This window comes from Carya illinoinensis, chromosome 2 (assembly GCF_018687715.1).
Source record: "Carya illinoinensis cultivar Pawnee chromosome 2, C.illinoinensisPawnee_v1, whole genome shotgun sequence".
NCBI classification, from domain to species: Eukaryota; Viridiplantae; Streptophyta; class Magnoliopsida; order Fagales; family Juglandaceae; genus Carya; species Carya illinoinensis.
In genome coordinates this window covers 25,230,835-25,353,648 of record NC_056753.1, presented here as the reverse complement: position 1 = coordinate 25,353,648, position 122,814 = coordinate 25,230,835, and the positions used below count along the sequence as shown (strand labels likewise).

General features: G+C 36.0%; 11 protein-coding genes across 21 annotated transcripts; 6 read left to right on the top strand and 5 right to left on the bottom strand.

The window, feature by feature from the left end:
• Positions 1 to 6,542: 6,542 nt before the first annotated feature.
• Positions 6,543 to 11,856, bottom strand: LOC122300498 (ribonucleoside-diphosphate reductase small chain A). 3 transcript variants are annotated; one of them, XM_043111204.1, is made up of 9 exons: positions 11,520 to 11,856; positions 9,664 to 9,824; positions 9,080 to 9,128; positions 8,854 to 8,980; positions 8,254 to 8,319; positions 7,924 to 8,040; positions 7,564 to 7,726; positions 7,404 to 7,474; positions 6,543 to 6,919 (listed from the first exon to the last, which is right to left on the bottom strand). In XM_043111204.1, the coding sequence occupies exons 1-9, from the start codon at positions 11,698 to 11,700 to the stop codon at positions 6,805 to 6,807; spliced, it is 1,050 nt and encodes a 349-aa protein (XP_042967138.1). In that variant the 5' UTR covers positions 11,701 to 11,856; the 3' UTR covers positions 6,543 to 6,804. The 3 variants fall into 3 exon arrangements, with proteins under 3 accessions (XP_042967138.1, XP_042967139.1, XP_042967140.1); XM_043111205.1 differs by having other exon boundaries at positions 9,664 to 9,728; XM_043111206.1 differs by lacking the exon at positions 7,404 to 7,474.
• Positions 11,857 to 20,268: 8,412 nt separating this feature from the next.
• Positions 20,269 to 29,834, top strand: LOC122300497 (mitogen-activated protein kinase 15-like). Of its 4 annotated transcripts, XR_006240032.1 has the most exons (12): positions 20,269 to 21,133; positions 22,246 to 22,651; positions 22,813 to 22,940; positions 23,098 to 23,157; positions 26,569 to 26,718; positions 26,834 to 26,989; positions 27,072 to 27,283; positions 27,764 to 27,865; positions 27,983 to 28,143; positions 29,017 to 29,283; positions 29,386 to 29,478; positions 29,579 to 29,834. XR_006240032.1 is itself a non-coding variant. In XM_043111203.1 (11 exons), exons 1-11 carry the CDS (start codon positions 21,110 to 21,112, stop codon positions 29,388 to 29,390), a joined length of 1,671 nt encoding a protein of 556 aa, XP_042967137.1. In that variant the 5' UTR covers positions 20,269 to 21,109; the 3' UTR covers positions 29,391 to 29,834. The 4 variants fall into 4 exon arrangements, 2 of the variants coding, with proteins under 2 accessions (XP_042967137.1, XP_042967136.1); XM_043111203.1 differs by having other exon boundaries at positions 29,386 to 29,834; XR_006240031.1 differs by having other exon boundaries at positions 20,271 to 21,133; positions 29,017 to 29,478.
• Positions 29,835 to 31,170: 1,336 nt separating this feature from the next.
• Positions 31,171 to 32,454, bottom strand: LOC122301822. Its single transcript, XM_043113196.1, has one exon. The coding sequence runs from the start codon at positions 32,452 to 32,454 to the stop codon at positions 31,171 to 31,173; it is 1,284 nt and encodes a 427-aa protein (XP_042969130.1).
• Positions 32,455 to 35,736: 3,282 nt separating this feature from the next.
• Positions 35,737 to 38,757, top strand: LOC122300495. Its single transcript, XM_043111199.1, has 2 exons — positions 35,737 to 38,016; positions 38,148 to 38,757. Exons 1-2 carry the CDS (start codon positions 35,956 to 35,958, stop codon positions 38,565 to 38,567), a joined length of 2,481 nt encoding a protein of 826 aa, XP_042967133.1. The 5' UTR covers positions 35,737 to 35,955; the 3' UTR covers positions 38,568 to 38,757.
• Positions 38,758 to 39,917: 1,160 nt separating this feature from the next.
• LOC122300496 lies at positions 39,918 to 56,920 on the bottom strand. Of its 2 annotated transcripts, none has more exons than XM_043111201.1 (14): positions 56,654 to 56,920; positions 55,724 to 55,805; positions 54,420 to 54,523; positions 53,455 to 53,572; positions 51,889 to 51,983; positions 50,782 to 50,905; positions 49,806 to 49,886; positions 48,458 to 48,556; positions 42,197 to 42,355; positions 42,043 to 42,103; positions 41,862 to 41,932; positions 41,435 to 41,467; positions 40,703 to 40,879; positions 39,918 to 40,606 (listed from the first exon to the last, which is right to left on the bottom strand). In XM_043111201.1, exons 1-14 carry the CDS (start codon positions 56,689 to 56,691, stop codon positions 40,109 to 40,111), a joined length of 1,740 nt encoding a protein of 579 aa, XP_042967135.1. In that variant the 5' UTR covers positions 56,692 to 56,920; the 3' UTR covers positions 39,918 to 40,108. The 2 variants fall into 2 exon arrangements, with proteins under 2 accessions (XP_042967135.1, XP_042967134.1); XM_043111200.1 differs by having other exon boundaries at positions 53,455 to 53,581; positions 56,654 to 56,919.
• A 2,842-nt stretch (positions 56,921 to 59,762) lies between these two features.
• LOC122300493 (glutamine synthetase leaf isozyme, chloroplastic) lies at positions 59,763 to 66,071 on the top strand. 3 transcript variants are annotated; one of them, XM_043111197.1, is made up of 14 exons: positions 59,763 to 59,946; positions 62,028 to 62,287; positions 62,393 to 62,432; positions 62,578 to 62,681; positions 62,760 to 62,808; positions 62,908 to 63,014; positions 63,357 to 63,444; positions 63,551 to 63,679; positions 63,764 to 63,838; positions 64,514 to 64,567; positions 64,645 to 64,682; positions 64,877 to 65,036; positions 65,140 to 65,200; positions 65,590 to 66,071. In XM_043111197.1, exons 2-14 carry the CDS (start codon positions 62,034 to 62,036, stop codon positions 65,727 to 65,729), a joined length of 1,299 nt encoding a protein of 432 aa, XP_042967131.1. In that variant the 5' UTR covers positions 59,763 to 59,946; positions 62,028 to 62,033; the 3' UTR covers positions 65,730 to 66,071. The 3 variants fall into 3 exon arrangements, with proteins under 3 accessions (XP_042967131.1, XP_042967130.1, XP_042967129.1); XM_043111196.1 differs by having other exon boundaries at positions 59,764 to 59,946; positions 62,022 to 62,287; XM_043111195.1 differs by having other exon boundaries at positions 59,764 to 59,946; positions 62,019 to 62,287.
• A 149-nt stretch (positions 66,072 to 66,220) lies between these two features.
• Positions 66,221 to 68,134, top strand: LOC122300494 (membrane protein PM19L-like). The gene is made up of 4 exons (XM_043111198.1): positions 66,221 to 66,703; positions 66,791 to 67,010; positions 67,090 to 67,135; positions 67,776 to 68,134. Exons 1-4 carry the CDS (start codon positions 66,574 to 66,576, stop codon positions 67,884 to 67,886), a joined length of 507 nt encoding a protein of 168 aa, XP_042967132.1. The 5' UTR covers positions 66,221 to 66,573; the 3' UTR covers positions 67,887 to 68,134.
• Positions 67,790 to 73,931, top strand: LOC122300492 (protein ABCI12, chloroplastic). The gene is made up of 9 exons (XM_043111193.1): positions 67,790 to 67,926; positions 68,440 to 68,889; positions 69,781 to 69,897; positions 70,795 to 71,031; positions 71,502 to 71,666; positions 71,785 to 71,860; positions 72,976 to 73,040; positions 73,434 to 73,607; positions 73,706 to 73,931. Exons 1-8 carry the CDS (start codon positions 67,855 to 67,857, stop codon positions 73,584 to 73,586), a joined length of 1,335 nt encoding a protein of 444 aa, XP_042967127.1. The 5' UTR covers positions 67,790 to 67,854; the 3' UTR covers positions 73,587 to 73,607; positions 73,706 to 73,931.
• Positions 73,932 to 75,362: 1,431 nt separating this feature from the next.
• LOC122300490 (protein FAR1-RELATED SEQUENCE 7-like) lies at positions 75,363 to 81,078 on the bottom strand. Of its 3 annotated transcripts, XM_043111192.1 has the most exons (3): positions 80,829 to 81,078; positions 79,180 to 79,312; positions 75,363 to 77,924 (listed from the first exon to the last, which is right to left on the bottom strand). In XM_043111192.1, the coding sequence occupies exon 3, from the start codon at positions 77,882 to 77,884 to the stop codon at positions 75,611 to 75,613; it is 2,274 nt and encodes a 757-aa protein (XP_042967126.1). In that variant the 5' UTR covers positions 77,885 to 77,924; positions 79,180 to 79,312; positions 80,829 to 81,078; the 3' UTR covers positions 75,363 to 75,610. The 3 variants fall into 3 exon arrangements, with proteins under 3 accessions (XP_042967126.1, XP_042967124.1, XP_042967125.1); XM_043111190.1 differs by lacking the exon at positions 79,180 to 79,312 and having other exon boundaries at positions 75,363 to 77,872; XM_043111191.1 differs by lacking the exon at positions 79,180 to 79,312 and having other exon boundaries at positions 80,829 to 81,077.
• Positions 81,079 to 96,010: 14,932 nt separating this feature from the next.
• Positions 96,011 to 97,996, top strand: LOC122300489 (BI1-like protein). Its single transcript, XM_043111189.1, has 4 exons — positions 96,011 to 96,341; positions 97,064 to 97,177; positions 97,276 to 97,433; positions 97,553 to 97,996. Exons 1-4 carry the CDS (start codon positions 96,080 to 96,082, stop codon positions 97,757 to 97,759), a joined length of 741 nt encoding a protein of 246 aa, XP_042967123.1. The 5' UTR covers positions 96,011 to 96,079; the 3' UTR covers positions 97,760 to 97,996.
• A 1,319-nt stretch (positions 97,997 to 99,315) lies between these two features.
• Positions 99,316 to 100,819, bottom strand: LOC122300488 (BSD domain-containing protein 1-like). Its single transcript, XM_043111188.1, has one exon. It carries the CDS (start codon positions 100,710 to 100,712, stop codon positions 99,501 to 99,503), a length of 1,212 nt encoding a protein of 403 aa, XP_042967122.1. The 5' UTR covers positions 100,713 to 100,819; the 3' UTR covers positions 99,316 to 99,500.
• Between the last annotated feature and the right edge of the window lie 21,995 nt (positions 100,820 to 122,814).

Here is a 122,814-nt window from a genome sequence, read left to right as displayed (position 1 = left end):
TTTTTAATACTTTTAACACAACCTCAAACAGATTCTAAACATATTTTAATAACATCCAATCGACTTAATTTTTTTTATTAAAAACTATTAAGCCTATTTAAATACTTTCTAAAATTCTTACCTACATGCGTTTAATGAAATTTCTCTTCCTTTTCACGTTTCTCAATAAACGAGGATGAAATCGTAAATTCAAAAGTCGGCCTTTGACCGTTTGACGTAGAACGAGGGGCGAGTTTTGCTTGACTAGCACGGTGGAGCTAAAGACGACAACGTCTCCCAAGCCAATCACGTACCCGCAAGTGGTAACTGTCTACTGTCTAAATCCTGGTTTGGTTTCCGGCAATCTTTTCAATCAATCTCATTTTAATATTTAAATAATATTTTTTAATTTAAAATTTTCAAACTTTTCATATAATTATTACTAAATTATTATAACTTTCATAAATTTCTTAACAAAATATAAAAAATAATTTAACTTTTTTAAATCTCTAAACAAAAATTATATTAAAAAAATTATATTCTAATCATCTTTTAATTTTATAATTTTTTGTATTTAAATTTTTTTTCTCTCGTTTCCAAAAATTTCATAAAAATCTTACCTCAAAGAATAACTAATATTTACTAAAATTTCAAAAACATTTCATAAAAATCACTAATATTCATAAATTATTTTACAATTATTCAAATAATTATCATCTCATCTTATGTCATATATGTAACCGACCTAGGCCTTACGACAAATTGAAAAGGAAAATGATAGACTCAAAAGAGTCTACCAAACTTTTATACCGAATTGTGTTTTATTTTTTGTTTTCTCAGTATTTGTGTTTGTTTATCTTTTAATATTATATTTTTAATTTTTTAATTTATTTGTTTTAAAAATACACAAAAAAAAAAAAATACTTTAAATAAAAAAGACCACAATGCACAAGTCGAATCTCTCTCCAATGAGCACTCCTTTTGTGTAAAAAAAAATAGATCACACATAAAAAAAAAAAAAAGTGTAAAAAAATACTTTTTTTTATTAATGGGACCCACTTTTTTACAAAAAATTTGTATGAAGTTTATCTATTTGAGACTTCAAGTCTAGTATTACTCATCTAAAATAATAAAAAATAAAACATTTCCTAAAAATAAAAATAAAAATAAAAATAAAAAGGATATGGAAATGGTGGGAGAGGGGTATACAAAAAGAAATCAAATTGTAAAAACTTCTAAAATAAATAAAAACTTAAAATCTTAAAGAAATTGATCTATTTTAATGAAATCTTTATGCCTTTTTATTTTAGGTATTTTTTAAATATTTACACTTTTGTATTTTACAAATTTTTCATTAACTTTCTCTTTTCTAAGGATTTTTTAAATGCATACTATAATTTCTAATGCTTGGATTTTTAAGAAGAAATCTGAAATATTAGATGTCTTATTTCTATTTCACTTAAAACTAAAAAAAATATCAATATTCCTTATTTAATACTTAAATGATCTATTATATAAAATTCCTTGAATAATAATCATTATGCTCAAGTTAATAATTAAATTGTTATCATATAATTAGCATTTTTCATTTTTACAACATCAATCTAATTTAAAAAGAATTAATTTTTTTTTACAAAAAAAGAAAAAAAAAAACTAGCCATATTATCCTAGAAAATGGAAGGACAATAACACACTACCATTGTAGGCCACCTACTCATACATTTATGTTCAGCAATCTCTATGTTCCTAGAAATTGGTCAGTGGTCACTGCCTAAAAAGGGTTCCTCCCATTTAAGATAAAGTATAATCACCATTGCATCATTTCTATTTTTGTTTAAGGCAATTCAGATCAAATAAGATCAAATAAAAATTAAAAATTAAATAAAATTTTATTTTTTAATATTATTTTTATTTTAATATTTAAAAAAATTAAATTATTTATTATATTTTACATAAAAATTTAAAGAAATTATAATAATCGTGATAACTTAGTTTTACTAATGAAACTATCATGTCTTCATGTACTTCTATTCAGCATATCACTTTGTCTTTTTAAACTTATTATTAGTGAAATTAATTTTTTGTTTTTTTTTTTAATTTTTTAATTTTTAAATATTAAAAAAAATACTCAAATATACTAATACTAATATTTTCAATTATTAAAAAAATTCTAAATACTATAATGATAATTTTGAGTAGGCTAAACGATGAAACTAATTAGCATTATTTTTGTTTTTAAAGTTTTATTGGTTAGAATAACAAAAAAATTAGGACGATATTACGTCTACAAAAGATTTTTACCGAAATTTTTTACCAATTATTTAGTTTTTTTTCAATTTTTTCTTTCGTCATTTTTTAGAAATATTTAGATATTTTTTAAAAATAAAAAAATCATATATTTATTTAAAAATAAAAAAAATCATATATTCATTTAAAAATACTTATTTAATGTTTAAGAAAATAAATAAATAAAATAAAATAAAAGTTTCGGTGATTGTATGTGGCACTAGTGGTTTTCAAAAAATTAAAGTGGGCAGGGTAGGTAGTGATGATGACAGGGAAAAGCAATCTCCAACCAGAGTTGGATCGCCTTTAATCCCAAGTGATGGTGATTGTGATGCCAGCCATTTTGGCTTTCAGTGCCAAAATACTTTTCTCCATTGAAAGGTTAGCACTAAGCACTGGTTATGCACATTTACGGTGCTTCATATTCAACAAAAGAAGTTATTATAATGATATATCACTAATCATCAATTGTTGAATTTCTTGTTTAAAAAATCAAATTAAGGATTGATCTAATGGTTGATATATTATGGAAGTACAATGAATTAAGATGAGAATGTACTATCTTGCATAACTACTTCGACGAATATATCAGAATGAGTTATGAATTTAATAAGCGGTTATTTGGATAGTAAGATGAGATAATATAATTTTAAATGACAGTTAAAAATTAAATAAAATATTATTATAATAATATTATTTTTATTTTAAAATTTTAAAAAATTAAATTATAATTTAAAAATTTTGAATTATTTATTATAATAATAAAATTAAATAAGACAGATTGAGAATATTTTTTATTTATTTTAAGAACATCATGACTTTCATCCATTCATTAAAAAAGAACAAATAAAAAAAATACCAAGACCTTGCTTGAAAAGAAAGACAAGACTATGAATACAAGAAGGGCCCCTTCTACCCATACTCTCTCACTCTTACATTTTAAAGCAAGCTTTGCTAATTGGTGATTTACTTTGTTTCCCTCTCTAGGAGTGTACTGCAGCTTCTATGATAGCCTATTTGTAAGGACTTTCTTGATATCTTCAATTATTTATCATATAATTATAAAATTTTTATTTAATTATTATAATTTTTTAAAATATTTAAACAAAATATAAAAGATAATTCAATTTTTTAAAACTGAATTATTAAAAAACTATTAATAATATCAAAAAACTATGTTTTAAGTTTTAAACCTCTTTTAAGTTTTAATGTTATAATTTTTTTATTTAATATTTTTTCTTATTTTCTAAAACTCTATAACAATCTTAATTCAAACAATTTTACTGTTATTAACAAATTATTTAACTACTTTATTTATAGATTTATTATCTCATCTAATATGTGTAACCGAACGAAGCCTTAAGAAATAGGTTGAATTGACTTAATCATTTGATTAAACCTAATTAGTACAATTGTATATATAAGCATAAAAAAAATATTCATTCATCATTCATATTATCACAACTAGATTCATGATTAATCAACTTGATAAACTCATACCCATAACCATACTGATAAACATAATCCAACCCATCATACATATCCAATAAATAAGATTATACTATAAAATTAATCTAAATACAGATAAATATAGCAATAAAAAATAAGATTTTATTCCACAAATGACATGAAAAAACCTCCTTCTAAAAATTAACTTAAGTAATTAATAGAATTAAAAATAGATAAAGTTGAAGTGCCATCCTCAGAATTCTTAGACTTATAAAATTGACATATTTTATGATAATTTGACCAAAATGAAACTTAGTGTATATTAATGCAAATTTTTTTACAAGTCTTTCAATATGATTCAAAGTATATTTAGCTCTGAGAGTATGGTGTCACCACTCCTAATCTACATGCTATATGGTACCTTCTTTTCTCTACAGAATTACAAGGAATCAGAGAGATCATTGCAGCTCCTTTGGAAGTGAACAGACTTGGTTTATACTGTTATATGTTGGAGGCTGGGCAACCATGAAAACGAAGGGAGGGATGGTTAAATAGTAATTTTATATACAGTTATGAAGTGTCGTGTAGTCATTTTGAAAAAAAATTATGTCTATTATTAAAAAATTAATATTATTTTTATGTAAGTCCTTTATTCATTTATTTTGTTTAAAATAATTATATAATACTTAAATATTTAAAACATGATCATATTAAAAGGAAGAAAAACACGATCCTGTCGGTGAAAAAGTCAAATGCCTACTAAAACTACGTGCTAACTTGATTTGTCAAATCAATGTATTAGGATCAAGCATTTATTTCCCTAGAGTGGGTGGTGATTGAGAAGTGGGGAAGTTTACCTAATTATTCAGTACGCTGTCGTTGTTTAATACCATATACTTAGAACAAAACCAATATGCTCTGATTCTGTTTTGAGGTTGGAAAATTTTATATACCGTACTATCGTCTTATTTATATTTTATTAAATAAAATATTACATATTTATTATTATTAAATAATAATTTATTACATGATTTTTTATCATAAAATAATAATAAATACATCACATCATATATAATAAGATGTAAGTAAAATAGTGTTGAAGAAAATTATGTGGATATAGTAATTTGAAAAAATAAATCTGACTTTGAGGCGTGTAGAACATTATCTTTAAGGTGATAATTGTCCCTACTCAAAAGAGTTTGTTACTGGGTTACAAGCAATTCACCTCCAAAATACAACAAAGTCACCAATTGCAGATAACAATTCTAAAGTCTTTTTTTTAGAATTTTTCTACAAAATTATATAAGTGACTGAAAAAATAAGAGAATGGAATAAATAAATTCATAGGTCTCATCCTCTATTTATAGAGAGTGAAGTGACACCATGTGAAAAATAAAAACTCTTAACTTGTGACTTTTCAAGTGATAGTTATAGTGTAAAAGTCATGTTGTTTCATTTAGAAATCAATTGATGTGCCTAGACACCCATTGCACCCATCCAAGTGGGTCTTCACAAGGGCCGGGCCAGTTCTGTTCATGCATGGTGCCCATTCGGCCCAGTCATCATGTTTCTTCAGTCCAACCGGTTCAACCCATGCAAGATATCTCTTTAGTCCAAGCATTACGTCTCTTCAACCCAACTTGTTTAGCCCAAGCATTGTGCGTATCCAAGTCTTCGCACGGGCCGGGCCGATTCTGCCCATGCATGGTGCCCCATTTGGCCTAATCATCATGTTTCTCCAGTCCAACCGGTTCAGCCCATGCATGGTGTCTTTCAGTCAAGCATTGTGCCTATCCAAGTCCAACACTTCACTTATTCTACAAAATAAATAAAAGTGCACTTGTGGAGTTTCGAACTTCTACCCTTTTATTTAAAACATCACATCACTACCACTGAACCAATGCATTTCTTTGAGATAATGGTTTACTAAAATATATAATAACTTTTATTCAAGAAATTCACATATTTAATATCATAATCTATAATAAATATAATAGATAGTGGTGTAGTGTATAGTATTACTCTTTAAGTTATACATGGACAAGCACTTATATGCGACACTTTTTATGGGTTCTAATTGAAGAGTTACAAACACAAAAATTACGTAAAAGTAAATTCATAAACTGACGTGACTTTATAAAATCCGTTATTTCTACTTTACGATAAAAGTAATTTTACAATATGACATATTACATCAAACGTCATTTTGTGGATTTATTTTTATATAATTATTTTGTCATTAAAGTATTTCTCTAAATTTCTAATCTTTTACTGTTTTTATTCAAATTTCAAGATTTTGAAAGTGAAAGCAATAGAATCAATAGATATATAGAGTGATCTATCTTTTTAGTGATCAAGCGTTTCAAATTCTCACTAGCCGCATTGAAAAAACGAACGAGTTGTTTGCCAAAGAAATCCAAAAGAAATGGCATGCAGTAGGGTTCTTAGGAACTTCTCAATAGACTTTTGCCAGCAGCAATAATAGGTACTGAGTTTTCTACTCATATATGATTCAACCATGCAGACTGATAGGATCATTTTTGCATACTTGTTTATGCATTTTACTGATGTAATTAATTGTGTATTAAAAAAAATTTAATACAACCAATCATATCAGTAGAGTGCACAAAGAATACGTAAAAATGATAGTATGTAACATTACTCAATATATATATACAATCATTTTTGTATACTCCCTACGCACTCCACTGATATGATTGGTTAGATTATTTTTTTTAATACACAACCAATCACATCAATGGAGTGTGCAAAAGAGTACACAAAAATGAATGCACATATAATTTTTGAACCAAAAAAAAAAAAAAAGATGAAAAAAAGTTCTACATTGAGAGAATCAATTTAACAATAGATATATTACAACTTCTTAGTCATGACATAGATAAAGCACATATGAAAAGTTTATCACTCTTTCTAATAAAAATAAACATCTCGGACTAAGAATTTCAGATTGCTTATACTTTGAATTGCTTATAAATGGAATAGACTATAGACCAAGAAGAATAGTAACAAAATTTTGATGCACAGTCCAGCATCTCTATGATTTTCAGAGGGTGGAGCAAGGAGTCATGACTAGAAGTCCTCATCCAGCTTAAAGACATAGTTTTTCCCGCCATCTTGAAGGCTTGACATTACAGATGCCTTCTGATATTCTCCCACTCTTCTCTCAAAGAAGTTCGTCTTGCCTCTGCCCAATAAAAAATAAAGAAAATCAAGCTGGAACCCAATTACAGAACATCCCGATCGGTATGATTATAGTTTATACCCAACAAATACTAAAGTCCAAGATCTTAATGACATATTTCACAAATGCATTGACTCAAAGTCAAAATGGGAAGCGAAACAAATTCTGTTTTTTAGGCAAAAAATATCTACTAACTCACATGCCGGATAATATTCATTGATGGTTTCTTTTGAATATTATCCGGCAACAGAAGACTTCTAAGAGGCACCCCCTGGGGGTTACTGCCTACCTTTTTTGTTGTGGTTCTGAGCATGGATTACTGCCTACTTGTAAATGAAAAAAACATTTTCTGAGATATTGAATAACCACTTGGGTTGAAGACAACACAAGATTATCTCCTCTAGACATCAGTAACTCAGCAGTACTTCTAACTTTTGCTTGAGTTTGGAAAATTCAGAACAACCTAACCAATGCTCATCATACTTACTGCAAAGAAATAAACTCCATCCAATCAAAAGGATTTTCCACATTGTACTTTCTCTGGTACCCTAACGCAACCTGGTGCCAAAACAAAAATTATAAATAAAAAATGTCGAACTTTCCAGCAGGAAAGTAGGAGAAAAATGAACAACTTAGTGGAAAATTACCAAAAGTCGGTCGGCAACAAACTTTATGTACTGGCTCATGAGTGTTGAATTCATGCCAATCAATGCACATGGGAGGGCCTCACACACAAACTGTGTCTCAATTTCTACAGCTTCATGGACAATGCTATGAACTTTTTCCAAGTGTAGTTGCTTCCTTAGCAAGCTGTAAGAAAGAACAATAAATGAAGATTTATTCTCCCATAGTTCATATTCACAACATAACAGAAACTAAACCTATACCTATGATTATAGCCCAAGTATTTGAATGTAGCAACACCCAGTAAAGCAATTATTCTAGTTTCTAGCCAACATCAAATGTGAAAGTTAACATCTAGACTAAAAGGGAAGAAAAGCAGTAACCTGTAAAGAAGACAAGCAAAGTCACAATGGAGGCCCTCGTCTCTAGAAATAAGCTCATTTGAGAACGTCAAACCTGGCATCATTCCCCTCTTTTTGAGCCAGAAAATGGCACAGAAGCTGAGGACCACAAAAAAGAAAAACTACATAAATGTAAGCCTCAGGACAGTAGAGTAACATAGAAAGGCAACCATATCCTTTTTTTTAATTAGTAAATAAATTATATTCATCAAAGAATAGGCAAAAGCCCGATACAATGTATGGTTGCCATAACTAGGTATGAGCAATGGAAATAAGAAAATCATGTAACTCTAAGCCATTGAGGAAGACTACCTTCCTGAAAAAAAGATTCCTTCAACACATGCAAAAGCGACAAGTCTCTCTGCAAACAAAGTGGAACTGCACAAGATGAAAAATGAAAAATTGTAAAAAAGCACTTAAATTCAAACTCAATATGTTTCCTTTTTATGCAAAAAGTTATATCAAATCACTAGTTGAATTCTACAAGCAAAATTCACTATTTGAGAATTGCGTAGAGCAGAATCCAACACATGATATGATGATTCGATTAAACGAGGCACTTTAGTGTATTTCAAGGAAACAGCTGCATCTAGTTTGTTGCAGGGCACAAAGATGATCTCCTCCCATATTGGGGAGAAAACAGATAAAACTGTACAACTATACTCATTCTCTCTTAATTAAGTTTGATAGCGTTCATATGGGAGCTCAACGCTCTATTTATGTTATTAAAGATGGAGCTTGTGTTGGTTTTCTTAATCAACATTTTTTTAAGTGGTTTTCTTAATCAACATTGGACAACAAATATTGAACATTAATTAAAATCTTGATAAATACATGCAGGGTGGCTCCCTTTAATATAATTACTGAATGTATGAAAAAAAAAACTATAAAAATCAATAGAATGATACAGACCTTTGAATCCAATCTAATGCCCACTTGGCCTTCCTAGCAATGCAAGGTATGTTTTCAATTGCATTGAACAACCTATGCTTCTCTTTTGGATCTTTGATATATGTCTCCAGAAGCAAGCTGTACATTTCTGACATAAGGCAGTAGCACATATATCAATCAGGTAGCCAGTAGGTCAAGTACTAGGTTACAGCAAAAAAAACCACAGGCATCAGTTACAAAGCTCTACCAGAATGAATATTCTCCATTGCCATTTGAAATCCGTAGAATGCCCGAGCCTGAGAACAAAGAGAAGGCTGAATTTTAGTTGGTAGGTCTTTAATTTGAATCTGGATAACATACGGATATTGTAAAGAAATGGTGCATCCTCAACTAGAAAAATAAAAAGAGGATAAGAGAAGGGAGGGAGAGGCTAAATTTTAGAGAAATAGGTGAAAAGATTTCATATAAACTACATACTTGATCCCATCAATACTGTGAAATAGAACATAGAGTTGGTTAAAATTTTTGACGTCAGACTCTAAATACAAAATCACCATCCCAAAAGCTATGCCTTGATCTATATGGTAATTTCTTTCAATCCTATTTACTACAATTCAACAAGCAAATAGCTCAACAAGAAAACTCTTCTAATAGTTTAACCTTTTTTTCTGATGTCTCCCCTACCAGGACAACCTTAAATGACCATGATCTAGATGAAAATATGGAAACATCATTGAATGCTATAAACAATAACAGGATGGATCATATAAAAAAGTGGAAACCAAAAAAATATGTAACTACAAATATATAGATCCTAACCAACAAATTCACCTCTGGCACTTGAACATCATTTAGAAATCTAGCGGCCAGGTTCTCCAGTACAATCCCATCAGATGCTGCAAAAAATGCCAGTACATGGCCAATGAAAAATTTCTCAGAGTCAGACAAAGCTCCCCACTGCTGAATGTCCTGGGAAAGATCAACCTCCTCAGCTGTGAGCCCAATGAAAAGTCATAAGAATATGTTGAAAAATAAAATCAAGTGTATGCATAGAACCCTTCAGTAAATCATTTTTATGATCGAATAAGGCAAGGTGCAACACGAGAACCATTCAGTAAATCATAACCTATCTTAGCAGCTTAATCATGGACTTATAAGAACTATTAAATTCTAATATTGTGGTGTGTCTTAGGCTACCCCAAACTCCATTGAATACCAACAGCTTAAGTCTATGGGACAGTTGGCAGCCATGTGCTATGAGAACAGAGGCTACATTTTAGTACCACACTTGCCACTGCAAGCATGCTCAAAGTAGCTTAAAGATTGTTCCAAGCATTTAAAAGCAGGTCCTAATTATGAAACTTTTCCCCCTCTGAGACCTAAGATAGCTCTCAGTCTTAGCATGCATCTTCCACCTTAAACCTGCAGCCCATTATCTTATGTCTGCATACTCTAGTATTGCTGCAAGCTTTCTTACTAGCCAAAGTATTTTATAGTGCTGGCATGGTATCATTATAAACAGTTTATATTCTGGATGTAATTCATGAAATAAGAATTCTCTCAGCTTAATGGTAAACAACTGTTCCCAAAATTAATACATGAACCCTTATATGCAATCACCCAAATATTAGTTTCAATTGCAGTTGTTCCTTTTAAAGAACTTCGAAACTTTTTCTTTTCTACTTTGAGTTTGTGAGCTAAGATCTTTGTAAGGAATGATGAGAATGTACTGAATCTGTTTCTGTTTTAGTTTTCCCGTTTTCTAGAGTGTCGTAAGTATTGCCTTTGTATACTTCTTGTGTACTTGGGCCATGCCTATTCATGATAATAAAATTCTTATTAATTATCAAAAAAAGAACAAACAATTTCACAAAACTCAAACCAAGCAAAAAACATGTAATTGAAAACACAACATCACAAATTGCTTACATTCGTACCACTGCATAATTCCAAGTTGTTCATTTTTCAATAGCATAATGTCCCAAGATCGGTATCAATATACATGCATGCATGCATACATGTGGTGATTTGAGAGAGAGAGAGAGAGAGAGAGAGAGAGAGAGAGAGAGAGAGAGAGAGAGAGAGAGAGAGATTTCCGCAAGCACGAGAAGATAGAGCCCGCGTGTTCAAAGCAGGCTGTCATCATCTAGCCGCAATATTCAACAAATCTGATATATTAAATTAAGCCAAACATAAAACAAATACAAAACTTAAGCAAATGAATGTCAACCCCGAAGAGTAAATTAATTTCCTTTTACTGAAATTTTTTTTCTCAAATATGGTGTTTCTGGAAACATCTTCCAGAGTCACCATTCTCGGAGAGAACAAAAACATGAAAAACAACTCATTCTTCTCAAGAATTTCAACTGCTGCCTGGCATCCCTCTTTAGACATACTCATGCATTGTCGAGCTTAATTGTGTTGATTTTATTGTTATTATGGAACTTTTGCTGACCCCCCGAAGGACGGAAACGTGGCTCCATCACTGTACGAGGGTGCAACGGAAACCACCAGCATTTCAAACAATAGGTACAGGTGCCCGACACCATAAATTACAACTAGAAATTCAAAAAGAAAAAAAAAAACAGATACCCAGTTCCGAACAGTCGCAGATGAAAATGAAATAATCAAAATTTCAGAGAAAATGCACAAGAAAACAAGACGGTTAAGAAAGAAAGTGAAAGTACCGGTCCAGAAACTGGCTTCAGCCTTCTTGTACATCTCCCAAAGCTGTTTGTACCTTATGGGGAACATACAAAACCTCTCGTTTTGCTCCTTCAATATTGGCTCTTCTTCCTTCTCTTCTTCTTTATCTTCCTCTCTGCCATTTAGTATTAGTCTCTCTACCCCATTCTGCAGGGAACCCATTGTACTGTGCCTATCTCTTTCTGTCTGTGTTTGAACTTTGAAGCTTATGTCAATATTGGGGTTAGATAAACCCTATAAAACCGCCTGAGGATCAGAGGAAAAACTGACAAAGAGAGGTTGAAAATGTTGATAGCGAACCACCACCCCAACGCTGCCCGTGAATTATTATTTATTGCAGTTGGAGAGGGAGGCACTGATTTGTACGACGACGTTTTTCGCGTCATTGGAGGTTGGGTTAGGTTGTGGACTATTTTCTGGGCTTCTGAGATTGGGCTGGGTTTGGCTTTCTGAAACTTCACTGCGATAAATATCTGCTAAATGGTTATTCTTTTCTACTTTTTTTTATTATAATTATGAATATATAAATATTGTATAATTATTTTAAAAATAAATAAATATAAAATATATATAAAAAGAAATTAATTTTTAATAATAAATTTTATTTTTTTAAATAATTATAGGATACTTATATACTCTATAATTTTATATAGTATTATTTTAAATAAAATTCAATAATATAAAAAGAGTTAGAATCTAACAAAATACTGCATAATATTAAATATAAAGAAATTATAGTTATAATTTTAAAATGTATAAATTTTATATTTTCATTTTATACAAATTAGATAAATTTAAAATTTATATAAAAAAATTATTTTTAATAATAAATTTATTTTATTTTTAAAAAAATACATAAAATTTACATGCCTAAAAAGGGTATCTAATATTACTTTAAAAAAAAATACAAACAAAATACAACTTTTGATGCAAGAGTTTGCAATACTTCGACTGAACAGAGATTGACGAAGTGACGGTAGATACTTTTGCGCTGTGATTGATTGCTTCAGCCTTCAAGGCAGTTGATAAAGTCTTTTCAAACTCTCGTCTTCTAAACCGTCAGAATAAGATGTAAGCGTCAATGTGTACCAGTCTGTACTTGTTTTTTATTTAACCCAAAAAAAAAAAAAAAAAACCACCTGTATTTACCATACATAAATATTTTTCTTGTTTCTTTATATTAAACTCTACAATTTATCAGCAACCCTACTTAAAATTTGATTTCAAAATCAAAATAAAAATGACTTGTAAACTTGAAATTAAATATTTACTAATAATATAAGAATAGGTATAATTATATAATTTGAAGAAAAATAATTAATGTTGTTTTCAGTCAAAGAAAGATATTAAGTTTTTCATTTTATACTTGTACAGATTTATCTTCTTAAAGTTATGGGTGCTAGCTGCACCATACAGTGCGGGGTAACCGCCTCCCAGCCCCTCGCCTCCGCATGGGGAAGATGGAGAAATTTGTCCCCATACCCCATCCCGCATATTCGAGTGCAAGTTGGGGCGCAATCTGCCCCCTACTGGACTTTGGGCTTAGAAATCGCTGAAATGGACCTAAAATGACCCATAAATTTTTCTTTTAAGCCCAAAAATAGTTTATAGCCATTTTGAGACCATAAAATTATAATTAAAAAAAAAACGGTTTAAAAACCAGATAAAAAAAGTTACATGAATAAAAGTTACTAGTTTAATACCTAATAAACTAATAATAATAACTAAATTATCACAAAATTGAAAAGTTAAACAATTACAAATATAAAAGTGTCCAAGGGACATTATATCAATATTACAAATCATTGAATACATGATATGAACAAATGATTCAAATTTTGAATATTATAAAGATTGAGTTGTGGTTTGCCTTTGACTGTGATATTTAGGGTGACTCAGGCTTAAGCACATATTTATATTGCAGCGGAGGTAGATGTCGTCTCATGTGTTGCTATAACAATTAATATTGATGAAATCGAAATGAATATAAATATATCAAAATAATAAAATAAAAATAATTACTAGGTGGTCCAGATCCAGACTGATCACCATCCTCCTCCTCATCGATCTCATTAAAATCTAAAACATTCGGAACATGAATATCTTTTTCTATCGTCTAACTCTATGTGCATATCAATGCCTCCACAGTTGTAGGAGATAATGAATTACGAAAAGGATCTAATATGCGCATTATGGTACTAAAGGTTGACTCTGAGGCCACGGTGCTAATAGGGATGACCAATACAACGGACAATCTTAGAAAGGATGAGATATTTCTTTGTTGCAGCCTTCCACCATCCTAATATATCGAAATCATCATTATCATCTTGGACCATATCTCCTGACGAGTAGTTGTTTAACTCCAAAATCACATCCGTAGATTGATGGACTAGTGTGAAATTCTGTGCGAGGGTCTTAGTCCACGACATTCTACTCTTCCTTGTAGAAGGCCCCGTCACGGCGTCTGTAGGAGACGTTGGGATAGGTGTATGTTTTTTAGATGCAGTACCACTCTTAATTGCATTAAACTCATCATATAATTTAGTCAAGGTATCTCGGGCCATTTCACCAATAAGATCAACTCATGCATGATTGTGCGCAAGTCCCAAACCATATAACATACCTGAAACTTTCAGACGAGAATCAAGAATAACAACCACATATAACAAAATATTCATTCTAGTCAAATCTCTTCAATAATTGTTATATTTTAGCATCATGGTCACTACCATCCTCATCATCCTTTCATTGGAACCCTTACGCATGTTTTCTAATTCTTCTTTCAACTTACATATTTGTTGATAAAACTCATGGATGTAGGGTACAAAGAACCAGACATATTCAATGTGACATCGTACAAAAGTCTGAGAAAATCAATAAAAGTAGAAACTAACACCCAATCGTCATCATTAGGCTTTCCTAATCCCTCGTGTTCATCAAAGTATTTGACATGTTGGATGTTTTCATCACCTAATAATTGAAAGGCTGCCTTATATTCTTGGGTAGCCTCCAACATCAAGAAAGTTGAGTTCCATATGGTGGGAATATTAGTATAAAGACCCTTATTCGATGTTATGCCCACAGCTTTCGCAACAACTTGAATTTCTCCAATCAGAAGAAGAAGAACTCACAAATTTCACAGCAATTCTAATTTGTGCAACCGAACCATCAACATCTTTCAACCCCCATTCACAATTAAATTCAAAATATGTGCATCACATCTAACATGCAAATATTCACCATGCAAGAATGTCTTATTTACCTATCTAAGATAAGTTTTTAGATATCCCAAGACGACATCATTAGACGAGGCATTATCAACCGAAATAGTCAAAACCCGTGCCAACCCCCGACTCCTTTATTGCGGCCTCCAAGGCCTTCTCAATCGCGTCACATTTGTGATCAATTATTTGACAAATCACCATTGGGATAAGTTATTTGACAAAACTTAATAATTTTTTTATGAAGAACCCAATCAGAATCAACAAAATGTACAGTCAAAGACATGTAATTCATATTTTGGATAGAAGTCCAAATATCGGTAGTGAGGCAAACTACCAAACTTGCCAATTGGCCCCTCAAAACATCTTTGTCTTTTCTGTACATCTTTTTAATATTTTTTGCCACAGTGTAGCGAGAATGAAGCGTAAATCTCGATTCCAACTTTTGAACAAATTCTTAGAACCCTCTACCCTCTACAAACTGAAAAAGTAACTCGTCCATGATAACCATACGAGCTAACTTCTTTCTACATTTATCGGGATTATACTTCGTATATCCCTTCAACGTTGGACCCTGGCCCCACTACTCCCATCCGTCATTTTTCTTAATCCAATATCTAGTCTAGATTGACTCTTTTCTATTAAGGATCTTAATATTGGACTCTTCTTGCATTGTTCCTCTAAGTGAACCTTCATCTGGGATGTACCATGTTTTCTATAGTGACATACATATATTTATTCGTAGTAATTACATTTAATTTGTGGGTTATCGGGGTCATCACTCTCTAGTTTGGTAAAGTGAGACCAAATTATGGATACAGGTTTCTTGCCCTTTGTGGGCTTGGAGACAGGGCAAGGTATACTCCCCGTAGGGGTTGGAGTAGGGTTAGGTTCTGGGGTAGGGGTATTGGCTGGGATAGGAGATCTATCACTGAAATCTGGATCCCTTCAAAAAGAAATTTCTGATTCCCCAACATAAAAAAAAATTTTCAAACCACAATCCAACACAAGACATTGAAAAAAAAAAAAGGCAAATTGCAATCAAACACAAGACATAAAAAAAGAAAACATAAAAAAACAAAAAAACAAAAAAACAAAGTGCAATCAAATACAAGACATAAAAAAATGTAATAATACACCAACACAATAAACAAGGCAAAGTGCAAACCCCTGAATCAATTCAGGGGTTTCAATTCAAATCCCTAAATAAAATTCAATTAGTTAATTAGTTATAAAGCTAGTAGGCTGTCCTTAACATCACCAAAATGATAATAAAAAAACCAATTATATGCAATCAAACACAAGACATAAAAAAAAAAAAATGTAATAATACACCAAACAATAAACAAGGCAAAGTGCAAACCCCTAAATCAAATTGAAACCCCCTAAAATTTCAATTTAGGGTTTCAATACAAAACCCTAAATAAAATTTAATTAGTTGATTAGTTATAAAGCTAGTAAGCTGTCCCTAACATCAACAAAATAATAAAAAAACCCAATTATATGCAACCGTTGAGTGTGAAGTCGTTAGAACTTATAAGAAATAGTGTTTTATTTTTTTTATTCGCATCCATATTAAATAACAATATAAACAAATCAATAATCTTAATAATATATAGAGAGATCAATAATTTTAATAATCTGAAACCCTGATTGAAACCCTTAAATTAATTTAGGGTTTCCAATCCTAAATCAATTTAGGGTTTCGGATTCCTAAACCAATTTAGGGTTCTAATCCGAAACCCTAAATTGATTCAGGGGTTTCAACCTAAATCAATTTAGGATTTCCAATCTTAAACCAATTTAGGGTCTCGGATTAGAAATATTTAGGGTTCCAAATCTGAAACCCTAAAAACTACAAAAAATAAAATAAAATAAAATAAAAAAAATTCACAAATACATTATACAATACACATGCAAATCACAATCCAAGAATCCACAGCACACAAATTCATAAATTCTCATCCTCCATCTCCAATTCAGCCCATCTTTCTTCAAATCTCCGATAAAAAAAAAATAAAAATAAAAATGGAGAAACTTGGTGAAGGACACCTTTGAGACGACGAGAGAGGATATTGGAACTGGTTTGTGATTCGTGCGTTGTGCGAGAGAGAGAGAGAGAGAGAGAGAGAGAGAGAGAGAGAGAGAGAGAGAGAGAGAGAGAGAGAGAGGAGTCTGAGAGAACAAAGACAAGGAGAGAGCCGAGAGGAGTCTTTGAGAAGAATGGGGCCAGGGGGCATGCGGCGGGGACTTAACTCACTAAATGAAACGGTGCTGGCGCTGTTTCATTTATTAAGGAATTTTAATATATATAATTACATATATAAATATATATTATATGCGGAGTGGGGCTTAGCCCCCTCCATCTCCCTGCTCCACTCCGCATCCTTTTGTGCGGGTGGGGGCCCCTGTCCTCCGCCCATATGGTACGGAGCCCTCGTCCCGCATGGGCGGGGGCAGTGCGAATGGGGCGGTGCAGCGGGGTGTGGAGCTCCGCTGCCCACCCTTACTTAAAGTAGTACTTCCATACAATTAACGTAGAATTTAGATTTAGATACTTTACATCAATTTGAGTTTGCATCAAAAAGTCTGTTAGAAATAACATTTTATTTAAGAAAATGTAAAAGTTCTTTTTAAAAGATATATAATTTTTAAGTCAGTTCCATTAATTTGAGCTTATATTATTACTCGTTGCTGACTTAGGTAATGTATACAAATAACTAGATTTGCTAAACATAAATATTAATATATTATTGATAAAAAAAAAGTATACAATAATTAAATTAGCATGACTTTGAGACACTATACAGTAAAAATACAATATTAGTAATTACTACATGAATTTATAATTTTATCAAGTAATCCACAAAAAGTGTCAATATGTGTGGGGGGAGTACCTTCACTCCTCCACCCTCCTTTCATTTTCATTACTTAGAAGTTATGGATTTAATGTTTTGTTATGATTTCTTTCTTTATTTGAGATGTAAAATTGTCGATCTACTACTTTTTCGACCACTTCTGATATACACACACCTTATTATAGAATTTTTAAATAACTGATTTACAATGAATAAGAAGTGGTGTGGCCAAAGCTAAAACGGTATGCGAGTATGTCTCATGTGCTGCGTATCGCCGAAACTCCAACCGCCACACATTATGCTCCATTTGGTTCCTAAGCCTCAAATTTTCAATATTTGACCATCTACACTCATTCATATGTTGGCAAAGCTCTTCGTGTCTCTTCCAAGACCTTTTAGAATGATTATAGAGGTCTCCAACCCTTACCTACTGTACTTTAAAATATTGTTACGAGGTTAGTTACTTGACAATATAAAGAAATACTAAGCATAAGCAGTAAGTAAAGAAGGAGCTTGACCCAATCTGTGGAAAGCCAAAAACTATTTTATACAATCCAAGATTATGTTTTAATATTTTAGTCAATGCTATTTGTTATTTGGATAGAAGGGTTGATTAGTGTTCGATTTTGATCCAATTACACAAATGCTAAAACGACACATAGCGATCTCGATTGGGATTTTTTATAGTGATTTTTTTTTTTAAAATTTAATGATTAAAAAAATAATTTTTAATATATTATAACTTTTTAAATATTTAAAAACATTAAAAAATAAATTATTATTATTATTTTTTTTGACATTTTGGAGACTGGTTAGGATCCCCACACGTGGCTATAGAGTCCCTCATCTTGTTAGTGGCATACGTGCCAGCTACATGTCTGTCACGCTTGCAGCAATGGCATACCCATGTGCGTTCTAGTTGCCATGTTGGACAGCCACGTCATATTCCAATTATTAATTTTTTAATGTTATTGTTTGGTATAGTGTCTTAAATTATAAAATTATTTTTTTATGAAAATTTTTGTTATTTATCGTCTCTATATACAGCACTTACACTTATTTTATTTTAATTTTAATTTTTTTAAACTAATTAAATTTTATTATTCATCATCCATACACTATATATTTGATAAGAAAAAATAAAAAAATATAATGTGTGAAGATGTTGAGTTAATTTGTTCTTATTTTAAAGTATATTTAACATCTTCAAACAAATGAACAAACTCTTTTTTATAATCTAACTCCCCTTTAAAAGGAAAAATATAGTTGCAAAATATAATTGTGTAATAATCTGTGCACTAATATAATGTAATTGGTCAAAAAGTAAATTTTATTAAAAATAATGTTAATTTAAATTTTAAGTATGAATGAATCAGTATTAGTACACAAATTAGTATGCGACTGTACTTGTATAAAGCAAAACTCCCTTTCAAAATGGTCTTGAGCCCAAGCACCACCCTTATTATATGCCACAATTTTCCTAGCAGCCCGAGGTTCTATTTTACACCCATCGGGCCATCCCCTTTCTTATTCCTGAACCCTAAGAAATAATGTCAATTTATGATTTTATTTTTATGAAAAAATAATATTACGTCCCATCTCGGAAGAATAGTGATACATGTAATTACATTTTTATAAATTTTTTTTATAATTGTAACACTTTTATAAAATTTATCATGGTGGCTTCCAATCATACTTCTATTTTTAAAAAATATTTTCATTTTTCCAAAATTCCAACATACGATAAGAATGGGTGACCCTCTACAAGTAACTTAAGAAGGTAAAATGACACGACGATAGACACAAAAATATACTGATATGGATATGAAGCCTTAAAAATTTAAAATATAACTCACTGCATATTTTATAGCTACGAATTCAATCAAAGATTCCCACTTGGAGATCCCATGTAATGCACATGCAACCATGGAGTTCAATCAATTGGGAATCTTTCTCCAATGCTATTAGTTTAATTTCAATGGATATATACTCCTCTCGCACCCGCAGCATCATTGGATTAATATATTCTCAAAAAAATTAAGAGTAATGCTATATATAATTGTGAAATGTATAAATATTATGTAATTATTTTGAAAAAAATAAAATTTACAATTAAAAAGTTATATTTTATTTATTTATTTATTTTTATGTAGATCTCGTATTAATTTATTTTTTTAAAGAAACTATACAGTAATTACACAATTATAACTTTAAATATCATTTCTCAACAAGTATACTATGATTCACTTGTAGGCAAATATATACAGATGTTACAGAGAAAAGACTAAAAAAATCTTTGATGATTTCATATTGACTAAAGAAAATTTCTGGATGGGGGTATCATGCATTGAGCCGAATTTTTTAAAGAATTTCTTTCTAATTGTTCTGAAAATTGGAGAATTGTCAAGAATTTAACAAGTAGGAAGTACGGTCCTTGCGAGATTGATGCACAAAGAAAAACTTTGACGATACTATAAGCAAAAAGAGGAAGCAGTAAAGAAAATCATGGAAAATTGATTCAACATGTGTGGGCGTGGCAAAGAGGTCCCTTTCAAAGACCCAGTTGATAATGCGCCTCTCCCGATCCTACTGCTTAATTTCTTTCTCTGTTTTGTTTTTTGTTTTTTTTTTTTTTGCTTTTGATTACTTTATGTCTTTATCTAATCAAACAATTTCCATTCCGTCCCTTCCTTCTCTCTCCGCTCCAAAAAGCCTTCAACTTGGGGTACATTTTCCCGGAATTTTCAATCTCTCTCTGTCTGTGATCATTCGAAAGCACTTTCAGAATTTCCTGTTACAAACAGCAATCATTCTGCCGCTTCTATTTATACTTTTCAGTACCCAAAGAAAATCACTTCCATCTGCTCAGGAAACCCGGTTTCCTCCTATATACCAATACATATATATATAAAAATATATATATATATATATATATCTATGTATGTATATATATATATTTCTCAAGACGTTTGAGATTATCGCCATTTTTGATCCGCCAAAGTTATTATTTTTTATCCAGCTACGTTTAGACAATCGTCTTTAGAAAGACTCACACTTCTCTGTATGATCCGCTACCTCTTCGTCTCCAGCCACATTTAGAGACGCCCGCCAAGTTTATTGGCCGTTCAATGTTCCTTTTCCTTTCTTCTGCATTAGATTCAGTTTTGGCTAGAAAATAAGTCTTTATCCGTTAGTTCAACCCCAAAAGTTTCTATCTTTGCTCTAAGGCTCTTGTTTTTGTCGTTTCTGGCTCAACCTTTTGCTTCTTTTGTTTTTCCTCACCACCACCTTTTATTGTTGTTTTTAATTGCTTTCCTGTTGATCTAGACGTTAGAGTTCCAGTTTAAATTATTAAGGTGATTCGGGTTTCTGGGACATTGAAATTTCTTTTGGCTTGATCAGTTGATTTGGGTGGGTTTTGAGTGTGAAATGAAGGCCTTAGATGCGCCATTCGTTTATTGCTTTAAACGATTTTAATGCTTTGATGCCAAGATGCAGCGTGACCAGAGAAGAAAGGTAAATTTACAGCTTCTTGCACATATACTTGTATTATTGGTTCAAGATCGAGTGAGTATTGAAGATTCAAGAAATGCTTTTGTATTTCTTATATCTAAGTTTAAATGGAATCAAATCGCTCTCGTTCGACAGGAATTTTTTTCCTAGTGTAATTCATTAATGTCCTCTAATTTGTATGGTCCATTTTTAACGTGCTGCTTTTTATATTGCGGGTATGATTCCCGAGGATGGAACGGAACAACCTGTACCGTTCATTGTTCGGCTTCTATGCCAGATGCTATGCCCTCCCATTGCAGTTCCGTGGGAGGTCCCGCTAGAATACTCGTCATATGAAAACTGAATGGTTTACTTTTTAATTTTGTTTTCTTTTTAAGGATTAGTTTGGGATTGAAAGTCTGGCGTGAGTTTTTTTTTTCTTTTTTTTTAGCAAGGCAAATTTTGAGGGCATTTTAGCCTAGTTTAGGAGAGGATTTCATATATAGATTTTTGGAGTTTGGTTACCTTTTTATCGATTCATTATCTTACTTACCTTTTTATTTGGGCCATGGAAATAAGCAACCGCATCATGTTCTTGTCCTCTCTCTCTTCCTTTTCAAATTTGTCAGTTCTGGGATCTTGAAATTCTATTTCTTGCATTGTTCTTATTGTGAGAACCAGCAATGATGTCCTTTTAGTGATTGACTGAGTCGTGCTCCCTTGGCATCTAGTTCTGCTGTGGTTTCACAGTTTATGACAGTTATAATTCCTTCACCAAGAAACATTGTCTTGCAGATCACTTATGAAGCATTCTAATAATCAATTTGATGAGGTTGAGCATATGGGGGCAGACATTTCTTCTGATACTTAAATTACATCATGCGTGCAAGTTAAGTTAAACTGTAGGTGTCGTATTATAGAATGCCTGATGCCAAATCAGTTATTGCATACTAAGTCTGATGACCATTAGTCTTTCATTGACCATTTCCTCTCTAGGTAAACTATTATGTGGGCTATCGGTGTTAAATCTTGTTGATAGTCGGCATGTTTCTAGGCAGCGATACATATGTCATACTGTTGTAAATTAGTAGAGGCATAGTTTTAATCAAATTGTATGATTGAATGTGGTGATGCAGCCGGTGGATGTGGACTTTTTCACAGAATATGGTGAGGGGAGCAGGTACAGAATTGAGGAAGTAATTGGTAAAGGAAGCTATGGCGTTGTTTGCTCTGCATATGACACACACACTGGAGAGAAGGTCGCGATTAAAAAAATAAATGACATCTTTGAACATGTCTCTGATGCCACTCGAATCCTTCGCGAGATTAAACTTCTTCGACTTCTGCGTCATCCTGACATTGTGGAGATCAAGCACATCCTCTTACCTCCATCCAGGAGGGAGTTCAAAGATATATATGTTGTTTTTGAACTCATGGAGTCTGATTTGCACCAGGTTATTAAAGCAAATGATGATTTGACGAGAGAACATTATCAGTTCTTTCTTTATCAACTTCTTCGTGGCTTGAAGTATATACACACAGGTCATAATCCTATAGTTTAACTGTAGTGATTTTACTAGCTACATGTTTCCAACATGGTTACATTTTGGATATAGCATATGCGAATATTAATACCATAAAGGGGTTACTAATTGTTCCGAGACTGATATATATTTTCTCTTTAATGTTTGATTGTCTTGTAGCAAATGTCTTTCACCGCGATCTAAAACCCAAAAATATCTTAGCAAATGCTGACTGCAAACTCAAAATCTGTGACTTTGGTCTTGCAAGGGTAGCTTTTAATGATACACCCACTGCTATATTCTGGACGGTAATTTTCTTCCTTCCCCCGCCCAAGAAAACAAATTAACTACTGTGATTTTTTTGGAATTGGGCTTGTGGAAATTTATTATGTATTTTATTCACCAAGGGCTGGTACTTAGCCAATATCTATATCAAATTGATTATTTTAATTATGATGGATGCAGGACTATGTTGCAACACGTTGGTACAGGGCTCCTGAATTGTGTGGATCTTTTTTTTCAAAGGTGCAAGAATTATACCTCATTGCCTTCGCTTGGAAGCTGCTTAATCTTTTCTCAGAGATTCTGATTTTTCTTCTGTTGCAATTATGGAGAAATTGCCATCCTTTTGTATCGTTAAAGTCTTCTGTCCAATATTTTGTTTTCATCTTTTCATTCTCGTTTCTCCCATTCTCAAGGGAGTTTTGTGAACTATATATCATGCACAGTTTTTTATGTCATTCCCATCCAATGAATAACACTTTTATCTATCTTGCACCCTCTTCCTGCCTTGCCTGGCTTCTTAGCCTCTTTCTTAATTTTTAGAGCAAGAAGCGGAACTACAAGATGCTTCACTTACTAGTCACGTTTGTGTTATACAATTTGGATTGCTTCTACTCTGGATTGGACTTTGTTGAATATATTTTTGCTTTAGAGCTATGACTTTAATTTAAGGGTTATATGTAGATATGGAGCATTTTTAAGAACCACATTCGAGATAGATTTGAAGTAATTATAGTAAGTTGTACAAGAAACTCAACCAAATGTTCATATTTAGCCTTATGCATTTTGTTATATTCTTATTCTATTGTCTTAGACTGTCTTTTTACAGTTTTTAACTACTGGTCGACATACCTTTGCACAGGGACGTGATTACATTTGCTATTCTACAGGCAAGGGTTCCAATTTGGCAGGCCAGGCATTCATTGTTTTTAATGAGCTGATTCGCAGCTTGGCTTTTCTCAAAGGTCAAAGCTGTGCCTGGCTTGGAGCTGACTTTTTGTCTGTAAAATGTTCAGTTAATTGTTAGGTTTAGACCGTCAAGTGATTCTATTAATGGTTTTTAATTTAGTATATAACACACTGAGCTCAGTTCATGTATATGGAATTAATTGAGGTGCATTGTATACATTTGCTTAAAATATATGACCAGGTGATTATGCCTGTGCTTAGTGGATGCGTGCACTGTCATGTGCAACCCTGGTTGCTATAGGTGGTTCATCCTCCCTTTATAGACCAAGCAACGTTCTCTTTTGTCAATAGGAAGAATAAGCCTTGGTAACATTCTGCTTAACTATGTTAAACATCCTCAGGGATGTGGGGTATGCTTTTTGCATGTCTAACTCTACGTCTGATGTAAAATTATTGTGTGAATCTTAGGAAATAGAAGCATGCTAAAGTGTTGGAAGTGTCCAGAAATTGGGTACATGGCATGTGGTTGGAAAGATTCGGCATAAAATGTGCATTCTGTTGGAAAAATTGGTAAGACTAGTGAACTTGCTTTACAATCGCATGAAATCATAGCTTAAAAGACTAATGAGAAAAACACCTAAGCTCAAGCTCCCATTTGTTGAGGCAATTACTCTGAAGGGTTTATGACAAGCACTTCACAGTTCTCTGATTATCCTCTCAATGATTGACAAGCTTTTTAAGCCGAGGTTTTTTCCATCTAGTTTATTTCACCTACAACCCTAATACCAAGAATTTTCAATTACCAATTCCTGAAAATCACCTTACCTGTGTATATAAGGAAGGGGTGGGGCTCTTTTTTTTAGTAATACCCAGTTGTGTTTGGGGGACGGTAGTAGGATCAGTTTTTTGGACAGATATGTGGGTAGTAGGATCAGTTTTTTGGACAGATATGTGGGTGGGAGATGCGGCTCTACAATTTCTAGTATTGCAAGGGAAAAAGAAGCTACAGTGGCTGATTTGAGGGTAACCAATCAAGGCTCACAGGAGTGGAATCTTAGTCTTACCAGGGATGCACATGATTGGGAAGTGAATGCTTTGGTGGAATTTTTTAACTTGCTGTATAATATTCCTAGTGTTGCCACAACTGAAGATTTGATGATATGGAGTCCTTCTAGAAAAGGGAAATTCTCGGTACACTCTTTTTATGAAGTTATTACCATGCAACAAAGACACAATTTCCCTTGGAAGAATATTTGGAGAAGTAAAGCACCCATAAAGGCCACATTCTTTTTATGGACAGCAGTTCTAGGGAAGATTTTGATCATTGATAATCTTAGAAGATGTGGCCTCATAATCTTGGATTGGTGCCCCCTACAACCCTAATACCAAGAATTTTCAATTACCAATTCCTAAAAATGACCTTACCTGTGATTTTTAGGAAGGCATCGAAAGGAGACCCAATAGGTGGGTTGTTCCTGGCTGATCTTTGGTCCTTGCGAACAAGGCACCGCGGTGAAGGTGACAAATTTGTTGGCGGAGACCTCTTTTACCTCGGGAACCAAAGCCTTATCTAGGGCAGTGAAAGTTCTCGGATACCTCGTCATCAAAAAAAAAAAAAAAATCACCTTACTTGTGTATATAAGAAAGGAGTGGTGCTCTTTTTGTAGTAATACCCAGTTGTGTTTGGGGACGGTAGTAGGATCAGTTTTTGGACGGATATGTGGGTGGGAGACACGGCTCTAAAAGATGCTTATCCTACAATATTTAGTATTGCACGGAAAAAGAAGCTACAGTGGCTGATTTGAGGGTAACCAATCAAGGCTCATAGGAGTGGAATCTTAGTCTTACCAGGGATGCACATGATTGGGAAGTGAATGCTTTGGTGGAATTTTTTAACCTGCTGAAAATATTCCTATTGTTGCCACAACTGAAGATGTGATGGTATGGAGTCCTTCTAGAAAAGGGAAATTCTCGGTACGCTCTTTTTATGAAGTTATTACCATGCAACAAAGACACAATTTCCCTTGGAAGAATATTTGGAGAAGTAAAGCACCCACAAAGGCCGCATTCTTTGTATGGACAACAGCTCTAGGGAAGATTCTGATCATTGATAATCTTAGAAGACATGGCCTCATAATCTTGGACTGGTGCTGTTTGTGCAGAAATAATGGTGAAACGGTGGACCATTTACTCATAAATTGTGAGTTTGCTCGTGAGATATGGAATTACTTCTTCAGAAGAATGGGAATAGCATGGGTAATGCCGGGTAGAGTGGTTGATCTTCTAGTAAGCTGGAGAGGGATCACTGGGTCACCACAGATGACAGTGGTGTAGAAGATGGCTCCAATATGTATCTTTTGGTGTATTTGGAGTGAAAGAAACGAGAGACTTTTTGAGGATCATGAACGTTCCTCGGAAGAGTTTCGGAGTTTTTTCTGGAAGACTTTGTTCTTGCGGGCCATTGCTTTAGATTTTAGTGGTCTTAACATCCATGATTTCCTTGTAACTATTTCTAGCTCTTAAATAGGTGTATGCACATGTATACTTCCAGTGTACCTGGGCTATGCCCATCCTTATATCAATAAAATAACTTATTACCTATCAAAAAAAGAAAATCACCTTACCTGTAGTTCCTTCTGAAATGATATTATGAATAGGTTATTACCTGCTGATAATTTCATTTCTATTATATATTTTACACTATCAATGTCCTGCTCTCCTGAGCATAAAGTGTTTTGTTTCCAGTATACACCAGCAATAGATACATGGAGCATTGGATGCATCTTTGCGGAACTTTTGACTGGAAAACCTCTTTTTCCTGGAAAAAATGTCGTTCATCAATTAGATCTGATGACTGATCTGTTGGGAACGCCATCTGCTGAAGCCATTGCCAGGGTTTGTTTCTCATTCTTGACATGGATTTGAAACCGTTATTGTGCATCATTGGTTCTGTTGCATGTCTTTATTCATAATGATTATATCTGCGTAACTGTTTGTATTACCCAAATAGGTACGCAATGAGAAGGCTCGGAGATACTTAAGCAGCATGAGGAGGAAGAAGCCAATTCCCTTTTCCCACAAGTTCCCAAATGCAGATCCACTTGCACTCCGTTTATTAGAAAAAATGCTGGCATTTGAACCCAAGGATCGACCTACTGCCGAAGAGGTAAAATTTTTCATGCCTCTTCTCTTGCTCTTTAGAATCCATCTTTCCTTCTCAGAGAGCATAATGTGTTTCGTGTTGTCAGGCTCTTGCTGATCTATACTTTAAGGGCTTGGCCAAGGTAGAGAGGGAGCCTTCTGCTCAACCAGTTACAAAGATGGAATTCGAATTTGAGAGACGAAGGATAACAAAAGAAGATGTACGAGAGCTTATATACCAAGAGATTCTGGAGTATCATCCAAAGATGTTGAAAGAGTACTTGGAGGGAGCAGAGCCAACAAGCTTTATGTATCCAAGGTATTCCTTTCTAAAGCTGAACAGTGATTTTTGTATGAACCCCTGACCCATATTTTGTTGTCTTGCAAACAAATTTCATACCATCATATTGATCTCCTTGCCTATGGCCATGACGGTTAGATCACACACTTATTTTGAGATATTGGGCCTTTCTTTTTTTATGCTTAAGGTTTATTGTTAAATGTACCTTGGTTCTACTTTTACAATTTGAATGCACATGCCTTTAACATCCTGGCTTTGTTTGATTTAAATTGAATTTACCATGGAATGTGAATTCTGCTAAATTGTTTTCTGGTTGGTGATCTAGAACATAATTCGATTAAATTTATATTGATAAAAATTATGGGACTCGGGGCCTCCAAAATGAATCCAAATGCAAAGATTCCACGGCACCATACTGTGCTCAGAATATTTTCAAGTTTGCACTAATTTGTCAACGGTGTCCTAAATTCAATTTCAAAATTTTTTTCCCTCATGCAGTGCTGTTGACCATTTTAAGAAGCAATTTGCTTATCTTGAGGAGCATTATGGAAAAGGCAGTCCTGTTGCTCCACCTGAGAGGCAACATGCATCATTACCCAGGTGCATTGCTAAAATCCCTTTTTTGGGTGTCTCATGTTTCCTCCTATATCCTTCTGCGGGGCTGCCTACTATCCATATTTTGCTTTTTCTAGTCTGATAAAGGGGTTGTGCCTGCAGGCAATGTGTATTATATTCAGATAGCGCGGTACAAAATTCAGCAGAGGTTGCAGATGATCTCTCCAAGTGTTCCATCAAAGAAATTGAGAAGTCACATACAGACCGGACTTGTGGGATTCCTATGACACAGCTTCCCCTACAAGTTCGTCAAAGTATCCAAGGTGTATATTCTGTAGCTGATGCATATAATTTGCATCTTTTTGTAATTATTTCCTTGTTTGCTCTCTCTTTTGAGTGGAATGGTGTTATAAAAGTGTGTGAACAAGTATTCTGGTAAGATTCTCTTCATTCATGTTCTCCCATGCTTGACAAATACTTGCACACGAGTTTCTTCTATCCCTGTTGGTTTTTATTTTTCTTTAATATTTTGGATTTGTGTTTTACTAAATATATGCAAGCAACAAAATGTTGACAATGCTGGAATACAGCTGTCATAGGCCTCCCATCTTACGTTTTGCAGTTTAAACTCAACTCAGCTTAGTTTTGATCTGATATAAATTGCACTCGGGCTTATGGATCTTCTTCAACATCTTTTGAGGATCAATTCATATTAGAGGACGGAGCTTAGCCTATAATACAATTATCTTACAGAAGCATGTGTGCTGACATGATGGTGATGGAAGTGTTGAACTGATAACTCCAATCCTCAATCCGGAAGGGGAAATTTAAGGGTGCACCCAGAAGTCTTAGATGCATTAAATAATTCTAAAAATCCTGTCTTGAATCCACACCTTTGCATTCTGCTTCTGATTTAAGGTGTTTATGTATAATCCTATTTACTAGGCTTTGTTGGAATTGGTTATAATTTTTTCTCAATAGTTTATACCGACACATACAGATTGTACAGTTAAGAATATGTTTGTACTTGAATACATTTGTGATAAGCTAGCTCACTACTTCAAAGCTGTAACTTTAAAATTGCTGCTCTAATTTCTTGTCCCACCTCTGGTTCTCACATAACCTTAGACCATGTATACTTGGCTCATATTAGTACATAGTGTACCAACTCTGATTATGAATGGACTACCCTGCAGGAGTTTCTGCAAGGCCTGGGAAAGTTGTTGGGTCGGTGTTGCGGTACAACAACTGTGGAGTGGCAGCAACAGCCGAAACTCTTGAACAGCGGAGGATGGTTAGAAATCCAGCTGGCAGGACCCAATATACAGTTTCAAACTGCTCATATCCAAGAAGAAACCCAACCTGCAAAAATGAGAGGGGTGCAGATGATGGGGCTAATGGTCTGCAGCCAAAGCCTCAGTACATGGCAAGGAAAGCTGCTGCTGCACAAGATGGACCTGGGGGTAACTGGTTTTGATTCCGTGATGTTCATTTTGTGCTGATCTCCTGCCTGCTTGATATTATTCTACTGAGTTTGTGGGATAATGAATCACTCCTGATCCCAGATTGATCTGCACCATTAACTCTCCAGCTTTGACAACATAATTCCATCGGTATTATGAACTGGCATAGGTGCTTGGAAAGTGGAACATTCATCGGTGAGGTGGCTGCTACAAGTTGCAATTTGCATTAATATTTTGACATTTTCATGGGGTTCACGAGCACTCGTCCTTGTACTTACTCTCTGATTCATAGCAGAAACCAAGATATGGCAGATGCGCATAGTCATGGATGAGGAGAAGGCAAATCTATCGATTGACTTCCAAGTCAATTTGTTTTGCTCTCGTTCTTTGCAGGGAAATTAATATTTTCTTTGGTTCTGCATAACTGTAGGTTGTATAATTTGATCTTAGCTTCTGTACTCCAAACAGGGATCTTTAAAACATCTTGAGCAGTGAAATCTGTTGCAATAACTGGATATAGTGATATATTTCTATAATACATATTTAGTACCTGTCTTTGTTTGCATTTACATTGCTGCTTCTTCATGAGCCAATTTTAGAAAAGAAATGCCTGATAAATGCATCGAGGGGGGAATCGACCATTTGCATGATCCCTTGCTAGAAAGGTTTGACAGTTAAAAAAATGGCAGTTTGCAGTTGTTATTCAGTTTTTTATTGTTTTTAATTATTTTTTTATTCCATTATTATTTTTTATTTCTCAGTAACTTATGCTCTTAATTCGTTTTGAACCTACTATTCAATCAGCTCCCAACACCTGTGGAGTTTTCACTCAATTATTGAGGGGAATGAATAATGTTGTTTGGAACACAACACCATTGATGTGATATACATATATTCAAAGTTATGTTTTGTTTTTGGAACTTACATCCTAAAATATATCTACTTTTACAGTATTAAAGTGGTAATGTACATATTGTTATCCATTATTTATTTCTATTGACTAAAAACAAAGAGAGATGCTTTTCTTCATAATTATTGTTAATATATTTAAAAAAAAAATGATATTTGCAGTCGTGAGTACACAAACGTATTGTAATCATTTTGAAAAAAAAGTAAATAAATATGATTCACATAAAAAAATTAATTTTTTAATAATAAATTTAACTCTTTTTTAAAATAATTGTATGATATATACACATTTCTTAACTATATTTAGCATTACTCATATTTTAAACTATTTTGTCATTTAAATAGTTGATTTTTAAATTATGTAAAACTCGTATATCCATTATCGTGATGGACAACTAATGCTACTTAGAAACTAACCCAATGATTTAATTGTAAACAAAATGAAATTTTAAAACTTTTTAACTAATCAAATTATATCACATGGGTGGTGCTCCCACAAAGGGATGCCACCGAAAGAGTCACCGAATAGGCAAACAAATTATTATTTTTTTTTCAAACATTTTAAAACTCATTAAATATTAAAAAAATAAAATTCATTAAAAAATATTTACTTAAATATTAAGTAAAAAAAAAAAAACTCAATTGGTGGATTATTCATTGTCACTGTTGGGTAAGTTAGTTAAAGATATCTAAGACCTTATGCAACTGTTCCCTCAGTGTAGTATACAACATGTTGGGCGACTTGGCAATGAAAGGGATGATAAGTTGGCAAAGTATGCTTGCCATATTGAGGTATTGAGGATCAGAGTGTGTGGGAAGGGACTATACCTGATTGTATTCAGTCTATAGTTAGGGTAGACAAGCATTGGCTGTAATGTTTCCGTTTTTTTTTTTTTTTTTTCCAACAAAGTCTACTTCTATTAAGAGAAAATCCACATTACAAACTATTAGTACCTATCAGTAGGCACAGTATTTTAATTAATACAAACAAACAAGTGGGTCTTTTCCACTATGAAAATTTAATAGACAAGGAGGTACAAAGATTAAAGGTATGCTTCCAAAAATTAATTTGGATGCTGCCCATTGCGCAACAGAGTGCGCGCATCGATTCTGATCTCGATGTATTTTTCTCAGCTGCCAACTATTTAGTGTACCCAGCATATGACGAATGTCTTGCATTATCGGTTGAGTTATCCAATCTGGATTGTGTGATTCTGCATTTGCTGCCATAATAGTATTCAAGGAATCACCTGCAATGATTAGATTTTGTATATTTGCCTCCTTTGCAGCTTTAAGTCCAATAAGTAATGCTGTAGCCTCTCCTTGATTAGGATTTGTGCTGTGTATGAAGCTGGTTTGAATAAAGTCGATATCCCCCTCATCTTTCCTACAGATTGCAGCAGCAGTACTTCCATTTTCTCTTACTGCTACGTCAAATGTTAAGATGTGATGATCTTTTGGTATAGCTTTCCAGTTATGGCTGTTGTTAATCATAACATTATCCCAAGCTTCACAATGTTCTTTATGAATTTTCAGTGTTTGAGAAATGAACATTTCAAGATCAGGTGTAATAGCATCATGGACAACTTTATTCCTAAGAAACCAGATACTATCCATGGCAACAAGTGCAAAAATCTGGAAAGAATGCTCTTCATTTGAGAAAATGCCTAGTATTTTGTTAGGACTTAGAATACATTCAATCCAATGATTCATTGTCTCCGCTAGGCTGGAGATATTGAGAGGCCAGGGGGATTGTCTCCAAAGCATCCTAGTAAAGCTACAATTCAGAAAGAGGTGCTCTTGACTTTCTATTCCTGTTTGACATATGGGGCAAATGCAATCATCACTATCAATGGGGAAAAAATTCTTTAGCAGCTCTTTGGTTTGAATTATGTTGCTAAGAATTTTCCAGCATAAGTATTTCAGCCTATCTTGGACTTTCAGTTTCCAAAGGTTTTTCCAAGTATTTGAGGGAATGGAATTGATTGTAGTATCAGAATTTGAAGTGATTGCAGCATAGGCTGATTTAACACTAAACTGCCCCGAAGAATGGTGAATCCAAATGGGTTTATCATCAACATTTTGATAATTGTATTGAGCCAAAGAGATTTTTAAGATTTCATTCACTGAGTCTTGATTAAAGAGAGCTTGGAGTAAAATGGTATTCCAACTTCTAGGATTTTCCATCATGAGTTCAGAAACTTTTAGAGTGTGATCTTTTTGAATGGTCTCATCTCTCGGTTGTGGGGTAAAATTTGGCATGGTAGAGATCCAAGGGTCATTCCAGACATTCACCCCTACTCCATTGTTTATTTGAAAACATAAACTTTTTTGCAAGAACTCTTTTTGTTTAAGAATACCTTTCCATATCCATGAATCATTTTGCTTTTGATGGGTGGAGAAGAAAGAATTTTGTCGAAGATATTTTGATTTTAACATTTTACTCCAGAGACTTTCATTTCCTTGAATAAGAAGCCAGCCAATTTTTGATAAAAAAGCTTTGTTGAAGTTTTGAGTTAGACGAAGGCCTAAACCTCCCATGGTTTTTGGTTGACAAATTGATTTCCAGGATTTTGGTGTGAAATTATGAGCTTTTTCTAAAGGAAAACCCCACCAAAATTTCATGAATTCTCTATCCATTTGTAACACTCTTTGGGATTGAAATAGTAGCCATGAAGTAAGAAGGGATAGTACTAGCCACTGTTCTGATTAAGGTAGTACGCCCAGCTTGAGAAAGAATCTTTGCTTTCCATCCCCCGAGTTTTTGTGTTATTTTATGCTGGATGTCCTGAAATGAGACTTTTTTTGAGGTTCCAAAAGTTAAAGAAAGGCCTAGGTATTTGATATTGGTTGGTGTTTGCTTGAAGTCAAAAATATTTTTGATTTCCATCTTGTGCCTAGGAAGGGTATTGCCACTAAAAGTAATTGAGGATTTATTCACATGAATTCTTTGCCCTGACCATTGGGAGTAAGTGTGAAGACAATCTTTGAAGTTATTTGCATTGATGCTCGAAGCTTTTCCAAACAGGATAAGGTCATCAGCAAAAAGCAGATGAGTGAGGGCAAGATTATTTCTGCTTATTGTAATACCTTTGATTTGACCTAAATTCTCTTTTCTATTTATCAGTCTAGACAAAACCTCATTTCCTAAGATAAAGAGAAAGGGTGATAAGGGGTCTCCTTGACGTAATCCTCGACTAGGTTTTATGAAACCTCTTGGTTCACCATTGATAAGAATGGAATAAGAAAATGTTGTTATGCATTCTTTTATCCAGTTCACCCATATGGGAAGAAAACCCAGATTTTCCATGATTTTTAGTATGAAGGTCCATTCCATAAGGTCAAAGGCTTTTTCCATGTCCATCTTTATGGCCATTAATCCCTGCTGCCCTTTTTTTTTCCTGAGATGGTGAAAAATTTCTTGAGCGATGATGGTGTTTTCTTGGATGGTACAACCTGGAACAAAGGCCGTTTGATGAGGAGATATAATCTTCGGAAGGATCTTCTTTAGTCTGTTTGCTAAAATCTTTGCAATAACCTTATAGCAAACATTTGAAAGACTAATCGGTCTGTATTGATGGACAGTGTTTGGATTGTTTGTCTTTGGAATGAGGGCAATATGAGTGTGGTTCATTTCTTTCAAGAGTCTTCCATTCATAAAGAAATTTCGAATAGCTGCATTAAAGTCAGTTTTAATGATCTCCCAATAGTGTTTATAGAAGAACCCGGTAAAATCGTCAGGTCCTGGAGCTTTTCTAGAAGGGATGTGTTTAATGGTGGCAAAAATTTCATCATCAGATGGAATTTCACACATGAAGTTATTTTCTTGGTCCGTGATCTTTTCAGGGAAAAGGTTATGAATGTCATCATTTAGTTCAAAGTTTGTGGTTTTGTAGACATCTTTAAAGTGATCAATGATGGTTGCTTGTATGAAACTAGGATCACTAGTCCAGTTGTTTGGTCCAATCTTGAGTGAATCAACGGTGTTTCTCCTTCTACGAATGGTGGTTGTGAGATGAAAAAATTTGGTATTTAGGTCTGTTGTGGTCAGCCAGTATTGTCTTGATTTTTGCTTCCAGAGGATTTCTTCTCTTTTTAAAAGCTCATTCAGTTTGGCCTTTACGTTATCTTCCACCATTCTATTGTGAGGGTTTGGGTCTTTGTCTTGAATGTTTGAGAGGGTTACTGTGGCCTCCTTTATTGAAGATTGGATGTGACCAAAGTGATGTCTATTCCAGTTAGTCAATGCTTTTTGAACCAATTTCAGTTTTTTTGTGAAAATGAAGCTGGGGGTGCCATTTATGAAAGTGTTCCAAGCTTTTCTAATAACCATATGACTAGTATGATCTCGTGACCAGAATTCCTCGAATTTAAAGGTTGATTTATGAAGATTGTTTCCCAAAGTATCCAAAAGGATAGGAGCATGATCCGAGGCACTTATGGGCAAATGTTTGATGGTTGCATTGGGAAATAAATCTAACCATTGATTATTAACAATCCCCCTATCTAGGATTTCTCTTATATGTCCATTCCCACCTCTATTATTACTCCAAGTGTATTTAGGCCCATGGTAACCTAAATCAATCATCCTATTTCTATTCATGTATTCTCTAAGGCCTATTGTGTTTGAGGAGCAAGCAAAAGGTCTACCACCATATTTTTCTTCTTGGCTGAGAATTGAATTAAAATCACCAATATCTAGTTTGGGACCTCTAAAGTTGTCCACTATGTCATTTAACCGATCTCAAAATTTCCATTTTTTTTCATTGTGAGCAAGATAATATATTAGATTAAGAATCCACGGATTGTGAGTGGGAGCCGAGTACACAAACATAGATATTATATTACAAGTAATGTTTCCGTTTCAGTTTCAATGAAAGTGTTTCAGTAATTATTCCTTCAATCCAAAATTATTAATTTATTTAGGTCAATTATTTATTCGTTGAAAAATCATCAGACAGGGCAGGAAATGATTAAGCCATGAGCCAGCTATGATGAAATATAATGAGCTTTGAAGACTCAGCCAATGGCATTTAATTTAATTAATAATGAGATCCAGATAATCCTTCGTATTGCACGTGTTTTTATCCTTATCAAAATTAGTGAAGACAGCACGAAAGAGCAACGTTGTCCCCCTAGAAGCCATGAGTTGTTCTGTGGGACCAGACAGTGCCGATGCCACGTGTATGGTCTGATTTAAAAAACATTTTCTTGCAGTCTAAGATTTAAAAAACAGTAAAGCCTTCTTTAACTTTACTCTAATGACAAGTGAACCCATCTTATGCAAGTTAGAGCTAAAATCTCACTCTTTTCAGCATTTAATTTTTAATAGAGTAACTTCAAATACATTTAAAAAATAATAATTAAATCTTTTTTTTAATATAATTCTTACTATCTTTTTTATTTGAAATTTGTATAATAATTTTAATAAATTTTCAATGTTTATATATTTTTGCTTGAAATATTATTTTTCTAAAGAAAAGAAACGTGGATCCGGCAAGAAAAACACCTACGAGGAAGCGAGTCAAACAGAATTTTACGCTACTCGAAACGTGTGCCTCAAGTTCATTTTGGTTTTCATCTTTATAAACACCAACCAGTCTTCCATTCCTTCCGGGACATCTCGAACCAGAACAGACATTCTCTCTACAACTTCGAATCTATAAGCCCACAATTGTGAAATATTTCGAAGGATTCGACCCAGTTCATCTCATAGAAAGGAAGAGTTTTAGTTTCCAAGCTGTTTTGGAGAACCAGCCGACAATGAATCCTGGGAATTCTGCTAATGGCGATGGAAGCATTCATCTGCAGATTGCTGAGTCTCAGAAGCTCGGCGAAACTTTCAGCTCGGGTACCACAATTTTTGCACCCCAGAGCAGTATTGGGAAGAGAGACAGCAGCAATGCAGATTCTGTTTCTCCGGCAATACCAACAGTTCGTGCACCGGAAAAGAAGCTTACTCTCTTTGCTCTCCGGCTTGCAGTTCTTGAGAAAGCAGCTACGGGCCTTGGAACTCTAGGGTTCATCTGGGCAACGGTCGTTCTTCTGGGTGGTTTCGCCATCACTTTGGATAAAACCGACTTCTGGTTCATCACCATCATCCTTGTGATTGAAGGAACTAGAATATTCAGCAGGAGCCATGAGCTTGAATGGCAGCACCAAGCCACATGGTCTATCGCAGATGCTGGAATCAACGGTTTTCTGAGGTCCAGCTCGCACTTCCTGATAAGAACTTTGAAGTCAATTTTCCAGCCAGTGCGTGTTCTGCGGGAAAGAAGTCAACGCACAAGAGATTCAACAGAAACAAATGATGCAGCAATACCCGGATTAAGGGATCGCCAAAGAAAGCCCACTAGGAGATGGGCAAGTTCAGATGTTCCTTTTCTACCATTTTCTCAGTGGGTTTTCCTCTCCAGAAATGTCAGCAAGTTTCTCTATTGGCTTCAACTTCTATCTGCAACAGCCTGTGTCGTTCTCTCACTGATGAAGCTCGTCAAGCACAACTATGGAGAGGTTGAAAAAGGAGATACGGATAAGAGGAATCGGCAATCTGCTCTGAACATTTTCTATGCCTTGGCATTAGCAGAGGCGATGTTGTTTCTAATTGAGAAAGCTTTCTGGGAGTGGAAGGTCAGCTACTGTGGACTATTGGATGAAGTAAATAAGGAGTGCGGGTTCGGAATTACAGGTATGGTCTCCATTAAAAGGTTCTTCTATGATGCCTATTCAAGATGCGTAAACGGAAGCATTTTTGATGGCTTGAAAATGGATATGGTTACTTTTGGTATGGATCTTTTGGATTCAAATTCCCCTGATGAGCAGCTCATCGGAGTTAGAATACTTCGACAATTTGCATTGACTGAGCGGTTTTCTGATGATACCCTCCAAAAAATAGGGATAAATTTATCTGTGATAGAGAGATTAGTAGAGATGTTGAATTGGACAGATCCAGAAGATGAAGAGATCAGGCGATCAGCTGCAGAAATATTGTCAAGTCTAGCAGGCAAAAAGCAAAACTCCCTTCGGATTGCTGGCATTTCTGGTGCCATGGAATCAATATCATCTTTGCTCCAAACCAACAGAAGCGGCAATGATGCAGCTGATGAAATCAGTGAGAAGAAAATCGTCCTTGACCATGCAAATTACGAATTCTGGACCTTTAATCAATTAGGACTTCGCATTTTAAAGAAACTTGCACGTGATCATGATAACTGTGGAAAGATTGGAAATACAAAGGGTCTCCTACCAAAGGTCATAGATTTTACTCATGCTGAAGAAAAGCTGTTGAAGGATGAAATTGTTGCAGCATCTCAGATTCAGACTGTGAAACGATCCTTGCAAGTGGTGAAGATGCTGGCAAGCACAACGGGTGACACAGGAAAACATCTCCGAAGAGAAATTTCCGAGATAGTTTTCACCATCAGCAACATTAGAGATATTCTTCGGTATGGAGAAACACACCAAATGCTGCAAAAACTTGGCATTGATATTTTAACTAGTCTCTCACTGGAAGAGGATGCATCCGAGAGGATTGGGGGCACAGGTGGAGTTATTAAAGAGTTGTTTAACATTTTCTTTAAAGAGGGAATGCAGGAGGGTCAAAATGATGTAAGAATTGCGGCTGGAGAAGCACTAGCAATGCTGGCTTTAGACAGAAGTAATTGCTATCGCATTTTGAAGTTGCATGTACAAGAAAGACTTGTAGGAGCACTGGAAATTCCATTGCTTCGTGTAAATGCAGCAAGAATCCTAAGAAATTTATGCACCTGCAGTGGTGATGAATTCTTCTACCACCTAAAGGGAGTAACAGCAGCAGCACCCACAGTTAGTGTTTACTACAATTACCATGAATCCTGCATTTTCTTTCCCATACAAGCTTTCACTTTTATCATTCAACACTACAATTTTGACACGTACCTGGAAAAAATCTGAATCCCTTTCCCCTCCTATTGCAGGTGCTTCAGGCAATCATGTCAGAAGAGAACAAACTACAGGAAGTTATGCTTGGACTAGCAGCACATGCTTTCAAATTCATGACATCTGAGGAGTCGAGCATCATGTTTGAGAGAGCTGGAATAACTGAGGCTGCATTGGCTGATGAATTAGTCAAGATTCTGAAGAAACACCAATGTCCACCAGTCAAAATTCCAAGAATAAGGAGGTTTGCCATAGAGTTGGCGATATGGATGATGAGAGACAAAATAACCAATGTACTTATTTTCAAGGATCTGGGATTGGAGAAGGTGCTGGAGGATGTCTTGGAGACCACAGCAGAGCTTGAAAGCTTCAATGTTTTCTCCGGTACTGTCGGACTTAATCGGCACAGCACAACAATCCACTCACTTGTTGAAATTGCTTTGAAGTTGTTGGAGTGATAAAAATTGTGTTTGTTGGACTTGGATATCAAATCCATGTCAACTCAAATCTGGAGATAAAATTACCTTGTAAATATGCACACATAAAGTTTCAGGATATTCTTTTTATCTAAGTAAAAGGGATGCAATGTAATCGTATCAAGTTATGCCAATAATTGAATCGAAGTTCTAAAATCTCCAATTGGTTGAACTCTTGTTGCCCCATTTTCCAATATAATTGGAGTTTTCCTTTCCAGACGTTTATTTATTTATTTATTTTTGTTAAAGAGTAAGATAAAGGTTTTATTTTATTAATGATAAAAGATGGTGCACAGGAAGTATACAAGAAATACACTTAACGATCAGAAGGAAAAAGTGGGAGAAATCCGGAAAGATAGAAACAGAGAGAGCAAGGCACAGGACCTGGATCAATTGAATTCCCATCCAGGTAGGATTTAAAAAATAAAACTACAACCTTTCGACTAAAACCAATATAATTCCCTCACCATTAGCAGGAAGACCATAAGCAGCACCCATCTCAACTCCTCCACTATATAATCAAGTGCATTGCAGCTTGAGGAAGGAATGCCTGCTCTATCCACAGGCAAAGATCCTCTAGCTTCCATCAGTGACTCCCTCCATGCACTACCATTAGCTCCCAGTTTTGCTACACAATCAACCATTTCATTAGCCTCCCTAATACATGCCCCACTTCCCAGGTCAAGGGAAAATCAAGATACATAAATTGATAAAACAAACATAATAGGGTATATGCAATGGGGTAAAAGATGACAATAATGGTTAGGGTACGATTTGGACTCTTTTAACTTTCAATGCTTGCAATTGCAAAAAATGCGCCCTTCAATATTTACCATCGTTTTAATTCCATCCCCTGCTGATCTCCATCCTAAAAAGCATGCAGTTTTAATATTGTAGATGATGATGATAAGGAAGATTTGTTTTTTTTTGGGGGGGGGGGGGGGGGGTGTGTTGAGAAGTGGCAGTCGGATGAACAGCTGAACAAGCAGAAATGGACTCCAACAGGAAAGGAACATAGCAAACCCAAACTACATTATATAATTGGAGTTACAAAGGAATTCTGCCTGGCCACATCTTGTTATTATGAAAATAAGAAAATTAATTTAACATATCAAGTAGCATGGAAAGAACTCGCGGCCATGATATGCTTGTTACACTGTCAAAAATTTGAGGACTTTGATCGTAGTTTAATGAACTTTCAAACAGATTTTAAGAACGAAATCATACAATTAATCAGAATCTGCCCGCACGAGAAAAGCATGAGAAGAATCTCCTGACATGACAATAATATAACATCGATCCTAGCCACTGGTTGATTTTTATATACTGGAATTGAAAAGATCATATTTTACTTGAATGATTTAAAACATAACCATTTTGCTATTTTTTTAATAATAAATGCAGAGCATTACAACAAAATGAAAAAGGAAAAATACACTAGCCTTCTTACACACATTCACAGCACTACACATAGGAAATACCATCATCAGATTTTGCACTAAAAAGGGAAATATCTTTTCATCTCATCGATTATGGCCACGGAAAAAATTGAAATCCCAACGCCGCATTAAACCATCCATAACATGGCTTGCCGGGTTCCGTTCAACAGTTAATGTGGCTTTTGTCTTGGCTGACATGTCAGCATCTGATGAGCTCTGTATGCTTGCTGAAGTATCACTACGCACAGAAGTTCCTGCGCCTCCAGTTTCCCTCCCAGATGGAGGAGCATCAAATACAGGTCCCACAGATACACTTGTATCAGGAGATGGATGCTCAGATGGCAATTTCTGGCCATTGATTACTGAAGTGGAAGTGGGTTGTGTTTTTGAACTTTCACAGTGCTTGACTGAAGTCGAAATCAGTTGTGTCTTTAAGGGTCCACAATGATCCATAGGAGAGGCCTCCAGGTCATCTTTAGGTGAAGGCATAATAGAACTGGAGCTAACACCAGGCGGTTCTCCTGCCTGAGGGTGTCTCATTTCAAAGTCCTTTAAGGATTCAATCACTGCTTCCATAAACATCTGAGGATGTCGGATAAGTCAAACGTAAACTCAAAGCAACAATATCACTGAATATATTGTTTTGTATACAATGTGAAAGCACATAATTTGACTCACTCTTTCTTCCTCCTCCGAATTGGATGGAAAACCTGTCAAGTCATCTAGTTGGTATTCCACATATTGATCATCATCTGAAGTAGTTGGAACATGGGGACCATGTGGGTGGCCATTGGAAAATTCAAAGCTAATCATTTCAGAAGATGATGGGCAACGGCCGTCATCAGTTTTTTCATTCTGCATCAGAGTATCATGTACTGTAATGAAACTGTGATCCCTGTTTGTCTTGATTTGTTTCTAAGCAAGTTGTATTATTTAATTTAATATTTTACAAGGCGGGTCCTTTCTGCTATCAAACTGTAGCATACATGTAGGGAGAAGGTTGTGTGGTATACATCAAAGATGAGTTTGGATGTTGACCATTGCACTAGGTAATGCGCACGTCGATTATTATTTATACGGATTTGTATTCATTGTTTAAAACATTTTTTTTTTCCACTTCACAATTCTCACAAACTGCCTTTTTCTCTTGCCATTTTCTTTTTCCTCTTAAGACAGGCAAGAGGATCACTTGGCACCATGTGAATTGGTGACCTAACAGGCTCAATGATTTGCCAAGATGGAACAAGTCAGACGAAGAATACTTCACCTTTTAGCATTGAATAAGTAGAAGATTATTGGTTTATCATATACATGCTTGTGGCTCAATAATTAGTATGTAGAGGGAAAAACTCAAAAGGGAGAAAATTTAGGATCTAAGAAAGAGTGAAACAGGAGATGCAAAGAAAATACCTCATCTTCAGATTTATCATCCTTAGAAGGAACCTGAGTCAAGTCAAAGAAACAATGAACAGAAGCGCTACAAAACAACATTCAAGTCAATAAGGCTGAAGCATCAAAAGCATCATATATTTTGGGGTCAGTCAAGTCAATCCAAGAATCCCGTTCCCCGAAAAGAGGAAAATATGTCAATCTAATTATTTTGTCCACCCAATTTCCTGTGTGCAAGATGAGCAAATGCATCGGTAGAGAGAGAGAGAGTTGGGTGGATGGGGATCCTGAAAATTGTTCCAAACATTTGGCACCCAACAAACACTACTGTTGAGTTACTCTAAATTTGAATATAACTGGTTTGAACAAAGTGGTATTCCAGTCAACCTTCTGTATTGGGTATTGGTTTGACATCTAAGCACCAAAAGAAAACCAATCAATCACTAACCTCTGTCCTACTCATAGGTCTTCTAGTACGGAGTTTTGTAATGGCATCTGCTGTACTGCTTGTTGCTTGCTCTGCAATTTATAGAAATCAATGAGATACAAGAAAGGCACGGTTGCTGAGTAAAGATCATGAAAGATATCCGTATTTAAGAGCAAAGAGAGACTAGGTACTTGAGTCATGCCTTTAGATGTAGCTGAAGATCCATGGTCATTACCTACTTCATGAACATTTCTCCAACCACCCTGAGGGTATAGCAACCATTGTGAAGGGTTGTCATTATGAAAGCTGGCTGTTGGAATAACAGAAAAAATACAACCAGATCTATTGGTGTTTACCTTACCAAAGTAATCATCCATAGGATCAAAAAAGGCCCCAGCTACTTCATCCTCTGGAGGTTGCAAGACATTGTGGAAAAATATATTTATAGAATCAAAGTAGAATTGAGGGCGTGGGGAATTATGGTCACCCTCAAATTTGATAATGTTTTTGTCTCCCTGCACACAAAAAAAAAAAAAAAACACAAACACAAACACACATTAAAAGATGAGCCTGACATAGCAAACAATGGATTGAATGGGAAGGTAGAGATGCCAACAAACAAAAGGGAGCTCCAACAGGCATATCTTTTTCTTTTTTTGATAAGTAAATGATTGTATTAATAATAATAGGCTTAGCCCAAGGACACAAGAAGGTATACACGAGTTAAAGCCTATCTAGGAAGAAGAAAAACAAACAAGGAAGTGAGGGCCAAGGCCATTAAAATCTACGGCTATAGCCCATAAAATAATGTTCTAACAAAGAGTGATCTAACTTCTTCTATAGAGCGTTCTTTGTCTTCAAACGTCAGGTCATTTTGCTTCTGCCATAAGCACCATAGGAAGCAAATAGGCACCATTTTCTACATAGCTGTGATTTGTGAAGCACCTCCTAAATTTGGCCAACTGGCCAAGAACTCAAACCACTGTGGCGGGCATGATCCAAGCTAACTCTAATCTGCAGAACACATCATCCTATAGCACTCTAGCAACCTCGCAATGTAGTAGAAGATAATCCATAGTCTCACCACTTTTTCCTGCACATACAGAACCAGTCTACTATGATCACCCCTTGTTTCCATAAGTGTCAAAATCCTACCCAAAGACGCTGACCAAACAAGAAAAGCCGCTTTAGGTAACACCCTATTTTGCCAAATCCTCTTCCATGGAATTTTTTTTTTGATAGGTAACAAAAAACTCAAAATTCCATGGAAATTGATTGTCTTGCAATTGTGTGAGAGACTTATAGAAAGAGCGAATCAAGAATATGCCTTCACCCGTGGGTATCCACCACAACTTGTCAGCTCCCCGAAAGTTTGGTCTCATGGAGTATAGAAAATGAAAAGAATCCTCAAAGCTACCAATTTCTCAATCTTGGGCAGCCCTACTAAAGTTCACGTTCCACTAGACTTGATCTCCAGAGATCACCATAACATCAGCCATTGAAGCTTCTTTTTCACAAGCAATCCTAAAAACTGAAGGGAATGAATCTTTAAGGACGTTATCACGACCCCATAGGTCACTCCATAATTTAATTCTAGAACCATCTCCCAATATAAGTCTAGTGTGACGTGTAAAAACTCCCCACCCTTGTTGAATACTCCACAAGGCCCCCCCCCCCCCCCCCCCCCCCAAACACCAAAAACACCACCTCCATATTTAAGGTCAATCACCGACTACCATAGAGTTTCCATTTCCATGGTGTATCTCCACAACCATTTCCCATGTAAAGCCCTATTAAAGATCCACAAATTTCTGATTCCCAACCCACCAGAAAAAATGAGAGCGCGTACCTCATCCCACTAGACTAGGTGGAATTTGAATTCATCCCCCATACCACTCCAAAGAAAATCACAGTGCAACTTCTCAATCCGACTTGTCACACTTGCAGGAATTGGTAATAGTGATAAGATATATGTTGGTAAATTAGACAGAGTGCTTTTGATTAAGGTGATATGACACCTTTCGACAAGTACAATATCTTCCAACCAGCTAATCTATGTTCAATCTTCTCAATCACTGTATCCCAAATCGATTTAGCCTGTGATGTTGCCCCCAACGGAAGACCAAGGTACTTCATGGGAAGAGATGAAACCTTACATCCAAGAATGTTAGCCAATTGTCGAATATTGCGAAAATTACCAATTGGCCCCAACTCTGATTTGTCGAAGTTCACTTTCAAACTAGATGTTGCTTCAAAACAAAGTAAGAGAGCCCTCGTCTAGTTTTGTTCTGCCTCACAAAAAATCAATGTATCATCTACAAACAATAAGTGAGAAATATTAAGAGTAATCCTATTGGGGTCACCAACCAAGAAACCAGTCACAAAACCACTACTAACCAAGCCTAAGATCATTCTGCTAAGCGCCTCCATAACTATGACACATAAAAGTGGAGACAAAGGATCTCCTTGTCTTAGGTTTCGCGAGCTGTTAAAGAAGCCAACTAGACTGCCAGTTTCGCGAGCTGTTAACTTCTTTAAAGAAGTTAAAGAAAACTTCACTGTTGAGATGCACCATCTGATCCACGAACACCATCTCTCCCCAAATCCACACCTATCAAGCAAGTAAATTAAGAACTCCCAATTCACATAATCATAAGCTTTTTCCATATCAAATTTACATAAAATCCCCTTATTACCAAATTTTAATCTACTTTCTAGGCATTCATTGGCAATGAGAACTGAGTCCAAAATTTGCCTAACCTTCACAAAAGCATTTTGGGGTTTCAAAATGATCTTTCCCAACACCTCCCCTAGATGATTTGCAAGCACTTTGGATATGACCTTATACACCCCATTTACGAGGCTAATAGGTCGATAATCTTTCACTTTTGTTGCCCCAAGCTTCTTAGAGATAAGTGCAATAAAAGTGGCATTTAGGTTGTTTTTTAAAATTTTCCAACTGAAAAAAATTCTTAAAACACCTTTATTAAATCCTCCTTCACCACATCCCAACATGTTTGGAAAAATCCCGTAGAGAAACCATCAGGACCAGGTGTTTTATCTTTAACCATTTTCTTCACTACACCATGAACCTCCATCTCTTCAAAGGGTCTCTCCAACCACAAAACACTCTGTGGATCTATAGACTCAAAAGCCAGTACATCGAGCTTTGGCCGTCATCCCACCTGTTTAGTAAGTATTCGAAAAAACCAACAACATGCTCTCAAATCATAGGAATCTTTGTATTAGCCATGCCATCTATATTCAACATTTCAATGTTATTAGTTTTCCTATGAGAATTGGCCACTCTATGGAAGAACTTTGTACTTTGATCGCCTTCTTTCAACCACAACGCTCATTTTGGGCGCCAAGAGATCTCCAATAATATAACCCTCTCTAATTATGACACTAATTATGCCTTCTGAGATGACTCTTCCAATGAAAAGACCTCTTGTATCCTCAATAATTATTGTAACTCTACCAACAGACTTCTTCTGATCACCTATATTACCAAAGGACTAAGTATTCCAAAGCTTTAAATCTTGTTTCAGAGCTTCTAGTTTACTTGCCAAAATGAAACTAGGAGCTATGAATTTGATATGAGGACCACCATTGCCTAACTCTGTCCATAAAGCCTTCAGTTTTCAGCCACATATTTTCAAATTTAAAATACCGATGCCCCTCCTTGAATCCCCCCACAATCTAGCAACATGCCACATTCTTGAAGTAACATGCCATTGTGTATTGCCCAATGAATTCCTCCATTTTCTCTACCACTCTTCTATCACACATAACTAAAATACCTCCCGAGCCTTATCAGATGCTAAATAAGCCCAATCCACATAGGTACAGCTCCAAAAACTTCGAACAATTGTTCTTGTAATAAGTTTCAGCTTAGTTTCTTGTAACTACATAATGTCTGCTTTCTACTCACGAAGAAAGTTTTTCACCCAAAGACGCCATTGGCCTCATTAAGCCATTTGACATTCCAAGAAATAATTTTGGGCTTCATAAAGACGGTGCTATTCCTTTCCCTTTGGTTCTTTCTCTGCTTAAGCTGCCCTCATAATTTAGAGACCAACTTAATCTCTTGAGCTGCCTCTATCTTTTAGAACCTGATTTCTTTTGTTGAGTATGTCCATCTTCAATGTCTGTGAGCAAAGCCATGAATTGTTCTTCAAAACCCTCGCATTCAAGCCCAACACAATGTTGTATTTCCTTCACCTTGTGTAAAACCCAATTAGAGACACTGTACTGACCTAGCAGAAGGCATATCAAGGGTACTAGCTCCCCAACCATGTCTATCTCGTCCCTGGGTGTCCATTGTGACTTCAACGGCACCCCCATCTCTTCCTCAACAGAGGTGGACCCACCATCCCATTTAGAGGGGTCGGTTATAGGCACTGACATTGGAGAAAGCCCCTTGGAGATCTCATCTGTATTCTCAGCTTCAGTAAACAACATATGGGCCACTTTAAAATGCTGCGAAACCTTTGCCGGGGGGAACCACCTGGGTCATCGATGAAGACTCTCCCTTGCTGTCTGTCGGTGTTGTCTATCCTAGTTGGGCCTAGGATTTGACATCTGACGGTGTAGCATAGAAGAGATCCATTTCAAGTTCTACTGCCATCACCTCTCTCTCTATCAGGTTCGTCATCTGAGCCATCATCGACGGTTCCGTGGCCATGGTTTTGTCTATCGGGACCTTTTCCAACAAGGTCAGGTGACTCCTACTTGTGGAAGGCCCAATCATGCCCCCACCTCTAGCTCTCCACAAGGGCTGAGTGGCCTTCCCTCTATTTTCTCCCATGGGTTGAAGCCCAAAACTTGGGGCCCAATACCTTTGGGCCACCTGCCTTTTCATTTTCTTTTAATGACCCTACTAACCAAGGCCCATCAGATCGTGCTAGGTCCCTTGGGTTCTTAATTTCGGGTTCTGCTGCCATCGCCTCCCTCTCTATCAGGTCCGTCATCTGAGCCACCATCGACGGTTCTGTAGCCATGGTTTTGTCTATTGGGACCTTTTCCAGCAAGGTCAAGTGACTCCTGCCGATGGAAGGCCCAGTCACGCCCCCACCTCTAGCTCTTCAAAATGGTTGAGTACTCACCGTGTCCCTCCCTCTGTTCTCTCACATGGGCTGAAGCCCAAAACTTGGGCCCTTAATACCTCTGGGCCACCTACCCTTTCATTTTCTTTTGACGACCCTACTAACCGAGGCCCATCAGATTGTGCTAAGTCCCTTGGGTTCTTAATTTCGAGTTCTGCTGCCATTACCTCCCTCTCTATCAGGTCTGTCATCTGAGCCACCATCAATACTTCAGTGGCCATGGATTTGTCTATCGAGACCTTTTCCAGCAAGGTCAGGTGACTCCCGCCGGAGGAAGGCCTAGTCACACCCCTACCTCTAGCTCTCCACAAGGGCTGAGTACTCACTGTGGCCCTCCCTCTGTTTTCTCCCATGGGCTGAAGCCCAAAACTTGGGCCCCTTAATACCTTTGGGCACCCTGCCCTTTCATTTTCTTTTGACGACCCTACTGACTGAGGCCTACTAGATCGTGGTAGGTCCCTTGGGTTCTTATTGATTCCCACGGGTTGAAGCCCAACTTGATTGCCTACAACCAAATGGGGCCTAACATCATTCCGACGTGCATTGCCCAAGCCCATAGCCTTATCCTCCTCAACGTGGCGTATTAGAGCAGCCACTTTCTCTTGCAGGTTTGTCAGTTGGGCTTGCATGTCCTTCAGAGTACTGTGCACGCCATCGCCTGCCAAAGTGACAACGAGCCTGCCATCGCCACCCTTCCAGTGCGCATAGTCCGTACCAGTAGTGTGTAGGGCCATTTCCATCCCCTAACCTTGTATGCATCTCACCGAGGTTTGCTGTTGAGTTCTACCACCATCCGACCCGCCACGCGTATATTGTATTTAGGAATGCACCAGCGCCATCGTCTACACCAGGGCCTCCCTGTATGACCGACTTTGTGTTTGGATCCCCATCCCGACGATACCTATGATACTCTACCCGTGGTATGAAAAGTGATCCCCTCCCCCAAAATGGCCTTCCTCAATGCATATGACATCCCCCTTCGCCCCGTCCCCTCCATATCTTCCGGTATAAAAATAAAATTTCGCCTCGCACCCCCACCATACTCTACTAACGCCGTGTAATGGCCATTTGCATTTGAGCACCTTTGTGCAATGAAGATGCTGCCCCCCTCCCTTGTTGTGGTATAAAAATCCTTCATCCCCCCTTCAAACATTCCTCCAATGCTTTTGCAAACCATTGCCCCACTACCATCACAAGTCTCACTTCCTTCAACATCTTCCAACTACTTTCTGTTATGAGCAAGGAGCTTCCTTCCTTCCTCAATAAGAATGCTTTTGATTCTGTAGCTAGATTTCTTCTGAACCCCATCCTGCACTACTACCCCTACAACTCACTGCTCAGTTGTGATCTCACCGCTTAAGCCCTCCAAGCCTCATCGGAGTTTTGGTTGTACAGAAACTTTGATTGTACGGAGTGCTTGCGCTTTTTCAACAGGCATATCTCATGCTAAGAAATTTGAGAAAACAGATGTAGAGCATATGCAGTGAATTCAGGAGGAGTGATAATTACCATATAAGCCTCAAATATACGATCTGAGTGGTGGGGGCATATGAAATCATCATCAATGGCATGCCCTAGTAAAACTGGAACGAAGCAAGAATTTGCCACCTATAGTAAAAAGCAACAGTGGAGCAGGGTAAACAACAACAAATAAGCACTGAAAAGGATAACATGAAATGTCATTCCATTTTTTTATCATCATGAATTTGTGAACTTATCCTCACATTTACTTCTTAAATACTTACATTCCCTACAAGATTAATTGACTTCCCAATTTCAACATTTATGCATGACCAAATTAAAGAATATAAATTAGTTACACAACCACAAGAGAAATAGTAGGCCAAGTCCAAGAGTTTTTCAAAGGATAAAACTAAGAGCCCACTAACCCAATCTCATTTTCTTGACTCCCAGTCTCTTCGTTGTTCATTTATTACTCTTCTTGAAACTTGTGTCTAAAAATTAAAGGATAAGGAAGCCCAACTGACGATAAACATAGAGAGGGTCTGGAAGTTATCATGCATAAACAAGTGCTTATAACCATTAGGTGACAACCGCCACATATATGGCACTGCTTATGAAGGCATTGCATTGCCTATGTGTAGCCTCCAATGGGGGAAAAATGTCCACTTTTCGTATAAAAGCAAAACCCCTTCCTATTTAATTCTTGTGGCATTTAAAGAAAACAAATGGCTCCATATAAAGTACCTAAGTTGGAACCCATAGTGTATGATCCATTGCAACTGAACTTATTACTGGTCAATCATTGCTGCAGTGTCTACTAGACTTGGTTCAGTATGGGATACACCTTTAAAGCAGACTTGTGAAGTAAGTGCATTCATGGGTTCTCGTGCAGCCAAGAAGGGGAGGATAGAAGGAGGTGGGGAAAGGTGAGGCAGGAAAAAATTTCATTATCATCACCCTAAACTGGTCCAAATTTCGTCTCATGGGTGAAATTATTTGATAATTTCTGTATAGTCAGATTTGGCTATGTTTTAGACAGATTTTGAATTAACAGTTTGGTCATTAACAACTAAATACAGCATAAGTTCATAGCTTGCTTAATAAATGAATTAGAACTACAATTTCAACTCAGTCAATAATGTATATCATAAAGTTCAAATATATCAGTGTTTCCACTTTTATGAGAGTAATTTATTTTGTACAAGTGAAACTTGATCAATCAAAAATAAATAAGCTGTCTTTAACCAAGTAGGGCAACTATCCTGAAACTTTCTTGTACATTATGAGCATAAACATATGAAACAATAATCATAAATTCACAACACTTTTATCAATGTAATCAGCCAGAAATACAACCCAAGAGATAGAAACAACTTGGTTGATATGACTAAACCTTAATGGTGTTCAGGTCCATTATGTCAAACTTTGCCTTTTTCTGAATAACTCTTCGCATGTATTGGATTGCAAACTTCACCTAGAATTAGCAAAGAGAGAAAAGATAAAGGTGATGACATTCCCTAGAAACATTTATGGAATTGTGCCTCAATCATAATAAAAACAAATGGCCAAAATCAAAGAATTCATGGTGAAATCAATGATAAGTACAGCAAATAAAGCAACTATTCAATCAGAAAAAAATACTAACTGCACATCTTAAACAACTCAAAGATGTTTATGAGTGAGTGCCTGAAGCATCTTTAGAATTTAATCCCAATTTAAGGGAATATATTTATGTAGTGTGATCTCAGAAACCTAAAGGCTTCACTTGGCAAATATGCTGATGGTCAAGACTGAATTTTGATAGCAAATTTCAGAAAGTTTGAAGGTGGCAAGGGTGCCAAAGTTATGGTAATTTCCCAAGGAGTTTAATGGAAACAATTTACTCTATATATAACTTTTTTTTAGCAAGTAATCAAGATTTTCTCTATACATAAAAAAAATAAAAAAAATTTATAGTAAGGAATAGGCGTAACTCAAGTACACAAGGCGTATACAAAAGAAGACACCTAATTAGGAGTTACAGACAGATACAAAGAAATCGTGAAAACTGATTCCACGGAAATCTATAGCTATAGCTTAGAGGAACAAGGTATTGACAAAGAAATTTCTAAATTCATCCAGAGTAATCAAGAATTTGACTGAATGTAGTGGTAAATAAATTTCACCATTTCAGATAAAGACCCACTAAACAACATTACATTCTGCCAAATTTTTTACAAACTTTGCTGTCTACATGTAGCACAATACACCAGGAATTGATCATAAAGACACGTCATAACCACCCTTGCCTCAAGCCAAGTAGAGAACAGGCTTTACATTTCTGCCTCAAACTATGAGTATCTAATAGTTTCCTTGATGAATTTACTTACAGTGAACTTGGGTAAACGGATCTTGTAGGTATCTACCAATTCCATCATCAAGTCGACCAAATCAGCAAAGGGACTATCAAGGACCATTCCAGCAATTGAAGGATCCTCAGCTCCATACATGAGGCTGTAAAAAACAAGTTTGTACTGTCAATGGCTGATAAAAAAACACAGAAGACCTGACTTATTCAGCACACAGTAAAGCTAAAGAACTATCAATAATTATTAAGAATGACAGCAACAGTGCCTTAACAAAAAATCCATGAAATTAAAAGATAGTATGTATGCGTTGATCATGCTTATAAAAAAATGTATACGTACCAATCATTCTCCTAAGGAGGAGCTTATGAAAACTATAAGTCATGGAACTGTCCCACCCCGGACATTGAATGATAAAATCAACATTTCCTCAGAAACATTAAAATCTTCTGGTAAAAATGTAATTCCAAAATATTTGGATATGCTTCAAATGCAAATTAGAAACTTTAGTGTAACTATCCTTAGAAAATATTGGTTGTTGATAGATTGGTTGTTGATAGTTACCATTCTTAGGAAAACTAAAGAGCAGGGAAAGTTTTCTATTTTCTGAAATTCTTTTTTATCAGTAAATAAGAATTTTATTGATGAGAACAAGGCATATAGCCCAAGTACACAGGGTTTTTTCCAATACTTCACATTTATGAAGTACTAAAGGTTGGCAACGCCCATTGTGGTCCTTTCTTAATATCTCCCCTCCAATCCACTCCCTCAGTGAAAAACCACAATATTTCCTGAGGGATTCCTACCAGCAGACTTTCCTGTACTAGCCTCCTATCCTTTCTGGTGGCAACAATCATGCAGATACTGCATTTAGACTCCATTGTTCGTTGCAATCTTATCCAACCAGTTAAATTTAGGCCATCAATTTTTAAGGTTTTTACATGAATGAAAGACAAAAGTCAAAAGATTCAAATCAGGTAAAAGTAAAATACATAAAATCAAAAAGTAAGTCCAATAAATTGGTGCATCTCAACTACACATGCTTGTTCTTGTAACAAGAGCCTCCAATAATCAAGTAAAGAGGACTTCTACACAAATTGAAGGAAGATAGCAAGTAAAAATGGAAAAAACCTAGTAACAGCACCCATCGAGCGGCCCCAAAAGCCTATCAAAGAGACATTTCCATCTTCCCGAAGATATTCAACCACAGCCCTAAGATCATCCTTCTGAAAAACAGTACACTGCATCAGATGGCAGTTACATGATGAAAAATGGCAATGCTGGTGAATAAGTATGAGAACTCGTATAAATATACAGGATGGGTAATAATGATTAACAACAACAACAACAAAAAAAGAGGTTGCATTGGCATATGTGTGAAAGGGTGATAGAAGTTATACCAGACAGTTTAGCCATGGGCAAGAAAGACATGCAGATGCACCAATGCACTTAATTAAATTGGAGTAAAAGAACTAAAAGAATGGCATAGGTAAAAGTAGTACGACAGGTACGATCACAAAAATATAATGCAGAATATGCTTTCAATACAGTCAAGCCCAATTAGTTGGGAACAGAACTTCTATAGCCATAAAGGTCTAGTTGAGTGGAGTTATCCAACATGCAATCTTTGTGTTGCTGACTTATGAAACACTATGAAAGTCCTTTTCTCATATGATATTGCCAGCAAAATGCGTTTAACTGAAAGATTTAAAAGATATTGGACTAATTGATAATAAGCACAAAAAGATACTGAAAAGACTCGTGTGCAAATGAGGCCCTGCATGTATAGAGGCAGGTGTATTTAAACATGAATTAATCTATAGTTTTTAGTTCTCCATTTCTCAATAAACTTTTTTTTTTTTTATAAGTAAAAGATAAATATTATTGATCATAAGAGAACATGCATGGCCCTTGTATACAGGAAGTATACATCAGGTACCTAAAAACATTCTACGAGCGAGGAATCAAAGACAGGAAATCATGAACATTGTCCCCATTTAGTACAATACCAGAAAACCAAAGCAATAAAGTTTGAAAGAAAAAGTTCTTTAGCTCCTCCATAGTGCGTTCCTTGTCTTCAAAACAGTGCGCATTTCTTTCCAACCAAATACACCACATGATACATAGTGGAATATCTTCCATACTGCTGCCACTTGCTGGCAACCTTGTATCTTCCTCCAACACCCCAGCATGTCCACTACCCTCAAAGGCATCACCCAAGCAATGTTGACCCTTTGGAAAATCTCATCCCATATCTCCCTTGTGATCTCACAATGTAATAGAAGGTGATCCACAGATTTTCCATTCTTTTTGCACATATAGCACCAATCCATCACTACACACCCCCTCTTCCTCAAATTATCCGTGGTCAAGATCTTTCCAAGCGCTGCGTTCCAGACAAAGAAGGCTACTTTGGAGGGTACACGCAACCGCCAAATATTCTTCCAAGGGAACGGAGGGAGGTTTTGTGTGGTCAAAATTTTGTAATACGCTTTTGTCTCAATAAACTAGAGACAAGTATTTAATTCCCTAAAGCAATCCTCTAGGGAATTGGGCGAGGAAGAGGAAGGGAGTAAAGGTTGATTGCCAATTAAGGTATAAATGAGAGAAAATGTGGATTGAACATAAATAAGAGTATATATTGGTAAATTTATCTGGATAGAAAATTTCTTCATACTAGTTGCTAATGCAACTTACTTCATTCCACCCCAGGGTGACATGCTCTCCTCCAGAGAGTCCAGATCCAGAGAAATCAAGAGTGAAAACAGTAATGTTTGAAGGCAGCAAAATTATTGCAGCTTCACTGGCATCAGCCCTGCACCCACTGCCAAGACAATCAGTCAATGTCAATAAATTAATGAAATGGTATAAAATATAATGCATCACAGGTAAGAGCTTTATCCAAAGAGATGATAACATAGCTAGAAAGTTCTGAGTTTAATACTAAAGAGAGCAAGGAAGACATATTTGTGGTCAATTGTCCAATGGTCCCAAGAATGGTACCAAGAAAGGTGCAGTTGTTTTATTAAAATAAAGTTAAAATCTCATAGTTGCAGAAACAAATCCTTTTGGCTATCCAGCAACGTGTCTGTAACATGTGAAGCACCAATCATGTTTCTGAAATAGTAATTCAAGTGGTAGCACAGGTGATCCAAGAAAGAGTAAACTGTCATTCCTTCAGACCATTAGGGGCATGTCAAAGTGATCACCAATCACATAAGAGGTCTGCAAAATATTGTGATCAGAGAAAAGTGGGAAGATAAAAGGTAATAACCTTTTAGAAATGATCCCAAATACAACACCCATTATGCCATTATTGATGTATTCTTGCATGTAGAGTTCATATAAATATTGTACTCTTAGCTATAAATAATAAGAGGATTCAAACAAAGTAATGGCTTCTTTGGAACTGATACAAACAGTCCAACATTCCCAATGATTTAGTGAAAAGTTTTGCCATTTAAAGGATTGATTTTTTCCAATTGCATTGTAAATTTCATTTACACACACAAGGGGCAAACTGCAGATAGGTGTCTTTTCAATTGCAATTAAAATATCATGTTTTTAAAGTCTGAAATGCCAACAAGAACTGAAGAATTTAGAATTGAATGAAAAATATTTAAATCATGTCAGCAGCCATTATTCTCCAGTCACAGATTCACCTGTTCCCATGGCAGTATATCACACAGGGCAGAGGCTTTCCTTCTGGACTAACAATAGGCACATAATGACTACATTGAAGAACATCCCCCCGACTGTTTTTAAGCTGCAAAATTTCAAAGCCCTTTAAATGGAAAACTGACAACAGCATGTTATTCTCAAAATTCACCAAAGGATGTGCAGGATTTAGTAAAAAAAAAATTTATTAAAAAAAAAGCAACAAAACCAGAGTTACATCTAGGCTTTAATAGGGTGCTTATAGCAATTATAATTAGCAAGGAGTTTAATTATGTAGACCTTCAAGGCTAACCCTTACTAGAGAAGGCTTGCAGAAGGTTTAATTTTATTTTGGATTTGTCCCTACCTCACCATATGATTATCTATTGACCCGTGGAGTGTAGGTATTTAAAGGGCAACACAATCGAGAGGGAAAAAAGACCCCATCCTTTTCTTCTGCTTCCACACAAGAAAACTGATACAATATACAAGGTCAAACCATTTTTTTTATATATGTAAACGCATGGTCCAACCACAAAAACCATTTTCCTTAATCAAGTTATTGACTTAATAGTATTATTGTGGAGTGTACTGACCAGAAAAGACCTAAGCAAACATCTAGAGTTATACTTTGAAATGACTAGTTCACGTTGCAGTTGGACAAACTTAGGAGGAATACCACAAATCACAGCCATGTGGAAGATGGTTCCTATCTGTATCCTATGTTGCTTATGGCAGGAGTGAATGACCAGACGTTCGAATACAAGGAGCCCTTATTAGAGGAACTTAGATCAATGTTTGCTAGAACTTTATTTCTATGGGCCATAGCTGTGGATTTCAATGGCCTTGGTTTTCATGACTTTCTTGTTTCCATTTCTTCTTCCTAGATAGGTGTTACCTCTCGTATATCATCTTGTGTACTAGGGCTATGCATATTCTTATTAATACAATCGTTTACTTGTACAAAATAAAAAAAGAACTCCTCCTACCAGGCAGTATGGGATCTCGTTCTTCACCCTCTCATATTCAGGATATTACCTAAACATTGCTAAGTAAAAGAAATCGTCTATTTATACAGTTTCATGCAAATTCTATTTAGCTAACCTTTCTCGAAAAGTTCATAAACAAGCAATCCTAACATATAATCATATTCCATATTACAATAGGAGCATATATATCACATAAAAGTTTGAATTTCCTGGCTTCAATGATTTTTTTCTTTCTATTTCATGAACAAGTTTGGATCTTACTGGTGGCTAAGGTTGTGCTCCTTCAAAGATTAAGAGGTAAAATAAGACTGGATCCTTACCTCCAGATCTTTCCTTTGATACCATTTCCCTTTCAGCATGAACTCTTGATCTAATAAATCGTCTTTCGGGTCATATTCAGCTCTGCAGCCCAAGATGGAAAGACTTGTGATCATTTAAACTAGTTGAAGCATAGTTTAAAACGTTAAACAAAAAATGACAACCAGCTCGCTTAGGTAACCAGAGGTTGAATAATTACTTACGGGCCTAATATCCTCAAGATACCCTTACAGAAGTTCATGTAACTATAACATTATCATAGATGCAGCATTATGTATAAATCATATTATTGCCAAAATTGTGCTTCTTTTGAGTGCATCACAGTAAGAAATGTGTCCATTTGAGTATGTACCTCAACAAGTTTACTGATAAAAAAAAAAAAAAGTTTCCTTTTTTCCACAAATTTTCACCACAAAAGCTCTAATAAATTCCGAGTATTACAAGCCATCTCCTCTTAGAGGCTAGACAAATAATAGAACATACTTAAAGCGAACATGTTTCAAACACAACAGCCATTTCACTTTAAAGCTAATAGCTCGTAAATTCGTAAACATAGGCTTACATCCCAGCGTACAGCCATGTAACCTACAAGCTTGTGGTTGTGAAATCCAATGCTTGTTTTGCTGTCTTCCACGCATACATGGAAAATAAGTCTTACATGAAAGAAGGGTGCAATTCAATTGTCTGGGACAGTTCCATATAGCTGAATCGGGCTAAGTTGAGTGCAGGGTTTCGTTTACCTAGCGTCCCATACCCAAGTACCCAACCAGACATCTTCAATTTACTTTCCCACATTTTCACCTCAACAAAACGGAAAAGAGAAGAAAAGAAAGAAAGAAAAGAAACCCCATCTACAACTTGAAGAACAAAATCACCAAAACTATATCAGAAAGAAGGAGAAAAAAGATGATTGGAGGTGTCGGTTCTGTTACCTGGGCGGCCGAATGATAAAGTTGACGAGCTGCTCCATGGATTCAAAAAGGCTTAATACAATTTTATCTCGCGCAGTTTGTTTCTACAATAAAACGGAGAGGAAGAAGCAGAAAAAGAAGAAGAGAGAGAAGGTTCTTGATGGGCAGCGATTCATTTCGTTCTTTAAACAAAACAAAAAAACCAACTAAGAGAGAAGAAGCAGGAGGACCAGCCTTGCGTTTCTTCGCTTGTAAACCAGAACAAAATGATTATTATTGTTGTTGTTGTTGTTATTCTCTCTCCTCTGACTTTCTCCTTCGGCTAGACGGCTATGCACACGTGCGAAATGCTCGGACATTTTTGCTTTGTTCTGGGCCCGGTGGTGGGAGTCGTGGGACTATGGACTTTTTAAACTGGATCTAATTTGGGTCTCGGCCCAAATGGTGTGAGCCCATTCTCCTTCTCTGTTGGAAATTAGCAACATCCCAACCTAAGACTAAACTATGTAACTATTCATTTTAGATTTTTTCATATTGAACCATATTAATGAATCATATTTTAAGTGATTTTATTCTAAATCTTGTCCATCTAAATTACACTTGCTGATACGACATATATGTAATGATCTTATACGTTGATCACTTACATAACACATCAACAGATTAGAGATTTTAAATCAAATAATTATTAAATAGTCTCGAAAGACAGGTAGCTTGACAGTATTCTTAGGGGTAGCAATATGTTACACGACCCATTAACCCAACACGAACACGACACGATAATAGCAGATTAGGGTTTAGTCTTAACGGGTTCGGGTCAAAACGAATTGACCCATTAAGACACGATTGCTTAACGGGTTGATAACGGATTAACCCGTTTTAACCCGTTATGACACGTTAAGAAAGTTGAAATTACAATTATACCTTTTACCCAAAAGTAAAATTGTTAGAATTTTAATTTCGATATTTTTATTGTTTAGATTGTAATTTTAGACTTGTAGTTAGTTTTATAATTTTTATAAATATTGTGATTTTAATATTTATAAAAAATTATATTAAATTTAATCAAGTCAAACATGTTAATTTCAGGTATATTTAACACATTTACATAAACATTTTGAAACGTGTCATATTGTTTCGTGTTAACCTTTTTAGTAATATTCATTAATGGGTTAAAACGGGTTGACACGACACGACACGTTATGTTAATGGGTTGTGTTAGGGTTTGAGATTTTGACACAATAAGCTTAATGGGTCGGGTTAGGGTTTACCTATATAGTATAATATACATATTTTGACACGATGCAAACACGACCCGTTAACACGATTTGACATCCCTAAGTATTCTCATTTTATAAGGAAAATATATGTCAATTAAGATTAGTGCTTACATAAACAATTTTGATCATACGGGCACATTATATCATCCATACTCCAGGTGAATATAATAATTTTATGATAAAATCTAGGACGAAAACATCATTTTTCTCATTTAAATTAGGCTTGGTGATGTGAAAGTATCACCTTCCTCATAAAAATGATTACAACCATGATAGTGAGTAACAAAACACCATCCACATTGCTTGTGAGAGAGAGAATTGACAATTCCTAGTGCTATGCTAACTAATCAATATTTCCTGTCTGTTTGATTATTGTTGTTTTGGGTCTGCTTATGATAACCACTCATTGCCCATAATATCCTTTTTAAGGAATCCATTATCCATGTCCATGCCATTCCTTCCTTTTACCTCCCAAACACAATCAGTCTCTCACAAACTCTTGAAAAAAGTTACCGTTTTATAGTTCCAACGTTGCCAGTAAAGTGAGATCATGAGATGACTCAACTTAAAAGGAGTTCTCATCTTCACAGTATTTATATTCTCCTCTTAATCTATTTGATTCAAATAAAGAAAACGCATGCAACTTTGGTTTACACCATTATTATGATTATAATGTGAAAAAAATGATGGCCACTAAACATGGCTGGAATCTGTCCTGTCCATAATGGACAACCTTTTTTTGTATGGGGCAACATAATATATAGAATCCTACTTTTTTTATTTGGGTATGAAGAGTAGTCTTCTTGCTTGGTTGTAATGATTCCAGTCACAGAAGCTGGAGAATAAAAAAATATTGGCCATAAATTTTGAGATTCGTCCATATGTACACTCTGGCCTTCAAAACAGCCTACCGTTAATCAGCAAACATATCAAATGTCTTTAATTTCTAGCTAAATTCCAACCAGAAGTTTATACAAACGGATGGCAATGCCAAGAGATTTTACCAAAAAGCTTTTATTTTAGGCAATATTTCAGTCTGCAGAAACCAACTCAATGACTTCAACTTTGCAAGGTTCTGGTGCCTTTGTATTCTGTTACTGCAGAAACCTGGATTTCAGCCTCTGTGGCAGTCCTTAATATGGCCAGTCTAACTAGAACGTCCTAGCCATCACAAAATAACCCAAAAAAAGAAAGAAAAGGAATTCAAACTTGCGTATTTCTGCATTAAGATTCTTCATCCAGCACAGTCCAAATGCAGAAGAAACGTTGCAGTCACCAACCACCACTCACTCTCAGGCATTCACTGTATAATAATGGCAGAAAATTAAGTAAAACCTCACTGTCAAACTCAAACATAAGCAACTCGTATTAGGCCAAGCAAGAAAACGGCATTCCACAACCTATTGATTGGGTTTGGAGAAAATTATGCACAAAGATTAATCCATAGTTTAAACAGCAGATAGTCAGACACAAAGTGATCGAGGAGGAGTTGAATTTTATAAGCTTAAACTATATTTAAGGACTCCCAATGGCCAAGTCTCCACAATCCATGCTGTTTCTCAAGCATGGAAACATATTATTATATGCAAAGTCATGGCCTTGAAAAGTGAAAACAGGCTATAAAATATCTCTAAATATATTTAATTCACATTCTTTAGCAAAAGGTATCTCAATTAGTCCTTGTTCAAGCTCTTTAATTTATAAATTAAAATAGCTGTGATGTGGGGGTTTGGAGAAAGAGATGAAAGGAGGGAGAACTTTTGGAACGTTATCTTAAAATAAGAATGTTATTATAATCCAAATCTAAGCCTCTCTTGGTGCTTCTAAAGAGACCAACTATTTTCCGCCACTCGTAGAACCACCCCTATCTACTTAGGAAAAGCCAACAATCCTGTTCTTTTGCAATATCAACCACTATTATTGTAAGGGCTTCCCCCACCCAAGAGGCCACTTGGCTCCTCTCTCTCTCTCTCTCTCTCTCTCTCCCCGAAGGCAGTTTCCGGCCAAACACTCCAGCCTTCCGGCATTCCCGAGGTATGCTCTTTGCTCAACTCGTGGCCTTCGATCTCCCTTATAAAATCGTTTTGTACAAGTGAGAATCACTTTTTTATGGAGTAACGGGGCTGCTGGGTTTGTTTGCCAGACACCCATGTAACAATGTCTGACATATTTGGTCTTAAACTTGCCTGATTCTGGCGAACTGGTTTCCAATGTTTGGCACCTACCCATTTACTGCAAGTCTACATTTTTTTTTTTCTTCTCTCTTTTGTTGTTATACATCACATCGCACCTACCCATTTACTGCAAGTCTACATTTTTTTTTTTCTTCTCTCTTTTGTTGTTATACATTACATCATAAATTCAAGACTTTTGTTCTCAAGTGGGTTCTAAAAGTCTGCATCATCGGAGAAAGAGAAGCGTAGTATACAGTACCCATGAGTGCCTGCTAGTGGCACTATACTCACTATTGGTTCAACGCTTTTTGAAGGTTTTTTTTTTTTTTTTTTTTTTTTTTTTTTATGTTACATATCATTCTCTTCATCTTTACATTATTATTTTTTTCCCTGTAATTGCATAACTTCTAAATTCACATTGAAAATAACAAAAGAAATAAAGGAAAAGAAAACAAGTTGTTGAGAAGGAGAAGGAAAATGCTAGATCTCCCGCTGGGAGCTACCGCTCTCATTTTTTTTTTTTTTTTTCCTTAGTGATTAAGTAAAAATTGTTTAATATTATTATAAATTTTTTATATTTTTTTAAATATTTAAAAATATTAAAAAAATAATGTGAAAAAAAAAAAAAAAAAAAAAAAAAAAAAAAAAAAAAAAAAAAAAAAACTTTTGGCCTAGCGGGAGCTCCAGCGGGAGCCCCAGCGGTGGCCCTAGCACTGCCCTGTTGAGAATTATTTCCAAGCATGCCTGGTCCACTTGAAGGATGGTAGGGTACTTGGGTATATATGCCAACGAATAAGCTCTACTGTGCATAAAGAAGGGGGTCTACCATGCATGATAAGTGGCTACAAAGTCAACTAACTATGTTAGACTTGATACTTTATGAATATAATTTTTCTACAACTTGTCCTTGGTAGGTGTGGCATTTGACTTCTGTATTTTCGTCTTCTATTCAATTCTTTATGACCAATTTGGACAAGATTACTACTAAATTTACAAAATAATTATATAAAATAATCTCACAAACTGATGTGATTTCATCTAATTTATTAGATTTACTTTACAATCTAATGAACCATATTAAACCACGTCAGTTTGTATGATTATTTTTGTATAATCTCTTTATAGTTAGAGTATTTCCCTTTGTAGAATAGAAAGAAGGCAGCATAAAGGGATTTTTGGACATAAGACTTTTTTTTTTTTTAGAATTTCTTAGAAAATTTTAAATTTGGGTTTTATAGAATTTTGTATAAATGATGGATTGATTAAAAATATGTTTGGATTGAGAAAAATTTTAAGAAATGTTTGTCGGGATTTGAAAATATAGTGAGACTCATTAAAGTTGTGAGAGGTTTTTTTAATTTTGTTAAAGTTGTTTTGGTTTTTGTTTGTTATGAAAATCGAGGGAAGATGTTTTGATAATTGATGTTTTTTGTTTAAAGATGTTTGTTTAAAGATATTTGTTTAAAGATATTTGATAATTGATTACCAAATAGAGTAATGATCATCTACAGCACTTTTGTAACTTTTTTATAATGTATTTTACAATCAACCAATGCAAGCATGCTATTTCATTAAAAATGATTCATTTCACAGAACTATCTGTCATTTAATATAGTGTTGTAAGAGAGTTGTAGGTTAATCATTTTCTTAACAAATATGCCCTAAATCTTTTAGTTGTAAAGTATTCATTTTACGTGACGTTTAATTGTACTGTGCTCTGATGGTTCGATCAGAACGGTCAAGTTGATTTTTTCAGTGGGACCATGGAAATCTTGATTTAGTGAAAGTGACAATAACCACATTACGTGACATTTAATTATTGAATAACTGTTTTCAAACAAATAGAACGTTTTTCCTTCTGATGTATTTCGGTTATTGGTATCTTGCATATTAGAACTTTTCAGTTTAAATCCAAAGCTGATTTATTTTCAGCAGGAGCAGGTGAAAATGGCACAGATTTTGGCTCCCTCAACGCAATGGCAGATGAGGATCACAAAGAATCCCGCAAATGCAAGTCCTATGACAGCAAAGATGTGGGGTTCTCTGTTATTGAAACAGAACAAGAAAGGCTCATCTAAAAGCTCAGGTAAGTTTCGGGTTTTTGCTCTGAAGTCTGAGAACAGCACTATCAACAGGCTAGAAAGTCTGCTAAATTTGGATCTCCCTCAATATACCGACAAAATCATTGCTGAATACATTTGGTATGTATTCTATGCTAACATATGTTCGTAAGCAATTTCTGCTTCAGCTAAATCCATGTGAGCACTCTTTAACTTCTAGAATAATGTATGATCATCTGGAAACAGGATTGGAGGGTCAGGAATTGATCTGCGTAGCAAGTCAAGGGTATGTTAATGTTAATGATATAATAAGTTAGAATGCAAGTGTGCATTTGTTGGCAACGTTTTTTTTTTTTTTTTTTTCGTTATTTATTTATAGTTCAACATGCCTGAACATTGGTATTCTTGTTACTTCCTTTTCAAATTTTCAGACAATTTCCAAGCCCGTTGAGCATCCATCTGAGCTTCCCAAGTGGAACTATGATGGATCAAGTACTGGTCAAGCTCCGGGTGAAGATAGTGAAGTAATTATATAGTAAGATCTTAGAAACAATATGACATTTTTAATGTAAGCCTTTATTAGACCATAAGCTCGACCTCATGTTTTCTCCAGCCCTCAAGCAATTTTTAGGGACCCTTTCCGTGGCGGCAACAATATCTTGGTAAGTAACTACTTAATTTTGAATTATTCTGATCATAGATCAACTAGAACACTGAATGTGTCTCATTTTTTTCTTGATCTCATCCTTTTGCTTTAAAAGGTAATATGTGATGCATACACGCCAGCAGGTGAGCCTATCCCAACAAACAAACGACACAGGGCTGCTGAGGTCTTCAGTAACAAGAAGGTTGTAGATGAGGTTCCATGGTTAGTCTCTTCTCATTATTTTAGTCTTAAGTCTATCTTCCCATGCTTTACAGTCAAAATGCTTGTGAAAGGGAGCCACATTATAATCACTCCACCATGTTGAGAAGGTCTGATATACAAGTGAATATGCACTTTTTATTGTTGACAACCATGATAATGGAATGCAACAATTAAGAGTGCATTACGTAATTTTTTTTTTAACAATGATCAAATATGCGTTTCTGGTGGTGGACTTTGTTTATGTTAATTCATAGCGAACATACAATGCTCATGTGTGTTTTAGCTGGCGAAATATATTATACATCAAAACTAATCTGATGAGATATCTGGCTAATAACTCAGGTACGGGATAGAGCAAGAGTACACCTTACTTCAAGAAAACGTGAAATGGCCATTAGGTTGGCCTGTTGGAGGCTATCCTGGTCCTCAGGTACTATCAATTTGTATTATGCTGATTATGATTACAGGATTCTGTAAAGTTGATATTGGTTTATCATGTGACACAAATGTAACTAATGCTTCCATGTTTGTTTCAGGGTCCTTACTACTGTGGTGCAGGGGCAGACAAATCATTTGGCCGTGACATATCAGATGCTCATTACAAAGCTTGCTTGTATGCTGGAATTAACATCAGTGGTACAAATGGGGAGGTTATGCCTGGCCAGGTTCTCCTCTCATCCTCCTCTGCTTATGTTGTGGATGACATCATGTAAATTTAATCACTACTGATTTTTGGGATTGCTTTTCAGTGGGAGTATCAAGTAGGACCTAGTGTGGGAATTGAAGCTGGAGATCATATTTGGTGTTCCAGATACATTCTCGAGGTAATACTTCCTCTTTTACTTTTGTGTGTATACAGACTTGGAAGCCACGTTAATGAGAAAGACCTTAATGTCACAAATGACCCATTCAGAACACTTGGCATGTAAAAGTGCATCCCCGTTATAACACCCAAGACGTTCCTTTTCTGCTTATGTTCAAACTTGACAATTTTAAACTGCTATTCTAAAGAAATTTCATTTAGTCGATAACGTTGAACTTACTGGCAGGTTTTTGTCCAAAGACTTCTTTTATTGCTCTTAGGTAATGGGTACTGTCAATGATATCAATATATAAGATATTTATCATGTTTGTGTACACCTCTCACTGAACTCTAACAACCCTCGCCTCTGCGGGCCCTGTGAAAATGAACAAGTGGAACAAGGTAGAGCAACTAAAAATAAAAAATTCAATCAAATTGCTTTTTCTGCATTTCATACAGTTGCAATCTTTATTTTTGAACATGCAAGATTGTTATTATCACAACAAAATGATTTGCAACCATAAGTTACGTATAGTGAATCAGATATCAAGCATGTAGCTAATGAGCTGGGGGACCAGTGGTTTAGGATTTGCCTTTGGTTCATGATCACTTGTTGGAACAATTATCCCTGTATGTCTATGCCGGTTCTTCTGTTCTACCATTGAGTTACTTATCTCTCATGTCTCCTATCTTACAGAGAATTACAGAACAAGCTGGTGTTGTTCTCTCACTCGATCCAAAACCAATAGAGGTAAAAAACCACTCTCATTACCTACTCCTTAATTTATACTAGTCAGTGAGATATCTCTTTGACATCTGCATTAACAGGGTGATTGGAATGGTGCCGGATGTCACACCAATTACAGGTACTTGACTCTGCTGGCTTTGTTTTCCTTTAGTTTTTAGTTTGGTTCTTTCTGCTTTTGCTCCATCTTGTATCTCCTCTCTTCTGGCCCAAAAGGGTGAAAAGGAAAGGACAGGATTCTATCAGTTAAATCATAATATTTATACATGGAAGGCATACTAGTCTATCTGATATTGACCCATTGTTGGTTTCCAGTACAAAGAGCATGAGGGAGGATGGAGGCTTTGAAGTTATAAAGAAGTCGATTCTGAATCTGTCACTTCGCCACAAAGAGCATATCAGTGCCTATGGAGAAGGAAATGAGAGAAGATTAACAGGAAAGCATGAAACAGCTGACATTAACACATTTTCTTGGGTACACTCTTCTCCAAACTATTTATAATGAACTTGAAAAAATTAAATAATGAGAAACTTTTCATTCTTTCATCTATAAAATCCATTAAAACTTGAATTTTCAGGGAGTGGCTAATCGTGGTTGCTCCATCCGTGTTGGACGTGAAACTGAGAAGCAAGGCAAAGGTACAACTTCAGCAGTACTGCAAGAATTCTCTTGAGGGCTTTCACTTCTCAATTTCTATCATATTCTAAATACAAAGAACACTGATCATTTGCAATTCTTTTAAGTGATGCTATAACTATCATGACAAATGCCTTGTTCAGCTTTAGTTATCTGCTGCAATTGAAACAAACATATAGAAAGCATTCTTCAGATCTGTGAAAGGCATTATTTTATGCATTCGGGTTCACTTTGTCAAATTGATTGCATTTGTTTCAAACTCCTAATGCTGTTTCCCTATTATCATCATTTGCTTTCTGACCTCCATTGATTAATTTTCCCCATTTTTAAACTTTTGGATTCTGGTACGATTGCTACTTTGATTGCTTAACCTTTTTAACTATGGTGTCAGGCTACTTGGAAGATCGGCGTCCAGCTTCAAATATGGACCCTTATGTTGTGACCTCGCTACTGGCAGAAACTACAATATTATGGGAACCAACACTGGAGGCTGAAGCTCTAGCTGCTCAGAAGCTAGCATTGAATGTTTGAAGTTGATTGGTTCGACATAAGCTGAAGGCATTTAAGAAGGAAATCACTGGGAATCAGTAAATCCACATGCGGGGAAGCTTTTTCCCTTCTAAATTTCTTAGTGTTGATTGTTGTCAATAAGGGACCTAGAAGTGAGTGGTTGTTCATGCCCATGCTCGTACATTAGTTTCTCAGATGGAAGACTGCCTTGCGCACCAGAATTGCATCATGAATTAGATCGGCAGCTTATAAGCATTTTTCCTTTGGATGTATGCACCTTTAAGTTCCCAGAATCAGTTCTTCTATAATGACAATATGCTCTTAATTTTCATACCATAAAGATTGTGGACCTATCTTTAGCCATTTTCACCTGTTCTAGGGTAATGTACTCATCTAGTGGCGTGCAAATACTCGATTTGAAAACAGGAAACCTACACAGAGAAGGCATGGAGCAAAGCTTTATTCTTTTCTTTTGTTTGTTTAGCCAGGAAGAAAGATAATCCAGCAGTTGTACTGCAGATTGAAGATCAAACAAACAAGCCCTGCCTGTTGGATGATATGGTACTTAGTTTCAAAACCAGGAAAGTTGACAGGGATTCTTTTCCCTTCCATGACGCAAGCCCCACGATGTAAAGAAATTTAAGCCTTGTCTTTGAATTAAAGAATAAAGACCGTCCATTTAACAATGTAAAGAAAGGAATATACGAGGAAAAGTAAATATATTGTGGGCCGCTGCCACTCCCATCAGTCACTGTTTTCTGGCAAGAGAAAGAACTACTCCAAGCTTACATATACATCTCTCCCCTCGGGCAGAAGGGTGACCCAGTTAGGCTTTTCTTTTCAATTTTTTTAACATCAGAATTCCATGGCAGCTTCTGGAGGATCCAAATCAGCAGCCTCAGTCCTCCTAATAGTCAATCTTGTTCTGTATTTCATTGCAACTGCGATCGCTGTATGGGCTATAAATCATGGGATTCAAAGATCTCGCGAGACAGGTAGTTCAGACAGCTCTGACATCATAAACGTAAGACATGCATGTCTCACAATCATAACTTACAAATAGCATACATGCATTGCTGCAGCATCTGCTTTGTCTATTTCGGCTCGCCTGTTTCCGATATATTTGCCGATGGGAAACACGGCGACCGGTTTCTTTGTGATTTTCTCCCTCATTGCCGGCGTTGTGGGCATGGCCACCTCACTTGCTGGACTTAACGATGTTGCTCAATGGAATGCGCCCAACTTACACGCAGCAGCATCCTCTTCTCTTGCAACTTGGGCTCTCACTCTACTGGCCATGGGGTAAATATATTATTTTGCTCAAATCTGTTCTCTTTCCCATAGATTGTTGCAAACTCTAGTATTGAATTGAATGTTGCAGATTAGCATGTAAAGAGATTCAACTTGGTTGGACAGATTCAAACCTGGTAAGACCTTTATTTTATACCCTGAAAAAAAATATGGAAAAATATAGTTAAAAGGATATCTATTTAAAAGAGAGTATTTCCAGTTTTAGGGTGTGCAAGTGACTTCTTAAAAAAAAAAAAAAAAAATTTGAAATTCACATGAAAAAAATTATTTTTTTAATAATATATTTCATTTTTTTCAAAGAGAGTGCACATGACTTACACTCCTATAATTGTATCTAGCATTAGTCTATTCAGAATGAGTCCAAGCCGCGTTTGGGTCCATCCACCATCTACAGACTCGGGGAATGCCATGTTTAGGCTTATGTAAAAGAAGATATTCATGCTTTTACCATAAAGGAATTCTACAAAAATAAACTCACAAAATAACATAGCTTGATGTGGTATATTAGATTGTAAAATTATTTTTATTGTAAAATAAATTTAACATATTATATAAAATTATATCATTTTATAGACATATTTTTATAACATCGTTTTATACTTCTAGTACTTCTTATAAAAAAAAAGACTTGTGAATATTACAATTAGAATCTCTATAAATCATTATAAAGAACAATAAGTAATGAATGATCCTATGCACCATCTTTTATAATCAGTATGGGGGTACTACACGTAACGTCATTTTGTTTATATACAGAGGAGTCTAGAAATCATGATCATAGTTGTGAGTGCGACACAAATGTTTTGCTTGGGTGCTATCCAAGTTGGAGTTGAAGATGCTGTTGCACAGCAAAGAGGCTACCATTGAAGACTCTGAGCTCCAGTCTGCGACAATACTTAACTATCTGGTGATTCCCTTTCAGAAAAGTTACATTTTCTGACTGTGGTTCTTGGGATTGTAGTGAGGGTGATTTCCTTCTTTGATGTTTCAGATGAGAGTTTCAAGTGCTGGTTTCATGTCCATTGTCTCTTTGGTCTTAATTTTGAACCTTTAAGTCGTGTTCCCTTCAGAAAAGTTACATTTTTTTAATATTATATTTATTTTAAAATTTGAAAGAGATGTAATAATTAATTTAAAAATATTTATGTTTGAATAATATTTGAGATAGAAATAAAATGTAATAAAATAAAATGAGATGAAAAACATTACCAAACATTTGTTAAACAACTTCTTATAACTGTCGTACTAATTATCTTGAGTTATAATCTCAAAATCGTATCTTTTTAAATCAAAAATTAATAAAAATCATATCTTTTTGACACATAAGTGTTACTATTTTTTTAAAAAAAATTGAAACTAATTATTAATAATGATTAATTGCATAAAATTCATAAAGCATTTATTTATTTTTCGGTTTAAGGACATAAAATTCAGGCAATTCGGCATATGGCCCATTGAGTCATTGACACATAAAAATCAGCGAAGGCAATTTTCCTTTGTGGTTACAGTCTCACCAATGAACTGTACGCAGCGGACCTTCCCAACGTTCACATTCCCCGCTAACCATTCTTCTCCCAAACGCCTAATTTCCCCCATTTTTACTCCCTTCATCTCCCAAACGTTTCCAAATCCCAGGCCCCTCATTTTCCCGTACAAAGCCCTCAAACCAGCGAAGAAAATAAGACTCCCAAGTAGAGCATCCTCTAGCGATAATAGTGAATCCCCGAAATGGGTGAAGTGGTTGCCCACCGGAGCTCTCGCTGCCGATAAAGTTCTGAGGCTGATTGCGGGCGCGACCGCCAGCCCCATTTACCAGTTCGTATCGTCTCCCACCACATTTCTTCATTCCGTGGATCCTCGAGTGAAACTGGTTTGTTCTGGTTTTTTGGATAATTTGGTGATTTTTTCGTCTTCTATTTTTCTGTTTGATTGAGATATGTTGTAACGAGATTTTGTTTGGCTTATGGGGTTATTCAATTCAAGGGTCTTGGGTAGCTTTGATTATTGATGAACCCATTATAGAATTGGTAATATTTCTTGGAGCTTTTTTTTTTTTTTTTTAAATATATGAATTATAGGGAAATTTGTTTATTCTAAAATATAAGTCATTTATGAACTTTAATTTTTCTTAGTGGTCAATGTTTAGAAGCATTGAAGTTTGTAAATAGTAAGTTTTCCTCGTAGTTTGTTTTCCTTTTTGTTTTCTGTTTGCCTTTTCCTATTTTTTATAAGCGAGCAATCGGTTACGAAACATTTCACGCATTATATGACGTCTGAAATTTAGTTTAGGCAGTTAAGTCGGGCGTGGCGGGGAGAGCAATACCGTACACTAAAGGCAGCGTCTGTTAGATATTGTGAATGTTAATCTCGAAGATTAAAGTAAGATGCCAGTTAATACTTAGCTGGCTACTTATTTGTGAAGCTAAACAATTACCATCTGTCACGTATTAGCATTGAATACTGAACTGTATAGAACTTTCGTGAAATAATTGACTGGTTGTGGTATTATTGTGTATTTTGAGCTTGTGTGTGTACATGTATAGATAGATATGTGTGCGTGTGTGAAACTTTACTGGTGAAATAAATTATAACGCTTGTAATTTTGAATGATAAACAATTTACTTTAAAAAAGAAAAAAAAAATAAAATTGCATGATAAACAAGTGAAGAGAAGGAACAAATTGGTTCTGTAGATTCTAGTTTTGTTTTCTTTCTTCCATTAATTTTATAATGTGGTAACATCAAGTTGCTTGGCTTTTCAGGTATGGCTTTTGGCTTTGGTGGTTTTACCGGCAAGGTCACATGTAATAATGCGTTTAGGACTTGTGATATACTTGACTTTTCTGTCAATATGGGTTCTCCCAAGACAGGTTTGGATGGTGAGTACTAACCTTTTACTTTTCGAAGTTCAAGAAGCCGGTTCTAACTCGACAAAACTTTTGGATATTCTTATACATTTCTTAGTTGAGAAATCTTGTCATTAAGGCCTCTAACTACATTCCATTCTAAATTCTAAAGCATGAGGATGTGGTTATACATTGATCAATATTTTTGGATCTACTTGGACAATTGTTGATCATGAAATTTCGCTATTTGAACTTGTTAAAGAAATTGAATCATAGCTCACAGAATAAGGAAAGTTGGATCACATCCTAGGTGTGTATATATTGTTTTATTAGAATCCAAGTGTGTACTTTCATGCAAGTTCCTCTGCTGCAGTCATGATACGGTAAGCTTAAGTAGTCTTGTCTGTTATAGACATGGTGGGTATGGGAATGCTGGGAATGAGGTATTCTGCTTAAGTTTTTAAGATTTGAGCCAATAAGTTCAGGTTCCACTTAAATAAATTTAACATGTACTACACAATTCTTTTTGGACTTGACACCTTTTTAAACTGCTGCCTCCATCTCAGAGTCACTGCTCCCCTCCTTTATTTCTGCGTAATGGTTGTTTATACTCTTATATATATATATATATATATATAATGGTTATCCTTATTCTATGCTCTGTGATTTAATTCAAAAGTTGCATACCAGTGGATCTGTAATGATTTGGCTTATTTATCGGTTGATGTGAGTAGAAGCATGTATAATCATAATAGTTATTGTTGTTTACAACTTATCAGAATGTTATTGTTGCTTGTAGTTCAAACTTGTATATTCCTTCTTCTTTTTCTTTTTCTAGTAAAACTGCATGGTAATGCATATACAAGCATCTGTTTTGGATGTGCTGATGTAGTGAAGAATATCTTGCTAATTATTCAACAAATATTGTAGGACCAATTGGGAAGAGTGTATCTGCTTTCAGGAATTTTATTTCTTATGTTGGGGTTGGGTTCAGATGGTGCACCGCCCCTTGTCCAGTTGAGAACCCCTCCACCTTCGATGATGGGATTGCCTAATCTTCCTGCTTCTTTGGGAGGTTACTCATATTTAATTATGAAGTTGGGACCATTTCAATTTACAAGAAAAGGCTTGTCGGTGGCAAGCACTGCTGCGTGTTTAACATTCACTGTAAGTTTTGCAACTTGTTTAGGTTCTGACCTTTTTGACACCCAGTAATTAACTTGTTTATACTCTTGCCTTTCATTCATTTAGGATTTGTGTTGATGTCCCAGTCTCCAGAAAATGATGATGTTATAAGCTAGTATTTGGAGGCTCAATAATACATTTATTTATGACTGGAATACTTGCCACTGAAAGAGAGAGCTAATGAGCCTATGATCATCTTAAAATTAATATGTGGGTTCATCTAAGTGATTTAAAAAAATATATATTTTTGTAAGCAATTGAAGAACTTATTAGGAAACGCAAAAGGTTACTAATTATAAAAAAAAAAAAGCATTTAAAGCATAGCCCAAGTACACAAAAAGTATAAAAGAGGAAAATATATATAGAAGTGATTTAGAATAGACTAAGAATGAGCGCTCTTAAAGACATAATGTCTTGATTTTCTGAGGATTAGCTCTCTCTTTTTCTGAAAGGTCTTCCAAAGTGCAAGCCTTTGCCTGACAACCACTACCCCCGAACAACTTGCATTTGGGTTGCGGTGGTTTATGCTTCCTTTGACACGTATTGGTGTCCCCGTGGCGGAAATTATTCTTACCCTCATGCTTTCATTGAGGTTCGTTAGTCTAGTGTTCGATGAGGTAAGTGAAGACACATTTAACAACTCTCGTGCTGAAACTTTGTAATGTTTGGATTTTATTTCAAACCCATTCATATTGATATTTATACTCCTGGAATACCCATGTAATTTGTTTCCAGGTCCGTAATGTTGCATTGGGAATTGTTTCTCGTAGGATAAATTGGCAGCAATTGACGATGATGGAGACAATTGATAGTAAGCTTTTAATTGAAAAAATATTATGTGATGGCTAAATGCCACTTTAAATAAATTTTGTGCCAGTTTTATGGCATGTATGTTCCTGACCCCTCAATGTCATGAGCATTCATTAGGGAATTTTGGTGTATCAAATATCGTTTTGGCTGTGTATTATTATCAATTTGATGATTACATTTTTTCCTAGACTCTTGCTTTGGAAAAGGTGTCTCATTGATGTCTTGAAAGTGATAACTCTGGTACTTTTCTTTTTGCCTTTTCTCGCTTCAAAACAAATGGTAACGTCTCCCTGAGTTGCATTTTGTTTGTGGGTTTCATGCATGAGGGAGCAGGCAGTTGGCTTAATTTTGAAGGATAAAGCATTTTCTGTTCCTCACGCCAACTTGACATCATTTAGATCTTGAGATTTTCCTAGACTCTCTCTCTCTCTCTCTCTCTCTCTCTCTCTCTCTCTCTCTCTCTCTCTCTCTCTCTCTCTCTCTCTCTCTCTCTCTCCTGCACACACATACACAGAAAAATAACATTTTAAAACCCTGTGGAACAATTCGATACTTCAACCTGCTTGAAAAGTTTAACCTTCAAGCTAAATTAACTTGCGATACTCGTTAGTTGATACCAATTGAACTACATCTCCTTGGCGTTCCTTTCTCTTATTATTGTCTTCATATTATCTATCACCAGGCTCTTTCTTTGGTAGGTCAGTATCTGTGCATGCAAATGCAGCCAGTCATTGTTCTTTCTTGAATCTTTATGTACATACTGTAACCTTCATTTTAGTCATTAGTTGTGGCGTTAAATCTCAAGGAATGCAAAGGTCGGATCAACCACGCCAACCCCATGTTATAATTGAAGAACCACTTATTTTTTAAGCATTTTTATGCAATAGAATCTGTCTCAAGGAACATTAGTCATATAGTGTGATGAGACCGTTCCTAATTGATAATCTATGTGATCGTGTCTGGTGATATGCTTCCACATTATGATGCTTACTTTCTTCTTATGCTTTGTGTTACAGTTTTTTTTTTTTTTTTTCCTTTTAAATCTATCCTATTGCGTCTGCTTGAACATGCTTTCGGATTATGATAATCATTCTTTTATATGCATCATTTTTTCAGTTTTCTTTATCTACCTGCGTCGGATCTTCAAAAATATTTTTAGCCATGCGGAGCAGATTTCCCAGGTTTATGCTTCACCTAGACACTAACTATTTTTAACATTTTTTTTCCTACCGTACTTATAAAAAAAAAAAAACATTTTTTTTCTACTGTGACATATTAAGTATGCATCCTGCAAAGATCATTATTTGAAGAGCCTTGCTTGAATGTGTTTGAATGTTCATAAAAGCATAAGGAAAAGTCTGCTTAAAAGTCCTACAAAGAGGCCTTCAAGTATTCAACCAATGAATCCAAATACCCATCATAAGTCCATGTACATTAAGAGAACTATCAAGCTTTTCAGATAAGACTAGGGTGATGCATAACCTCTTGTGGCCAATCTGCATCAGGGTATTTAGTAATGTCTTCTTCTAACAGTTTCCAATTTCAAGTTTCTATTATTTCTATGGCATTTACAGGCAATGATCATCAGAGGGTTTAGAGGGGACAGCAACAAGCATAAAATTCACTTTCTTTCAGACTCGTCCATTGGTATGGCAGATATTGTTTCTTTGCTGTTCCTAGTTGGTGTTACAGGTGCTGCCCTTTTGTCTGATTACTTCCTTGTGTGATACTCACGCTCACTTGCTCTGGTAAACTCTAAATTCTCTGCTTCCAAGATTTTACTGTGAGTTGGAGTGGATTTTATTATTTTTGTGCACATTAGTCACTTGATCGATTTGGTTGGCAGGTAATGGAGCTTCTCTCTGTTTCCGAGGCTAAACATCTATTTGGACTCGTCTCCTTATCTTTAGTGGGGATGCATGTTACTGTAGAACTTGTAACTTTTGCACTTTATTATTTTCAATTCACAATGCATACAGAGAGAGCATTAGAGGTGCATACTATTGACCATTTATCGAGCGTGCCTGCACGTTTCTCTTCACTTTCAAGTATACCGGAAATTGTTCACGTAATACAGATCTCGATTGTATCTAGGGGTCCTAAATCGGTGCTGTATCGGTTTTCATAATTTGAAAATCGGTTTAAATCGAATGTGTATATACTTATAATTTTTTTATTATATATAACTTTTTGTATTATATGCTAAATTCCTAATTAATAAAACATAGAACTCTAATCTTACTATTCAAGTCTATTATTCTTATAACATAAAATTAATCATATAATTTCTAATATAACATTTGATATCACATATAAATTTTAATATTATAATATAAAATTAATACAACCTAAAATTTTAATCTTAAACATAAACATTAATATTAAGTTATTAATATAAACTTACTTTTGATATACATATAATGTATTTATACTATAATATAAATAGACTAATAGTTTAATATATGTAAATATTATATTATTACTAATATAGATAATTCGTAAAATTAGAAAAATCAGAGTGGACTGGAAATTGTAGTAAATCAGCCTCATATTGGTTTTTAAATTTTTAAAATCGGTGTATACAAGTTCGGTTTTGAAAATGTATGAAACTGGATTAGTTACACTTTTAATTGTACCTATAGCAGCTCGCAATCCCTAGCTATGGAGTTGTAAGGTTTGGCCGTTGATTTCTTCTGCAAGATAGTTCGTTCATGTAATGTTTCTTGAAAGGATACATTAGCCAGCTTTATTAGGTGCAACTTAGAAAAATGAGAAACATTGTAGCCTGTAGACATCCTGACCTCACTCTTAACTCAAAGAAGTGTTGATCCCAACTCTTGGAGCACACTGGGTTAGCGAACCATATGTGCTTTTTGCAATCGTTAAGGTTTCGTTGTTGATGAAATCTGGGTGGAGTTTCCACAATTCTCATTGTTTCGTTGATTCCGCACTCTCTTCACATGGGGAAGTTGAGAACGAGAGGGTGAATGGAGAAAAAGAAATTGGTGGTGAGACTGAATGGAGGATGGAGGCAGAGATGGCTTGTTGGGTAGGAAGTGGAAAGTCATCGGGTTCTTCCTCGTCAACGCCTCTTCTGCACCACCATAGCCACCAACTGGTGCTAAAGTACATTCCCAAGTACCTATTGCGCAAATACTAGGAACTTTTCTACCTCTTATACGCATTATGCAGTTTGTAAATTTGTATATATTCATAAGGATGCAGCAAATATTCACATCCCCTTTTAGTTCCAACTAATACCAGTCTATATTTTAACGAATAAGGTGAAGTATAAAGCTGGAGAGGGGCAGGATCTTTTGCCACTGCCAAAATTATGGATAACAAACGGGGGAAGGTAAACTGATGGGAAAGCTTCCCGCATGGGGGTTGGAGACAACACACGGTGATGGTTGCCTGCTCTTTCATAACCAACCCCACCCCCAGCCCCCCAAAAAATAAAAATACAAAATCTGGGCCCTTAAAGGGATTGACAATCCTCAGAATAATCTTAACCCCATCCAAATATTGGAATTTGTAACTGAAAAAAGAACCAAAAAAAAAAAAAGAAAAAAAGAAAGAAACAGAGCAATTGGCTTAGGTATATAATTCACACAGCTTTGAATTGAACGGGGGGGCGTATACTTTTCCGTGGTAGGTCCACAGTCTATGTTACACGACCCAAGGTTCCACCACACCCGTTCATTAATACAAAATTTAGTGTTGGAGTGATGTGCAGCCAGTTTTCAGCAGTTTACCTTTGCCAACAAAGCTTTCTTCCGCCCTCCCGCATAATCTCATATGCAAGTTTGTACTTTTCAATAGACGCTGCACCAGCCTCTATGTATTTACATGCTGTTTCTCTCAAACTCCACAGCATCAAGTTTCTAAATTCTTGAGAAGTACCCCCAGATTCAACATCGCGAATGATACCATACTCAGCATTTCTTGTCCAACGATGTAAAATGAAGTGAGGCGGGATTTCTCTTACGTCTAATATTTGGAAAACTCTCAAGATATGTCTGCACAGCACCCCTTCGAATTCAAACATTTGACAGCTACAACCCACGTTGAGATTGGATGCACAAAATGCAACTATATTTTTCTCATACTCATTCCCACACCTGCGCACCAAATATCTACTGGCCGACCCTTCTTCACAAATTTTAAGTCCAAGGTAACTGTAGCTTTGCAGAAGCTCCTTTTGAAATATCTTGAACACAGTAAGCGTGTACAACCTTCTACATTGTTCTTCTACTGGTTCCTTTGTCTGCAAAAAAGCCTGCAAGTTAAAAGAGTTGAAGTCCTCTTTTCTTTCGTCCTCGCGTCGACGCTCAAGGCCTCTCTCATATCTTGAAACAAACTCTGAGACCGGTGTCTGGGCATTCAAGAGTGTGACAAAGAACGAGTCAATGCTTTCATTTATGGGAATGCCAGCAAAAAAGGTGCCCCGTAAGAACAGTGGCACCCAACTTGCACGCATTTTGTACATTTCTGTCAGCCAAACATTCTCCTTCAAGTCATATCTGTTGAGAAGGGTATTCCATGCTATATCAAATTCATCAGACGTCTGACTTTGGATAACACAATTTTCATATTCACATTTAAAACCATTATCCATTAAACTGAGAAAATCACTTTCTTTTGCCTTAAATTGCCACGACGAAAAACGATGATGGGTTCCAGGAAAGACTTCCAGTATTGCTTGTTGGATGGCTGTGTCGTGATCAGCTATTATAGACAGTGGACATCGCCCTGACATTGCCCTGAGCCAAGTTTTAAATAACCACGAGTAAGACTCCTTAGATTCCTCAGCAATCAGAGCACAAGCAAGAAGCACTGGTTGCCTGTGATGGTTAACTCCCACAAAAGTTGCAAAAGGAACCAAATACACACTATTCTTGTATGAAGTATCCAGAACAATCGTATCACCAAACTGACTGCATGAATACCTAGACCGGCCATCAGCCCAAAAAATGCTCATGCAATTACCATCATTAACTTCGACTGCATAAAAGAATCCTGTATCCTCTGCTTGTTTGCTTTGAAAATACTCAAAAAGCATACTGTACCAATCACTTCCGATGCAGTTTTCTCGACATCTTTTGACAAAGTTTCCATTACACATGGTAACTAAATTTTTATTTTCCAGCTCGTCACTTGCCTCTGCTATGAACTTATTGGAAACATTAAAGCTTTTCTTATGAGTTTCCATTTGAGCCCCAAGTTCATGATTGTGATCTTTTTTAAGACGGTCCACTACCCACCTTCCAGAATCTTGTCTCTTAATACGCATATATGCTCCACAACCTACTCTTGAAGGATGTTGATAACCTTCCTTTGAGCACACAAATCGCCTGGATGTAATTGACCCATCAAGCTTCGAACGAAACAATTGACCAATCCGAATTCTAAATCCTTTATTGGCCGCATATGCATGATAAAATTCATGTGCTTCATTAGCTGAATTGAATTCCAAACCCACACGAGGTTCATCTTGGAATCGCCCTCCATCTCCTTCCCTTTTAACGCGTTTAATAACGCCAGATGTACATGGCTGTCCACCCTCTACTTCCTCAAGCCATTTGACTTTTGGCTTATGGGCTACATCGGTCATCAAATTCTTAACTATAGGTGTCTTGGGCTGCATAAAGGGAGGGCATTTTTCATCCATATGCTCGAGATCATGATTGTGGTCCTTCAGGAAATGGTCGATAACCCACTTCCCAGTATCACGTCGCTGCACCCTTATGAATGCTGGACAGCCTGATCGTGAATTGAGCTGAAACCCCTCCTTTGAGCACACAAATCTTCTAGAAGCAACTGAACCATCAGTTCTTGATCGGTACAGCTGACCTGTTCGAATCTTAAAGCCCATACGCTTTGCGTATAGACTGTATAACTCACGCGCATCATCTGCTGAATCAAACTCTAACCCCACATGTGGCTCAAATCCAAACTCTGCTTCATCCATTCCATTGACATCTGTTGCACGTACCATACCTACAGGATATGCCTTTATAACCATGGTGTTTCCACACTCTTCATTATTAGGATCAGTATCAAAACTACATAGATACAAAATAAAACAGTCAATTTATGTACTGAATGGTTAGCAAAGTGGGAATACTTTTACATTGCTATTAAAAAAAAAAAAAAAAAAACCCTAGCTCTTTTACCAAAAAAACACACAGAGAATTTCAAAATGAGCCTAAACCACAGTTTATATGCAATCAATTGCCAATACAGCAAAAAAGAAAAAGATAAGATAAATGCTATGGAAGAAGTTATTAGAATGTATTTAGGCATTTCTTTTGCATGGAGCAATATCAAGAGACTTCTTATCTTTAATTTAGCGCTCTTAGAATGTATTTAGGCATTTCTTTTGTATACTCCCTGTGTACATAGGCTATGCCTATTTCATTCACTTCAATAAAATTTATCTCTCTCTTATTAAAAAAAAAAAATTAGATCACAGGATAATTGTAGGGTAATTAGAGTGGTATTTTTTTTTTAACCTTCTAACATTTGTGAAGTGGCTGAAGCTCAATTTCCTACCCAAAATATAAAAATAGTATGAAAGGGAAGGAAATTTTGAGGGAGATTAGTAAGGCCATGTTTGGTTAGAGAGAGATTTTCAATTTTTTTCAAAATCGTTTTAAAATCAATCCAAACATCTTTAAAGGTAACCGTGGGAGTTAGATCAACACATTTTGGCAGGAAATTGAGAGAAAGAGATGGAGAATTTTAATTTCTAAATGTGTAGGAAATGAACAGGCGAAGGGATGAAGTAGGCTTCAATGCCATCAGATTGACTTTTTATATAATTTGCAATGACCCAAAGAGAAATTCCAAACCACATCTGAGCCCATACTCAAGAACTAGTCAAGGGTTACAATTGGAGCCCCTTGGAGTCTTTTTTTTTTTTTTTATTGGCACCGGGTGTCTGAGAACAATGTTCTGACTAATCCTAGGGGTGCACAGGCCCTTACCAAGGTGTTTCCTGCAAGTGCAAACCGGGTAATTCAAGAGGAAGTTCTCACAATTCGATGGCACCTAGAAATTTTTTGCACCCAAAAGGATTTGAACCTTAAACCTAGAGGAAGCATACCACCAAAACTAAGGCCTTTATCAAGCCAACCCCTAGGGGTCTGGACTGCCCTTGGAGTCATTATAAAAGATTTGGACTTCCTCCCTTCCAAGTAATGCGAAGTCCCATTCGCCACCTTTTTACTCATAATCTAGGGTACAACAAAGAATCATCATATATGGTGAGACGTAGACAAATTGCAGGAGTCGGATCAGATCCTCTAAAAATCTTACCTAAAGTAGAAGAGATATATGAAGCGGGTCCATAGCACTTGTAGTGGTTTGTATCAATTTTTCAGCTACCATTAAATGCTCAATAAATTATTTAGGGCCCAGTGCTTCATGTGTCTTTCTCCCACTTTAGGTCCTAAATTTCAGACAAGAAGTTTAGGGGATCTTGGTTCATGTGAGCGTATAATACTTAGTATGCAAGTAATATCATTTTTTTTATCGATAAACAAAATCTTATTGAGCATATAATACATAAACGCCCAAGTATATGGGACATATACAAGAGCATCGCCTATGCATGCCAGTTTAGCGATACAAGGAACTCTCAAAAAGACATGCCATTAAAATCAATTACAATAGACCAATGGTGTAAAGTATTGATTCTAAGCTCATCCATTGGAGTAAAGTATGCATGTAAGATCATACAAGAATAGAATGTCAGATCCACACAAAAAAATTATAAGTAGGTCTACAAAAAGAAATACTAAATAGAAGTATATAAACTAATGTAACTTCATGTAATATATCAAATTTACTTTACAATCTAACCTACCAATTCAAGCCACATCATTTTCTACAATTTTTTTTGTAATTCTTTTCGTACATCTATCATCTCTCCTACATGATATATATCTATTGGGATAGTAATAAATATTATATAACCTATTCACTATAACAATCCCTTACAATCCAAGTCTTAGAACTCAAAATCCTAAAAGATGTGGATTCTATTTTGAGTGATAAAAGATGTGAATCTATTAATAATTGGACATATAAACAAAAAGAAAATGTAGTAGCAAAGGCAGGAGCTTTCATCTTGTGGAGTAGATATGGTTGAACTAATAAAGGAATAAAGCTTTTTCTAATTTCTTATGCCGTGTGACATAGTGAGACATGCACATGTTTGAAATATGCAATGTCAAGTTGTTAAAGTTGAGTTAATTGTTTTTAGCTATCTGAACAAATACAAAGATGTTATGATTTATTCAGGTGACCAGTAATTTGTAATATTGGTCAGACTCAAAACTTTTGTAAAGCCTTACGAAGCTCACATCATAACATTCACCACCAAATCATTCCGTATCTTCACCTTCTTCATTTCACTCCCTATTGCCCCAATGAGTCAGCTGATTCCATCGGCCAATTATACATGCAATTGTGTCTGATGGTTACAACATCAAACTCATCTGATTCTCACCAACCTCAACCAGTGATGCAAATAGGACGTCGGTTGATTTTTTTGTACAACATCAAACCTGTCTTAGCCAGTAACTTCAACATGATTGTTCCTACGGCCATCCCTTAAATGTACCCAGGGTTAATCAAGATTTCGAAAAGAAAACTAACCAATTAAACTAATGTCATGGTCCTGAAACCAAATTAACCTCGATCGGTTATAAGCTAGGGATGGGCTCCGAATAAGCAAACAGATTTCATTCTGTTAAAATATTGAAAAGGGAATATTCCTTGTTTTTACACTCGAAACTAGGTGTATGGAACAAGCCAAAACATTGGAGCTTTTTGCTTCCATCAAACAGGAAATCCAATCAGTGACACGAGATCCATACAGAAATCAGTCTGAGAAAAGCTACAGGATCAAATTTAACAGGATAACCATAAGATATTTGTGCATATGACAAAGATTGACCAACCTTTGAAGCAAGAACAAATGTCACGGGTGCTGTCATCTACTGGAAGGAGGTCCCGGAAGCTCTTGTAGCATTTCGTAACCGTTGACTAATGCTATAGAACTTCTCTGGGTGGGCTACGGCGCTGGAATTCACAAATTGCAAGAGAGACCGATTGTTAGGGCCGAGAGATCGAGATCGAGATCGCGAGAGAGAGAGAGAGAGAGAATCTATGGGTCTCACGGGGGCGGCCGAGTGTTAAAGAGAGAGGCTAAGGTTGATTAAAAAACGGTAGCGTTTAGAGATGATTTTTCAACCCAAAAAGAAAAAAAGCATAAACTTTAGCTGATTCATTATATTATAAGCACGGTATCCGAATCTGAATAGAAATGTGCCATGAATGGGTTTTTTGTTTTTTAAATTTTTTATTCGAATTTATTTTACTTTAAAAAGATTTGTGCAAGGTTTGCATAAAATTAAAATTATTTTATTTTTAAACTGGTGTCACCATCCATATTATTTAAATAGTAAGATTTTATTTATAAAATTTATAATTTATAATTTATCTTTTAAATCAAATTACACCACATACATAGTGTGCGATCTAGAGAATTTAGAATAGTAATACTCTTTCCTATATCATGAGCATGATAACCGAATTTAAATTTTCCTTGCAATCATGAAAAACATGTAGGCTTATGAGGGGGGTTATCCCCAGTAGGGCTGTTCATCTGTCCTGATTTCAAGGTATAAGTTGAGAAGAATGACGAAAGAGAACAAATCTATATAAGGCTCTATGACTATAAAAAAAAATATAAGCAAATAGGCTTTGGGCAATCCAACACTTTATGGGTAATGAGGAATTATGTGTGTGTTTAAAATACCTGGTAGTTTTTATGGGTCGGAGTTGGTTCTGGCGTCATATTTAAGATGGAAAAATTTAGTTACAAGCACAATTGTGCACTGATTTGCACACCAATTTAATGTGATTGGTCAAAAAGTATATTTTATTAAAAATAATATTAATTTAAATTTTAAGTATGAAGGAATCAGTATGGATACGCAAATTAATATGCGACTTTGCTTGTATATAACAAAATTTATTTAAGATACTTGCTCTCGTAGAAGATGGAGGTGACTTTAGCGTAGGCAAAACTTTCCGGGTCCCATTTCATGATCAAGGAAGCGACGACAACTATCTTTGGTATTTGTACCCGTAGCATGTTTGAGTAAATCCTGAAGAAATATTTCTGGGTTTTGGTGGGTTTGAGCCTTGAGGTATGTTAGTAGCAGTGATCTTAATTCAAGGTTCTAATAATGCATAACAACCTTTACAGGGCCACTAATAGTTTACGATTATGGAAGTTGTCGGTATGGAGGAATAATGTTGTGGACATTTTCTCGATGTCTTCACAAGAAGAAGATGACAAAGAAGTTCTCAAATGGTAGTGGACTATCTTGCCAAGGAGGGGGTAAACAGTAGAAATTGGGTATTTTCTAGGTCAGAAATTGGAATCGAGACGCTTTGAGATCTTTTGCACACTAATTGTTAGGAACTCCCTTATTTACGCTTGTAAAGGGTAGTTCTTTTATTATTTTGGTGTAAATGGTAGTTCATCCGCCATAAGTGATGATTTTTTAATAAAGATGGGGAGGAGTCACTCTTGGACATGGGGTCCTAACTCTTTAAATAAAAAAAGAAAAAGAAAAAAACTCTCAAATGGGTTGCTTAGATTTGGCTGAAGAAAAAATTCATTAATTCAAGTATCGGGTAAGTACCCGACCTTATTTGTCCATATTGGAACCAGTTTGGAACTTCACTCTTCTTACTTGTTTAGTACAAGTCGGAATAAATAGAAAATCGGGTCAGATCTTGTTTTTTAGCTTAATTGCTCAACCCTAATCCTCAGGTCAGACTAGGCCAAATGAGCTCGGCCCAATGAGCCCAAAAAGACCCAAGGCCTAAGAGCAAAGGACAAACCGAACTAGGCTAGCCCAAGAAGCCTAATAGTAGATATAGTTGGACAACATGTGTTGATCGGGAGTCACCTAACACTCCTACTGGCTGACAGGTCTCTATAAGAAAGAACAAGAGCAGACCTTACCTTAAAGCCCCAGCGACTGGGTAGATCCAAGAATGGGTGTGCCTTATCGAGGACACGCCACATTAAATAGAACACAAAGATGGGCATGCCATAATAAGGAAACCACATCGCATTTAATGTTCCTCAGGAGTAGGCATGCCACAACGTGCTTCCTGAGATGCCAATGGTGGCCACGACCATACCCTACCATACTGTTGCCTTGCAGGGGGCTGACAGTGGGACCTGATCTCTCTTGTAGAGGGAGCTTGGGTCAGGTATAAATATTCCCTCCGTCACTGAGGGGAGCTTCTTCTTCGTCATACTTTTATACTTATATTCTCCATAACCTACACAAAGAATGATGCACTGACTTTAGTATCGAATGTGTCCCTCACGCTCTCATTTCTTCTTAATTGTAAGTCATCGAGTTGGGTGTGACGCCCCCAAATCCCCACGCCCGAACACGGGGAAATCGAGACGTCCGGATGGTGACAACCCGGATCACCATCCTATCGACGGGTGCCGAGTGTGTGCAAAGGCAACAAATGTGCACGAAATAACACGCAGCGGATAACGAAAGTCATAACTAAGTACCAGAATTTTTCTTAACGTAATACAAGCTGTTTAAAACGTACATAGATAAAATATTACAAAACACAAATACAGTTTTAAAACCATAAAGAAAAGCATAACATCAGCAACCCGGCGGAGCCACATCCTCGGGCTCAGCCTCCTCCTCCTCATCCTTATCTCCTGCACCAAAAGCTACGGAACCAAAAACGGTACCGCAGGTAAGTAAAACCCAAACACTACCAGATAACAACACATATAGAACTCCAACAATATGCATGTACCATGCCCAATGCACAAAACCCAAAGACACAGTTTTCCACACATGCCAAAATCACATATTTTATTCGTATGCACCATGACCTCCCCTAGGGGTCATCCGCACACCCTGGCTCCAGTGCCACACCGCAGAGTACCACCACGCATGTGACACCTAACGAGCGATGCCCAGTTCCGTGCCCCGCACGTTCGTAGCCAAGCATCCTCTAGCCCTCACCAGCGAAGGGCCACGGAGTCGGTGCATAGAGCGATGCTCGGTTCCGCGCCCGGCGCGTTCGTAGCCAAGCAACCCCTAGCCCCCGCTCCCGTCGTCTAGCGACAACTCAGGGGACATCACTCAGTTTATTCCGCTCCCGAGTGACCAGAGGAGCTCCACCGGGATAATTCCCCATCCCGGCTTGGGGTCGTGATACACACGCACCCGTAAGACCACTTACGCCAATACACAGGCTTTTCACACATAAACAAAAACACACGTGCATGCACCATGAAATGCCATATCAATGCATAATAAAATAACCAACCATCATAAAACAATAAAACAAGCAACTCCGTCCTCCATCCATCCGACCCCCGAACTCCTCGGACTCAGTCCGGAATCAACCAACCAGCAAATTAATTAATTGAAAGAGCAATATATATTTAAATCTGAAATAGGGTTTGGAAAATACTTACAGCGCTATACGGCAATTTTAGAAAACAAGCGGCGTTGCAAACGGCGCCGGAAAAGCAACGTCACAGTGAAAATTCACTGCGGCCGTGGGTTGTGAAAAACTCACTTTTGAACGGGAACAAACTAGGACACGAAATTGATAGAGAATGGTCTAGGGATGGTTGTGAAGCTATTGGAAGTGATGAACGGTCGTGGGTGGCGGCGGAATCGCCGGAAAATGGCCAAAAACCCAAATCGGAAACTAAGCTCGTGGGAGCTGTTCCGGTGGTCGTTGGATGCCGGAAATGGGTGGGTTAGGACGGCAAGGAGTCGGTGATGAAGTGGTGAAGAAGTGGTGGCCGGAGGTGGAGCGACGGCGGCGGATCGGAGCAAAATCCGTGCGCCCTTCTTGGAGCTTTTCCGGCCAAACGGCCGGCCGGTTGGGAGTGGGCTTTGGAGGGGTGGTGCACCGGAGGGAGGGGAAGAGAATGGGACCGGTGGGGGGCCAAACGGTGGTCGGACGGCGGCGGTCTGGGCTGTTGAAGGGACGTCCGGCGTGAGGGAGAGGGAAGAGAGAGAGAGAGCTCGGGGGGGTTCGGACGCGGGGGAGAGAAAGAAAAAAAAGAAAAAGAAGAAAAAAGAAAAAAGAAAGGAAAAAGAAAAGAAGGAAAAAGAAAAAAAGAAAAAAAAGAGAAAAAGGAAAAAGATGTGAAAAGAAATGAGGTTCAATTCTCACTCCGGGAAAACGAAGCAAACCGCCGAAAAAGATTAAAAACCACAAAAACAACTAAAAGAAATAAAACACAACATCAATTAAATTAAAAACCAATTTTAAAACGTAAATAAATTAAAATAAATAACTGATATATTAATTAAAATAAAAACAACCATTTAAACGAAAATACACTTAAAAGCGGGTCATCACATCCTCCCCTCCTTAAAAACAATTTCGTCCTCGAAATTGCAAATCAACCACCAACTTAAAGCAAGCCACATAAACGCTCATAAACCAACTGAGATCAAGATTAAAATACATACCTTCATCATTCAAACAAGTACGGGTACTGCTCCCTCATGTCCGCTGCTCGTTCCCAAGAGAAGTCTTGTGCTAACGGATCTCCCCAAGCCACTTTAACCAAAGGTATTGTCTTGGACCTCAACTGTTGCTCCTTCCAATCCAAAATCTGCGACGGAACAACTTCGTAAGTGAGATCCGGTTGCAACTGAATACCTGCTGGGTCGATGAAGCGAGGCTCTTGCTGTCCAAAGCTCTTCTTCAGGGATGATACGTGGAAGACATCATGAACATCCCCAAAATAATCTGGCAAAGCAACTCTATAGGCGACAGACCCTACTTTCTCCAGAATCTGAAAAGGGCCGACGTACCTCGGATCTAGTTTCCTTTTCTTACCAAAACGCTTAACACCTCTCATGGGAGAGACTTTAAGATAAACCCAATCACCAACTTCAAAAGACAACTCTCTCCTCCCGGTGTCAGCGTAGCTTTTCTGGCGACTCTGAGCTGCCGCCATTTTGTCTCTGATGATCCGGACTTGGCTTTGTATTTCTTGAATTATTTCGGGTCCAATTACCCTACTCTCCCCAACTTCATCCCAACACAAGGGCGACCTACACTTTCTCCCATAAAGAGCTTCATAGGGAGTCATCTGAATGGTCGCATGGAAGCTGTTATTGTAGGCAAACTCAATGAGCGGCAAATGATTTTTCCAACTCCCTTGGAATTCCAGGACACATGCTCGCAACATGTCTTCTAGGGTCTGAATGGTGCGCTCTGACTGGCCGTCTGTCTGCGGGTGATAAGCAGTACTGAACTTCAACTTAGTACCCAAAGCTGCCTGCAAACTCTTCCAGAACTGCGATGTGAACCTTGGGTCTCGATCCGACACTATACTCTTTGGTATGCCGTGTAGCCGCACTATCTCCTTGACATACAAACGGGTCAACTTACCCAAAGAGTCGGTGTTATTAACAGGCAGAAAATGAGCGCTCTTCGTTAACCGGTCCACAATCACCCAAACAGAATTCTTCCCACTAGGTGTTCTCGGCAAACCCACTACGAAGTCCATCGTGATGTCATCCCATTTCCACTCAGGAATAGGGAGGGGTTGGAGCATACCTGCAGGTCTCTGATGCTCGGCCTTTACCTGACGGCACGTGTGACATTTCTCCACATATAAGGCAACGTCTTTCTTCATTCCATCCCATCAGTAATTTTTCTTCAAGTCTCGATACATCTTTGTACTGCCGGGATGAACTGAATACGGGGCCGCATGAGCTTCCGCCATGATCCGTTCTTTGAAAACTGAGTCCTTTGGGACCACCCTGCGATCTCGGAACCGAAGTATCCCATCACTACCCAGGCTATAGTGCAACGGCCCTTGAGATTTTTGGACTCTTTTCCTAATGTTCAGCAGCTTCGGATCCTTTCTTTGGAGAGCTTTCAATTCTTCAAAATCAGTTACCCGAATATCAAGAACTGAAGACGAAATCTCTACTTGCTGCGAACTTTCTATAAGGAGCCTTCTCATCCCACAAAGCAACGATTCCAATTCTGACGGCTCGGCTTCATCTTCCAAATGAGACTTCCGGCTCAAAGCATCAGCAACTATATTAGCCTTCCCCGGGTGGTACTTGATCTCACACTGATAGTCACTGATTAGCTCCAGCCAACGCCTTTGCCTCATATTCAGATTTTTCTGAGAAAACAAATGCTTCAAGCTCTTGTGATCGGTACATACCTCGCAAGCTTCCCCATACAAGAAATGCCGCCAGATCTTGAGTGCAAAAACAATCGCAGCCAATTCTAGATCGTGCGTCGGATAATTCTTCTCATGGTCCTTAAGCTGACGAGATGCATAGGCTACAACCCGTCCTTCCTGCATAAGGACACAACCCAAACCGAACTTAGACGCATCACTGAAGACTACGAATGGCTTATGCGGTTCTGGGAGTGCCAACACTGGTGCCGTTGTCAACCTGTTCTTCAATTCCTGGAAGCTTCTCTCACATTTCTCTGACCAAACAAATTCTGTATTCTTCCGAGTCAAAGCTGTGAAAGGTCCGGATAGGCGAGCAAAACCCTCTACAAATCTTCGGTAGTATCCGGCGAGCCCCAAGAAACTCCTGACCTCGCGCACTGTTGTCGGGCGCTGCCATGACAATATGGTTTCTACCTTACTAGGATCAACTGCCACTCCGCCCCGGGAAATTACATGCCCAAGGAATTTAACTTCTTCCAACCAGAACTCACACTTGCTGAGCTTGGCATATAGCTGGTGTTCTCTCAATCTCTCAAGTACCAGACTAAGATGATACACATGCTCTTCAACATCTCGGGAATAAATCAGTATATCATCAATAAAGACTACCACAAAGGAATCCAGATAAGGTCGAAACACTCGATTCATCAAATCCATGAACGCTGCAGGGGCATTAGCTAACCCAAACGGCATCACCTTAAATTCATAATGCCCATACCTCGACCTGAAAGCAGTTTTAGGCACATCCTGGTCTCTGATTCTCAGCTGGTAGTATCCCGACCTCAGATCAATCTTGGAGAACACGGCTGCTCCTTGAACCTGGTCAAACAAATCATCTATCCGCGGGAGAGGGTATTTATTTTTTATGGTCACCTTATTCAATTCCCGATAGTCAATGCACATACGGAGGGTTCCATCTTTCTTCTTAACAAATAAAACTGGTGCACCCCACGGCGACGTACTAGGCTGAATAAATCCCTTCTCTACCAGTTCTTGTAACTGAGTCTTCAACTCTTTCAATTCAGCCGGTGCCATGCGATAAGGAGCTTTATGCACAGGAGCCGCTCCAGGTTCCAAGTCTATAACAAACTCCATCTCCTGAACAGGGGGTAGTCCGGGCAAGTCATCCACAAACACATCGGGGAATTCTTCCACAACTGGAATGTCTGCCAAAGACTTCTTCTCAGACGGCGTGGACACCATCTGCACCAAGAATGCATCCGCTCCCCATGCAATCTCTCGTCTTGCCTGAATCGCCGATATAATCATTGGCTTTTCTTTTAATCTACTCCCCGCAAATTCCAGACAATCACCATCTGGAAGCTGAAAGCTAATTATCCGACTTCTGCAATTAATACTCGCAGAATATCGGTATAACCAATCCATCCCGAGGATGATATCGAAACCCAACAGCTTGAACACCACCAAATCCGCATCCAAGAATCTTCCCTCAAAATTTAACGGGCATCCCAAAGCAACCTTGGAACACCACACCATCTCACCATCGGGTAGAGCCACTACCATAGCCTTCGGCAACGGTTCCGTGACCAAGTTACACACCCGAGCAAATGTGGAAGACACAAACGATCGTGAAGCACCGGAATCAAACAAAGTACAAGCATAAAACTCATACAAACGGACTCTTCCTGAACCAAGCACACAACCCATGAAATCCAAAAAAAACAACGAAGAAACCGAATGCATCAAAAATTAAATCCAACTTAAAAATTAAATTAATCCATACCTGTGATTACTCCAGCATCATGGGTCGCTGGTGCCTCATCATCCACCTCTTCGGGTGTGACAGCATAAACCCGGGCTTGCACTTAGGGCTGAGCACCGACACAACCGGAGTCGGTATCTGGGTCGTCCGACTCCGACTCCGACTTTGTTGGAGGCCGAGTGCGACCTCCGACTCCGGCTCCGAAGGGTATATGCTCCGCTCCGGCTCCGGCTCCGACTTGTCGGAGCGGAGTCGGGACGGAGCCGGTGAGAAATCTTCAAAAAAAACAAACCCAGTAAGGTATGGTTTCGGCGCAGGGGGAGGGGAGGGATTCGGCGGATTCGGCGCAGGGGGTAACTTACCCAGTTAAAAAACAAACCCAGTAAATGGGATTCCGGCGCAGGGGGAGCCGGGGAGGGGAGGGAATCGGGGGGGAGAGAGAATCTGAGATGAGAGGTGAGAGAGGCACCTGGGTTGCACAGAAACGACGGAGGAGCTCCGGCACTCAGATGAGAGCTTGAGATGACTCAGATGAGAGGAAGAAAAGTGATGAGAGGAAACGGCAGAGGAAGGATTCGAAGGAAAGTAATGAGAGGAAACGGCTGAGGAGGAAGGAAAGTGATAAGTGACAGCGAGGGGGGGGGGAACCCTAATGGGTTGCACAGAAACGGCGCCGTTTGGGGTTATTTTAACCCCAAACGGCGCCGTTTGTTGGGGGGAAGTGAAATGTTTATAACTGTTGCACCCAAACGGCGCCGTTTGGGGTTATTTTAACCTCAAACGGCGCCGTTTGTTGCCAACAGTTATAACTATATATATATTATATAAATATAGTTAATTAGTAAGTTAATATATAACTATATATATTATAGTATATAAGTATAACTATATATATATTATATAAATATAGTTAATTAGTAAGTTAATATATAACTATATATATTATATTATATAAGTACTGCTCCAATATATTATATAAATATAGTTAATTGGTAAGTTAATATATAACTATATATATTATAGTATATAAGTACTGCTCCAATATATTATATAAATATAGTTAATTGGTAAGTTAATATATAACTATATATATTATAGTATATAAGTACTCCTCCAATATATTATATAAATATAGTTAATTAGTAAGTTAATATATAACTATATATATTATATTATATAAGTACTCCTCCAATATATTATATAAATATAGTTAATTAGTAAGTTAATATATAACTATATATATTATAGTATATAAGTACTCCTCCAATATATTATATAAGTATAGTTAATTACTAAGTTAATATATAACTATATATATTATATTATATAAGTATAACTATATATATATTATATAAATATAGTTAATTAGTAAGTTAATATATAACTATATATATTATATTATATAAGTATAACTATATATATTATATAAGTATAGTTAATTACTATACATAGTATAGTAACTATATACTATACAAGCCCTTAATATATATAGTATATATATAACTATATATTATATATTGACTTATAGTAAACTAGTAATGTAAAATATAAAATAAGCTATAGTAACTTATATAGTAACTTATAGTAAATTAGTAATGTAAATTAACTATATAAGGTATAGTAACTTATATAGTAACTTATAGTAAATTAGTAATGTAAATTAACTATATAAGGTATGGTAACTTATATAGTAACTATATTAACTTATAGTAACTTATAGTAAATTAGTAATGTAAATTAACTATATAAGGTATAGTAATTAGTAACTTATAGTGTAACTAATAACTATATTAACTTATAGTAACTTACTAACTTATAGTAAATTAGTAATGTAAATTAACTTATAGTAACTATATTAACTTATATTATTCATTATAATGTTTATAGATTATTATTTATTAGATGTTAATATATTGATAACAAATATTTTTATAAAATATGCACAATATCTGAGTCGGAGTCGGAGTCGTAGTCGGTGTGTCGGAGTCGGAGTCGGATCGGATCGGAGTCGGGACACCTCTACCTCCGACTCCGACTCTGACTCCGACTTCCAGGGAGAAAAAAACTCCGACTCCGACTCCGACTCCGACTTGTCGGAGTCGGAGCGGAGTCGGAGTCGGAGTCAGATTTTCGGATTTCTGCTCAGCCCTACTTGCACTGCTTGTCTCGGGTTGGTTCTTCCACCGTGTCTACCTCCACGGCTTTCTTGAACTCTGACGGAGCAATCCCGAGCGATATGTCCCACTTGGCCGCACCGGTAACACTGGGGTCCGCTACTCATCCGACACTCGCCCTCATGAGCTCTATTACAAGCTCCACAAATAGGCACCCGTCCTCCCATACGAACACCTGATGACGTAGGAGGTCGAGTTCCGGTCCGCTGAACAAACTTCTGGGGCGAACCCGAGCTGCTTCCTTCACCAGAAAAACTCCGCCTCTTATGCCCTGGAGGGGAACCCACACTCAGATTATTTTCCCGCTCCACAAGGGTAGCCACATCCACTAATTCCTGAAAAGTGGATATCCGATGGCTGACCACCATACGGCGTATGTCATGACGCAGCCCCTCCTGGAAACGATCTGCTCGCATCTCCTAAGTGGCGACAAGGTGAGGAGCAAACCGCTCAAGTTCTATGAACCTCCGGGCGTACAGCTCCACTGTCGCGCCCCCTTGGACCAGATTGGAGAACTCTCTTGCCTTTTGCTTCCTTACCGATGCAGGAAAGAAGTGGTCATTGAACTCCTTCTTGAAACGCTGCCAGGTCACCGCAGCGAAAGATCCCAGTTCAGATTCCAACAGCACCCTCTTGGTATCCCACCAATCAGAAGCGATACCTTGCAAGAGATAGCTGGCGTAAAGTACTTGTTGTCCCTCAGTGCACCCACACACCTCAAAAGTCTTCTCCAGATCTTTGATCCATTTTCCAGCCTGAAGTGGATCCTCATTTCCCGTGAAGTGTGGAGTCCTATGCGCCAAGAAGCGCTCATAGGTGCATTCGGCTTGCACCATGCTACTGGACCCTCCTGGATACATCCAAGGCCCTCCCTGATATGGCCAGGGACCTCCTGGTTGTGGCCAATACCCTTCTTGTTGCGGACAAGGCTCTCCTGACGGTGGATAAGGCCCTCCTGATGGTGGACAAGGCCCTCCTGATGGTGGCCAAGGACCCCCTTGTGGTGGCCAAGGTCCTTGTGGTGGCCAAGGCCCTGCCTGTTGAGACCTCGCACTCTGTTGCATAAACTCCGTCATCTGCCGAATTGCTTCGGCTATGGAGTCATCCCTGGAGGTATTGTCCCGTGGCTCCTGAGTATTTTTCCTTGGTCTCCCTGGTCTCCCCATTTTCCTGTCACAACACCACTCTTGACCCTCCTTTAAGAAAACAAATAAAACCATCATAAACCAACAAAAACAAAAACAGCACTACACAGCAAGAGATAAAAGAAACCAACATGCCAAAACATAACTAAATAAAATAAAAACAAACAAACAAGCCCAAACAAATAAAACAACTATACTTAACATAATTTTCAAAACACAACTTTAAAAACATTCTGGTACTACCTACGGGACGTGGTTTTACCCAGAGCCAAACCGCTCTGATACCACCTGTGACGCCCCCAAATCCCTACGCCCGAACACGGGGAAATCGAGACGTCCGGATGGTGACAACCCAGGTCACCATCCTATCGACGGGTGCCGAGTGTGTGCAAAGGCAACAAATATGCACGAAAGAACACGCAGCGGATAACGAAAGTCATAACTAAGTACCAGAATTTTTCTTAACGTAATACAAGCTGTTTAAAACGTACATAGATAAAATATTACAAAACACAAATACAGTTTTAAAACCATAAAGAAAAGCATAACATCAGCAACCCGGCGGAGCCGCATCCTCGGGCTCAGCCTCCTCCTCCTCATCCTCATCTCCTGCACCAAAAGCTACGGAACCAAAAACGGTACCGCAGGTAAGTAAAACCCAAACACTACCAGATAACAACACATATAGAACTCCAACAATATGCATGTACCATGCCCAATGCACAAAACCCAAAGACACAGTTTTCCACACACGCCAAAATCACATATTTTATCCGTATGCACCATGACCTCCCCTAGGGGTTATCCGCACACCCTGGCTCCAGTGCCACACCGCAGAGTACCATCACGCATGTGACACCTAACGAGCGATGCCCAGTTCCGTGCCCCGCACGTTCGTAGCCAAGCATCCTCTAGCCCTCACCAGCGAAGGGCCACGGAGTCGGTGCGTAGAGCGATGCTCGGTTCCGCGCCCGGCGCGTTCGTAGCCAAGCAACCCCTAGCCCCCGCTCCCGTCTAGCGACAACTCAGGGGACATCACTCAGTTTATTCCGCTCCCGAGTGACCAGAGGAGCTCCACCGGGATAATTCCCCATCCCGGCTTGGGGTCGTGATACACACGCACCCGTAAGACCACTTACGCCAATACACAGGCTTTTCACACATAAACAAAAACACACGTGCATGCACCATGAAATGCCATATCAATGCATAATAAAATAACCAACCATCATAAAACAATAAAACAAGCAACTCCGTCCTCCATCCATCCGACCCCCGAACTCCTCGGACTCAGTCCGGAATCAACCAACCAGCAAATTAATTAATTGAAAGAGCAATATATATTTAAATCTGAAAATAGGGTTTGGAAAATACTTACAGTGCTATACGAAAATTTTAGAAAACAAGCGGCGTTGCAAACGGCGCCGGAAAAGCAACGTCACAGTGAAAATTCACTGCGGCCGTGGGTTGTGAAAAACCCACTTTTGAACGGGGACAAACTAGGACACGAAATTGATAGGGAATGGTCTAGGGATGGTTGTGAAGCTATTGGAAGTGATGAACGGTCGTGGGTGGCGGCGGAATCGCCGAAAAATGGCCAAAAACCCAAATCGGAAACTAAGCTCGTGGGAGCTGTTCCGGTGGTCATTGGAGGCCGGAAATGGGTGGATTAGGACGGCAAGGAGTCGGTGATGAAGTGGTGAAGAAGTGGTGGCCGGAGGTGGAGCGACGGCGGCGAATCGGAGCAAAATCCGTGCGCCCTTCTTGGAGCTTTTTCGGCCAAACGGCCGGCCGGTTGGGGGTGGGCTTTGGAGGGGTGGTGCACCGGAGGGAGGGGAAGAGAATGGGACCGGTGGAGGGCCGAACGGTGGCCGGACGGCGGCGGTCTGGGCTGTTGAAGGGACGTCCGGCGTGAGGGAGAGGGAAGAGAGAGAGAGAGCTGGGGGGTTTGGATGCGGGGGAGAGAAAGAAAAAAAAGAAAAAGAAGAAAAAAGAAAAAAGAAAGGAAAAAGAAAAGAAGGAAAAAGAAAAAAAGAAAAAAAGAGAAAAAGAAAAAAGATGTGAAAAGAAATGAGGTCCAATCCTCACTCTGGGAAAACGAAGCAAACCGCCGAAAAAGATTAAAAACCACAAAAACAACTAAAAGAAATAAAACACAACATCAATTAAATTAAAAACCAATTTTAAAATGCAAATAAATTAAAATAAATAACTGATATATTAATTAAAATAAAAACAACCATTTAAACAAAAATACACTTAAAAGCGGGTCATCACATTGAGCTTACATGTAACTGCTCAAACTGTAAAACATGACATCATTAAGGCCTACTGTCAAATCTCAATCTGTCATTAGGATTATGCAAAATGGCATGACAATTGATCATTTTTTCAATTTCTTCAATAAATTTTGTTATTGAAATATTTTTTATTTGAAAATTGAAAAAAATAATAAAATAGAAAATGGGACAGAATTCGGTTCATTTTTCATGCCAACTATTATTTACCTTTTATATTTTATTTGCATTAAATCTTTTATGCGGTTTGGGTTTAGATAGATATACTTAAATAGTAACTTTAAATTTTTTACTCTTTATTTAAATTGCGAATATTTTGATCTCTTCATTAGTTTTGTGTTATTCTTGCTAACAAAACTCGCATTAAGGTTTCATCTATGTTGAGTTAAATTAAAATGAATTGAATTTTTTATAAATAATAGTGAGTTGAGATGATGGAGTAAGTTTTGTAAGGTCTACCTAAGATAAGTTTAAATGTGTTTGAATGTTAAAATGAATTTAGATATATTTATAGGAAGTTGAAAAAGGTTGTGGGTCCCCCATATAAATATATGTTGAGTTAAAAAAAGTTGTGAATTTTACGTATAAAGAGATTTTGAGTTGAGATGCGTTTAATGATTTGAAAGTGAGGTATTTAGATATTAGACTCAATTTTAAATTAGATTAAATTGAGTTGATTTTAGTTCGATTCAAGTTTCAAATAGGACCTAAGCCAGTTCAAATGCCACAATAACATAAATAGAATATTGATGCTTGTTGAATGAAAACTAAAAATATATAAAAATATTATAAAATTAAAAATAAAAACCTTTTTAAAAAGTAATTATAATTACAAAAACATCATTCTTTTTGGGTTTATAATCTTAAATCATGTATGTGTTTTTTTATTTCGTGTGCTTTTGACTATGATCATTTGAATTTTTTTGTTGACATTTTGTTTTTTCCACTAACGAAACTCACGTCATGTCAAGACTCAATACAAACACTATAAGCACAAGAGAAGGTTGGCACATTTTAACTAAAATTAAAAATAGTAGAAAATATATTTTAAAACTCAAAAAATTTAACTTTTTTCAAAACTATTTATAATCTTCAATCAAATTGATTGATGTATGGATTTTAAAACATTGGTCATAACATTATTCTTATAATTATATGGATAATAAAGTACTTATAATTATTTTAAAACTTATTTTATAATAAATGAATATAATCATGAAATTTTATTAAAAATATATAATTATTTTAAAATTTATTTTATAATTAATCAATATAATTATGCCATTTTATTAAAAATAATATATATATATATATAAAATAGATTTTTTAAAATAATTTTAAATTAGATAAATTTATAATAATATTTTAATTGTTTATGCATCACTTTATTATTTTGTAAATTATAAAAAAGAAAAATTGTATAGAAAAAGGTAAAATTTTAATTTATTTTGAATCACGAAGTCACCTAGAAAATTTGGGAGCCCTCGTTGTCTTTACCTCGCTGACAAGCGAAAGCTACCTTCCATATTACTTTTTTCACCCATCTCCCGGCCGAGAGAGAGAGAGAGAGGATGTACGGATACGCGGGTGTGAGCACGAAGGGTGGTGGTGGGGAGGTAGATCTAGAGTCCGGGGAGACCCTGTACCCGGGTCTAAGCCACGGTGACAACCAGCTCCGATGGGGCTTTATCCGCAAGGTCTACGGGATACTCGCCGCCCAGCTCCTCCTCACCACCATTGTCTCTTCCGTCACCGTTCTTTCCCCTTCCGTCAACGATCTCCTCAGGGGCAGTTCCGGGCTGTTGCTCTTCCTCATGTTCCTCCCCTTCATCTGTACGTAGCCTAGCCCCTTCAGATCCTCGCTTGGGCTTCGAATTTTCCTCGCGCTTCATTATTTGTGTATTTTCTTTTGATTTTTTTGTTCATTTTTTCGCGGTATATCTGAGTTTGGTCGCTGTTACCATGTTCTCATTTCCGGGGATTCGACGCTTGCTTATTAGAAAAGCCTGAGATTAGGACATGAGAATCCCCATTATCACTTCTTGTTTATGTATGCCTATTTAACGTAAACCTATGGATTTATCCAATATCATTATCCACCACCAAAAAAATTGAAATAATTGGAGATTTGTTGTTGCTAGTGGGATTCTCAAGGGGGAAAATTTCAACCTAACTACGTGCAGTTGAAGTTCTATTTATGATTTTGAGTGAGCTATTGTAGACAACTTTTTTCTGGAGCTCTCCGAAACTCATTATTTCTAGCTCAAATGACGCCTCCACCCAGAAAAACTGGCAGAGGGTGTGCTTGTTGGTTTAAGGTTTATCAGGTGCATCATGTTTAACTCACCACTAAAAGAAGAATTATTGTTTGAAGGCTGAAGTTGGTGATCCTCTTAGCTAGAGATGTAGATTACTTGAATGGTTGGCTTATGCAAAGTTGAGCTTTACATATGCTGTGTTACCCTTATTCAATTTCACTTTCTCGAGGACTCTGTTTCTTGCTTTCATTATCGATAGTCTAGCTTCATCGTCTTAACTAACCTGTGTCTTTGCAGTGCTGTGGCCGCTGTATATGTATCAACAAAAGCATCCCTTGAACTTTATCTTCCTTGGATTGTTCACCTTGTCGTTGAGCCTCACAGTTGGAGTAAGCTGTGCTAACACTGATGGTAAGTTTATTTCTTTCTCCCATTAGATTGCCTGCTGTGAATTCAAGGGTGAAATACAGGATCTTAGGATTTATTCTTTTGCATTGGGGTACCTGCAGGAAGACTTGTGCTTGAAGCATTAATTTTAACCTCAGCTGTGGTTTCCTCCTTAACTGGTTACACCTTCTGGGCATCCAAGAAGGGCAAGGACTTCAGCTATCTTGGACCAATCTTATTCACCAGCCTCTTTGTCCTTATCCTTACTGGGTTTATCCAGGTAAGATGTCTACTTTAATTTACCTGGCTATGTTCTGAACTAGTTAAATATGAATATATTCTCATGCAAGTGCATGGGCATTATTGGTCTGACTTGGTGGTCCCTGTGTTGCTATGTAGATGTTCTTCCCTCTTGGCTCAGCATCTGTTGCTATTTATGGTGCAATTGGTGCTATAATTTTCTCGGGCTACATTGTTTATGACACCGACAACCTAATCAAGCGCTACACTTATGATGAGTACATCTGGGCCTCTGTTAATCTTTATCTGGACATTCTAAACCTGTTCCTTACTATTTTGCGGATGCTGAGACAGGGCGACAATTAGTCATGCTAGGTGTACATTGCTGGCCTGGGGTTTAGCTGATGAATCAAATGGTACTACACATTTACTATTTTTCAAGTGTGCGGGCTGAATAAAATGCAGATTATAGTCCTTTCTTTTTTTCATTTCCTACATGCAGATTGCAGCCTTTCATTTGCCTTAATCATGTGTGGTAAATGTATTATTTTCTGTTAACTGTTTTCCATTTTCTGGTTGTTGTATGGTGCTCGTTTGTGTTTAGCTTGTTATAAATTTTGCTCAAGAAGCCACTACAAGGTAGACAGGATTGTTAACCCAAGAACAATTTTTAAGAGGAATTTAAAATGGAATGCCGGTTTCATAAAGCAATGCCTTACGGGTAAAATATTTAATGTATAATTAAGATCATTATGGCAGTCCAACTAAAGTATCATTAGTATGGAAGCAGATAAGATGAGTGGAATTACTGCCCCATCTAAGTTATGGAACAGCTGAAATTGCAAAACGGTGACAAAACCTCCGACGTGGTTACACGCGAAACATTTTAAAGTCAAGTAGCTTGTTGGCAATTTTTATCCAAAAAAGGCATGTATGGAATCCACCAAAATAAACATAGAACACCATATGGTTTGGTTATTTTGGCCTGAAAGACACCTCGGAACTTCAGATGGTCTTGAAAGTGTCCAAATTTGAAGAGAAGTGCTATAAACCTATAACTAGAAAGTGATTTTACAAAAATAAACTTATAAATTGTGATGGCTTTATATGATACTGTTAACGTCGTATTTCGTACATCGTTAAGCTGGGTTTCAGCAATTCGGATATTCAATCTTTTACCTGCACATTTAGAGAAAATACAAAGAATTAAGAGCCTTGGTGGAGGTCAGAGACTCTCTGATACTTAAGTTAGTATCTCTTTAATAGTTTGTGTAAGAGTGTAGAGGAATCAGAGAGAGTTTTTCATACCTGGGTCATGATGATCGATTTTTAGATTAAGTTTCTGATGAGGGACAACCCAAATCCTCTCTCATGGAGTATATGTCTCATCAACTGTTTACTTAATCAGAATCTTTTAATGCGGCGTGATGTCTGGTGACGCAATTAATGCAGCATGAAGTCCAGGAATCAGTGTCATTAATGAGGCATGGCTCCCTGATCTCTTTATCTTGTAGATGCACATCGTCAAGCTTCTCCATACTTGCTGTTAGAAGATTTAGAGCTTTCCGTACTTCTCACCCACCTGCCTGCATAGGTTCTCGAGTGCTAATTGTCATAATAGGATACTGGGACGATGAGTTCTTTCCATCTTTGCCCTTGATTTTTCCCGCACGATTGTGGTCATGTGTCCGCTTCAGCTTTTGTGCCGGCGCCGCCTTAGCAGACCAAGAGGCCATCTAGCGGCATCCATTATATGGGCCTGCCTTATGAGCTTTTAATAGAGGAGAAGATTTCCTTGCATACAAGTTAAATCTATGTTATAATATAAGTAACTTTAGATATCTATGTTATAATGTAAGTAACTTTATAATCTAACGTATCATCTTATAACTAAAGCATTTCTCTTGAATTAAACTACAAAATGAGACGGTAAGGAATGTGACCACTTCAACTAAAAAACAACTGATACAATAGAGGAGGATTTACATCTTTATAATCAAAATATTACATATATATGAATGAACACTAGCAGGAAAACCCAATCGGGGCGAGTATAAGCTCAACATTGTTGAGTCAGAACAATTGCGATTTTCAAAACCTAAATTAATCACGATTTAACAGGTTGATCATCATCTTCATCTCCAATATCCCAACTCAAATCCTCCTCCTCTACAGCGCCCAGCCGCTTATGCAAATCAAGCCTATTTGCGCTCCCAACAGCATCCTCCCCTTTGTTCTCATCACTGCTTCTAATGTCTTCAATCTTATCCCACCCAAGGTCCTCTTCCTCCGGCGACGGTTGGCTGGAAACAACGGAAATATCACTAGATTCCACACTATTCCTCCTTTCCTCCAACATCACTTTCTCATCGGATCTATCTTCCAAGACAACGCCACCCGTCTCTTCATTTTGTCGTTCCAACCCAACTTCAACACTTTCAACGTTGTCAGGGTCACTTGAATCGACCTTCGAATCAGCCCCATTATTCTCTTCACCTTCGTCATCAGAATCCCAACTCAAATCCTCCTCTTCTTCCCCGGAAATCGCTCTTTTGACGAGCTTAGCTCTTGCATCCTCAACTTGCTTCAGCTTATGCACCCTATAAAAATACCTACTCCAAAAGGTCTCCCTATCAATCCTACTCGGAACAACCTTCCCATAAATCTCTCCAATTACACCATTCTGCCCGATCAATTTCTCAATGTCCTCCCCTTTCTCCTCCAATAAAAACCCTAGTTTCCACTGGTCGTACCTATCCACGTCCTCCGGTTCCTCCAAATAAGTATTTATATCACCCTGAATTGAACGCACTTGCGCATCGAACCGACTGTAAGGCTTCATATCCGAACGCTGACTATTACTACTAGTCGATCGTCTAGCGATGGTTCTTCGATTATTAATAGATATAGTATCAGAGGTATCGGGGTCAGGATGAAGGGCTAGAAGCGTGTCCCTACCGTGAGAGATGATCACCGTCGTGGATTTCCAGACCGAACTCCCGATGTCGTCGATGGCTTGGCCGACCGACTCGAGCGAATCCTGAGCGACTGAGGCGCCGGCATCGAGAGAAGCCGGGAGGTCCTGGACGGCACGGGAGGCGACATCACGAATGACTGCCGTCTCTTTCTTCAAACCGGATCCGAGCTCCTCGAGGTCGCGCGCGACAGTCTTGATAAACCCGCCGAAACTCCAAGCCGTGCTCGGAACGGGGTTGGGGTCATCGGGAACAAGATGATCATCGAGAAGGGGTGGTGATTGGAGCTGGGGTGAATCGGAGGAGCGTGGGCCGTCGGTGAAGACGGAGGTGAAGAAATCCATGGGAGAGAGGGAAAAGTTGGAAGGAAGGAAGAAATTACGTGTAAACGGTGGTGGGAGCAGCGTCGGATAGAGGGAGAGGAATCAAATAACAAAGAAAGAAGGAAGGAATAAATAATAATAATTATATTCTGCTTCGGCTAAATATAAATAAAATATTGTTAATTTTAAAACGACAATTATAGAATAATTACCGTTAAATGTTATTCCGTTAAAAGTCAACTTCCGACGGCCTGCATAAGCAGAACTACTCCTACTAATATGAGTTTAATCTTTTTTTTTTTCTTTTATCGCCGACACTTGTCTTTGACTTTTCTTTTTAAAAAAAGGCAGAGAAAACGAGTAAGATGATGGGGAGATGAAATTATCAGTCTGTTACTCCGTATGAAATGTGTGTAGTTTATGGTAGTAAACGTAACAGATCAGACCATGGAAATATATGAACAATGTCCATTCTTTGACGTGTTTTACGAAAACGGGTAGTTCTGGGAATACACGAGTCATACCATTAGGTACTCCACGTCATATTCTTCTTCTCCAACGTTAAACTCTAAATAATATTCAACATACACAAAAAAATTATATAAAATAAATTTATAAATTGATATAATTTTATAAAATATATTAGAGTTATTTTATAATAATAATAATAATTTTATAATCTGATATATTATATCAAGATCACATTAATTTATAAATTTATTTTTATATAATGGCTAAAATATTTTTCATTTCAATTATTTAAAACTTTTTGTTACGAGTTTTAAAACAAATTTAAAATATTTTTAAAAAGTGAAATGGGTTATGCAAGATTCAACAAGGAAGGACACCAGATCAAGTTGTCGTGTCTTACCTATGTTGAATTGGTTAACGGAAAAATTGTTGGGTTCACGAGGAACCCACCTCTTCAAAGTAAGTTTGAAATAATAATTCTTGCATAATCTTTATTTATTCCTTTCTTAGAGTACTAGTATTGGCTTAATCAAAAGTTAATACATCTTTAAATTTTAATAAATTTACTTAAAATAAACTTACATTGAATTCATCAAAAGGGTCTTTAGAAATTTTTGAGTTAAAATATTTATTGTTATTCTTTCAAATTTGAAAGTCTACTATTCCACATTCAAACTAATATTTTATTCTAATTTTAACAGGTAATGGTTTTATTTTATTTTATTCTAAATTAGTTGGAAATCAATTATTTAAGTACTAAATTAAATTATTAATGTCTATATGGTTAGTATAATTACAAAATTTGAAGAAAAAAAAATTAAAAATATTATTATTAAAAAAATAATATCATATTATTATTTTGATGAATCTAATTGCTAATCTAACGTGGAATTATAGATATAAAAATTTTGGATTTAAGAAAAATTTTTACTTTTCATCAAATTTTAAAGATAAATTTAATGAGTCTAATGCTAAAGCTCTTACATTGATATAGTCATCTCGTTATTCAATTTTCCAAAATTAAGCATAATACGTAATTGAAAGCTAATGAATTTATTTCAAAACAGAGCAACATTTCCAAATAAAAAGTTTCCTATTGTACCGGACTCGATTATGTTGGACGCTCCCCTTTATTCGAATTAATTTCTCCTTCCTGACTTGGCACCCGTAACACTTTCTTAGATTCAGATTGGTGTGGGTACTGCATCTTTCTTGGCAGAAATCTCTTGGAGCTCTCACAAATGGAAACTGGTATCCCAGTTCAGTACTGTTACAATTACAAACATCTATCTATGGCATTGGAATGTATTTATACCATATTATTTTTGTTGCTTGCACCAAAGACATTGTCTTTCAAGTAATTATTGGTACAAATCCTAAATAAACAAATTTCGTATGAACTCTTTGTAAAAAGAGCAAGTTTTAAGAATAATTTTTTAAAGTCGGATCCACTTTTTAAAAGTCTCGTCTTTAATCATAAACTTCATCCACGGATCTTTATTTTTTAGTATTTTTTAGTATCTGGGGATTACATAGCATGTGGAACACATTGGGAAAGTGCCCATCTGATGCTGCGGAGAAAGCATAGTTGGCAGATTGACTTAATGAGTTTAAGGGAAATGGAGTGTGTAACAGTGATAGAACCACAACTAGCCACGGTGCCACGGAGGTGGTTTACGGCAGCGGCAGCATTGAAGGGGTGGAGGAGTAGGTTGGACAGGAGGCTAAGGAATAGTGGGAGATAAAGAGGAGTTCCCATGAGGCTATGTATATATATGTGCCTATATCCGGCCTCTGCAAATGCTATTTCTCTAGCAATATAATCTACTCTTTCACAAAATTAATTAACATTGATCTGTGCAAAGTCCAAAATCACCAGACCCTTTAGGGCAGGGTGTTAGCCCGTTGGCCTACAAAACGTGAGATAGGTCCCACTATGGTCAGGCCCAGTAATGTAGTTCTTACAACAACATGACCCTTTTGTTTTTTAGGTAGACACAGAACCTCATTGGGGAATGCTGGAAATTAAGATTAGTGGCATTATTTACTTCCCAAAGAACTCTCTTCTTTGAAGGGAGAGAGTGTGAATAATTTGTAGAACATTAAATTTCACCTATATATGTTTGTTCCAAATATGATTTAATTATTAGCTACCCATTTTTGGATTCAACGAGAAAAATTAATTACCACCCTTTTTTTATTTTATTAATACTGGATGTTCAAAATAGTGTCCCGACTAAGTTCAAGGGTGCACAAGCTTTGACAATGAGATTTGTTGAACCCAAGGTTTCAAGTTTCGTGTAATTATATATCTACACATGAATTTTAATGATAAGAAATGAATTCAAAAAATAAAAGAGTCACAAGCTCAAGTTGTCTACATAATGGAGTTAAGCACATTAAAGAACCAAACTTGATCAAGAAGAGAATAAACTAACATTAAAACTCATAGAGTAATGTTGTAGATCTCTTAAAAAAAATTTAAAATTAAGATTAAGACTCAAAATTAATATTTTATCATAAAACATTAAATTACATTTTCCACATGTATATAATATTTTTGAAAATTAAAGTGGAATTTTTAAAAAATGATTGATTGTCATCCTTCACATATACATGACATGATTAAAAATTTGAATTTTGAAAATATTAAAAGTGATTGATTATCATCATTCATATGTGCATGTTTTATTTAAATATTTTTAAAAGTAATTGATGTTCTTTTTTACTTATGTAAAATCTAAATGATTTTGTTTGAAAAATTTGAAAAGTAAATAATATTCTTTTTCTTATATACGAAAAGTAAAAAGATTAGGTTTGAATTTTTTTGAAAAATGAATAATGTTGTCTTTGACAATTAAAAAAGAAGAAACTTTTATTTGAATTTTTTGAAAAATGAATGATGTTATCTTTGACAATTGAAAAAGAAGAAACTTTTGTTTGAATTTTTTGAAAAGTGAATGATATTGTCTTCGACATGTGAATTTTTTCAAATTTGAATATGAAGTTTCATATACCTAAAAATAGCTCAATTGAGATCTTTAAATTCACAACATCAAGAGTATACACATATCATTGCAAGTTCTGCAACATTTATTCAAAACTTTTAATCTCTGCTCTCTAAGTATTGAACCTTAACCCTTATTCATTTTTAAAGATATATAGTTTGCGCTGTATTGTTATTATTTCACTCATTGAGGAGTGTTCTCTGATAACCTACCCACTATCAGCTCTTGTATCAGTAAAAAAGTGTGTATAACCCTTGTGCGTGTAGAAAGTGTTCTACACAGAGAATAGTTAAATTACCACGTGTAAGGTGATTACAAGTGTAGATGATGTTCCACACGGATCCTTTGTAGTGGTGTTGTTCAAATGTGTAATAGATTTCTATCTCCACCTGAAAGAGGTTGAATAGTGAATTTGAGAATATTCAAGGGGTAGCTTGAGGCGAGGACATAGGCAGTGGGGCCGAATCTTATTAATATACTGAATTTGTTTCTCTCTTACCCGTACTCTTTATATTTATTGTTGCTTCGTATTTATTTATATTTTATATTGTGTAGTTGATTTATAATTGTTAATTTTTAAATACAATCCAATTCAACTATATCTTGTGTTAGTCATCTAGGCAACAATTGATATCAGAGCAAGAGTTCTATTATAAGATTAACTATATTTTGAGTTAAGATCTTATGACTAACATTGCAGATTCATTTGGTGAGCTCAATTTAGTAGTCGGCCCCTACTCTTTTGTGAAAACAATTACTCATTTTGGAAAGCTATAATAAGAATATTCATTCAGGCTTAAGATCGAAAAATTTGGAAATGTATTGTAAATTAACCTGATATTCTAACAAAAGTGGTTGATGGACTAAAGGTTAAAAAGGAAAAAAAGAGTTTGATCGTGAAGACGATAGAATTTATATATTAAATTTAACGGCAATAAATTTCTTATATAATACTCTCAATAGAAATGAGTTCAATAGAATAATGACTTGCACTACAGTAAAGGAAATTTAGGATATCTTGAAAGTTACTTATGAAGGAATTTTGCAAGTCCAAGAATCAAAAATTTATATTCTTATTCATGAATATGAAATGTTTAAGATGAATAATGATGAATCTATTTCTAGTATGTACACCTGTTCTACTAACATTATAAATAGTTTGACAATTTTCAGCAAAATTTATTCCAAGGTAGAGATAGTAAGAAAAATTCTTAACTCTCTACAAAAACGCTAGGAATCAAAAGTGACAGGGATTCTTGAAATTAGAAACCTCAAGAAACTCGAAGTGAATGAACTCATCGGATCACTTACACCCATGAGTACACATTGAAAAGAGGATAATAAGAATGAAAATCAAAGAAGAGCTTGAAGTGCCAAGATGTTTTTCATGAAAGTGAAAGTGATGAAGATGGGGAAAGTGACGATAAAGATGAAAAAATTATAAAGATAATAAGAAAAATTAAGAGCTTCTTAAAAAAAAATAAAGCTCTTCCAAGGAAATATTTCAAAAAGTTTTCCAAGAAAGATTCAGATAAAAATGACTCTTTAATTTGTTATAAATGTAATAAATCTGGACATATCAAGGTATACTGTCATCTGTTAAAGAAATATCAAAACAATGGCAAGAAAATAATGAAAGTTACATAAGATGATGATTCAAGTAGTTCAGACAATGAAGCAAGCAATGAAGAATCAGCAAATTTTTGTCTTATGACTAAAGATGACCCTGAGGTAACAAATATTGATAATATTGAAGATCCTTCATATGAAGAGTTGCAAAATATTTTGAAAGAAATATATGAGGAACTTAAAAAATTGGGTATCAAGTATACTACTTTGAAAAAGAAAAATTATTCTTTAACAAACGAAATTGATATTTTAAAAAAAGAAAACATCGTTTCGAAAGATGAAAATCTTGAGTTAAAAAATAAAATAACTGAATTAGAAAATATTATTGAAAATTTTACGAATGGAAAAAAAAATTTGAAAAACTTTTTGGTAATCAAATATGTGTTTTTGATAAGGCAGACTTGGGATACATGCCAAAACAAAAATACAAACCTTATAAAAATTTCTTTAATAATCATTTTACATCAAAATCCAGTATTCAAAATTCTTTTCATTAAAATAATTTTGTCAAAAAAGATACTATTTACAAGTTTTTTAATAGAAATGATCATAATTATCATATTTGTCATATTACCATCACTCAAGTTTTTCATATATGCCATATATTATTTGTAATTTTTGTAATAGAAATGGTCTAATTATAATGTTTATCCTATTAGAAGAAAGCATACAATAACTATTAGGGCCATATAGGTACCTAAAAATCTTGTTTCTTCTAATACTAATAAATGAAGGATTCAAAGAACTTGGGTATTAAGAAAAATTATTTTAATTGCTTTTATAGGTATGCATGAAGTCATCCACAAGGAAAAACAAATGGTTTTTAGATAATGAATGTTCAAGACATATGACGGAAGACATTAATAAGTTTTTTTATCTTAGAACTAAAGAAGAAGGAATATTTAAAATTGGTAATGAATTTTTTCTCATAATTGAAGATGTTTTACTTGTTGAATGTCTAAAGTATAATCTTTTGAGTATAAGTCAATTATGTGATAAAAGATTTACAGTTACTTTCAAAATAGATAAGTGTATTATTTTAAATAATCATGATTGTAATGTTTGTTTTATTACTTTTAGAAATAACAATATTTATATAATTGAATTTGAAGAAATTGTCTTAGAAGATATTATGTGTTTTTTAACTCAAAATTAAACTAGTTGGCTATGGTATAAAAGACTAGATCATGCCAACATGAAACTTTCAAAAAATGATCTTATGAGAGGTTTACCAAAAGAAAACTTTTTTAAAAACAAAATTTGTGATGCATGCCAATTTGGTAACCAAACAAAAATTTCTTTTAAAATCAAAAAACATATTTCCACTATTAAACCACTACAACTGCTACACATAGATATTTTTTAATCAAGTAGAGTTGTAAGTTTAGGAACAAAATATTATGTTTTTGTTATTGTTGATAATTTCTCTAAATATATTTGGGTCTTCTTTCTTATTCATAAAGATGAGGTATATAAAGTGATAGGGGAAAAGAGTTTGTTAATAAAAATATTGAAAATGTTTGTGCTGAAAATAGTTTTATGCATAATTTCTATGCTCATCGAACTCCTCAACAAAATGAGGTAGTAGAGAGGAAGAATAGATCTCTTCAAGAGATGGCAAGAACAATATTCAATGAGAACAACTTACCTAATTATTTTTTGGCCGAAACGGTAAGTACTGTATGTTATATTATAAATAGAGTTATGCTAAGGTCTAAACTAGATAAAACTCCTTATGAGTTTTAGAATGAGAAAAAGTCCAAAATTAGTTATTTTCATGTATTTAAATGCAAATATTTTATTTTGAATGACAATGATAATTTAGGCAAGTTTGATGTAAAATTTGATGAATATATCTTTCTCGGGTATTCTATTAATAGTAAAGCTTATAGAGTATTCAATAAAAAAAAACTTAAACTGTATAAGAATCTATGCATATTGTATTTGATTAATCTAATTCTCATATTGTATTTGATTAATCTAATTCTCTACTCTCCAAGAAATCTATTGATAAAGAAACAAGAGGTATAAATAATATTGAAAGTCTCAATCCCAACAAAGAGAACATAATAGAGGAAGTCCAACATAAAGATATCAGGAAAGATCATCAAAATTTAATACAAGATGTAACCAAATAGTGAAAATTTATGAAAGATCATCCAATGAAACAAATTCTGGGAGAACTTTCAGGAAGTGTAAATACTCGATCATCTCTTATAAATATTTGCAATCATATTACTTTTCTATCTCATATTAAACTCAAAAATATTGATGAAGTACTTCTTGATGAATATTGGATTCTAGTTATGAAAGAAGAGCTGAATCAATTTGAAAGAAATGATATTTGTACACTTATTCCTAGAACTAAAAATCATATTATTATTGGAACAAAATGGGCTTTTAGAAACAAGAAAGATCAGTCTGGAGTTATTACTAGAAATAAGACTTGACTTGTAGTCCAATATTTCAATCAAGAAGAAAGAATTGATTATAATGAGATATATGCACCAGTCATAAGATTAGAAGTTATTCGAATGCTACTTGCATATGCTTGTCATAAAGATTTAAAATTTTTTCAAATGGATGTTAAAAATATTTTCTTAAATAGTTTTGTAAATGAAGAGGTATATGTTGAGCAACCTCCAGCTTTTGAAAACATAATTTGGAGAAAATCATATTTTTTCAAATCATGTTTTCAAACTCACAAAAACACTATATAGACTCAAACAAGCTCCTAGTACGAGAGATTTATTGGTTTCTTGATTGAAAAATATTTTTCAAAATGAAAAATTGATACAACTTTTTTGATTAAATATGAAAACTTTTTTCATTAAACATAAAAATGATGATATTCTTTTGATTCAGATTTATGTTGATGATATAATATTTGGTGCTACTAATGAAAATATGTGTCAAATTTTTGCTAAAAGTATGCAGGAAAAATTTGAAATGAGTATGATGGGAGAACTTACATTCTTTCTAGGATTACAAATCAAGTAAGTAAAAAGTGAAACATTCATTAATCAGTCAAAATATATTAAGGAATTATTCAAAAAATTTGGGATAGAAGATGCCAAGGAAATTGGAACACCAATGAGCCCATCTACTAAACTTGATAAGGTTGAAACCGGTAAGTCAGTTGACTCGAAGATATATCGAGATATGATTAGTAGCTTATTATATTTGACAGCTAATAGACTAGATATTATGTTCAGTGTATGCTTATGTGCTCATTTTCAATTATCTCTAAAAGAATCTCATTTGACTGCAGTTAAGCGTATTCTTAGATATCTTATTGATACAATTGATCTAGGGTTATAGTATCCTAAGTACACATCTTTCGATCTAATCAGCTACGCATATGCAGATTATGCTGGTTGTAAAGTTGATCGAAAAAGTACTAGTAAAATATGTCATTTTTTAGGTCATGCACTTGTTTCATGGTTTAGTAAAAAGTAAAATTCTGTTACATTACCTACTGCTGAGGTAGAATATATTGCTGCAGGTAGTTGTTGTGTTCAAGTGCTTTGCACGAAGCAACAATTTAAAAATTTTAAACTCGTGTATAATCACATTCTAATCAAATGTGATGGTACAAGTGTTATAAATCTTTCAAAGAACCCATTACAACATTCTAGAACTAAACATATTGAAATTAGATATAATTTTCTTTTAGATCATGTGTGTGATATCCCGTTTTCACGTATATTTTCACTGAAAGAGTATTTTAATTGGATTTATTTTAGTTTGATGTGGTTTTTAATTTATTTTAGTCGTTTTATAGTTTTTAAAATTGTTTTCGTCGGATCAATTTTTGGACTCCGGGGGTGAGGATTGGACCTCATTTCTTTTCTCCATCTTTTCTTTTTCTTTTTCTCTTTTTCTTTTTCTTTTTCTCTTTTCCTTTCATTCTTTTCTTTTTTCTTCATTTTCTTTCTTCTTTCTTCCCCGCGCGCTGCGCGTCTTCTCTCTCTCCTCACTATCGCCGTCCAACTTGTGCCGCCCAGCACCGCCGCTCGCCGCCGACGTGGCCGACACCGCCCACCCAAAAACTTCCCCCTCCGGCCGGCGCACCTCCCCACCAAATCTCACCTTCATCCGAGTCGCTGTTTGCCACCGAGGGTCTATCTAAGCCACACAGTTTTTATGCATTTCCGCCGCCGTCGCTCCACCTCTGGCCACTATCTTTTCACCACTTCATCACCTACCTTTTACCATCCTAAACCACCCATTTCCGGCCCCGATCCATTGCCGGAGCAGCTCCCACGAGCTCAACTCCGATTTGCCCTTTTTTCGCTTCTACCGCCATTTCCACCGCTACCCACGGCCAAAACTCACTTCCATTAGCTTCATAAACATCTCTAGGAAATTTCCTATCAATTTCAAGTCTTGGTTTGTCCCCATTCGAAAGTGGGTATTTTACAACCCACGACCACAGTGTATTTTACACGGTTACGTTACTTTTTCTCCATCTTTTGTAACGTCGTGATCCTTCAAAAAGTATCTTATAACGCTATAAGTATTTTTCAAACTCTATTTTAGATTTAAATATATTATTACTCTTACAATTAATTATTTGACTGGTTGGTTAATTCTGGACTGAGTCCGAGGAGTCGGGGGTCGGATGGATTGAGGACGGAGTTGTTTGGTTTTGTTGATATTGTGATTGATTGGATGATTTGTATCTTGAGGTGTGCATTGCATGATGCATTCATGTGCATTTATTTAATTGAGAAAAACCGGTGTTATTTGCATAAATAGATTTTCGGGTGCGTGTATATCACAACCCCAAGCCAGAATGGGGTATTATCTCGATGGAGCTCCTCTGGTCACTCGGGAGTGGATAATACTGAGTGAAATCCCCTGGGTTGTCGCTGAACGACGACCAGATCGCACGATACGGTAAGGCTGTTGTGTCGACTCCGTGGTCTCTAGGGTGGCGGGGACTAGAGGATGGCCTGGTCCAGGTATGCGCTGGGTGTGAGAACTGGGTATTGCTCATTTAGGTGTTACATGTGTGATCGTTACCTGCGGTGTGGCACGGGAGCCAAAGTGTGCGGATGATCCCTAGGGAAGATCATGATGCATGCAATAAATTGGAACGGGTTTGGGATATTGGATACGGGCCATTTTCTAGGAAAATAGCAAGGTTATGTTTGAGGCTTTGTGATCTATTTTCTGGGAAAATGGTGGTGTTATTGATTTGGGCCATTATCTAGGATATTAGCAAGGATTTGTTTAACGGATATCTTTTGGGCCAAAATGAGATTTTGGCGTGCGTGAAAAACTGAGGTTTTATAGGACGTGTGCATTTGGCATTCTTTCATGCATATTGTTTGAGCTTAATATATTTTTATCTTGTGGCGTTCGGATCTTTACTTACCTGCGGCACCATTTTGGTACTGTAGATTTTGATGCAGAGGTCGAGGAGGAGGAGGAGGCTGAGCCCGAGGAGGCGGTTCCGCTGGAGTATTGATTTGGAGTTTATGCCTATAGTTTGGTTTGAAACGATATTGGAGGCTTGTAATATTTTATTATGTATGTTTTGAACGGGTATGTATTAAACAAAGAAAAATTATGGTACTTAGTTATAAGACTTTTGTTATCCGTTGCATGTTTTTATTTATGCACTTGTTGCATGTACACACACTTGGCACTTGGCAATAGGGTGGTGACCCGTGTTGTCATCATCCTGACGTCTCGATTTTCACGTGTCCGTATGTGAGATTTGGAGGTGTCACAATGTGCAGAAGGGCTATATAGTACTAGAGTTCACAAGCACACACGATCAGTTAAAATACATTTTCACAAAACCTTTGCCAGAAGATAGATTATGCATGATTAGAAGATAAATAGGTATGATGTATGCTATGAATATCTCTTAAAAAATAGATTAGAGTCAATAAAAATAGAGAGAATTTTTTTATAAATACTTTTACATAAACTTGAGCTTTTTAGCCTCATGTTTGAGATACTCATTATTTTCGTACAATATCATGACATCTCTATCCATGAGAACTGGCAAGCGGAATGAAGAATCTAATAAGGATTTCAACTGTTTATTTTTCTATTGAAAAATTCTTTCCCTTGTGTGAGACTCTTGAACAAATCGCTAAAATACACCAATTTGTTCATTAAACTTTTCAATCTCATGGGTTCTGACTTGTAGCTGCTGGAAAAAAGCAACTATAGAGAATGAGTAGCGAGTTCCGAGACTCACCAAGTCGTAGATAGCATCGAAGTCTAACTTAGTAGCCAAATTGTTTCTTACTGCAGCATGGCACTAATGACAGCTGTAGAAAGAACAGGAGATTGAGGTGTAGAATACCTCATAGATGAATCTAGAAGAATGTTAGAAGAATGAGCAATTGAAAAAAGAATTTAAAACTTAAAGTGAGAATGTTAAAAGAATGCAGATGAGTTATAAAAATGAAAAGAAAATTTGATGCTAATTGGATGGACTTTAAGGCTGATTTTATATATATAGCACAAAGAATAAGACAAGCTATCATCTCTTCAAATCTTATTTAGTAAAAAAAAATACAAGATATGCTGGACATATATTGTCAAAAGTTTTCTTACTAAGCCAGAGAGATTAACAACAGGCTGCCCCTATTTTTCTCGTAAATAATGAACGTTTGCTGTTATCTACCGATATTTACCTTGTATCTGAACTCTCTCTCATTCCATCTCCTCTATTCATGGTTGCAGATCATGAGCATACCGGTCTGCAAATTTTTTCAACTTCTTGTTTTCTTTATTTAACCTTTTATTCTCTTTATCATTATTAGCAAGCTTCTGTCGTAACTCAGATATTTGATTGTTAAGATGATCAACCTCACTCACTCTCACCATTAACCTCCGAGACATGGTTGTAACAGAGGTAGCATATTAAGTACTAAGCATTTTTGATTCTGCAATAATCTCAAAATCAGTCCTATCAGAAAATTGGATCTTTGCTCCTATCATGGTATTGACGGCCTCAGGAAAGAAGATTGGTGGTTGATGCGTAAAGAGTTTCTGATTCAAGTCTGGAACATTAATGGAAGAGAATTGCTAGGCCATACTATCGTTATAGAAAAACCAAACCCAGGTCAATGAAGCAATGTGGTTCTTTTTTATATATGATGGGTGAAAATGGTAATTTTTAAATAGAAACATAGAGCTTTCAAATTTCTGCTCAAGCCCGTTTGTCAACAACATCAGGCGATAATCTCCAACCACACTAAATTCATAGAGTTAGGCCTCAAGGTTTTGCAGCACTTGTCGGGTCACGGGCGGCTCCATTTTTTGACTATCTACAGTTTCTACTAGCACACTGTCTTCTTCAGTCTATTTACTTGCTACGGATCCTTTTTAATGATGTCATGTTAGAAAATAAAAAAGATATAAAAGTAATTACCAAAATTGTATAACTGCTAAAATTGTATAGCAATAATTACCAAGATTGCATAATTGTAAATTAGGCAATAATTAGTCAATGATTATAAATTAGGAATGTATCTTTATTAAGTAACTAATGAGTTATTCTTTTTCCTAATTTAGATTTATTGTAATTCCTATAAGTAGGAATCGTGTAAGTAAAAAAAAATAAGGAAATTATTCCCAAAATATTCTCTAGTTGGTATCAGAGCAGGCAATTGCTTGCTGACTCTCTTCCAGTTTTCTGTCTCGGCTGTAGCACCATGTCTAATGTTTCAATTGAGTCCGCTATTGTCCCACCATTATCCTCTACTACAAACCCATCAAAAGGTAATGGAACCAACTCTGAGTCTCACTCTATTCAAATTACCACAATCTGCTTGAATTGTGATAATTTTTTGTGAGGGTCTCAATCAATTCGCATGTACATTCGAGGGCGAGAGAAGATGGACTATTTGACTGGTGAAAAAATAGCTCCTGCAGCAGATGATGCTACCTATGCAACTTTGGATGCTGAAAATTCTATGGTCATGACCTGGTTGGTGAATTCCATAGAAGAGGATATTAGCTCTAACTATATGTGCTATCCAATAGCACAAGAGCTTTGGGAGAATGTGAACTAGATGTATTCAAATTTGGGTAATCAATCTCAAATTTTTGAGTTGACACTCAAACTTGGCGAGATGCGTCAAGGCGAGGATAGTGTCACCAAGTATTTCAACTCTTTAAAACGGGTATGACAAGATCTCGATCTATTCAATACCTATGAATGGAAATTTGTGGAAGATAGCCTTCATCACAAGACAATTGTGGGGGACAATCAGATTTTTAAATTTCTTGCGGGCCTCAACGTTGAATTTGATGAAGTAAGGGGGAGAATTATTGGAAGACAACCCCTTCCTTCAATTAGTGACATTTTTTCGGAGGTCAGGAGAGAGGAGAGTTGAAGGAATGTGATGCTAGGCAAGAAAAGACCTGGAGTTGCGGCTGAAAGCTTTGCCTTAGTGGCTACCGATGCAAATTCCAGCAAAGCCATCACTTACCAACAAAGGAATGATGACAAATCACGGGTTTGGTGTGATTATTGCAACAAACCGCACCACACCCGGGAGAGTTGCTAGAAAATTCATGGTAAACCAGCAAATTGGAAGAGCAACAAGCTTGGTAACAGATCTGGCCAAGCCTTCCATACTGCCAATGAAGTTGAGGTCAGCTCCTTTACTAAAGAGCAGATGGAGCATCTTCTTACACTGCTAAAGTCTAATTCATCATATGGTATTCCTAGTGTTTCTTTGGCTTAGACAGGTAATGAAACTAATGTTCTATCTTGTTGTCAAAATTCATCCGCTCCTTGAATCATTGATTTAGGAGTCTCTGACCATATGACTAGTTCTTCCCATTTATTTAATCTTATTCACCATGTTCTGGAAAGAGAAAAGTTAGAATTGCAGACGGTAGTTTTTCACCTATTGCAGGTAAAGGCTTAATAAAAATCTCCAAAAGAGTAGATCTTCAATCTATTCTTCATATTCCTAAACTTGCCTACAATATTTTATCCGTCAGGAAATTATCCAAAGATTCTAATTATTGTGTTACCTTCTTTGAATCTTATTGTACCTTTAAGGACCAGCACTCGGGGAGGATAATTGGAAGTGCTGGGATGATAAATGGTCTCTACTACTTTGATGACAATCTATCTAGTAATAAAAAAGCTCAAGGCTTTAGTAGTATCAGTTCTATCTCTGTTCGTGAACAAATAATGATTTGGCATTGTAGATTAGGCCATCCTAGTTTTTCCTACCTAAAACATATGTTTCCATCCTTGTTTAAAAATTTAGACTCTGCATCTTTTCAATGTGAAAGTTGTTTTCTGTCCAAAAGTCATCGTGCAACTTATCTTCCCAAACCTTATCATGCATCAAAATCATTCTATTTATTTTATAGTGATGTGTGGGGACCTTCAAAGGTTACTACTATGTCAGGAAAAAAGTGGTTTGTGACATTTATAGACGACCATACTCGTCTTTGCTAGATTTATCTAATGCATGAGAAGTCTGAAGTTGCAACATTATTCAAAGATTTTTACAACATGATTGAAAATCAGTTTCAAACAAAAATTAGTATCATTCGATTTGATAATGGAACAGAGTACTTTAATAAAGTTTTGAAATTTTGGAAAGGTATTTCTCATCAATCTTCATGTCGTGATATCTCTCAACAAAATGGAATAGCTGAAAGAAAAAAGAAACATTTGCTTGAAGTAGCCTGTGCTATAATGTTTTATATGAATATTCCAAAATATTTATGTGGAGATGCTTTTTTGACTGTATCCTATTTGATCAATCGGATGCCTATGCGTGTTCTAAAGTATATGATTCCATTAGATTGCTTAAAAAATGAATTTTCAGAATTTAGAATTCATTCAAAATTACCTTTAAAAGGTAAATTCCAATTGCCATAAGAAAAGGAACCCGAACATGCACTAAATATCCTATTGCCAAATATATCTCCTACCAAAAACTCTCCAATAATCATAGAGCATTTACTTGAAATATTTCTCAACTTGTTGTGCCAAGAAATATCCAGGAAGCACTAGATGATCCGAATTGAAAATTGGCGGTACTTGAGGAGATGAACGCTCTTAGGAAGAATGGCACGTGGGAGATAGTTGACTTGCCATTGTAATGTGTAAATGGGTTTTTACAGTGAAATGCAAGACTGATGGTAGTATAAAGAGGTACAAGGCAAGACTTGTTGCAAAAGGTTTTACACAAACCTATGGAATCGACTACCAAGAGACATTCGCCCCCGTAGCCAAAATAAATTTAATTCGAGTATTATTGTCTCTTGCCGTGAATTCCAATTGGTCTTTACACCAATTGGATGAAAAGAATGCATTCCTTAACGAAGACTTAGAAGATGAAGTTTTTATGATTCTTCCACTGGAGTTTGAAGAAAGACTTGTTATAGATAAAATCTGCAAATTAAGAAAGGCATTATACGACCTAAAACAGTTCCTAAGGGTTTGGTTTGAACGCTTTGGCAAAGCAGTAAAAAGTCACGGATATTATCAAATTCAAGCAGATCATACCATGTTTTATAAACACTCAAAAGAAGGTAAAATTGCTATTTTGATTGTTTATGTGGATGATATTATCCTGACAGGTGATGATAGTGCCGAACTGAAAGACTAAAAGAAAGGCTTGTTGATGAATTTGAGATCAAAGACTTGGGTGCGTTGAAGTATTTCCTTGGAATGGAGTTTGCTAGGTCTAAGGAAGGTATATTTGTCAATCAACGCAAGTATGTACTAGACTTGCTTAGGGAAACGGGTATGCTTGGTTGTAAAACAGCTGAAACACCAATAGAACCCAACACAAAATTACAACCTACTAAGACCAAAAATGTAGTGAAAAAGGAACAATATCAACGACTTGATTTATTTGTCTCATACACGACCGGATATAGCATTTTCAATAAGTATGATTAGTCAATTCATGCATTCACCTAGACCAGAACATTTTGAAGCAATTTACAGAATTCTACAATATTTGAAGGGGACTACTGGAAAAGATATACTTTTTAAAAAACATGGACATCTACAAATTGAAGCCTACACCGATGCAGATTGGGCTGGAAGTATAATAGATAAGAGATCAACATCCAGATATTATTCTTTTGTTGGAGGAAACCTTGTTACTTGACGAAGTAAAAAACAAAATGTGGTTGCTAGAAGTAGTGCAGAGGCTGAACTTAGAGCTATGGCTTATGGTATTTGTGAAGTTATGTGGATTAAAAGATTGTTAGTAGAGTTGAATGCTTCAGATTTACTGCCCATGAAGTTATACTGTGATAACAAGGCAGTAATTTCAATTGCCCACAATCTGGTTCTTCATGACAGAACAAAGTATGTAGAAGTGGAAAAACACTTCATCAAGGAAAAACTTGACAGTGGGCTGATTTGCATGCCATACATCTCAACTACCAAACAGATTGCTGATGCATTTACTAAGGGACTGCACAAGAAGCAATTTGACATTTTAATGGGCAAGTTGACTATGGAAGATATCTTCAAGCCAGCTTGAGAGGGAGTGTTGGAAAATCAGAAAAATATAGAAGTAATTACCAAAATTGTATAGCAGTAATTACCAAGATTGTATAACTATAAATTAGACAGTAATTAGTCAATTATTATAAATTAGAAATGTATCTTTATTAAGTAACTAATAAGTTAAGTAACTAATAAGTTATTCTTTTTCTTAGTTTAGATTTATTGTAATTCCTATAAGTAAGAATCGTGTAACTCAAAAAAAATAAGGAAATTATTCCTAAAGTATTCTCTGGTTGAAAATGGGGAGAAGTTTTAGATTATAACATTAACATTGTCTGCATTGCTAAACTTGTTATATATGCTTGAAATTATATTTATACTTTTGTTTGAAAAATTAACGCACATTCTCAATGGGAGTTTAAGTATTAATACATGCTTCAGGTTCTACTAAATATTTATCATCATAAAAAATTGAGAGATTGTTGAACTCAATATTTCAAGTTTCGTGTAATTATATATCTACACATGAATTTTGATGATAACAAACGAATTCAAAGAATAAATGAGTCTCAAGTTCAAGTTGTCTACACAATTGAATCAAGCACATCAAGAAACCAAACATGAGCAAGAAGGGAATAAACTCACATTGAAACTCATAGAGTGATGTTGTAAATCTCTTAAAAAAATTTGAAATTAGAATTAAGCCTCAAAATTAATATTTTGTCATAAATTATTAAATTACATTTTTCACATGTGCATAATATTTTTGAAAATTAAAGTTAAATTTTTAAAAGATAATTGATTGTCATCCCTCACATGTGTATGACATGATTAAAGTTTGAATTTTGAAAATATTAAAAATGATTGATTGTCATTTTTTGTATGTGCATGTTTTATATAAATATTTTCAAAAGTGATTGATGCTCTTTTTGACTTATACAAAAAGTAAATGATTTTGTTTGAAAAATTTGAAAAGTAAATAATACTATTTTTGTCATATGTGAAAAGTAAAAAGATTAGGTTTGAAATTTTTGAAAAGTGAATGATGTTGTCTTTAATAATTGAAAAAGAATAAATTTTTATTTGAATTTTTTGAAAAATAAATAATATTGTTTTTGACATGTGAATCTTTTTAAATTTGAATTTGAAGTTTCATATGCCTATAAATAACTTAATTGAGATATCCAAATTTACAATACCAAGAGCATACGCATATCATTGCAAGTTTGACAACATTCATTTAAAACTTTCAATCTCTATTCCCTAAGTATTGAGCCTTAACTCTTGTTCATTTTGAAAGATATATAGTTTGTGTTGTATTATTCCTATTTCACTCATTGATGAGTGTTCTCCAATAACCTATCCACTAGGGGTGTCAATATGTTACACGACCCGTTAATCCAACACGAACACGACACAATAATAGAGGGTTATGGTTTAGTCATAACGGGTTCTAGTCAAAACGGGTTGACCCGTTAAGACACGATTGCTTAATGAGTTGATAACGGGTCAACATGTTTTGACCCATTATAACCTGTTATGACATGTTAATAAAGTTAAAATTACAATTATACCCTTATACCTAAAAGTAAAATTGTTAGAATTTTAATTTCAATATTTTTATTATTTGGATTGTAATTGTGGACTTGTAGTTAGTTTTATAATTTTTATAGATATTGTGATTTTAACATTTATATAAAATTATACTAAATTTAATCAAGTTAAACTGGTTAATTTCGGGCCTATTTAACCCATTTACATAAACGGTTTGAAACAAGTCGTATTGTGTCGTATTAATTTATTTCGTAATATTTGCTAATGGATCAAAACGGGTTGATAGGACACGACCCATTATGTTAATAGGTCGTGTTGTTTAAGATTTTGACATGATAAATTTAACGGGGTTATGATTGACCTATATAGTATAATATACATGCTTTGACACGACACGAACATGATCCGTTAACACGATTTGACACCCCTACTACCCACTATTAGCCCTTGTATCAGTAAAAGGGTGTGTATAACTTTTGTGCGTGTAGAAAGGAAAGTGTTCTATATAGGGAATAGTTGAATCACCACGTGTAAGATGATTGCAAGTGTAGATGGTGTTCTACATGGATCCTTTGTAGTGGTGTTGTTCAAAAGTGTAATTGGTTTCTATCTCCACTTGAAGGAGGTTGAATAGTGAATTTGAAAATTCTCAAGGGGTAGCTTGAGGCGATGACATAAACAGTGGGGCCGAACCTCGTTAATATACTGAGTTTGCTTCTCTTTTACTCTTACTCTTTATATTTATTGTTACTTCGTATTTTGTTTACATTTTATATTGTGTATTTTATTTATAATTTTTAATTTTTAAATACAACACAATTCACTCCCCCTCTTGTACTAGTCATCTGGGCAACAAAATTATTTGCACCTAAGAGGATTTGAACCTTAGACCTTTGAGGAGCATACCCCCAAGTCCAATGCCTTTACCACTTGAGTCAACCCCTTGGGATTAAGAGAAGAAAAATTCTATTCATAAGTCTCATACATAACACACCACTTTTTTTTATAATTTTTTTCTCTTACCAAATGTGTGGTATATGGATGATGAGTAGAAGAATTCAATTATTTTAAGAAGAGTAAAACTAAAAAATTTAAAAAAAAATAAAAAATTATGTGGTGTGTGGTGTATGAGGCTTATGAATAGCAATACTCTTAAGAGGAATGATAGTTGCACTCGTGAATGCACAAGCATTGTGTAATCATTTTGAAAAAAGTGAATAAATATGAAACTCACATGAAAAGTAAATTAATTTTTTAATTGTGAATCTCACTCTTTTTCAAAACGACTATACGACACTTACACATTTTACGATTGTATGTAATGTTACTCACTAGGGATTAATTAACACTCATTACAAGCCAATTAATTTTTAAAAAACTTTTTTTGTGGGTTCATTTGAACTGCTAAGTGAGATACATTTATATGGTGGCTAGGATTCTAATTCTTTGGAGTTTAAACTAACACTGCCTACAAAAGTACTGCTAATTACCTAGCAAAGCCAAAAAAAGTTGGCTTACTCTGTTCATTTATTTAATGTTTTTATATAAGAATACAAAGCTCTATTATAATGTCACAATACTTAGGCACATAATTTACCCATTACATATCACAACACAATCATAATCATTACCTTGCATTACATATGTAGTAAGATACTCTTCTTTTCCTGAATCTCATTTTTCAATTTTTCAATCGGAGCTGTTAAGCATATAATAGAAATAATTAAATCTATCTATTCTCATAAGTTTAAGTTTTTGGGACATGTGATAATTTCACAAGTATCATAGTACATGTTTTAATTAAATATTCCATATGTTGAGCTTATTAATTTAATAAAAATTATTAATTATGTATCTTTTTATCAATTTAAGTTTTCGGGACAAGTGATAAATTTTCGGAGACTTTGAACAAACATTTAATAGGACATCATATAAATGAGATTATGATTAATATAGATAGTTAAGTTATTTTGGGCAGCTAATCAAGACAGATTAGTTATCTCATCTCATTTCATATAATTATTATAATTTTCTCAAACTTCCATATAAAATATAATAAACAGTTTAACTTTTTTAAGTCTCAAAATAAAAATAATATTATAACAATATTTTATTCAACTTTTAACTTTTATTTCATCTCATCGGTGTAATCAAACGATGCCTAAGTATCTTAATCGGGAACACGCATACATGAACCGAAACCTCTTCTTGATGAAGCTGATCAGCCACATAGTTTTAATTTAGAACCGATTAAAGTTCACAAATTAAACTACATTATTAGAAGATAAAGTTTTAATGGGAGCCAAACTTTGGAACAAGAATATTTTAAGGGGTTCATTGAGATATGCTTGCTTCAGTCCCCATCCTTGTTCAAAGTTTTCTTTAAAAAGGGAAGGTAATCATAAGAAGTGTACAAGTAGAATCTAATTGGTTGCATTAAGCACTTATGGAAACAGGGATTAAAAGGGTAAAAAGGGATGTCGGCAATGCCGTGTTTATGGTCCACATTTTCCCAAAAAGCCTAATCACACTATGCTATCTTACTCATTGGAAAAGGTGGGAGGGGAGGGGATGGAGGGGAATAGCAAGAGCTTTAAAGGCTTTTGCCAACATCTTAGAGATTTGTCTTTATGAAAAAAATTGTAAGAGATGGGATGGAAGCTTGGGGGTTTTGAGTTGTGGAGATATGTAGAAAGCTGGGGTCCTTTTGTTGATCAATTACTACAACTTTTAGGGGAGGACAGAGAGTTTGAAGCAGAGGGAACATGATGGCCTCCATGCTTACATATCCATGCCTGGCCCTCTCAACATTTTCAATGGCTTCAAAAAGAGCTACGAATCTCTTGAAACTCCCCCCTGCACACCTCTCTCTCTCTCTCTAGTTGGCCCAATCCTAAGCATAGTGAATGACAGCATGTTTATGTCAGCAGCACTCTATGATCAGAAAGTGGCAATTTTTGAGTTAAGGTTTCACTTTCACTATTAGTCAGTTATGAGCCTTTTTTTTTCACTGACAGTTTAGGACTAGGAATAAGTTTTCCTTCTTCAAATTTTGGAGATATACTAATAATTTCAGGGTTAGTCTTCATTAATCAGCTTTTATGTTCTTTCGATTGAGACAACAACAAGATTCATTAAAACTTCACTGAATTCTAAAATTTAGGAGATCGAGATAAACATAATATAATGTCTAAGAGCGAGACACGAGATGTTACCTAATTAACTATAAAGCTCATATTTTGTATGTCTATCTCTCAATGTCGGTCCTATAATTCAAATAAAAAGACACTCGAACACTAGAAGCTAGAACTACTACTACTACTCCATCAAACCCTTTATTTCATGATTTCCCTATGTTTCCGATAGACATATGATCCAATTATGAAGACCTTCTTTTGGGAGACTTAAGTCCCGTAGAAGCTGTAACTGTTCTTTGATCTATAATAAGGTCCCAACATAGTGTACATGTAGAAATAAATGTACTGCATGCATATGCAGCCAGTCTGCCACTCAATTTAGGAGCATGAGATATCGATATTCTTTCCTGAAAACAAAAACAAACTACTTAGAAGAAGAACCCAACAAAAACAAGAGAGATTTGATGGTTCAAATGCTATGAATGTATAACAAATTAGGATAAGAAGAGAGATATATAATGAGATACCAACAAAATATAGCATTAAAGACAGTAAAGCACTTACTGTTGTTGAGTAGCTTTGAGAGAGAGAGAGAGAGGGGGGGGGGGGGCAAGAAAATGATCATCATGCTTTGCGTGGAGTAATCGAGAGAGATTCGGATTTTAACAGGAAAAAAAAAAAATCGACACAGACCAGAAAAAGAGAGAGAAAATGAGAGAAGCTTTGGGGTTTCAAAGCACGAGAGGAATGATCATGCTTCTTTCTTTCTCTATATTTCCCATGCCCCTAGCTATATATCCCCATCTAGTTCGAGATAGATTTTGGTAGTGGCAGGCTTGGCTAGCTAGGCC

Bases quoted from the DNA above. Each gene is read 5' to 3' on its own strand.
- LOC122300490 (XM_043111190.1), bottom strand. From the start codon at position 80,864: ATGACAGCACCCGTGACATTTGTTCTTGCTTCAAAG. The intron at 77,873-80,828 runs GTTGGTCAATCT...ATGGTTATAAAG, and splicing joins CATTTGTTCTTGCTTCAAAG to GCATATCCTGTAGGTATGGT.
- LOC122300488 (XM_043111188.1), bottom strand. From the start codon at position 100,712: ATGGATTTCTTCACCTCCGTCTTCACCGACGGCCCACGCTCCTCCGAT.
- LOC122300492 (XM_043111193.1), top strand. From the start codon at position 67,855: ATGCTGTTGCACAGCAAAGAGGCTACCATTGAAGACTCTGAGCTCCAG. The intron at 67,927-68,439 runs GTGATTCCCTTT...TTTCGGTTTAAG, and splicing joins CGACAATACTTAACTATCTG to GACATAAAATTCAGGCAATT. The intron at 68,890-69,780 runs GTTTGTTCTGGT...TTGGCTTTTCAG, and splicing joins TGGATCCTCGAGTGAAACTG to GTATGGCTTTTGGCTTTGGT.
- LOC122300498 (XM_043111204.1), bottom strand. From the start codon at position 11,700: ATGGGTTCCCTGCAGAATGGGGTAGAGAGACTAATACTAAATGGCAGA. The intron at 8,041-8,253 runs GTAGTCTTCCTC...TGTGGTCCTCAG, and splicing joins GGAATCTTTTTTTCAGGAAG to CTTCTGTGCCATTTTCTGGC. The intron at 6,920-7,403 runs GTAAGTATGATG...TTTATTGGGCAG, and splicing joins ATGGAGTTTATTTCTTTGCA to AGGCAAGACGAACTTCTTTG.
- LOC122300494 (XM_043111198.1), top strand. From the start codon at position 66,574: ATGGCAGCTTCTGGAGGATCCAAATCAGCAGCCTCAGTCCTCCTAATA. The intron at 66,704-66,790 runs GTAGTTCAGACA...GCATTGCTGCAG, and splicing joins TCAAAGATCTCGCGAGACAG to CATCTGCTTTGTCTATTTCG. The intron at 67,136-67,775 runs GTAAGACCTTTA...GTTTATATACAG, and splicing joins GTTGGACAGATTCAAACCTG to AGGAGTCTAGAAATCATGAT.
- LOC122300489 (XM_043111189.1), top strand. From the start codon at position 96,080: ATGTACGGATACGCGGGTGTGAGCACGAAGGGTGGTGGTGGGGAGGTA. The intron at 97,178-97,275 runs GTAAGTTTATTT...GGGTACCTGCAG, and splicing joins AAGCTGTGCTAACACTGATG to GAAGACTTGTGCTTGAAGCA. The intron at 97,434-97,552 runs GTAAGATGTCTA...GTTGCTATGTAG, and splicing joins TCCTTACTGGGTTTATCCAG to ATGTTCTTCCCTCTTGGCTC.
- LOC122300496 (XM_043111200.1), bottom strand. From the start codon at position 56,691: ATGGAGCAGCTCGTCAACTTTATCATTCGGCCGCCCAG. The intron at 49,887-50,781 runs GTAAGTAAATTC...TGCTAATTCTAG, and splicing joins TCCGTTTACCCAAGTTCACT to GTGAAGTTTGCAATCCAATA. The intron at 41,933-42,042 runs GCATGACTCAAG...TATAAATTGCAG, and splicing joins ATCTTCAGCTACATCTAAAG to AGCAAGCAACAAGCAGTACA.
- LOC122300495 (XM_043111199.1), top strand. From the start codon at position 35,956: ATGAATCCTGGGAATTCTGCTAATGGCGATGGAAGCATTCATCTGCAG. The intron at 38,017-38,147 runs GTTAGTGTTTAC...CTCCTATTGCAG, and splicing joins TAACAGCAGCAGCACCCACA to GTGCTTCAGGCAATCATGTC.
- LOC122300497 (XM_043111202.1), top strand. From the start codon at position 21,110: ATGCAGCGTGACCAGAGAAGAAAG. The intron at 26,990-27,071 runs GTAAAATTTTTC...TCGTGTTGTCAG, and splicing joins ATCGACCTACTGCCGAAGAG to GCTCTTGCTGATCTATACTT. The intron at 27,284-27,763 runs GTATTCCTTTCT...TCCCTCATGCAG, and splicing joins ACAAGCTTTATGTATCCAAG to TGCTGTTGACCATTTTAAGA.
- LOC122300493 (XM_043111197.1), top strand. From the start codon at position 62,034: ATGGCACAGATTTTGGCTCCCTCAACGCAATGGCAGATGAGGATCACA. The intron at 62,288-62,392 runs GTATGTATTCTA...ATCTGGAAACAG, and splicing joins ATCATTGCTGAATACATTTG to GATTGGAGGGTCAGGAATTG. The intron at 62,809-62,907 runs GTAAGTAACTAC...TTGCTTTAAAAG, and splicing joins GTGGCGGCAACAATATCTTG to GTAATATGTGATGCATACAC.
- LOC122301822 (XM_043113196.1), bottom strand. From the start codon at position 32,454: ATGCCAAATTTTACCCCACAACCGAGAGATGAGACCATTCAAAAAGAT.